At 45.0% G+C, this 133,120-nt stretch overlaps 1 protein-coding gene across 1 annotated transcript; it reads right to left on the reverse strand.

The window, feature by feature from the left end:
* Positions 1-47,136: 47,136 nt before the first annotated feature.
* On the reverse strand, positions 47,137-121,390 carry IRAK3 (interleukin 1 receptor associated kinase 3). Its single transcript, XM_075342457.1, has 10 exons — positions 121,273-121,390; positions 113,149-113,325; positions 105,019-105,170; positions 70,295-70,359; positions 57,042-57,156; positions 56,266-56,384; positions 55,117-55,315; positions 54,355-54,417; positions 51,439-51,603; positions 47,137-47,855 (listed from the first exon to the last, which is right to left on the reverse strand). Exons 1-10 carry the CDS (start codon positions 121,388-121,390, stop codon positions 47,442-47,444), a joined length of 1,587 nt encoding a protein of 528 aa, XP_075198572.1. The 3' UTR covers positions 47,137-47,441.
* Positions 121,391-133,120: the final 11,730 nt, after the last annotated feature.

The following is a 133,120-nucleotide window of genomic DNA, read 5'->3' on the forward strand; positions in this document are numbered from 1 at the left end:
TTTTTGTCTTTAATCACATACCAGTAACCTGAAAACCACGCACTTTTCTGGGGGTTTTTTTGTACTTTGCAATGGTGAGAAAGAATTGGAGGAATTATTCATTACTTCCAGTGCAACACCCCCCCCCCCCCCAAAACCTGGCACACTTGCATTAATATCATGCCCCAATGGATGGAAATATATGCAGGTAATAGCAGGACACAGGTTTTACCAGAAATTGCTGTAAATTGTTATTATTTTTATTGCTTTGCTATTTTTTTGCAGTTATAGCATCATAAATACCTTTAAAAATGATGGGCAAAAAAAAAGTGTTGCAAAAATGTGCTGCTTTGCTGTTGAGTTTTCCATTTTGGCTGTGTCTTCTGCACACTGGCCCAATTATGGTTCTTACGGTTATGTGCACACGCTGCAGATTTGGTGCAGAAATTTTCTGCATGAAATCTGCACCTTCTGGAAGAAAAAGGCACCAGAGCATTTTTGTGCCATGCGGGATTTTTTCGCTTTTGTTCAATGAAGTCAATGGGTGCAAATGCTAAAAAATGCAGGAAAAAAAATTCACCAACAATTGACATACTGCAGATTATTTTCTGCAGCAAAACTGCAAGTAAAAAATAAGCAACATGCGCTCAGCACTATTTAATTCTCATTGAATTTGGTGGCATGAAGAGAGACATGAAGATTTGGGCCACAATCTGCACCAAAAAAAATGTAGTGTGCACACAGCCTAAAGGCTACTTTACACACTGCGATATCGGTCCCGATATCGCTAGTGTGCGTACCCGCCCCCATCTGTTGCGCGACACGGGCATATCGCTGCCCGTGGCGCACAACATCGCCCAGAGCCGTCACACATACTTACCTGTCCGGCGACGTCGCTGTGACCGGCGAACCGCCTCCTTTCTAAGGGGGCGGTCCGTGCGGCGTCACAGCGACGTCACTGAACCGCCGCCCAATCGCAGCGGAGGGGCGGAGATGAGCAGGACGTAACATCCCGCCCACCTCCTTCCTTCCGCATAGCGGCCGGGAGGCAGGTAGGGAGACGTTCCTCGCTCCCGCGGCGTCACACGCAGCGATGTGTGATGCCGCAGGAACGAGGAACAACCTCGTTACTGCTGAAGTAACCATAATTGGGAATGGACCCCCGTGTCGCCGATTAGCGATTTTTCACTGTTTTGCAACGATGCAAAATCGCTAATCGATGTCACACGCAACGGCATCGCTAATGCGGCCGGATGTGCGTCACGAATTCCGTGACCCCAACGACTCCGCATTAGCGATGTCGTAGCGTGTAAAGCCCGCTTAAGGCCTGCGCCACACATCCGTGCCTCCGGCACGTGTTTGTCATTTGTTACACGTACCGGCGGCACGGAGACACTTTAACCAATGCTACCCTATTGTAGCAGGCACACACACGTAAAACCACACGGAACGTGTGTCCGTGTGCGTTTGTACGTGTGTGCGATTTTCAAAGCGCTGACATGTCCGTTTTTTCACCGGCAGCACGGGTGTCACACGGCCCGCACCCGTACCACACGGGTGTAGTGTGGATGCGGTCCCGTGTGACACGCGCCGGAGAAAACACACATGTCAGTGAAAAAAAAACAAAACATTTACTCACCTTCTCCAGCCCTCCTGTCTCTGCCGCTGCTGCCTCTTGCTGCCGACCGCCGCTCATTATTCTCATTGAATATTCACTTCACTGCCTGGCAGCAGCAGCAGCGGGGAGACGGGAGGGCTGGAGACCGAGGATCAGCACCACGGACAGCAGCGCGGACAGCAGGAAGGACCAGGTGAGTATAATAATTACTGATTCTACGTGTGCTATCGCGGATAGCACACGTAGAACACACGTGTCACGCACGTACCAGAGACACGTACTTACCTGCATGCAACACGCAGGGAAAATACGTGTCTCTCGGCACGTGCGTGAAATTCACGTGAGTGTGGCAGAGGCCTAAAAGTTCTCATCTATCCACTCGATAAGTGATAGCTGCCGGATTGGTGAGGGTCCCTGCACCAGGGTAGCCAAAAGGGTCTAATGGACTCCAATCTGTCCTGGCTGCAAGGCGATTATTATGAGGAGCCGAGTGGTGAGGCGTCACCAGGGGGAGCCGAGTGGTGAGGCGTCACCAGGGGGAGCCGAGTGGTGAGGCGTCACCAGGGGGAGCCGAGTGGTGAGGCGTCACCAGGGGGAGCCGAGTGGTGAGGCGTCACCAGGGGGAGCCGAGTGGTGAGGCGTCATCAGGGGGAGCCGAGTGGTGAGATGTTACCATGGGAAGCTGACTGGTGAGGCATTTGTGGTGCCCCTGCGGCTTCAGGCGCCACAAGATACTGCACCTCACCCAGGGTGCAGTATTAATCTCAGATATGGATGAGGTCATTGCTGGTAAACCACCACAACACATCCAACACCCAACTTGAGAGCTCTGTCACTGGGACTGGGCCAGGGTAGGTGCCAGGGGTGGCCATCACAAGGTATGGGATCTCTTGCCAACTAGTTCAGCATTCCGGGAGGCGGGGAACCTGCAGGGGAAGTGAGGAGCCATCTCACACAGCATTCAGTTAGCTCCAGACGCAGCCCACACCAGGTCAGACTCAGGGAGAGACGTCGGAAGACACTGCACAAAAAGGAGCCCGTGATCAGGAGCTGGAGGGTGGCTCGACCCAGGTTCTTAGGAAGAAAGGCATCCCAGGGGTTGGGGGGAGTGTAGCAGGCACCCGTGACTCGTTCCACAGCCCAGGAGCTGGGGTGGAGGGAAGACCACTGGAAAGGACACACAAGGAACCACCAGCCTTGACCTCTGAACTATCCGGGATCGGCTGGAGCCCATCACAGCTGAACACGGTACTCCAATGGCAGTGTAACATCAGTGAGTAAAGAACTTGAACTGCACCCTCTGTGTTGTCCCATCATTGCCGGTGCTCCCATCATCACTCCCCTGTGCCATAGGTGACTACTACTCCCAACATCCTCCCTGGGGCCTGAGCTCTACCTTTGGAGAGCTGTAACATCTGAGCTGCATTATCATCTACCCCAGAGAAGACCTCATGCAGCGGCTGCTAATACTGGCCGCACATCACAGGTGGCGTCACGAATGACTACTCCTATCATCCCCATCTTTATTGACACCGTCGGGGTCATGGAATTAGACCAGGCCGCTATGACAACCCAAACTGACACCAACCCGCTGATGAGTAACCCTCGAGACCCCGTGGGCGCGTCACATTACCAGGGGGAGCTGAGTGGTGAGGCATTACCAGGAGGAGCTGAGTGGTGTGACATTACCAGAAGGCGCTGAGTGGTGCGGCAATACCAGGTGGGGCTGAGTGGTGCGGCGTTACCAGGTGGGGCTGAGTGGTGTGGCGTTACCTGGTGGGGCTGAGTGGTGCGGCGTTACTAGGTGCGGCTGAGTGGTGCGGTGTTACCAGGAGGGGCTGAGTGGTGCAGCATTACCAGGAGGGGCTGAGTGGTGCGGCGTTACAGGGAGGGGCTGACTGGTGCGGCGTTACCAGGAGGGGCTGAGTGGTGCGGTGTTACCAGCAGAGGCTGAGTGGTGCAGTGTTACCAGGAGGGGCTGAGTGGTGCAGCGTTACCAGGAGGGGCTGAGTGGTGCGGCGTTACCAGGAGGGGCTGAGTGGTGCGGCGTTACCAGGAGGGGCTGAGTGGTGCGGCATTACCAGGAGGGGCTGAGTGGTGCGGCGTTACCAGGAGGGGCTGAGTGGTGCGGCATTACCAGGAGGGGCTGAGTGGTGCGGTGTTACCAGGAGGGGCTGAGTGGTGCGGTGTTACCAGGAGGGGCTGAGTGGTGCAGCGTTACCAGGAGGGGCTGAGTGGTGCGGTGTTACCAGGAGGAGCTCAACACCTCCTGGTCTTGGTCAGAACAAGGGGCATAATTCCTGCTCTGGAGATCAATGAGGGTGATGATAACTTGTTCACTTTGAAAAACCCCTTTAATGTCCCAGTTTCCTTCATCCTCTCTACTATTTAGCACAGGACCCGGTGCTCTGAATTCCAGCTTTTTATCACTATAAAAAAAAAAAAGCCCTGATTATGGAATTATTATATTTTTATTTTTTTCATTCTGATAGAGAATAGAAAAGTCCTAATAAAACACCTCTGAGATGTGAGGTCAGAGAGGCAGGGACCCTGGGGCAGATGCACCCATGAGAATTCCTGCCCATGCAGTACGGCTCCCCGACTCAGCAGGCTAATGTGACGATCGCCTTGTGACAGTGTGTCAATACAAAGCAATTTAGGAGCACGAGAAAAATTGACCCCAGGTAACAGGCAATTTCTTTGCTTCAGTGCCTCAATGAGAGTAACCAAGGTCCACCGCCAGCCATAGAACTGCTGTGTGGTTTGACTTTTCACAAAGGTGGAAAGGGTGTAGAGACCGACATTCCTGGGATCGGGGGGGGGGGAGTATGAGGGGATAGGACAAATAAAGGATAAAAATATATATAAAATAAGTGATTAAACTAAAAGCAAAAATAAATCTAGAAAAATACCAAAATAAAAAATATGAAAATGCAGTGTATCTTTTCTCTATGTATAAAAGATACATTGCATTTTCATATTTTTCATTTTGGTATTTTTCTATATTTATTTTTTTTTAGTGTAATCACTTATTTTATATACAGTACAGACCAAAAGTTTGGACTCACCTTCTCATTCAAAGAGTTTTCTTTATTTTCAGGACTCAGAAAATTGTAGATTCACATTGAAGGCATCAAAACTATGAATTAAAACATGTGGAATGAAATACTTAAAGTGAGAAATAACTGAAAATATGTCTAATATTCTAGGTTCTTCAAAGTAGCCACCTTTTGCTTTCATTACTACTTTGCACACTCTTGGCATTCTCTTGATGAGCTTCAAGAGGTAGTCACCGGAAATGGTCTTCCAACAGTCTTGAAGGAGTTCCCAGAGATGCTTAGCACTTGTTGGCCCTTTTGCCTTCACTCTGCGGTCCAGCTCACCCCAAACCATCTCGATTGGGTTCAGGTCTGGTGACTGTGGAGACCAGGTCATCTGGCGTAGCATCCCATCACTCTCCTTCTTAGTCAAATAGCCCTTACACAGGCCTGGAGGTGTGTTTGGGGTCATTGCCCTGTTGAAAAATAAATGATGGTCCAACTAAACACAAACCGGATGGAATAGCACGCCACTGCAAGATGCTGTGTTAGCAATGCTGGTTCTGTATGCCTTCAATTTTGAATAAATCTCAACAGTGTCACCAGTAAAGCACCCCCACACCATCACACCTCCTTCTCCATGCTTCACGGTGGGAACCAGACATGTAGAGTCCATCCATTCACCTTTTCTACAAAGACACAGTGGTTGGATCCAAAGATCTCAAATTTGGACTCATCAGACCAAAGCACAGATATCCACTGGTCTAATGTCCATTCCTTGTGTTCTTTAGCCCAAACAGTCTCTTCTGCTTGTTGCCTGTCCTTAGCAGTGGTTTCCTAGCAGCTATTTTACCATGAAGGCGTGCTGCAAAAGTCTCCTTTTAACAGTCGTTCTAGAGATGAGAAGGTGTGTCCAAAGTTTTGGTCTGTACTGTATATATGTATTAAATTAAACAAAAATTCAAACAAAAATAAAAACTAGTATATTTTGAAAAATACTTGAAATATTTTACATGGTATTTATTCAGTATAAAAAAAAATAATAAAAAGCGTGTGTGTGTGTGTGTGTGTAATATATATATATATATATTACACACACACACACATGCACGCTCTTTTTTATTATTTTTTTTATACTGAATAAATACCATGTAAAATATTTCAAGTATTTTTCAAAATATACTAGTTTTTATTTTATTTTTTGCATTTTTTTATTTTATTTTTTTTAAGAATTTAATAAAAATATATATGATGCCGAATAAAAATAACAGTAGCTACAACCATATTGAAGGTTTATTTTGCTCCAGACTACGGACTTGCACATTTCTTTTTGACTCTTGCTGTCACTTTGGGGGCAAAAATGCTGATTGCGCTGCTTCCTGCTTGCGTCAAGGCCATTTATCACCGCAGCAAATGATACAAAGTAATTAGCTTTTAAATAATGTGTATACAATTGGAAACAATTCGAAGGAGTTTGCAGGGGGCGGGGGGGGGGGGGGGTTGTCCTGCGATGGTAAACTGGATCACATGGCTTTATTACACCTACGTGACTAATTTTTTTTTCTCCTATATAGATCACTGGGTGCAGTGTCTAGCTCTGGGGGCATGACATGCGGCACTCAATGACTAACCTGGAGTCAAGTAAGAGGCTATGAACCGGTGAAAGGTTTGGGGGCTTTATGACCCTTTTTTCCATTTAAAAGACAGTGATTAGAGAGTTATTAAAAAAAAATAAATATATATATATATATATATATATATATATATTACTCATATATACATAGACGTAACATGCAGCTCCTGAATTTCAATTTAAAATCTGAAATGGCCCCCTCCCCACCGTGGCCATTTACAATACATTTGCATTCTTAAATGGTCGTTGCACCAGGACCTAGGTGCCGCGGTCTGCCAATGCAGCACCACGGTCTCCCCCTGCGACGCTGCAGTCTCGGTCTGCGCCTGCAGTGCGGTGGTCTCCCCGGCAGCACAACTGTCACCCCTTTTTATTTCTACTCGATTCACTGCTGTCCGGTCTGTAAGAATCAGACCATACAACCAACATACATTTTTCTAATGCAAAATATTCATATCGACAATCCATGTTTGCTGGTTGGGCTCTTCCTGATATGAGGTATTCAGATTTCTCCCTACTGCTGCTTTCCCTCCTCTCTCACAGCCCACAGAAGCGCAAGACATGAGGGAGAGTGACAAATCAAAAGCAGGATTACTTAGTGTCCTTAAAGGGTTAATCCCATCTCCAGGTTCCTATCCCAAATTTACTAGGTATAATAATATTAATATCAGAAAATACCTCCAAATAGAAATGTAGTATAGTTATCCTGATTAGCTGTATCTTACCTTATGTGCAGGGCATTGCAGATTAGGTATCCATGGTTACAGCCACTCATATACTGAAAGGTATTTAGTTATTTACTCGTGGCTGTAACCATGGATACCTAAGCTGCAATGCCCTACACATGAGGTTAGTGACATACAGGTGCATCTCAATAAATTAGAATATCATCAAAAAGTTAATGTTTTTCAATATTTCAATATAAAAAGGGAAACACATATATTATATAGAGTCATTACACACAGAGGGATCTATTCCTATATATTATATAGAGTCATTACACACAGAGGGATCTATTTCACTTGTTAATTCTGTTAGTGTTGATGATTCTGGCTTACAGCCAATGAAAACCCAAAAGTCATTATCTCAGAAAATTAGAATAATTACCACAAAACACCTGCAAAGGCTTCCTAAGCATTTAAAATGGTCCCTTAGTCTGGTTCAGTAGGCTACACAATCATGGAGAAGACTGCTGACTTGACAGATATCCAGAAGGCAGTCATTGACACACTCCACAAGGAGGTTAAGCCACAAAAGGTCATTGCTAAAGAAGCTGGCTGTTCAGAGTGCTGTATCCAAGCATATTTATGGAAAGTTGAGTGGAAGGAAAAAGTGTGGTAGAAGAAGGTGCACAAGTAACCGGGATAACTGCAGCCTTGATAGGATTGTTTAAAAAAGGCCATTAAAAAATTGGGGGAGATTCACAAGCAGTGGACTGCTGCTGGAGTCAGTGCTTCAAGAGCCACCACACACAGACGTATCCAGGACATGGACTACAAGTGTCATATTCCTTGTGTCAGGCCACTCATGACCAATAGACAACGCCAGAAGCGTCTTACCTGGGCCAAGGAGAAAAACAACTGGACTGTTGCTCAGTGGTCCAAGGTGATGTTTTCAGATGCAAATCACGGTCCCAGAGTCTGGAGGAAGAGTAGAGAGGCCACAATCCAAGCTGCTGGAGGTCTAGTGTGAAGTCTCTACAATCAGTGATAGTTTGGGGAGTCATGTCATCTGCTGGTGTAGGTTCACTGTGTGTTATCAAGACCAAAGTCAGTGCAGCCATCTACCAGGAAATATTACAGCACTCCATGCTTCCCTCTGCCGACAAGCTTTCTGGAGATGGAAATTTCATTTTCCAGCAGGACTTGGCCCTTGTCCACACTGCCAAAGGTACCAATACCTGGTTTACTAACCACAGTATCACTGTGTTTGAGTGGCGGCAAATTCACCTGACCTATACCCCATAGAGAATCTATGAGAGACACCAGAGCCAACAATGCAGACAAGCTGAAGGCTGCTATCAAAGCAACCTGGGCTTCCATAAAACCTCAGCAGTGCCACAGGCTGATCACCTCCATGCCACATTGCCGCATTGATGCAGTAATTCATGGAAAAGGAGCCGCGACCAAGTATTGAGGCATTTACTGTACAGACTTTTCAGTAGACTTCTCATTTCTGTGTGTAAAATCATTTTTTCAGTCTTATATAATACTAGCTGTAGTACCCGGGCGTTGCCCGGGATAGTAACTATCTCTCTTCGAGTTTCTGTCTGTCTCTGTGTGTCTCTCTCTTTCTGTATCAGTTTCTCTGTCTCTCTCTCTATCTCTATGTCTATATCTCTGTGTCTCTCTCTTTCTCTCTGTCTGTCTCTTTCCCGGTCTGTCTCTTTCCCGGTCTGTCTCTTTCCCGGTCTGTCTCTTTCCAGGTCTGTCTCTTTTCAGGTCTGTTTCCTTGGACCCTACCTGTGACTTTTCCTCTTCCAGGAGCGGTGTTGGATGGGAATGGGGGATGCTTTGCAGTGGCAGGAATCGGCTGCTGCTGTGAGATGTCGCTCTCCTCCGGGGCTGATGTTAACGCAGCCCAGATAGTCCAGCTCCCCACAGGTGGAGCGAGCCCTAGGAAGGATGAAGGCTATAGGGACAGCTGATAGCACCGAAGCGCGGGTCGGCGGCGTCGGCAATGACGAGGACAACACCAGAGCTGCGGTTAAAAGTTGTTTTTACTCACAGTACTTAAAGATCCCCAGAGGTGCCTCTTTCTGCTGCCATGGATGAACTCCAGCCAGTCCCGGGTGAATCGGAGGCAATCACCGGTGTCTGTGGAAATGTGTGAGACCTTCCTCCTTGCACTGACTCGCGGGTCCCCGTGACCTGAAGCAACTTGGGGACGCCGCTCTCCATGTTAAGTCTCCCATCCCGTATGCAGGTGACGCGGGTCTGATCCGTGGGGCCTGGCTGTAAACCCGACCCCGGAACCTATATGTTACTGTGCTCCAGGAAAGTGGGTGGTGGGCGATAGGACATGAAATCCCCATCCCCTGCAGATTTGTTAGAGTCCGTGAAGGTGTCCCCAACTGAGGGTTCTGCACTCCGACTGCGCTGGCACTGTGGAAGCGGTTAAGCTCCCCCCCAGCTGCCATGTCTCCTCTGTCTCACCATCTCCACTGGTCGCCTCTGTCTCTCACCCTCTTCCAGTCTGGCCAGTCATAGCTATAGAAGTTCCGTGAAGCACTCTTTATAGTAGACATGGAACTAAAAGTCCCATGATGTTCTGGCACTCTCTCCTCCTTTCCCAAGAAAGCTCCTAAGCACACATTCCGGGTGGTCCCCCTGAAGGGAGCTGAGTGTAGCACTCCCCCCCCCCCCCCCCGGGGACCTGTTGTTCCTTTGATGTCTCAAACTGTTCTCAAGTGAAAACTGTTTGTGTTTCTCTTACTCACTCAGTGGCCCCAGCTTTGGGATGACTCTTAGTGGCTGTTGCCCGGCTAACCTGGAATTCCCCAGAGTGTCCAGCTTCCTGTGTAAGTACTACTACTACTCATAGCTAGATGTTTTGTGTAAGTGAAACAAACAACACCAGTGATTAACTCCTTCATCACCCGAGTCCAAGCATTGGACCATGAATGAAATGCAATGCCCTGTGGCTACTGAAGCCTCAGGGGCGCCTCATGTACCACAGTCAACATGGTCCAGAGGAAGCGATGGAAAGAGATGTCTCAGGAAATTAGAAAGAAAATTATAGACAAGCATGTTAAAGGTAAATGTTATAAGACCATCTCCATGCAGCTTGATGTTCCTGTGACTATAGTTGCACATATTATTCAGAAATTTAAGAACCATAGGACTGTAGCCAACCTCCCTGGACGTGGCTGCAGGAGAAAACCTGATGACAAATCAAAAAGACGGATAAAACGAATGGTAACAAAAGAGCCCTTACAAAATTCTAAAGACATTAAAGGTGAACTTCAAGCTCAAGGAACATCCATGTCAGATCGCACCATATATCGTTGTTTGAGCCAAAGTGGACTTCATGAGAGATGACCAAGAAGAACACCATTGTTTTAAAAAAAAAAAAAACATAAAAAAGCCAGACTGGAATTTGCCAAACTACATGTTGACAAGCCACAAAGGTTCTGGGAGAATGTCCTATGGACAGATGAGACAAAAGTGGAGCTTTTTAGCAAGGCACATCAGCTCCATGTTCACAGATGGAAAAATGAAGCATATTAAGAAAAGAACACTGTCCCTACTGTGAAACATGGAGGAGGCCCTGTTATATTCTGGGACTGCTTTTCTGCATCTGGCACAGAGTGTCTTGAATCTGTGCAGGGCACAATGAAATCTCAAGACTATCAAGGGATTCTAGAGAGAAATGTGCTGCCCAGTGTCAGAAAGCTTGCTCTCAGTCATAGGTCATGTGTCTTGCAACAGGATAATGACCCAAAACACACAGCTAATAACATCCAAGAATGGCTAACAGGAAAACATTGAACTATTCTGAAGTGGCTTCTATGAGCCCTGACATAAATCCTATTGAACATAGTTACATAGTTACTAAGGTTGAAAAAAGACTTAGGTCCATCTAGTTCAACCTTCCTCCACAAGTTCTACATTTGGTCACTAAGTCATTTATAACCAACAATGTTTTGTGTACTGAGGAAATCATCCAGCCATTTTTTAAAAGCTATTATAGTATCTGCCATTACTACCTCTTGTGGTAGGGCATTCCACAGTCTGACTGCTCTAACTGTAAAGAACCCTTTCCTATTTAGCTGCCGGAATCGCTTTTCTTCCACTCGCAGTAAGTGCCCCCTGGTCCTTAGTATTGTCTTTGGAAGAAATAAGTCATGTGCCAGTCCTTTATATTGACCACACATGTATTTATACATATAAATGAGATCTCCTTTGAGACGTCTTTTTTCTAAGCTAAACATATCTAACTTTTTCAACCTGTCATCATATGGGAGGCCTTCCATTCCTTGTAGTAGTCTAGTTGCCTGCCTTTGAACTGACTCTAACTTCTGAATGTCCTTTTTAAAATGTGGAGCCCAAAACTGGATCCCATATTCCAGATGTGCCTTACAAGTGAGGAGGCACTGTTATATTCTGGGACTGCTTTGCTGCATCTGGCACAGAGTGTCTTGAATCTGTGCAGGGCACAATGAAATCTCAAGACTATCAAGGGATTCTAAAGAGAAATGTGCTGCCCAGTGTCAGAAAGCTTGGTCTCAGTCGCAGGTCATGTGTCTTGCAACAGGATAATGACCCAAAACACACAGCTAATAACATCCAAGAATGGCTAACAGGAAAACATTGAACTATTCTGAAGTGGCTTCTATGAGTCCTGACATAAATCCTATTGAACATCTTTGGAAAGAGCTGAAACATGCCGTTTAGAAAAGGCAACTTTCAGACAGAAGACAACTGGAGCAGTTTTCTCTTGAGGAGTAGGCCAAAGTACTTGTCGAGAGGTACAGAAGTCTCATTGACAGTTGCAGGACTCAAACTGTTTGATTGCAGTGATTGCCTCAAAAGATTTTGCAACAAAATATTAAGTTAAGGAGGAACTATCATTTATGTCCAGGCCAATTTCATGAGTTTTATCTTTTTTAAAAATTCCGCACCAGTGTAAGGTAAAAGACACCTAAAATATAAAGTGTAAACTAGTTGGTCGGGTAAGGCCAAAGAGAGCCATCTCCCTCTCCACCATCCCCCTTGAGCTGACACCCTTTCCATCTGCAGAACTCAGGTATTTTCAGTTTTTTAGGCTGCTAGTTACTCCTTCCCACCACAACTAGTGTCAATTAACACCGTTATTTTCCTCCCTCTTTCAAGGCTCGATACAGATTCAACCATATACTTACTACTCTTCATTGCCATCTGTGCCCGGACACCTGGATCTTGACACTACCTTCTGTTTTTTAAATATATTTATATTTTATTCTAAATAAAATTCATAAATATGTTTTAGATGTATTTCTGACCCTTTTTCCCTGTGCACTCACAACATATCTAGATCCACCTAAACCCTCTCCCCATAAGGTAGCACGGTAGTATTTATCTATTTTTGTTAGTGTTTTCTACTAAGGACAGGTGATACGCTGACCCTGTCCACTACAAGTGACTTCCTATCAACAACCCTGCAATTGAGCTGTCGTTTAAGAGTACTTCCAATTAAACGACCAGTGGGGTGCTATTTTAAATTCCCTTTCAACAGTACATTAATACTTCTTTGTCGTACTACACCCGCTTGGCCTGTTTCTTGAGCACTAGTGTCCAAGTCATTTAATGTTTGCTTTTCATTTCTTCATTTTCAGAGATTTTTGATTTATTATACTTTTGTCAGATTGAAGTTATTTATGTGACCATTGTGGGTTCTTTCAGTCAAAATTGTTGGTACCCCTTGTTTAATATGTGTGTATGTGTGTTGAAAAAAAGGGTACAGAATTTTAGGAAAAGAACATGTCACCAACCATTAAGCATGACTCTGGATTAATCATGCTTTGGAGTTGTGTTGCAGCCAATGGAACTGGGAACATTTTACGGGTAGAATCAATGAAATTTCAACAAATTCTTGATGCAAACCTAACACCATCTGTAAAACAGCTGGAGTTGAAAAGAGGCTTTCTTCTACAAATGGATAATGATCCTAAACATGCATCAAAATCTACAATTTACAACCTCTAAAGGTGTCAACTTAAGGTTTTACAATTGCCCTCATAGTCTCCTGATCTGAACATCATTGAAAATCTGTGGCTAGACCTCAAAGAAGCAGTGCATGCAAGACGACCCAGGATCTCACAAAACCTGAAGACTTATCCAAAGGAAGAATGGATGAAAATCTCTTAAAAAAGACACGAGATGGACTCTTGGCTTCTATGGCTTCTACAAAAAGCATTTACAAGCTGTGCTTGCCAAAGGGGATGCTACCAGGTACTAACCATGCAGAGTGCCCAAACTTTTGCATCAGCCAATTTTCCTTTTTTGTTAATTTTAAAAATGTGAAACATGAACAAAAACTATTTTTCTTACCAAAATACAATGGAAATGTTTAATCTTTAACTTTATGCTTTTTAGAGATAATTTCATCTTCAACCTTCTTAAACTGTTCATAATAACAGTAATTTTTACCAAGGGTGCCCAAACTTTTGAATGCCACTTTATGGCTCACACTAATTTTGAATCCAATTGTATTACCACTTTTAGTTCAAATAATGTGATCATCTGGAAAATACTACAGGATCATTGGTTTATATTTCTAAATTATCCTAAACTAGGTAAAACTCTACTATAAAAACAAGGAATCCCATACAGAAGAGGCCGTACAGTCAGGAATATTCTGGAGCTTTTCTCCCACGCTTTGCATTGAACTCATCTCATCCGGAAAATCCCGTCCCATCATTGACTTAATGTTATACTCGTTACTGAGCGGGGAACTCCCTTTCCATTATAGGTGCAATTTTTTAAAACTCCAACTTTATTATCAGTATAGCTATTTAATAATAATTTCTAGTTCCTCTATGTTTATACGTTCTAACTCACAATTTCATATCTTTTTAACATCTTTACATACTACCTTATACCATCCTGCATTACTGTGACACATTTATATCTAATCAAAATATTTTAATTAAATTTAAGTTTATCTAAACAACTTTTCTCCCTTATCCGGGGTCCCATCCATTCCCCCTTTTTCCTTCTTGATCCTGCACGGTTGGATACCCTACAATGTATAACACACATTCCCTTTTAAAGCAATCACTAGAACACAGGTTCGATTCCTATGTCATTTATTTATTTTTTTTCTTCTTTTCCTCTTTTGTTCTTATCCTTTTTCTTCTTCTTACCACTTATTCTGTTTTGTTTTTTTAAAATGAATAATGAATGATATTGTAAACATCAATTTTGTTTCTTCTGTGCGTAGTCTTTATGGATGAGACGTTCCATCAACCTGTCATATGACACCGCATTGACTGTTTTCCATGCCCCTTTATTTAAAGAGCAGTACTATTTATACCTCCCTTTGTGACTGTATTTGTAATGGGATTGTCCTGATGAAGGAGTCTGGAGACTCCGAAACACATTGACAAATCACTCTAGGATTATTCTTCTTGTTCTTCTTGTCCACTGGCAGTGCAGGATTAACCCCTTCCTTTCCAGGCTTCGAGATAAAACGGGGGTTTGCAGCAGTCATTTAGTGGCTATGTCACACCCAACCACATCAGGACAGCACCTGTCTTGTTTTAACCCCTTCTTATGTCACATAAGACCCTACTGTGCTCCTTGTATCTCCAGTTTCATATCTTATAGATGTTTTACCTAGTATTGTATTCCTATCTCTGCTGATAACAAAAACCACAGAAACCTGATTTAAACAATAGTTAATTTTTTGACGATAGCTCCCCTTTAACTATTTTAGATGTCAATCACTGACAGTGGCATTAATGGCCTGAAGTTGGGCAGCTTGTGCACTTGCTCTCTTTGGCCACAACGTGATTCTAGAGAATTGATGTGTTACCATTGCCATTTGACTCCTGCTCACAGCTGTATGATGGACACGGTAGTCCTCGTATAAAGCGCATCCTTTGGCTGGCCTTCATAGGACCACATCAGTAACACTATATACAGCAAACACTATTGCAGTAAATTGTGTGACTGATAAAACAGTTGCAGAGTCAAGTCATACTGGAACTAAAAAAAATAAAGTGAAAATAAATAGAAATATTACATACAAAAACTATAAATATCTAAAAGTTTAAATTAATCTCCCTCCCAAATTAGAAAATTAAAATTATAATATAATATTAGCATTTGATCTATCACTATATAAAATTTTTAAGCTATATGTTAAACACTGAAAACAAAAACAATTTTAACTTAAATGTCAGAATTGTTGTTTTTCCTTACACCTTCCCACCAAAAAAATAACAAAATAAAGCAATCAAAGCAATTACTTCCCTGAAAATCAAGCCCTCACACAGTTGAGAGAAAAAAAGTCTTACAGGTCTCCAAAAGTAGTGACAAACTAATTTTTTTTCCAAAGTAAATTTTTTTAACCATTAAAATATAAAAAGAACCTTATCTGTTAAAAAAAATTGCGGAATTATATATTATTCAATAATTTGGATTTGGGGCGCTACAGCAAGAAAGAGAGGGCAATTTTGGATGTGCCTTGCTCATAAACTCCTGTCCAAAAAGACTGAATGCTGTCATAAATTCAAAAGGTACTTCAACAAAATATTCGTTTAAGGATGTGCATTTTTATACATGCACATTAATTTAGTTTTTTATTCTTCCATCCAACTGATTGCAGTTTGTTTTTTAATTGAATTGTAAATATAATGAATGACATCAGGGGAGTAATGACTGTAGTCGCAGAGATCGCCACTGCGACTGGCCCGCCAGCGCCAGCCCCTGTTCAGATGGATGTGTGTCCGAGGGCACGCATCCTGCTGAAATACATTGCAGCACAGAGACCTGTCGGGTCCCTGCACTGTAATGTGCTGGTCCCCAATAAATATTCATTGCTCCTCAGGCACACAATCCTGGGCATGGGGAGCAGAGAATATGCTGACAGCTGCCGGTGCTGTAACTGGCTACGCATAACACTGACATCATGCGCTGTGCCGCTTACACACTGGTCAGTTGCCAGCATGCCAGCGTCGCAGGAGGATGTCGGGGGAGCGCACGGTAGGTGAGTACAATAATTTATCTTTTTTTACTGTGTGCAGCACAGTGGAGGCTATATACCAGGTTGTGGGCTATACAGGATGAGGGGCTATACACCAGGATGGGGGACTATATTCCAGGATGGGGAGCTATAAAGCATGATGGGGGCTAAATACCAGGATGGGGGCTATATACCAGGATGAGAGGGCTATATAGCATGATGGGGGCTATGTAGCATGTTGGGGGATATAGCAGGATGAGGGTGATATATACCAGGATGATGTGGCTATATACCATTATGGGGGCTATATACCAGGATGAGGGGGCTATATACCAGGATGGAGAGCTATTTACCAAGATGGAGAGTTATATACCAGGATGACGGGGCTATATACCAGGATGAGGGGGTTATATACCAGGATAATGGCTATATACCAGCATGGAAGGCTATATGCCAGGATGAGGTGGCTATATATCAGGATGAGGGGGTTATATTCCAGGATGGGGGATATATTTATCAGGATTGGGGACATATTTACCAGGAAGCGGCCCAGGATGGGGGACATTAGTACAGGATGGGGGACATTACTACATAATGAAGGGGGGAACTTGTAGGTCTTTATAGGATTTAAAATGCTACAATTGCACATACATCTGACAACCATATAGTATGGGGTGGGGGGCAGGCTCAAACTCTGCATCAGGGCCCATCAGACTTCAGTTATGCCACTGGATGACATTAATGTGCAAAAAGTTGTGAAGCGATTCTTCTTAATATGATTTTTGTTATATGGCAAAACCCTGGCATTTTTCAGGGGTGTGCAAACTTTTTATATCCACTGCAGCTCTTAAAAAGGATAAGGAAAAAACAAAAGCTCAAAAATGAAAATTTGTCAGGTCTTGAAAGCATTATCTGCACATTTTTGCTTGAGGTCTGAGAATCGGGCTCTGCTCAGTAATCTGATGTAAGATATTTGGTAAAGAAGTCTTATGACAATGTTTTTGACATTTCCAAAGACAAAATTACAACCATGCAGAACTGTGAATGCATTTTTGATGTATTTAATATAATTTGCATAACAGTTCTTGAAGATGCGCACCCTCTAATCTGTGGCATCAGCTGTAATATTCCAAATTGACCAGTTTACAGGGTAATTTTAATAATTTAAATGAAACAATAAGTTACACATCAATATATTAGTATATGAATAAAACATATCTGTGAAAACATCATCTTCCAGAAGGCTCTATTATTTCCGGTTTGCTAGATACAGATTTCAACACTCTAACCCAAAGTCAAAGATCTTAAAAAGAGAAAATGATATTACATATTGTAAACATCCATCACCTGTCATTAACCAGTGTAGGATTTTGATATTTTTTTTTATCCCCCTTATACCACAATCTTTGCTAGCTTTTTGCACTCTGAATTGGGTCACAACCCTCCAATGTCTTCACCTGTTGAGTAGCTTAATTTTTAAGGATGCTGTTTAACAGCTAAAAGCGTACCTGTCCTTTCAGAATTAGCGGTCATGTATCTCGTGCATATTTCACTCATTTTTCTGCATTTTCACCTTTATTGGCTCTATTTCTAATTTTAATTCTTTTTATGAGCTAGTGGGTGTAGACTATGTGCTACGGTATGATGCTTCTTGTACACAAAAGCAGGAGGGTTCCTGCTTTTGTCATTGTATAGCAGATCTTCAGAAGTAGCATAAGCAGCATGGAAAGCACCATACAGTAGTACTGATTTCTATAGCTCTGAATCCAGCTCTAGCATAAGCTTTGAAGCCCCACTCCAGGGTGCTTCTAATCAAAGGTTCATGCCTCTACTTTTATACTTGCCTTCCAGCACCTTCAAACCCTATCGTCAGCACTCCTGTTTGGCTCCGGCCGTTTGTGACATGCCAGATCTCTCCAGTGTTTCACGGTGCAAGCTGGAAGTCATTTTTCAATGCAGGTCTATGAGAGCCATGTTATGGCTCTTATAGATTTGCATTCAGAGCTTGTGATGTAACTTCTAACTTCTGGCCAGTCACAAGATGCCGTCACAAGATGGCGCCGTTGGATCGGACCGAAGATAAAAGGTAAAGATGCTGGAGGGAGACTATATGAGTAATGTCAGAGATCTTAGATTAAAACCATCACTCCAGCAGTGAAAAACAAAAATGCTTAAGTGGTGCTTTAATCACTCACTAAGGGCAGCACAATCTTCTTGTCTCAACCTCTGCTTGTTTGTCATTATACTCCTTATTTTTCCTCCCAATTACATAGAGTATAATAGGTGTTATTTGCTGAAGTCTCACTCTGCTTGCAGTTCCAGTTTCATTAGTTAAGACGGATTTAGCTGTTTTTGTCACACTGGAGGCTGTGTTGAGAAGGAAGGGGGGTGAGGTAGAGAAGTGGCTCATAAGTGAAGAGAGAAGCCATTTTCCTTGATAGGATATATTAAAAGGAATGTGTCACAAGGTTTTTGCCAAACAATCTAAGAGCAGCAAAATTTAGGGGCAAAGACCTGAGTTCAGTGATGTATGAATTACTGGGCTGCTTGCTGTAGTTTTGATAGTCACTGATTTAGCAGCAGGAGATTATCAATAGAGGACTATAAAACTTGGTGTCATGTAATCCTCCAAATTATTGAGCTCTGTATAACCCCTATTTCACCATTGATTTGTCAGCTTGCTGCATATCTACACTGTACACAGAAATAACATACTGGAGGACAAGAGTAAAGTGCAAAATACAAATACTTTATTAGGACAAACACAACATGAAAAGAATGTAAAAGGGTACACTACCAAAAACCTGTACACAGAAAGCTGACAATAAGTGGTGTGGGAGGAGTTATAAAGCGCTCAGCATTCAGAGAACTAGGAGATCTGCAGCAGATAAAACAATGATATTAGAACTGCAGCAAGCAGCCTAGTAAGTGATACATCCCGGGAGTCAGGGACTCTGCCCTACATCATGCTGCTTTCAGATGGGTTAGCAAAGACCTGATAACAGATTCCTTTTAACATACTGTACTAAGGGCTCGCGCACACTGACGTATAATATGGAGGAGTGCACTGCGAGAAAATCTTGCGTTGCACTCTGATGAATGTTAGTCAATCAGGCAGAGCAGATCTGCTATTTTTTTCTCATGCCGAAACGACATGAGAAAAAAACTGATGCATGCTGCGTTCAGCAGCGTATATCGGATCACGCACACCAATACAAGTCAATGGGCGCGTGTGAAATATCAGACTGATATTTGAGTGCAGTCAGATATACACAAAGACAGACAATGGTGAAGATGGAGAAATTAATCTCTCTGTCTTCTCCTCACCAGTGCTTTAATTCTTGCATGCAAGAAAACCCATAGTGACTGACACTGTCACGCTCGCAGCAGAGTTTGAGCCCAGTGTCATTAGCATATCACATCCGATTCTCTCCCACTGAATTTTATATGCCAGTGTGACCCTGGTTTAATGATGAGGACTGTTTTAGCAGATCTTCCGTTTTCTCCTCTTATGCATCGGCATGCTTTCAGGACATGATTGTTAGCTAAGATACGATACAAAAAATAAATAATTGATAAATTATAACTTCTATGTTTAAAACAATATTTATAAAGCTTATTTGATGTAAAAAATAAAAAAACATAGAGTACGGATACCTATTGTCACCAAGTCTCATGCATAGTGATAACAGAAGTGAGCACGCACGCTTAATGGGAACCAGTCACCAGGTTTTCCCAATATAAACTAAGGCCACCATCTTTAACACTTCATTTACAGCAGTTTAGTAATCTGTTTTTAAATTCCTAAACCCATCCGCATATCCAAAAATATACCTTTTTTTTAACCCCGATAGGTTTGGTGCATTCTGATGGAAGTCACTGGCCTTGCTTGACGCTTCCTCTCTCCACCTCAATCATCATCCTCTTTATCTTGCTTTATGGGAATGACATATCCTACATTATTCACATAGCACCCCAATCTCTCTCCTGCGCAGTAGTGTAATGAGCAGAGCAAAGTACGCCTGCGCAGGAGAGAGATTGTAGTGATTTTTGATGTTGTATGACATGTCTCCCACATGAGGTAAGACAGGAGGACGGCCATTACAGGGAGAGAAAGGAGGTGCCTAACAATACCAGCAATGCCTATCAGACTGCAGCGTGCCATATCAGGGGATTATGAAGGGTATTTTTTGGACATGCAGAGGGGCTTGGGCTTATAGACCGGTTTCTACACCACTGTAAAAGAAGTGGTTAAGTTGTGGCCCTAGTTTATATTGGGGAAACTGGGTGACACATTCCCTTTTAAGCCTGGGGATATTGTAGGAGGAGATTACGTTTGCATTAATTGTAAATAATTAATACATAGTTAATGAATTGACTGTATACAACCCATTTATGTACAGATGATAGAAAGGCATTACACAAAAGCTTAGAGGGAAGACAGATAATCTAGTGGTGTGAGATTGATATTCCTTGGTAATCTCATCACATTTGTCATATAAATGTGCTGCCGTTAATGGCAGTCATGCATTTGTCTTCTATTTTATGTGAGGTGAACGATGTAGTAACCTTCATTTTTCATCATTTATTCTGCATTGCCAAAACCATTTATCAGACATTGTTCACAATATGATGTGCTGTCCGGTCCTGATGAGCAGCTACACTCCACTGGCCTGCTTGTATAAGATAGGTCACTCATCCACAGCTTCTGGTCACTTTGGGATGTATTTCTGTCCTGTACTGGTGTAGAAATAAAATTATCTGTGCTTCTACATGTTCTGGTGCCCCCTAAATATGTGACCTCAGACTGGCTGCATTCACATGGTCTTATGGCGTCTTGTTTTTCATGCACACTGAAATAGCTGTCCACATTTTCATCACTTTCAATGGGTACATTGGGATTACTTAAAGGCAGTCGACAAACACATGGTGGAAAACACATGAGTGACTTAGGATGATCTTCAGTGTACTTGTTACAGCTTTTAGTCATTTCCAGAATCTGTGGGAACATACACAGTTATTCTAAGTGGAGGAAAATACATTTTTAAACTGTCATATTCAACATCAAATTGTGTATTCCTGATTTCCACATTGTTTAATTTGAAAATCTGTATTAAGGCCGCTTTACACGCTGCGATATCGTGACCGATATCGCTAGCGTGGGTACCCGCCCCCATCGGTTGTGCGACATGGGCAAATCGCTGCCCGTAGCGCACAACATCGCCCAGACCCGTCACACTACTTACCAGCCCTGCGACGTTGCTGTGACCGGCGAAACACCTCCTTTCTAAGGGGGCGGTTCGCTCAGCGTCACAGCGATGTCACAGCAGCGTCACTGAACCGTCGCCCAATAGAAGCGGAGGGGCGGAGATGAGCGGGACGTAACATCCCGCCCACCTCCTTCCTTCCGCATTGCGGGTGGGAGGCAGGTAAGGAGAGGTTCCTCGTTCCTGCGGTGTCACACGGAGCGATGTGTGCTGCCACAGGAACGAGGAACAACTTCGTTACTGCTGTAGCAACGATATTAGAGAATGGACCCCCATGTCACCGATGAGCGATTTTGCATGTTTTTGCAACGATGCAAAATCGCTCATAGGTGTCACACGCAACGGCATCGCTAATGCTGCCGGATGTGCGTCACAAATTCCGTGACCCAACGAGATCGCTTGAGCGATGTCGCAGCGTGTAAAGCGGCCTTTAGTTAAATATTTCACCCCACATTTTTCAAGTTATACATTAATATATAACATTTTTTCCTTTTTTAATAAAAAATAGTTGTCCCATGCAGACAATTGAGTTTGTAGACACAAACTGTACCTGGTGATTACCTGCGCTTTCGGATCCATCCACAACCATTTACGTTTTCCAATAGGGAGATGTTGATATGTGTGATAGTGTGTATATATAGGAAGTGTAAGGAGAAGATTTCTTCTTGTGGAGAGTGCTAAGCCAATGTAAAGAAACCTATTGGCCATGTAAAACTGATCTGGGAAAATATGGAAATAGCCTCTTCAAAGAGGAAGAGGACAAGAACTCAAGGGCCACCTATTGGAGGTAGCAATCCTTAAAGCAGGGGTGGGCAATTAAATTTCCCATGGGGCCGCATGAGAACTTGGAATGGTTTTAGAGGGCCGAGCTAATATAATTAACTCAGTTCTACCCAATACTGTATATAGTAAATATACTATCCCTTCATAAACAAATAATTTTGTTTGTATTGTTTAACAATAAGTTAAACAATACAAATATTCAATGACAATATGGAGGACCTAATTACATCATTAATTATGAGATGATGAACTTTAATGAACTTGTGGTTGTAAATAAATAAATTACATCACTATATTCTACACCTGTAATAACTTACATCACTATATACTATACCTGTAATAAACTACATCACTATATACTGCACCTGTAATAACTTACATCACTATATACTACACCTGTAATAAACTACATCACTATATACTGCACCTGTAATAAATTACATCACTCTATACTGCACCTGTAATAACTTACATCACTCTATACTGCACCTGTAATATATTACATCACTATATACTACACCTGTAATATATTACATCACTATATACTGCACCTGTAATATATTACATCACTATATACTGCACCTGTAATATATTACATCACTATATACTACACCTGTAATAAACTACATCACTATATACTGCACCTGTAATAACTTACATCACTATATACTGCACCTGTAATAAATTACATCACTCTATACTGCACCTGTAATAAACTATATACTGCACCTGTAATATATTACATCACTATATACTGCACCTGTAATAAATTGCATCACTATATACTACACCTGTAATAAACTACATCACTATATACTGCACCTGTGATAACTTACATCACTATATACTACACCTGTAATAAACTACATCACTATATACTGCACCTGTAATAACTTACATCACTATATACTGCACCTGTAATAAATTACATCACTCTATACTGCACCTGTAATAAACTATATACTGCACCTGTAATATATTACATCACTATATACTGCACCTGTAATATATTACATCACTATATACTGCACCTGTAATAAATTGCATCACTATATACTACACCTGTAATAAACTACATCACTATATACTGCACCTGTGATAACGTACATCACTATATACTACACCTGTAATAAACTACATCACTATATACTGCACCTGTAATAAACTACATCACTCTATACTGCACCTGTAATAAACTATATACTGCACCTGTAATATATTACATCACTATATACTACACCTGTAATAAACTACATCACTCTATACTGCACCTGTAATAAACTATATACTGCACCTGCAATATATTACATCACTATATACTGCACCTGTAATACATTACATCACTATATACTACACCTGTAATATATTACATCACTATATACTGCACCTGTAATATATTACATCACTATATACTGCACCTGTAATAAATTACATCACTATATACTGCACCTGTAATAAATTGCATCACTATATACTGCACCTGTAATATATTACATCACTATATACTGCACCTGTAATAAATTACATCACTATATTCTGCACCTGTAATAAATTACATCACTATATTCTGCACCTGTAATAAATTACATCACTATATACTGCACCTGTAAAACTACATCATTACATTCCCATATACTACATCCCAAATGTTAGTTATTAGTTACCAGTTACCCCCCCCCTCCCCATTGTCCCCTCCTCAGGTTGTTAGTTACCACTCACCTCTCTCTCCTCAGGCACCTCCTGGTCCCCCGCTGAGCTGCTTCTCCCCTTGTATGGGCCCTGGCTGCGCTGCTGTTCTTGTACGGGCCCTGCCCCCGCCGCTACTTCTCTGTGTACAGGCATCGGCTGGTGCCGCTTCTCCTGCCAGGCGGGAACTTTTCAAATTATACACGCGCACCGCACTGCCGACATCAGGGCGCACGTGTGTCAGAGAGAAAGGTGTCAGACAGAAAACAGAGGACAGATCCTGAAGCTCCGCACAGTGTAGCAGCGGAAAGCAGGAATCTGTCCTCTGTTCCCTGCCCGGCACCTTTCTCTGTGACACACGCGCACCCTGATGTCGTCAGTACGGCGCGCATGTGTCATTTGAAAAGTTCCCGCCCGGCAGGAGAGGCGGCACCACGTCTCCAACTCTGATCTAATGGTCACAGAGAGTAGGCAGGCCGGATATGGCCCGCGGGCCGCCCCTTGCCCAGGTCTGCCTTAAAGTCTATGTCAACCCTTCATCGAGTCTTGCCTCATGACTTTTCTTAAGAAGCCAAACCAGACAATCCATTTGCAGACATGTCTTTTGGGGTATTTGCCACTCCTCAGTGCAAAGCAGTAGATCTGATTTGGCTGGGTGAGAGACCTTTGACAGGGGTGTAAGGGCAATGCAAATAACCTCTTCAGAGAGGAAGAGGACTTAAACTCCAGTGCCACCTATTGAATGTAACAATCCTAAAAATCAACATTGACCCATTAATGAGCCTTGGTGGTAAATATAATAATACGTAAAATCCACACCATTTCAAATGTGGGTCTTTGCTTGGCACGCAGTGACGTAGCTTCAAAAGATATGGTTAGAAGTTTGTGTGCAACATCAACAGGCCAGTTCCTAGTTTTCATGTCCACAATCTGGAGAAGAGGTCCAATACCACTTTTATCCATTTCATTCCAAAACAAATCTCTCTAGACATTGAACATAAAAAATAGAGATTAGACAGTGAGTTAATTAATTAATTTAAAAAAAAAAACAAAAAAAAACTATAAATACATAGCTGCTTAGAACATAGAAACTGTAAAAAAAAATTGCATAATCTATATATAGAGTCATGGCCAAAAGACTTGACACCGTTGAAATTGTTCCAGAAAATGAAGTATTTCTCCCAGGAAATTATTACAGTTACACGTTTTATTATACACATGTTTATTTCCTTTGTGTGTATTGGAACAACACAAAAAAACATAGAGAAAAAAGGCAAATTGGATGTAATTTTACACAAATGGGCATGGAGAAAATAGTTGGCACATTTCCAGAATTGTGGGTAAACAACTTTGTTTCAAGCATGTGATGCTCATTCAAACTCAAATGTGGCAACTAACAGTTGTGGTCAATATGAAAATCAAACTCATTGTGTGTCTGTGTGTGCGCCACACAAAGCATGGATTACAGAAAAAGGAGAAGAGAACTGTCCTGCTGGATCAGGGTGCATCAGTGTCAGTGAGAACTATCTGTTGACATTTGAATGAAATTAATCACTATGGCTGGAGACACAGGAGGACCCCACTGCTGATACAGAAACAAAAAGCTAGAATGCAGTTTGCCAACATATATGTGAATAAGCCACAATCTTTGTGGCAAACCGTTTTGTGGACAGATGAGACCAAGATAGAACCTTTTGGTTAAAAAAACATTATTCTACTTGTGGAGACCCGGGGGTCAGTAGGTGCTCTTGTCCGCTGGCCCGGCCGCCTTTAGAAAGACAGCTTGGCCCAGGGCTTATCCCAACTGAACGCCGACCTCCTTAACCGTGGGCCGAACACTACTCAGACAACACAGGGTGAGGGAATCACAATTTTAAGACTTTATTGGATCCCCAAACAATTAACGGCACATAACACATAACCAGTGAAACACACAAATATAACAGGCAACAGAGTCTCACCCTTCCGCTGGCTCACCAGGGATTAGAATATCCGTGCCTCAGAGCTTCCAGGGCTACTTACTCCAATCCAGCAGCACCCCACTTTCGGCGGGCACCCACCCAGACTGGAATAACGCCAGATTTAGGAAGCTGGCGGAGGTCTGCAAAGTCTGCAGCCAGGTGACCAAATTGTCCCAACCTGAGTTTCTTCCTTAAGTAGTCTCTGGTGTGATGATGTGATATAATCCTGGCAGCCGGAGTCAAAATCCCTAGACTGTGGATATGGTCTCCAATTGTAATCAAAGTCCCTAGATTGAAGCCATGTAGCCAAGTGATCCTGTAGTCGGAGCCAAAGTCCCTAGACCGAGTCCACAAGGCATCCTGGTTCTGATCCCCTAGCCAGCTCCTAAGAGCTTAGACTGGATCATGCAACATCCATCAACAACCTGGTGACTCCAAGAAGTCACCTTTTATAGCCATAGCCTTCCCTTAGTATATATTGTGCCCTTATCAAATTGGTTGTACAAGGTTGCTTCTTTTATTGGATGAATTTCAAGCTATATTCAAATATCCAGAGACAAGTGTGAGACAGGTAAATTATATCACATCTAGCAATTCACTTAGTAATACAATGGGAAGTTCGCATAATTGAGTTATCTGGGTGTCTGGCCTTCAGTGGCCAAAACAATTACATGAGTCAACAAGAGTCTTGTAAAAACAATGAGGGCTTATCCCCAGTCTATAAACAAACTGTCTTCATGTCTGGCTGAATGTTAAGAAAGTTAACCCATGCTAAGCATTGACAGAGTCCAGGTCGTCACACTACTGTTTACAGAAAATTAAATGAGGCCTATAAAGAATCAAATATGTTTTGGGGGTTGTTTTGTTGCCTCTGGCACTGGGTGCCTTGCCTATTTTCAAGGCATCATGAAATCTGAATATTAGCAAAGGATCCAATGTCAGAAAGCTGGGTTTGTGCCCTAGGTCATGTGAATAGATCGTAAAACCGCTATTGGGAGAAGGCACACTTCAAATCCAAGAGACCTGGAGCAGTTTACAAAAGAAGAGTGATTACAGTTATTTTTTTCCAAAGGGTGTGCAACCAAATATCAAGTTGAGGGTGCCAACAGTGTTGTCCAGTCTATTTTGGGGGTTTTGTGGGAAATTGTTTAATTTGCCTTTTTTCCCCCTCAGTTTTTTTGCGTGACTCGAATAACCACAAAGGAAATAAACATGTATATAACAAAACATGTGTAATTGCATTAACTTTCTGGGAAAAATACTTCATTTTCTGCTACAATTTCAAGGGTGCCAACAAATTTGGCCATGACTGCATAGGACCCATTCTAGAACCCATACTGCTCCCATGGGTTAAAAGATATGAGGAGATATTTGAAAAAATATTAGCCTCTTGGTTTCCCTATCTTGAAATCTTCCATATGTGGCAAAACTGCCTGACATGCATTTTAGGATTAGTTTTGTTGTGTTATGGATTATGAGGATTTCTGGATGTTTGTTTGCAGATTGGAATTTTACTGAATAAACCAAATAGGACATTAAACTCAAGCCAATTGTATTTTTTTATATTGGTTGATGGACAATTATGTAAATGACCCAGCTCACTGTGTAGCTCTAGTGACAATAAACATTTACAATGGTAACTGTAGGCGTTTCAAAAGAAAAATCACATAAAGGAATTGAAAGTTCCACATTCTTTTCCCCTGGGTTGTCCTGTATGTAGCTTTCATATGACAAAAAAAAGGTTCTTACGGTTATGTGCACACGCTGCAGATTTGGTGCAGAAATTTTCTGCATGAAATCTGCACCTTCTGGAAGAAAAAGGCACCAGAGCATTTTTGTGCCATGCGGGATTTTTTCGCTTTTGTTCAATGAAGTCAATGGGTGCAAATGCTAAAAAATGCAGGAAAAAAAATTCACCAACAATTGACATACTGCAGATTATTTTCTGCAGCAAAACTGCAAGTAAAAAATAAGCAACATGCGCTCAGCACTATTTAATTCTCATTGAATTTGGTGGCATGAAGAGAGACATGAAGATTTGGGCCACAATCTGCACCAAAAAAAATGTAGTGTGCACACAGCCTAAAGGCTACTTTACACACTGCGATATCGGTCCCGATATCGCTAGTGTGCGTACCCGCCCCCATCTGTTGCGCGACACGGGCATATCGCTGCCCGTGGCGCACAACATCGCCCAGAGCCGTCACACATACTTACCTGTCCGGCGACGTCGCTGTGACCGGCGAACCGCCTCCTTTCTAAGGGGGCGGTCCGTGCGGCGTCACAGCGACGTCACTGAACCGCCGCCCAATCGCAGCGGAGGGGCGGAGATGAGCGGGACGTAACATCCCGCCCACCTCCTTCCTTCCGCATAGCGGCCGGGAGGCAGGTAGGGAGACGTTCCTCGCTCCTGCGGCGTCACACGCAGCGAGGTGTGATGCCGCAGGAACGAGGAACAACCTCGTTACTGCTGAAGTAACGATAATTGGGAATGGACCCCCGTGTCGCCGATTAGCGATTTTTCACTGTTTTGCAACGATGCAAAATCGCTAATCGATGTCACACGCAACGGCATCGCTAATGCGGCCGGATGTGCGTCACGAATTCCGTGACCCCAACGACTCCGCATTAGCGATGTCGTAGCGTGTAAAGCCCGCTTAAGGCCTGCGCCACACATCCGTGCCTCCGGCACGTGTTTGTCATTTTTTACACGTACCGGCGGCACGGAGACACTTTAACCAATGCTACCCTATTGTAGCAGGCACACACACGTAAAACCACACGGAACGTGTGTCCGTGTGCGTTTGTACGTGTGTGCGATTTTCAAAGCGCTGACATGTCCGTTTTTTCACCGGCAGCACGGGTGTCACACGGCCCGCACCCGTACCACACGGGTGTAGTGTGGATGCGGTCCCGTGTGACACGCGCCGGAGAAAACACACATGTCAGTGAAAAAAAACCAAAACATTTACTCACCTTCTCCAGCCCTCCTGTCTCTGCCGCTGCTGCCTCTTGCTGCCGACCGCCGCTCATTATTCTCATTGAATATTCACTTCACTGCCTGGCAGCAGCAGCAGCGGGGAGACGGGAGGGCTGGAGACCGAGGATCAGCACCACGGACAGCAGCGCGGACAGCAGGAAGGACCAGGTGAGTATAATAATTACTGATTCTACGTGTGCTATCGCGGATAGCACACGTAGAACACACGTGTCACGCACGTACCAGAGACACGTACTTACCTGCATGCAACACGCAGGGAAAATACGTGTCTCTCGGCACGTGCGTGAAATTCACGTGAGTGTGGCAGAGGCCTAAAAGTTCTCATCTATCCACTCGATAAGTGATAGCTGCCGGATTGGTGAGGGTCCCTGCACCAGGGTCGCCAAAAGGGTCTAATGGACTCCAATCTGTCCTGGCTGCAAGGCGATTATTATGAGGAGCCGAGTGGTGAGGCGTCACCAGGGGGAGCCGAGTGGTGAGGCGTCACCAGGGGGAGCCGAGTGGTGAGGCGTCACCAGGGGGAGCCGAGTGGTGAGGCGTCACCAGGGGGAGCCGAGTGGTGAGGCGTCATCAGGGGGAGCCGAGTGGTGAGATGTTACCATGGGAAGCTGACTGGTGAGGCATTTGTGGTGCCCCTGCGGCTTCAGGCGCCACAAGATACTGCACCTCACCCAGGGTGCAGTATTAATCTCAGATATGGATGAGGTCATTGCTGGTAAACCACCACAACACATCCAACACCCAACTTGAGAGCTCTGTCACTGGGACTGGGCCAGGGTAGGTGCCAGGGGTGGCCATCACAAGGTATGGGATCTCTTGCCAACTAGTTCAGCATTCCGGGAGGCGGGGAACCTGCAGGGGAAGTGAGGAGCCATCTCACACAGCATTCAGTTAGCTCCAGACGCAGCCCACACCAGGTCAGACTCAGGGAGAGACGTCGGAAGACACTGCACAAAAAGGAGCCCGTGATCAGGAGCTGGAGGGTGGCTCGACCCAGGTTCTTAGGAAGAAAGGCATCCCAGGGGTTGCGGGGAATGTAGCAGGCACCCGTGACTCGTTCCACAGCCCAGGAGCTGGGGTGGAGGGAAGACCACTGGAAAGGACACACAAGGAACCACCAGCCTTGACCTCTGAACTATCCGGGATCGGCTGGAGCCCATCACAGCTGAACACGGTACTCCAATGGCAGTGTAACATCAGTGAGTAAAGAACTTGAACTGCACCCTCTGTGTTGTCCCATCATTGCCGGTGCTCCCATCATCACTCCCCTGTGCCATAGGTGACTACTACTCCCAACATCCTCCCTGGGGCCTGAGCTCTACCTTTGGAGAGCTGTAACATCTGAGCTGCATTATCATCTACCCCAGAGAAGACCTCATGCAGCGGCTGCTAATACTGGCCGCACATCACAGGTGGCGTCACGAATGACTACTCCTATCATCCCCATCTTTATTGACACCGTCGGGGTCATGGAATTAGACCAGGCCGCTATGACAACCCAAACTGACACCAACCCGCTGATGAGTAACCCTCGAGACCCCGTGGGCGCGTCACATTACCAGGGGGAGCTGAGTGGTGAGGCATTACCAGGAGGAGCTGAGTGGTGTGACATTACCAGAAGGCGCTGAGTGGTGCGGCAATACTAGGTGGGGCTGAGTGGTGCGGCGTTACCAGGTGGGGCTGAGTGGTGTGGCGTTACCTGGTGGGGCTGAGTGGTGCGGCGTTACTAGGTGCGGCTGAGTGGTGCGGTGTTACCAGGAGGGGCTGAGTGGTGCAGCATTACCAGGAGGGGCTGAGTGGTGCGGCGTTACAGGGAGGGGCTGACTGGTGCGGCGTTACCAGGAGGGGCTGAGTGGTGCGGTGTTACCAGCAGAGGCTGAGTGGTGCAGTGTTACCAGGAGGGGCTGAGTGGTGCAGCGTTACCAGGAGGGGCTGAGTGGTGCGGCGTTACCAGGAGGGGCTGAGTGGTGCGGCGTTACCAGGAGGGGCTGAGTGGTGCGGCATTACCAGGAGGGGCTGAGTGGTGCGGTGTTACCAGGATGGGCTGAGTGGTGCGGTGTTACCAGGAGGGGCTGAGTGGTGCAGCGTTACCAGGAGGGGCTGAGTGGTGCGGTGTTACCAGGAGGAGCTCAACACCTCCTGGTCTTGGTCAGAACAAGGGGCATAATTCCTGCTCTGGAGATCAATGAGGGTGATGATAACTTGTTCACTTTGAAAAACCCCTTTAATGTCCCAGTTTCCTTCATCCTCTCTACTATTTAGCACAGGACCCGGTGCTCTGAATTCCAGCTTTTTATCACTATAAAAAAAAAAAAAGCCCTGATTATGGAATTATTATATTTTTATTTTTTTCATTCTGATAGAGAATAGAAAAGTCCTAATAAAACACCTCTGAGATGTGAGGTCAGAGAGGCAGGGACCCTGGGGCAGATGCACCCATGAGAATTCCTGCCCATGCAGTACGGCTCCCCGACTCAGCAGGCTAATGTGACGATCGCCTTGTGACAGTGTGTCAATACAAAGCAATTTAGGAGCACGAGAAAAATTGACCCCAGGTAACAGGCAATTTCTTTGCTTCAGTGCCTCAATGAGAGTAACCAAGGTCCACCGCCAGCCATAGAACTGCTGTGTGGTTTGACTTTTCACAAAGGTGGAAAGGGTGTAGAGACCGACATTCCTGGGATCGGGGGGGGGGGAGTATGAGGGGATAGGACAAATAAAGGATAAAAATATATATAAAATAAGTGATTAAACTAAAAGCAAAAATAAATCTAGAAAAATACCAAAATAAAAAATATGAAAATGCAGTGTATCTTTTCTCTATGTATAAAAGATACATTGCATTTTCATATTTTTCATTTTGGTATTTTTCTATATTTATTTTTTTTTAGTGTAATCACTTATTTTATATACAGTACAGACCAAAAGTTTGGACTCACCTTCTCATTCAAAGAGTTTTCTTTATTTTCAGGACTCAGAAAATTGTAGATTCACATTGAAGGCATCAAAACTATGAATTAAAACATGTGGAATGAAATACTTAAAGTGAGAAATAACTGAAAATATGTCTTATATTCTAGGTTCTTCAAAGTAGCCACCTTTTGCTTTCATTACTACTTTGCACACTCTTGGCATTCTCTTGATGAGCTTCAAGAGGTAGTCACCGGAAATGGTCTTCCAACAGTCTTGAAGGAGTTCCCAGAGATGCTTAGCACTTGTTGGCCCTTTTGCCTTCACTCTGCGGTCCAGCTCACCCCAAACCATCTCGATTGGGTTCAGGTCTGGTGACTGTGGAGACCAGGTCATCTGGCGTAGCATCCCATCACTCTCCTTCTTAGTCAAATAGCCCTTACACAGGCCTGGAGGTGTGTTTGGGGTCATTGCCCTGTTGAAAAATAAATGATGGTCCAACTAAACACAAACCGGATGGAATAGCACGCCACTGCAAGATGCTGTGTTAGCAATGCTGGTTCTGTATGCCTTCAATTTTGAATAAATCTCAACAGTGTCACCAGTAAAGCACCCCCACACCATCACACCTCCTTCTCCATGCTTCACGGTGGGAACCAGACATGTAGAGTCCATCCATTCACCTTTTCTACAAAGACACGGTGGTTGGATCCAAAGATCTCAAATTTGGACTCATCAGACCAAAGCACAGATATCCACTGGTCTAATGTCCATTCCTTGTGTACTTTAGCCCAAACAGTCTCTTCTGCTTGTTGCCTGTCCTTAGCAGTGGTTTCCTAGCAGCTATTTTACCATGAAGGCGTGCTGCAAAAGTCTCCTTTTAACAGTCGTTCTAGAGATGAGAAGGTGTGTCCAAAGTTTTAGTCTGTACTGTATATATGTATTAAATTAAACAAAAATTCAAACAAAAATAAAAACTAGTATATTTTGAAAAATACTTGAAATATTTTACATGGTATTTATTCAGTATAAAAAAAAATAATAAAAAGCGTGTGTGTGTGTGTGTAATATATATATATATATATATATATTACACACACACACACATGCACGCTCTTTTTTATTATTTTTTTTATACTGAATAAATACCATGTAAAATATTTCAAGTATTTTTCAAAATATACTAGTTTTTATTTTATTTTTTGCATTTTTTTATTTTATTTTTTTTAAGAATTTAATAAAAATATATATGATGCCGAATAAAAATAACAGTAGCTACAACCATATTGAAGGTTTATTTTGCTCCAGACTACGGACTTGCACATTTCTTTTTGACTCTTGCTGTCACTTTGGGGGCAAAAATGCTGATTGCGCTGCTTCCTGCTTGCGTCAAGGCCATTTATCACCGCAGCAAATGATACAAAGTAATTAGCTTTTAAATAATGTGTATACAATTGGAAACAATTCGAAGGAGTTTGCAGGGGGCGGGGGGGGGGTTGTCCTGCGATGGTAAACTGGATCACATGGCTTTATTACACCTACGTGACTAATTTTTTTTTCTCCTATATAGATCACTGGGTGCAGTGTCTAGCTCTGGGGGCATGACATGCGGCACTCAATGACTAACCTGGAGTCAAGTAAGAGGCTATGAACCGGTGAAAGGTTTGGGGGCTTTATGACCCTTTTTTCCATTTAAAAGACAGTGATTAGAGAGTTATTAAAAATATATATATATATATATATATATATATATTACTCATATATACATAGACGTAACATGCAGCTCCTAAATTTCAATTTAAAATCTGAAATGGCCCCCTCCCCACCGTGGCCATTTACAATACATTTGCATTCTTAAATGGTCGTTGCACCAGGACCTAGGTGCCGCGGTCTGCCAATGCAGCACCACGGTCTCCCCCTGCGACGCTGCAGTCTCGGTCTGCGCCTGCAGTGCGGCGGTCTCGCAATGCAGCGCGGTGGTCTCCCCGGCAGCACAACTGTCACCCCTTTTTATTTCTACTCGATTCACTGCTGTCCGGTCTGTAAGAATCAGACCATACAACCAACATACATTTTTCTAATGCAAAATATTCATATCGACAATCCATGTTTGCTGGTTGGGCTCTTCCTGATATGAGGTATTCAGATTTCTCCCTACTGCTGCTTTCCCTCCTCTCTCACAGCCCACAGAAGCGCAAGACATGAGGGAGAGTGACAAATCAAAAGCAGGATTACTTAGTGTCCTTAAAGGGTTAATCCCATCTCCAGGTTCCTATCCCAAATTTACTAGGTATAATAATATTAATATCAGAAAATACCTCCAAATAGAAATGTAGTATAGTTATCCTGATTAGCTGTATCTTACCTTATGTGCAGGGCATTGCAGATTAGGTATCCATGGTTACAGCCACTCATATACTGAAAGGTATTTAGTTATTTACTCGTGGCTGTAACCATGGATACCTAAGCTGCAATGCCCTACACATGAGGTTAGTGACATACAGGTGCATCTCAATAAATTAGAATATCATCAAAAAGTTAATGTTTTTCAATATTTCAATATAAAAAGGGAAACACATATATTATATAGAGTCATTACACACAGAGGGATCTATTCCTATATATTATATAGAGTCATTACACACAGAGGGATCTATTTCACTTGTTAATTCTGTTAGTGTTGATGATTCTGGCTTACAGCCAATGAAAACCCAAAAGTCATTATCTCAGAAAATTAGAATAATTACCACAAAACACCTGCAAAGGCTTCCTAAGCATTTAAAATGGTCCCTTAGTCTGGTTCAGTAGGCTACACAATCATGGAGAAGACTGCTGACTTGACAGATATCCAGAAGGCAGTCATTGACACACTCCACAAGGAGGTTAAGCCACAAAAGGTCATTGCTAAAGAAGCTGGCTGTTCAGAGTGCTGTATCCAAGCATATTTATGGAAAGTTGAGTGGAAGGAAAAAGTGTGGTAGAATAAGGTGCACAAGTAACCGGGATAACTGCAGCCTTGATAGGATTGTTTAAAAAAGGCCATTAAAAAATTGGGGGAGATTCACAAGCAGTGGACTGCTGCTGGAGTCAGTGCTTCAAGAGCCACCACACACAGACGTATCCAGGACATGGACTACAAGTGTCATATTCCTTGTGTCAGGCCACTCATGACCAATAGACAACGCCAGAAGCGTCTTACCTGGGCCAAGGAGAAAAACAACTGGACTGTTGCTCAGTGGTCCAAGGTGATGTTTTCAGATGCAAATCACGGTCCCAGAGTCTGGAGGAAGAGTAGAGAGGCCACAATCCAAGCTGCTGGAGGTCTAGTGTGAAGTCTCTACAATCAGTGATAGTTTGGGGAGTCATGTCATCTGCTGGTGTAGGTTCACTGTGTGTTATCAAGACCAAAGTCAGTGCAGCCATCTACCAGGAAATATTACAGCACTCCATGCTTCCCTCTGCCGACAAGCTTTCTGGACATGGAAATTTCATTTTCCAGCAGGACTTGGCCCTTGTCCACACTGCCAAAGGTACCAATACCTGGTTTACTAACCACAGTATCACTGTGTTTGAGTGGCGGCAAATTCACCTGACCTATACCCCATAGAGAATCTATGAGAGACACCAGAGCCAACAATGCAGACAAGCTGAAGGCTGCTATCAAAGCAACCTGGGCTTCCATAAAACCTCAGCAGTGCCACAGGCTGATCACCTCCATGCCACATTGCCGCATTGATGCAGTAATTCATGGAAAAGGAGCCGCGACCAAGTATTGAGGCATTTACTGTACAGACTTTTCAGTAGACTTCTCATTTCTGTGTGTAAAATCATTTTTTCAGTCTTATATAATACTAGCTGTAGTACCCGGGCGTTGCCCGGGATAGTAACTATCTCTCTTCGAGTTTCTGTCTGTCTCTGTGTGTCTCTCTCTTTCTGTATCAGTTTCTCTGTCTGTCTCTCTCTCTATCTCTATGTCTATATCTCTGTGTCTCTCTCTTTCTCTCTGTCTGTCTCTTTCCCGGTCTGTCTCTTTCCCGGTCTGTCTCTTTCCCGGTCTGTCTCTTTCCAGGTCTGTCTCTTTTCAGGTCTGTTTCCTTGGACCCTACCTGTGACTTTTCCTCTTCCAGGAGCGGTGTTGGATGGGAATGGGGGATGCTTTGCAGTGGCAGGAATCGGCTGCTGCTGTGAGATGTCGCTCTCCTCCGGGGCTGATGTTAACGCAGCCCAGATAGTCCAGCTCCCCACAGGTGGAGCGAGCCCTAGGAAGGATGAAGGCTATAGGGACAGCTGATGGCACCGAAGCGCGGGTCGGCGGCGTCGGCAATGACGAGGACAACACCAGAGCTGCGGTTAAAAGTTGTTTTTACTCACAGTACTTAAAGATCCCCAGAGGTGCCTCTTTCTGCTGCCATGGATGAACTCCAGCCAGTCCCGGGTGAATCGGAGGCAATCACCGGTGTCTGTGGAAATGTGTGAGACCTTCCTCCTTGCACTGACTCGCGGGTCCCCGTGACCTGAAGCAACTTGGGGACGCCGCTCTCCATGTTAAGTCTCCCATCCCGTATGCAGGTGACGCGGGTCTGATCCGTGGGGCCTGGCTGTAAACCCGACCCCGGAACCTATATGTTACTGTGCTCCAGGAAAGTGGGTGGTGGGCGATAGGACATGAAATCCCCATCCCCTGCAGATTTGTTAGAGTCCGTGAAGGTGTCCCCAACTGAGGGTTCTGCACTCCGACTGCGCTGGCACTGTGGAAGCGGTTAAGCTCCCCCCCAGCTGCCATGTCTCCTCTGTCTCACCATCTCCACTGGTCGCCTCTGTCTCTCACCCTCTTCCAGTCTGGCCAGTCATAGCTATAGAAGTTCCGTGAAGCACTCTTTATAGTAGACATGGAACTAAAAGTCCCATGATGTTCTGGCACTCTCTCCTCCTTTCCCAAGAAAGCTCCTAAGCACACATTCCGGGTGGTCCCCCTGAAGGGAGCTGAGTGTAGCACTCCCCCCCCCCCCCCCCCGGGGACCTGTTGTTCATTTGATGTCTCAAACTGTTCTCAAGTGAAAACTGTTTGTGTTTCTCTTACTCACTCAGTGGCCCCAGCTTTGGGATGACTCTTAGTGGCTGTTGCCCGGCTAACCTGGAATTCCCCAGAGTGTCCAGCTTCCTGTGTAAGTACTACTACTACTCATAGCTAGATGTTTTGTGTAAGTGAAACAAACAACACCAGTGATTAACTCCTTCATCACCCGAGTCCAAGCATTGGACCATGAATGAAATGCAATGCCCTGTGGCTACTGAAGCCTCAGGGGCGCCTCATGTACCACAGTCAACATGGTCCAGAGGAAGCGATGGAAAGAGATGTCTCAGGAAATTAGAAAGAAAATTATAGACAAGCATGTTAAAGGTAAATGTTATAAGACCATCTCCATGCAGCTTGATGTTCCTGTGACTATAGTTGCACATATTATTCAGAAATTTAAGAACCATAGGACTGTAGCCAACCTCCCTGGACGTGGCTGCAGGAGAAAACCTGATGACAAATCAAAAAGACGGATAAAACGAATGGTAACAAAAGAGCCCTTACAAAATTCTAAAGACATTAAAGGTGAACTTCAAGCTCAAGGAACATCCATGTCAGATCGCACCATATATCGTTGTTTGAGCCAAAGTGGACTTCATGAGAGATGACCAAGAAGAACACCATTGTTTTAAAAAAAAAAAAAACATAAAAAAGCCAGACTGGAATTTGCCAAACTACATGTTGACAAGCCACAAAGGTTCTGGGAGAATGTCCTATGGACAGATGAGACAAAAGTGGAGCTTTTTAGCAAGGCACATCAGCTCCATGTTCACAGATGGAAAAATGAAGCATATTAAGAAAAGAACACTGTCCCTACTGTGAAACATGGAGGAGGCCCTGTTATATTCTGGGACTGCTTTTCTGCATCTGGCACAGAGTGTCTTGAATCTGTGCAGGGCACAATGAAATCTCAAGACTATCAAGGGATTCTAGAGAGAAATGTGCTGCCCAGTGTCAGAAAGCTTGCTCTCAGTCATAGGTCATGTGTCTTGCAACAGGATAATGACCCAAAACACACAGCTAATAACATCCAAGAATGGCTAACAGGAAAACATTGAACTATTCTGAAGTGGCTTCTATGAGCCCTGACATAAATCCTATTGAACATAGTTACATAGTTACTAAGGTTGAAAAAAGACTTAGGTCCATCTAGTTCAACCTTCCTCCATAAGTTCTACATTTGGTCACTAAGTCATTTATAACCAACAATGTTTTGTGTACTGAGGAAATCATCCAGCCCTTTTTTAAAAGCTATTATAGTATCTGCCATTACTACCTCTTGTGGTAGGGCATTCCACAGTCTGACTGCTCTAACTGTAAAGAACCCTTTCCTATTTAGCTGCCGGAATCGCTTTTCTTCCACTCGCAGTGAGTGCCCCCTGGTCCTTAGTATTGTCTTTGGAAGAAATAAGTCATGTGCCAGTCCTTTATATTGACCACACATGTATTTATACATATAAATGAGATCTCCTTTGAGACGTCTTTTTTCTAAGCTAAACATATCTAACTTTTTCAACCTGTCATCATATAGGAGGCCTTCCATTCCTTGTAGTAGTCTAGTTGCCTGCCTTTGAACTGACTCTAACTTCTGAATGTCCTTTTTAAAATGTGGAGCCCAAAACTGGATCCCATATTCCAGATGTGCCTTACAAGTGAGGAGGCACTGTTATATTCTGGGACTGCTTTGCTGCATCTGGCACAGAGTGTCTTGAATCTGTGCAGGGCACAATGAAATCTCAAGACTATCAAGGGATTCTAAAGAGAAATGTGCTGCCCAGTGTCAGAAAGCTTGGTCTCAGTCGCAGGTCATGTGTCTTGCAACAGGATAATGACCCAAAACACACAGCTAATAACATCCAAGAATGGCTAACAGGAAAACATTGAACTATTCTGAAGTGGCTTCTATGAGTCCTGACATAAATCCTATTGAACATCTTTGGAAAGAGCTGAAACATGCCGTTTAGAAAAGGCAACTTTCAGACAGAAGACAACTGGAGCAGTTTTCTCTTGAGGAGTAGGCCAAAGTACTTGTCGAGAGGTACAGAAGTCTCATTGACAGTTGCAGGACTCAAACTGTTTGATTGCAGTGATTGCCTCAAAAGATTTTGCAACAAAATATTAAGTTAAGGAGGAACTATCATTTATGTCCAGGCCAATTTGATGAGTTTTATCTTTTTTAAAAATTCCGCACCAGTGTAAGGTAAAAGACACCTAAAATATAAAGTGTAAACTAGTTGGTCGGGTAAGGCCAAAGAGAGCCATCTCCCTCTCCACCATCCCCCTTGAGCTGACACCCTTTCCATCTGCAGAACTCAGGTATTTTCAGTTTTTTAGGCTGCTAGTTACTCCTTCCCACCACAACTAGTGTCAATTAACACCGTTATTTTCCTCCCTCTTTCAAGGCTCGATACAGATTCAACCATATACTTACTACTCTTCATTGCCATCTGTGCCCGGACACCTGGATCTTGACACTACCTTCTGTTTTTTAAATATATTTATATTTTATTCTAAATAAAATTCATAAATATGTTTTAGATGTATTTCTGACCCTTTTTCCCTGTGCACTCACAACATATCTAGATCCACCTAAACCCTCTCCCCATAAGGTAGCACGGTAGTATTTATCTATTTTTGTTAGTGTTTTCTACTAAGGACAGGTGATACGCTGACCCTGTCCACTACAAGTGACTTCCTATCAACAACCCTGCAATTGAGCTGTCGTTTAAGAGTACTTCCAATTAAACGACCAGTGGGGTGCTATTTTAAATTCCCTTTCAACAGTACATTAATACTTCTTTGTCGTACTACACCCGCTTGGCCTGTTTCTTGAGCACTAGTGTCCAAGTCATTTAATGTTTGCTTTTCATTTCTTCATTTTCAGAGATTTTTGATTTATTATACTTTTGTCAGATTGAAGTTATTGTGACCATTGTGGGTTCTTTCAGTCAAAATTGTTGGTACCCCTTGTTTAATATGTGTGTATGTGTGTTGAAAAAAAGGGTACAGAATTTTAGGAAAAGAACATGTCACCAACCATTAAGCATGACTCTGGATTAATCATGCTTTGGAGTTGTGTTGCAGCCAATGGAACTGGGAACATTTTACGGGTAGAATCAATGAAATTTCAACAAATTCTTGATGCAAACCTAACACCATCTGTAAAACAGCTGGAGTTGAAAAGAGGCTTTCTTCTACAAATGGATAGTGATCCTAAACATGCATCAAAATCTACAATTTACAACCTCTAAAGGTGTCAACTTAAGGTTTTACAATTGCCCTCATAGTCTCCTGATCTGAACATCATTGAAAATCTGTGGCTAGACCTCAAAGAAGCAGTGCATGCAAGACGACCCAGGATCTCACAAAACCTGAAGACTTATCCAAAGGAAGAATGGATGAAAATCTCTTAAAAAAGACACGAGATGGACTCTTGGCTTCTATGGCTTCTACAAAAAGCATTTACAAGCTGTGCTTGCCAAAGGGGATGCTACCAGGTACTAACCATGCAGAGTGCCCAAACTTTTGCATCAGCCAATTTTCCTTTTTTGTTAATTTTAAAAATGTGAAACATGAACAAAAACTATTTTTCTTACCAAAATACAATGGAAATGTTTAATCTTTAACTTTATGCTTTTTAGAGATAATTTCATCTTCAACCTTCTTAAACTGTTCATAATAACAGTAATTTTTACCAAGGGTGCCCAAACTTTTGAATGCCACTTTATGGCTCACACTAATTTTGAATCCAATTGTATTACCACTTTTAGTTCAAATAATGTGATCATCTGGAAAATACTACAGGATCATTGGTTTATATTTCTAAATTATCCTAAACTAGGTAAAACTCTACTATAAAAACAAGGAATCCCATACAGAAGAGGCCGTACAGTCAGGAATATTCTGGAGCTTTTCTCCCACGCTTTGCATTGAACTCATCTCATCCGGAAAATCCCGTCCCATCATTGACTTAATGTTATACTCGTTACTGAGCGGGGAACTCCCTTTCCATTATAGGTGCAATTTTTTAAAACTCCAACTTTATTATCAGTATAGCTATTTAATAATAATTTCTAGTTCCTCTATGTTTATACGTTCTAACTCACAATTTCATATCTTTTTAACATCTTTACATACTACCTTATACCATCCTGCATTACTGTGACACATTTATATCTAATCAAAATATTTTAATTAAATTTAAGTTTATCTAAACAACTTTTCTCCCTTATCCGGGGTCCCATCCATTCCCCCTTTTTCCTTCTTGATCCTGCACGGTTGGATACCCTACAATGTATAACACACATTCCCTTTTAAAGCAATCACTAGAACACAGGTTCGATTCCTATGTCATTTATTTATTTTTTTTCTTCTTTTCCTCTTTTGTTCTTATCCTTTTTCTTCTTCTTACCACTTATTCTGTTTTGTTTTTTTAAAATGAATAATGAATGATATTGTAAACATCAATTTTGTTTCTTCTGTGCGTAGTCTTTATGGATGAGACGTTCCATCAACCTGTCATATGACACCACATTGACTGTTTTCCATGCCCCTTTATTTAAAGAGCAGTACTATTTATACCTCCCTTTGTGACTGTATTTGTAATGGGATTGTCCTGATGAAGGAGTCTGGAGACTCCGAAACACATTGACAAATCACTCTAGGATTATTCTTCTTGTTCTTCTTGTCCACTGGCAGTGCAGGATTAACCCCTTCCTTTCCAGGCTTCGAGATAAAACGGGGGTTTGCAGCAGTCATTTAGTGTCTATGTCACACCCAACCACATCAGGGCAGCACCTGTCTTGTTTTAACCCCTTCTTATGTCACATAAGACCCTACTGTGCTCCTTGTATCTCCAGTTTCATATCTTATAGATGTTTTACCTAGTATTGTATTCCTATCTCTGCTGATAACAAAAACCACAGAAACCTGATTTAAACAATAGTTAATTTTTTGACGATAGCTCCCCTTTAACTATTTTAGATGTCAATCACTGACAGTGGCATTAATGGCCTGAAGTTGGGCAGCTTGTGCACTTGCTCTCTTTGGCCACAACGTGATTCTAGAGAATTGATGTGTTACCATTGCCATTTGACTCCTGCTCACAGCTGTATGATGGACACGGTAGTCCTCGTATAAAGCGCATCCTTTGGCTGGCCTTCATAGGACCACATCAGTAACACTATATACAGCAAACACTATTGCAGTAAATTGTGTGACTGATAAAACAGTTGCAGAGTCAAGTCATACTGGAACTAAAAAAAATAAAGTGAAAATAAATAGAAATATTACATGCAAAAACTATAAATATCTAAAAGTTTAAATTAATCTCCCTCCCAAATTAGAAAATTAAAATTATAATATAATATTAGCATTTGATCTATCACTATATAAAATTTTTAAGCTATATGTTAAACACTGAAAACAAAAACAATTTTAACTTAAATGTCAGAATTGTTGTTTTTCCTTACACCTTCCCACCAAAAAAATAACAAAATAAAGCAATCAAAGCAATTACTTCCCTGAAAATCAAGCCCTCACACAGTTGAGAGAAAAAAAGTCTTACAGGTCTCCAAAAGTAGTGACAAACTAATTTTTTTTGCAAAGTAAATTTTTTTAACCATTAAAATATAAAAAGAACCTTATCTGTTAAAAAAAATTGCGGAATTATATATTATTCAATAATTTGGATTTGGGGCGCTACAGCAAGAAAGAGAGGGCAATTTTGGATGTGCCTTGCTCATAAACTCCTGTCCAAAAAGACTGAATGCTGTCATAAATTCAAAAGGTACTTCAACAAAATATTCGTTTAAGGATGTGCATTTTTATACATGCACATTAATTTAGTTTTTTATTCTTCCATCCAACTGATTGCAGTTTGTTTTTTAATTGAATTGTAAATATAATGAATGACATCAGGGGAGTAATGACTGTAGTCGCAGAGATCGCCACTGCGACCGGCCCACCAGCGCCAGCCCCTGTTCAGATGGATGTGTGTCCGAGGGCACGCATCCTGCTGAAATACATTGCAGCACAGAGACCTGTCGGGTCCCTGCACTGTAATGTGCTGGTCCCCAATAAATATTCATTGCTCCTCAGGCACACAATCCTGGGCATGGGGAGCAGAGAATATGCTGACAGCTGCCGGTGCTGTAACTGGCTACGCATAACACTGACATCATGCGCTGTGCCGCTTACACACTGGTCAGTTGCCAGCATGCCAGCGTCGCAGGAGGATGTCGGGGGAGCGCACGGTAGGTGAGTACAATAATTTATCTTTTTTTACTGTGTGCAGCACAGTGGAGGCTATATACCAGGTTGTGGGCTATACAGGATGAGGGGCTATACACCAGGATGGGGGACTATATTCCAGGATGGGGAGCTATAAAGCATGATGGGGGCTAAATACCAGGATGGGGGCTATATACCAGGATGAGAGGGCTATATAGCATGATGGGGGCTATGTAGCATGTTGGGGGATATAGCAGGATGAGGGTGATATATACCAGGATGATGTGGCTATATACCATTATGGGGGCTATATACCAGGATGAGGGGGCTATATACCAGGATGGAGAGCTATTTACCAAGATGGAGAGTTATATACCAGGATGACGGGGCTATATACCAGGATGAGGGGGTTATATACCAGGATAATGGCTATATACCAGCATGGAAGGCTATATGCCAGGATGAGGTGGCTATATATCAGGATGAGGGGGTTATATTCCAGGATGGGGGATATATTTATCAGGATTGGGGACATATTTACCAGGAAGCGGCCCAGGATGGGGGACATTAGTACAGGATGGGGGACATTACTACATAATGAAGGGGGGAACTTGTAGGTCTTTATAGGATTTAAAATGCTACAATTGCACATACATCTGACAACCATATAGTATGGGGTGGGGGGCAGGCTCAAACTCTGCATCAGGGCCCATCAGACTTCAGTTATGCCACTGGATGACATTAAGGTGCAAAAAGTTGTGAAGCGATTCTTCTTAATATGATTTTTGTTATATGGCAAAACCCTGGCATTTTTCAGGGGTGTGCAAACTTTTTATATCCACTGCAGCTCTTAAAAAGGATAAGGAAAAAACAAAAGCTCAAAAATGAAAATTTGTCAGGTCTTGAAAGCATTATCTGCACATTTTTGCTTGAGGTCTGAGAATCGGGCTCTGCTCAGTAATCTGATGTAAGATATTTGGTAAAGAAGTCTTATGACAATGTTTTTGACATTTCCAAAGACAAAATTACAACCATGCAGAACTGTGAATGCATTTTTAATGTATTTAATATAATTTACATAACAGTCATTGAAGATGCGCACCCTCTAATCTGTGGCATCAGCTGTAATATTCCAAATTGACCAGTTTACAGGGTAATTTTAATAATTTAAATGAAACAATAAGTTACACATCAATATATTAGAATATGAATAAAACATATCTGTGAAAACATCATCTTCCAGAAGGCTCTATTATTTCCGGTTTGCTAGATACAGATTTCAACACTCTAACCCAAAGTCAAAGATCTTAAAAAGAGAAAATGATATTACATATTGTAAACATCCATCACCTGTCATTAACCAGTGTAGGATTTTGATATTTTTTTTTATCCCCCTTATACCACAATCTTTGCTAGCTTTTTGCACTCTGAATTGGGTTATAACCCTCCAATGTCTTCACCTGTTGAGTAGCTTAATTTTTAAGGATGCTGTTTAACAGCTAAAAGCGTACCTGTCCTTTCAGAATTAGCGGTCATGTATCTCGTGCATATTTCACTCATTTTTCTGCATTTTCACCTTTATTGGCTCTATTTCTAATTTTAATTCTTTTTATGAGCTAGTGGGTGTAGACTATGTGCTACGGTATGATGCTTCTTGTACACAAAAGCAGGAGGGTTCCTGCTTTTGTCATTGTATAGCAGATCTTCAGAAGTAGCATAAGCAGCATGGAAAGCACCATACAGTAGTACTGATTTCTATAGCTCTGAATCCAGCTCTAGCATAAGCTTTGAAGCCCCACTCCAGGGTGCTTCTAATCAAAGGTTCATGCCTCTACTTTTATACTTGCCTTCCAGCACCTTCAAACCCTATCGTCAGCACTCCTGTTTGGCTCCGGCCGTTTGTGACATGCCAGATCTCTCCAGTGTTTCACGGTGCAAGCTGGAAGTCATTTTTCAATGCAGGTCTATGAGAGCCATGTTATGGCTCTTATAGATTTGCATTCAGAGCTTGTGATGTAACTTCTAACTTCCGGCCAGTCACAAGATGCCGTCACAAGATGGCGCCGTTGGATCGGACCGAAGATAAAAGGTAAAGATGCTGGAGGGAGACTAGATGAGTAATGTCAGAGATCTTAGATTAAAACCATCACACCAGCAGTGAAAAACAAAAATGCTTAAGTGGTGCTTTAATCACTCACTAAGGGCAGCACAATCTTCCTGTCTCAACCTCTGCTTGTTTGTCATTATACTCCTTATTTTTCCTCCCAATTACATAGAGTATAATAGGTGTTATTTGCTGAAGTCTCACTCTGCTTGCAGTTCCAGTTTCATTAGTTAAGACGGATTTAGCTGTTTTTGTCACACTGGAGGCTGTGTTCAGAAGGAAGGGGGGTGAGGTAGAGAAGTGGCTCATAAGTGAAGAGAGAAGCCATTTTCCTTGATAGGATATATTAAAAGGAATGTGTCACAAGGTTTTTGCCAAACAATCTAAGAGCAGCAAAATTTAGGGGCAAAGACCTGAGTTCAGTGATGTATGAATTACTGGGCTGCTTGCTGTAGTTTTGATAGTCACTGATTTAGCAGCAGGAGATTATCAAAAGAGGACTATAAAACTTGGTGTCATGTAATCCTCCAAATTATTGAGCTCTGTATAACCCCTATTTCACCATTGATTTGTCAGCTTGCTGCATATCTACACTGTACACAGAAATAACATACTGGAGGACAAGAGTAAAGTGCAAAATACAAATACTTTATTAGGACAAACACAACATGAAAAGAATGTAAAAGGGTACACTACCAAAAACATGTACACAGAAAGCTGACAATAAGTGGTGTGGGAGGAGTTATAAAGCGCTCAGCATTCAGAGAACTAGGAGATCTGCAGCAGATAAAACAATGATATTAGAACTGCAGCAATCAGCCTAGTAAGTGATACATCCCGGGAGTCAGGGACTCTGCCCTACATCATGCTGCTTTCAGATGGGGTAGCAAAGACCTGATAACAGATTCCTTTTAACATACTGTACTAAGGGCTCGCGCACACTGACGTATAATATGGAGGAGTGCACTGCGAGAAAATCTTGCGTTGCACTCTGATGAATGTTAGTCAATCAGGCAGAGCAGATCTGCTATTTTTTTCTCATGCCGAAACGACATGAGAAAAAAACTGATGCATGCTGCGTTCAGCAGCGTATATCGGATCACGCACACCAATACAAGTCAATGGGCGCGTGTGAAATATCAGACTGATATTTGAGTGCAGTCAGATATACACAAAGACAGACAATGGAGAAGATGGAGAAATTAATCTCTCTGTCTTCTTCTCACCAGTGCTTTAATTCTTGCATGCAAGAAAACCCATAGTGACTGACACTGTCACGCTCGCAGCAGAGTTTGAGCCCAGTGTCATTAGCATATCACATCCGATTCTCTCCCACTGAATTTTATATGCCAGTGTGACCCTGGTTTAATGATGAGGACTGTTTTAGCAGATCTTCCGTTTTCTCCTCTTATGCATCGGCATGCTTTCAGGACATGATTGTTAGCTAAGATACGATACAAAAAATAAATAATTGATAAATTATAACTTCTATGTTTAAAACAATATTTATAAAGCTTATTTGATGTAAAAAATAAAAAAACATAGAGTACGGATACCTATTGTCACCAAGTCTCATGCATAGTGATAACAGAAGTGAGCACGCACGCTTAATGGGAACCAGTCACCAGGTTTTCCCAATATAAACTAAGGCCACCATCTTTAACACTTCATTTACAGCAGTTTAGTAATCTGTTTTTAAATTCCTAAACCCATCCGCATATCCAAAAATATACCTTTTTTTTAACCCCGATAGGTTTGGTGCATTCTGATGGAAGTCACTGGCCTTGCTTGACGCTTCCTCTCTCCACCTCAATCATCATCCTCTTTATCTTGCTTTATGGGAATGACATATCCTACATTATTCACATAGCACCCCAATCTCTCTCCTGCGCAGTAGTGTAATGAGCAGAGCAAAGTACGCCTGCGCAGGAGAGAGATTGTAGTGATTTTTGATGTTGTATGACATGTCTCCCACATGAGGTAAGACAGGAGGACGGCCATTACAGGGAGAGAAAGGAGGTGCCTAACAATACCAGCAATGCCTATCAGACTGCAGCGTGCCATATCAGGGGATTATGAAGGGTATTTTTTGGACATGCAGAGGGGCTTGGGCTTATAGACCGGTTTCTACACCACTGTAAAAGAAGTGGTTAAGTTGTGGCCTTAGTTTATATTGGGGAAACTGGGTGACACATTCCCTTTTAAGCCTGGGGATATTGTAGGAGGAGATTACGTTTGCATTAATTGTAAATAATTAATACATAGTTAATGAATTGACTGTATACAACCCATTTATGTACAGATGATAGAAAGGCATTACACAAAAGCTTAGAGGGAAGACAGATAATGTAGTGGTGTGAGATTGATATTCCTTGGTAATCTCATCATATTTGTCATATAAATGTTCTGCCGTTAATGGCAGTCATGCATTTGTCTTCTATTTTATGTGAGGTGAACGATGTAGTAACCTTCATTTTTCATCGTTTATTCTGCATTGCCAAAACCATTTATCAGACATTGTTCACAATATGATGTGCTGTCCGGTCCTGATGAGCAGCTACACTCCACTGGCCTGCTTGTATAAGATAGGTCACTCATCCACAGCTTCTGGTCACTTTGGGATGTATTTCTGTCCTGTACTGGTGTAGAAATAAAATTATCTGTGCTTCTACATGTTCTGGTGCCCCCTAAATATGTGACCTCAGACTGGCTGCATTCACATGGTCTTATGGCGTCTTGTTTTTCATGCACACTGAAATAGCTGTCCACATTTTCATCACTTTCAATGGGTACATTGGGATTACTTAAAGGCAGTCGACAAACACATGGTGGAAAACACATGAGTGACTTAGGATGATCTTCAGTGTACTTGTTACAGCTTTTAGTCATTTCCAGAATCTGTGGGAACATACACAGTTATTCTAAGTGGAGGAAAATACATTTTTAAACTGTCATATTCAACATCAAATTGTGTATTCCTGATTTCCACATTGTTTAATTTGAAAATCTGTATTAAGGCCGCTTTACACGCTGCGATATCGTGACCGATATCGCTAGCGTGGGTACCCGCCCCCATCGGTTGTGCGACATGGGCAAATCGCTGCCCGTAGCGCACAACATCGCCCAGACCCGTCACACTACTTACCAGCCCTGCGACGTTGCTGTGACCGGCGAAACACCTCCTTTCTAAGGGGGCGGTTCGCTCAGCGTCACAGCGATGTCACAGCAGCGTCACTGAACCGTCGCCCAATAGAAGCGGAGGGGCGGAGATGAGCGGGACGTAACATCCCGCCCACCTCCTTCCTTCCGCATTGCGGGTGGGAGGCAGGTAAGGAGAGGTTCCTCGTTCCTGCGGTGTCACACGGAGCGATGTGTGCTGCCACAGGAACGAGGAACAACTTCGTTACTGCTGTAGCAACGATATTAGAGAATGGACCCCCATGTCACCGATGAGCGATTTTGCATGTTTTTGCAACGATGCAAAATCGCTCATAGGTGTCACACGCAACGGCATCGCTAATGCTGCCGGATGTGCGTCACAAATTCCGTGACCCAACGAGATCGCTTGAGCGATGTCGCAGCGTGTAAAGCGGCCTTTAGTTAAATATTTCACCCCACATTTTTCAAGTTATACATTAATATATAACATTTTTTCCTTTTTTAATAAAAAATAGTTGTCCCATGCAGACAATTGAGTTTGTAGACACAAACTGTGCCTGGTGATTACCTGCGCTTTCGGATCCATCCACAACCATTTACGTTTTCCAATAGGGAGATGTTGATATGTGTGATAGTGTGTATATATAGGAAGTGTAAGGAGAAGATTTCTTCTTGTGGAGAGTGCTAAGCCAATGTAAAGAAACCTATTGGCCATGTAAAACTGATCTGGGAAAATATGGAAATAGCCTCTTCAAAGAGGAAGAGGACAAGAACTCAAGGGCCACCTATTGGAGGTAGCAATCCTTAAAGCAGGGGTGGGCAATTAAATTTCCCATGGGGCCGCATGAGAACTTGGAATGGTTTTAGAGGGCCGAGCTAATATAATTAACTCAGTTCTACCCAATACTGTATATAGTAAATATACTATCCCTTCATAAACAAATAATTTTGTTTGTATTGTTTAACAATAAGTTAAACAATACAAATATTCAATGACAATATGGAGGACCTAATTACATCATTAATTATGAGATGATGAACTTTAATGAACTTGTGGTTGTAAATAAATAAATTACATCACCATATTCTACACCTGTAATAACTTACATCACTATATACTATACCTGTAATAAACTACATCACTATATACTGCACCTGTAATAACTTACATCACTATATACTACACCTGTAATAAACTACATCACTATATACTGCACCTGTAATAAATTACATCACTCTATACTGCACCTGTAATAACTTACATCACTCTATACTGCACCTGTAATAAACTATATACTGCACCTGTAATATATTACATCACTATATACTGCACCTGTAATATATTACATCACTATATACTGCACCTGTAATATATTACATCACTATATACTGCACCTGTAATATATTACATCACTATATACTACACCTGTAATAAACTACATCACTATATACTGCACCTGTAATAACTTACATCACTATATACTGCACCTGTAATAAATTACATCACTCTATACTGCACCTGTAATAAACTATATACTGCACCTGTAATATATTACATCACTATATACTGCACCTGTAATATATTACATCACTATATACTGCACCTGTAATAAATTGCATCACTATATACTACACCTGTAATAAACTACATCACTATATACTGCACCTGTGATAACTTACATCACTATATACTGCACCTGTAATAACTTACATCACTATATACTGCACCTGTAATAAATTACATCACTCTATACTGCACCTGTAATAAACTATATACTGCACCTGTAATATATTACATCACTATATACTGCACCTGTAATATATTACATCACTATATACTGCACCTGTAATAAATTGCATCACTATATACTACACCTGTAATAAACTACATCACTATATACTGCACCTGTGATAACTTACATCACTATATACTACACCTGTAATAAACTACATCACTATATACTGCACCTGTAATAAACTACATCACTCTATACTGCACCTGTAATAAACTATATACTGCACCTGTAATATATTACATCACTATATACTACACCTGTAATAAACTACATCACTCTATACTGCACCTGTAATAAACTATATACTGCACCTGCAATATATTACATCACTATATACTGCACCTGTAATACATTACATCACTATATACTACACCTGTAATATATTACATCACTATATACTGCACCTGTAATATATTACATCACTATATACTGCACCTGTAATAAATTACATCACTATATACTGCACCTGTAATAAATTGCATCACTATATACTGCACCTGTAATATATTACATCACTATATACTGCACCTGTAATAAATTACATCACTATATTCTGCACCTGTAATAAATTACATCACTATATTCTGCACCTGTAATAAATTACATCACTATATACTGCACCTGTAAAACTACATCATTACATTCCCATATACTACATCCCAAATGTTAGTTATTAGTTACCAGTTACCCCCCCCCCCCCTCCCCATTGTCCCCTCCTCAGGTTGTTAGTTACCACTCACCTCTCTCTCCTCAGGCACCTCCTGGTCCCCCGCTGAGCTGCTTCTCCCCTTGTATGGGCCCTGGCTGCGCTGCTGTTCTTGTACGGGCCCTGCCCCCGCCGCTACTTCTCTGTGTACAGGCATCGGCTGGTGCCGCTTCTCCTGCCAGGCGGGAACTTTTCAAATTATACACGCGCACCGCACTGCCGACATCAGGGCGCACGTGTGTCAGAGAGAAAGGTGTCAGACAGAAAACAGAGGACAGATCCTGAAGCTCCGCACAGTGTAGCAGCGGAAAGCAGGAATCTGTCCTCTGTTCCCTGCCCGGCACCTTTCTCTGTGACACACGCGCACCCTGATGTCGTCAGTACGGCGCGCATGTGTCATTTGAAAAGTTCCCGCCCGGCAGGAGAGGCGGCACCACGTCTCCAACTCTGATCTAATGGTCACAGAGAGTAGGCAGGCCGGATATGGCCCGCGGGCCGCCCCTTGCCCAGGTCTGCCTTAAAGTCTATGTCAACCCTTCATCGAGTCTTGCCTCATGACTTTTCTTAAGAAGCCAAACCAGACAATCCATTTGCAGACATGTCTTTTGGGGTATTTGCCACTCCTCAGTGCAAAGCAGTAGATCTGATTTGGCTGGGTGAGAGACCTTTGACAGGGGTGTAAGGGCAATGCAAATAACCTCTTCAGAGAGGAAGAGGACTTAAACTCCAGTGCCACCTATTGAATGTAACAATCCTAAAAATCAACATTGACCCATTAATGAGCCTTGGTGGTAAATATAATAATACGTAAAATCCACACCATTTCAAATGTGGGTCTTTGCTTGGCACGCAGTGACGTAGCTTCAAAAGATATGGTTAGAAGTTTGTGTGCAACATCAACAGGCCAGTTCCTAGTTTTCATGTCCACAATCTGGAGAAGAGGTCCAATACCACTTTTATCCATTTCATTCCAAAACAAATCTCTCTAGACATTGAACATAAAAAATAGAGATTAGACAGTGAGTTAATTAATTAATTTAAAAAAAAAAACAAAAAAAAACTATAAATACATAGCTGCTTAGAACATAGAAACTGTAAAAAAAAATTGCATAATCTATATATAGAGTCATGGCCAAAAGACTTGACACCGTTGAAATTGTTCCAGAAAATGAAGTATTTCTCCCAGGAAATTATTACAGTTACACGTTTTATTATACACATGTTTATTTCCTTTGTGTGTATTGGAACAACACAAAAAAACATAGAGAAAAAAGGCAAATTGGATGTAATTTTACACAAATGGGCATGGAGAAAATAGTTGGCACATTTCCAGAATTGTGGGTAAACAACTTTGTTTCAAGCATGTGATGCTCATTCAAACTCAAATGTGGCAACTAACAGTTGTGGTCAATATGAAAATCAAACTCATTGTGTGTCTGTGTGTGCGCCACACAAAGCATGGATTACAGAAAAAGGAGAAGAGAACTGTCCTGCTGGATCAGGGTGCATCAGTGTCAGTGAGAACTATCTGTTGACATTTGAATGAAATTAATCACTATGGCTGGAGACACAGGAGGACCCCACTGCTGATACAGAAACAAAAAGCTAGAATGCAGTTTGCCAACATATATGTGAATAAGCCACAATCTTTGTGGCAAACCGTTTTGTGGACAGATGAGACCAAGATAGAACCTTTTGGTTAAAAAAACATTATTCTACTTGTGGAGACCCGGGGGTCAGTAGGTGCTCTTGTCCGCTGGCCCGGCCGCCTTTAGAAAGACAGCTTGGCCCAGGGCTTATCCCAACTGAACGCCGACCTCCTTAACCGTGGGCCGAACACTACTCAGACAACACAGGGTGAGGGAATCACAATTTTAAGACTTTATTGGATCCCCAAACAATTAACGGCACATAACACATAACCAGTGAAACACACAAATATAACAGGCAACAGAGTCTCACCCTTCCGCTGGCTCACCAGGGATTAGAATATCCGTGCCTCAGAGCTTCCAGGGCTACTTACTCCAATCCAGCAGCACCCCACTTTCGGCGGGCACCCACCCAGACTGGAATAACGCCAGATTTAGGAAGCTGGCGGAGGTCTGCAAAGTCTGCAGCCAGGTGACCAAATTGTCCCAACCTGAGTTTCTTCCTTAAGTAGTCTCTGGTGTGATGATGTGATATAATCCTGGCAGCCGGAGTCAAAATCCCTAGACTGTGGATATGGTCTCCAATTGTAATCAAAGTCCCTAGATTGAAGCCATGTAGCCAAGTGATCCTGTAGTCGGAGCCAAAGTCCCTAGACCGAGTCCACAAGGCATCCTGGTTCTGATCCCCTAGCCAGCTCCTAAGAGCTTAGACTGGATCATGCAACATCCATCAACAACCTGGTGACTCCAAGAAGTCACCTTTTATAGCCATAGCCTTCCCTTAGTATATATTGTGCCCTTATCAAATTGGTTGTACAAGGTTGCTTCTTTTATTGGATGAATTTCAAGCTATATTCAAATATCCAGAGACAAGTGTGAGACAGGTAAATTATATCACATCTAGCAATTCACTTAGTAATACAATGGGAAGTTCGCATAATTGAGTTATCTGGGTGTCTGGCCTTCAGTGGCCAAAACAATTACATGAGTCAACAAGAGTCTTGTAAAAACAATGAGGGCTTATCCCCAGTCTATAAACAAACTGTCTTCATGTCTGGCTGAATGTTAAGAAAGTTAACCCATGCTAAGCATTGACAGAGTCCAGGTCGTCACACTACTGTTTACAGAAAATTAAATGAGGCCTATAAAGAATCAAATATGTTTTGGGGGTTGTTTTGTTGCCTCTGGCACTGGGTGCCTTGCCTATTTTCAAGGCATCATGAAATCTGAATATTAGCAAAGGATCCAATGTCAGAAAGCTGGGTTTGTGCCCTAGGTCATGTGAATAGATCGTAAAACCGCTATTGGGAGAAGGCACACTTCAAATCCAAGAGACCTGGAGCAGTTTACAAAAGAAGAGTGATTACAGTTATTTTTTTCCAAAGGGTGTGCAACCAAATATCAAGTTGAGGGTGCCAACAGTGTTGTCCAGTCTATTTTGGGGGTTTTGTGGGAAATTGTTTAATTTGCCTTTTTTCCCCCTCAGTTTTTTTGCGTGACTCGAATAACCACAAAGGAAATAAACATGTATATAACAAAACATGTGTAATTGCATTAACTTTCTGGGAAAAATACTTCATTTTCTGCTACAATTTCAAGGGTGCCAACAAATTTGGCCATGACTGCATAGGACCCATTCTAGAACCCATACTGCTCCCATGGGTTAAAAGATATGAGGAGATATTTGAAAAAATATTAGCCTCTTGGTTTCCCTATCTTGAAATCTTCCATATGTGGCAAAACTGCCTGACATGCATTTTAGGATTAGTTTTGTTGTGTTATGGATTATGAGGATTTCTGGATGTTTGTTTGCAGATTGGAATTTTACTGAATAAACCAAATAGGACATTAAACTCAAGCCAATTGTATTTTTTTATATTGGTTGATGGACAATTATGTAAATGACCCAGCTCACTGTGTAGCTCTAGTGACAATAAACATTTACAATGGTAACTGTAGGCGTTTCAAAAGAAAAATCACATAAAGGAATTGAAAGTTCCACATTCTTTTCCCCTGGGTTGTCCTGTATGTAGCTTTCATATGACAAAAAAAAGAAGAAAGTGCTAATAGTAATAATAAAAACTCACCAAATATGTAGTGTTGGGTTCATTAAGAACAGCTTGCCGTCCACTTAAAACTTCCATTATTAACTTAATGAAAAAGGAAGTAAAGCTGCATTAGTCCACTAGTTATAAATCATAAGAAACTATTTTAACCAATTTCTAGTTGTAAATTATAGATTTTCTGTGAATAAATTGAACATAGGGCCTAGAGAAAGCATTTGATTATGCAATGTTCCTATTCATTTTAGGTCTACAAATTTACTTCCAATTTTTCCTACACCACTACAGTTACAGCTCACGCCCCGGAACATATGTTTCAATTAAATTCTTCAAAATGGCATGCAGAATTCATGAATTTTGCACAAACTCAAAAATGGTAATTGTTTTTATCTTTAACTGTTTTTGTGACTTTTTAACATAAAACGTTTTTCAAAAATTGCACCAAAATAACAGGAATACATAAGAGGACTCCCAAAAGGGCTGAAGTACATTTCAACAAATTTTGTGACTTTTCAAAAAGTTAAAATAACAAATCAGCCATAAAGGACTGAAAACCTAAACACTGCTCACAATGGAAAAGAAAAAATAGGAAACACATAAAACAGGCTTTAAAAAAAGTGCAAATTAAAAGAAGAATTAGGTGCAGATGACAAAAAACAGACAATGAATACCAAAAGCTAGTAAAAAATGCAGAATTAGCCCAGAATGCTTCTTTATATAACTTGATTTGCATAGTAAACCTCTGCTATGCATTTGATAGATGACAGGCGGTTTTTGCACACTCACAACTCCATAGCTATAGACATCCGTTTTCGGTGACAGTTCTCCCCTCCTGATGTACTCCTCTGGCAAGTATCCCAGGAACTGTAGTGTGGCTTGATCCATCTTTATGGTATAGAGCTGATTTATCAGGTAAGATCTCAAATGGACCATAGCAAAGTCTGAGAGCTTTGGTTGAAAATGCTGATCAAGCAATATACTTTTGCTGGAAAACCGGAAAAATTAACTATTAACTGTGATATATATATATAATCTGTTAATTTCAGTTATAAGTTCCAGTTCACACTAATGTAACGTCTCAAGATACAAATGAACCTAAGCCTACTTAAAGCATGACATGACAAGTGAGCAAAGATTTACTGCAGCAATATGTCTTAATAAGACTGGGTCTACATAGAGTCTTGTCCCACGCAAAGAAAAAATACAGAATACTGCTATGGTGTGGAAAAAAATGCAGCAAAGTAAGAATACTTTCAATAATAGAAGTGTTAACAGTTTATTTTTTATCAATTAACAAAATGCAAATTAATAAAAGAAAAATCTAAATCAAAACATTTGATGTGACCACTCTTGGTCGTCAAAACAGCATCAAATCATCAATTCGTCTTCATTGGCTGTATTTTGGGCGTTGTTGTCCTGCTGAACATTTAATTTAGTATCAATCAGCCACCTCTCTAATGGTATTACATGATGGATAAGTATTTGCCTGTATTTCAGTATTGAGGACACCAATAATCTTGACCAAACCTCCAACTTGATTTCCTAAAATGCAGCCACAAACTTGGAAGGACTCCACCATGCTTCACTGTGGGCTGCTGTCACTTATTATTGTACCACTCTCCAGCCCTGCCTTTGTTACAGTTTTATATTTAACATTTTGACTCATCAGTCCAAAGCACCTGCTGCTATTTTCTGCATCCAGTTTCTATGGGGGTTTTTTTATGCATAGGTGAGCTGCTTTTTCCGCACTTGCCTAAAACGTTTGCACAGTACTGTACATGTTGCATATATGTATGCATCTGTTAAGGAAAGTGAATTGTTCTGGTTGTGATCATTTGGTGCTTGAATACAGCTTATGGCAGTTATATTCAGGTCAATGTGATGGAATGTGATAGAGGGAAGTGAGGTTTGATAAAATTGTATATTTTAGCTTACCTGGTTATATTCCCACATAAGACTGGATAAGGCTTCCTTGTATGCAGATAGTAAATGGCATGTGCTACATCAACCAGAATATTGTAACGTATATGCCAAGGTAATGGAGGAGTGCTTTTCTGAAAAAAAAGTTATTTTTAATTATGAATTAGTTATTCATTTACATGTTATATTCTCTATAATCAAGTTGTCTTTCAGATATATTATTACATGCTACAATCATTGTGTTTAGCAGACAAATTGTTTAGGCACGCCAGATCAATTTCTGACAAATGAGACAGATTTCAGTCAGATGAAAAGGGCATTTACAATTACCATTTTGGTCTAATAGGACAATTATTGGTTAAAACATTAATATATGTAAATGTATTTAAGTAAAATTGGGTTGATTCCTCAATCAGATTTCTGGCATAAAATTGCTTAAAATGTTGCAAAATTTGGCGACTTTTTGGTTTTTACACCAGTCTTTGCCGTTTTTGCTGATTGTTAAAGTAGTAGTTGGATTTGACTGGGACAGGACATTGTCAAGCAGGCCATAACTGACATACATTTCTTATAGTGGGGTATGGAAACTGGAAGATGCACACGCTTCATCAAGACTCTAGTATAAAACTCTAGGTTAATGAATCAGTTACTATATATTTATTTTCTTCATGCCTATTTTATGGGGGAGGGTTACTGACTACTGTCATACATTTTTTGGTGCACTCGATTTTCAAAAATTGACTGAAGAACTGTAGTTTGGAATTACCCCATGATAGTTAAATAAAACTCACAGCACAATGTAGTTTGCGAAAGAGGGATCCATTGATCATATTTGGGTAGACTAGACATGTTATTCCTCCCATTGTGACACATCCAGCCAATTTTATAATATTCTTGTGTTGAAATCTAAATAAAAACAAAATACCTAGGTTAACAATAACATTACCATGACAAAACAGAGGTTTAGGGACAGGTTGTAATTATGGGACATAACAGATTGAAGCTAAATGGTAATGAATGGTGAAGGATCTACAAATCTACAATGTGACCAGTGTACTGGTGGAGGCTGCGGTGTCTTGGGGAAGGAAGGAAGGATTGGTCTCTGGGATATTTGGAGCTGAAGGCCGTATCACAATCAGAAGTGGAAAAATTGTCCCCAAGAACCTGGCCAAGAGAGTGGACTTTTGTACAGCAGACCAATATTATTACATTATCCGCTCAGATCTTGATTGCTACATGAGAAAGACTAGTGTCAACAGTGGAGATAATCTCTTGTAGAGGAAGAGATCATTACGTGGCTTATAAAGACAACCTCTTCTACATAATCAAGTGAAATCAATATACAGTATATCAAGAAATTTTTTTATCGTTAATTAATTGGCACAAGCATTTAAAGGGGATGTTAACTACTAGGACAACTCCTTCTGATTCCATTCCTTTCCCTCACTTAAAATAAAAGACCCTGTACTCACCTCTCATTCTGGCACTGTTCCAGTGCTGTCGGTAACTGTGATTCAAGACTCATGTGACATTGGGATGTCAAGCGAACCCATATTAACTCATATGATCAGAAGGCATGGAGAAAGAAGCCATCGGTGATTGGACACGGAGCTCGTGTGATGTAATGCAAACCATGAAAAGTGGTTACCAACAGCACTGGAATGTGCCAGAAGGGAAATGAGTACAGGGTCTTTTTTTAACTGGGGAAAATAAATGCAATCAGAAGAGGTTGTCCTAATAGTGGACAATCCCTTTAATGAGTCTAGCTAAAGCTAGTTTAAAAACTGACTAGCTGAATCCTTCTAAGTTCTATGTAGAAATAGACAGTCTCTTTTCCCTGCATAAGTCATCACTGCAAAAGTTAATGGGAAGAGCGGTGCAGCTGGGTCAGGAGTTGAGGAGAGAATGATTCATGCAGAGATAAGAAATTTCCTGTTTCTACATAAAGCAGAGAAAATAGAAGAATTTACTGGGTAGAAATCCAAAATGAGCAATCTTCAATATACGGTGCTATATAATACGATGATTGTAATATATTAAGAGGATACAAACTTTGATGGGAGTGCTTCTTTAATTTCTATGTTACACGTAATGCCATTGTATACTAATGCATCACTTTGTATTACTTTTGTCAGAATCATTTATTTTTATAGGACGTTTATAGGTAATTGTTTTCTTTGAGATCAATAATGGGCAGTCAATATAATTAAGAATGACAGCATATGGGGAGTTAATGAACCCCTTCCCGATGTATGATGTGTATTTATGTCCTATGCATGTCCCTACCTGTGAGGTTGTCACAACAGCCAGTGGTCAGCTGATGACCTCTGTTTCTGCCTTTGCAATGCTCCTATGAATTCCGGCTGTGAGTTGACATTCCTAGGAGATCGTGATTTGTGCTATACAGAACAGTGCTAATGCTCTGCTCTGTATAGCAGAAGCAATCGTACGATTGCAGCTTCAAGTAACTAGTCAAACGTTTTTAAAAAAAATATGAACCCCCCCCCCACAAATGTTAAAACCATCCCCTATTGAAAATAAAATATGAAAGAAAAATTAAAAATTTACATATTTGGCATTACTGCGTTCAGAAATGTCTGAAAAATGAATCTGATTAGTAAATAGTGTAATGAAAAAAAACCCAATTTACACCACCAGAATTACATTTTTTTGCAGCTGCAACATTGTAATATAATACAATAAGAGGCGATCAAAACATTATATTTACCCAAAAATAGTATCAGTAAAAAGCAAATATTTTTGTGGCACACTAAAATGTAAAAAGAAAACTATACATATTTGGTATCTATGTACTCGTAGTGACCAGGAGAATCATACTGCAGGGCTAGTTTTACCATAAAATGAATGGTGTCATTCAAAAGTACAACATTCAAGCAAAAAACAAGCCCTCATATGGTTATATTGATGGAAAAATAAAAAGGTTATGGCTCTTGGAAGAAGGGAAAGAAAATCGCAAAAAATGGAAAATGGCTATGGTGTGAAGGGGTTAATTTACCGCCACTGATCCAGAGATGATTGTATCTACCATAACTCACATATGAGCAATGTATTGAAAACTCCCTATATAATGGCACACCGAGTAAAAGCTGAAAACACGCTCACTTCACTTCTTTAGAACTATGCAAAATATATGGCCTGTATCTCCCAATTGGTAATAATCTGAATTTTCAACTTTTCCTGCCAAAATACTGTTTAAATAAAGTATGTTGATGAATTTTAGCTGGATGAATGCTAGACTGATCAGGGTTTTTTTTTTCTCACACTCAAATGAATAAATGAATTTTGCTATTTCATTAGTGTTTTTCTATTATATTAAGTGTAGCCTTCCCCAGCTTGGGACTGCAGTACATAGTCTGAGAGCGAGAACTACACAATGTAAAATTGGTTAACTCTCTTCATTATAATTATAGCCAGTAAGAAGTGATTTATTCATCATGAAATTCAAGAGACAGAATATACTCCACTCCAGTAGTTCATTTTTCAATTGTTTTTATTTTTTATTCTTTAAAAGCTGTGGTTAAAAAGTTTGCATTTAATCTGATGTCAAATATACTAAGAAATACAAAGTATAGTGATGTGGGAGCATGCTCAGCACTGCTCGATACTCAATCGAGCATCAGGGTGCCTTCGTATGCTCATTGCGAGTGCTCGGGCGCCATGCTCAAATCCCACCCCACATGTTTCGGAGCTGTTATTCAGTCTTTAAACATGCGGGTGTGGCGACCCTGAGGCTCCAGTCGCCTCAGAGGTACTGCAGCAAGAGGTGTGGTATCCCATTCCCAGGTAAGGAGGAGGTCACAAGTCATTGCACACATACACAGACACACACTCTTAATTTAGTGGCACTCCATTAGGCCGTGCTTAGGGTAAGTTGCACCTTAAGGGAAGCACAGTCCCGAAGCCAGTCTGGAGGTGGAGTTTAGTTAGTGGGAGCAGACTGTAGAACGTGTCAGTCAGGAATTGGATGTGGAGGAGTGAGGTCCTGGGGAACTGGAGCTGGAGCAGCTCGTCCTGTCCAAGGGCCAGGAGGGAGAAGGAAAGAAAGAAGAAGTAGAAGGAGTCCTAGAGCCACGGAAAGTGCACCACACACCCGTGGGCTCGCATCTGTAAGGGGTGGACGGGCCCCTTACAAAGAGGAGTAGGTTTCCCCCCCTGAAGATACCTCATGCTGGGGGTAGATAAAGCTGTTAAAATTAATGTTAATGATAAATTGTGTTTTTACTGTATTAGTGGGTTCCCCCCCCCTAGTGGCCTGGTGGGACGGCTGTCCCCATAGAAACAGTGCAGGAGAGAGGCGGAGCCGGCAGCTTAGGGGAGGGAGAGAGAGTGTTGTAGGGAGGAAAGTTTGAGTTAGTCGATTCCGGGACGGGGGAACAAGAGCAACGGGGGCAGAGTGTGGGAGCTATGGTGGCAGCTAGCAAAAGAAAGGAGAAAGAAAGTGTCCTAGTCGGTGAAGCAGAGTTGTGTGGGTCAAATCTGTGGTAGCCGGAGCGGGAGCCCGGGTGAAGAAGACTAGAAGTAGCCGGGCAAGGTCCCCTGAGAAGAGAAGACAGGAGCAGTTTTCCCCGGCAGGAATTGTGATTGCTTGTTGCAAGATTCGTGCATTGAGCCTGTTGTGAAACTATGTGCAATAAAATGCCTTTTGATTCAACTGATACCTGCCTGTGGAATTTTCCTGAGACTGTTGACGTGCTCCCTTCATCCACACTCTGCACCACAAAACATTCCCCTGTCCCAATAGTGACGGCGGGGCCGGGGGTTAGCCTGATACGTGAAGGGGCCACGACTACAACCCCTGAGGCACCCCCGGCACCCCGTTACACATCCACAGCCGACAGCCGGCATATCAGTGGGGAGGGACTTGGCCGCAGCGAGGAGCCGGTCCCTAGACTAGTGGAGAACCACAAGGCTCAGCTAGTAAACTGGAGGCTGAAGCTACTTCAAGTACCGAAGCCACCACCGCATATAACCCGCTGAAAAGGTGACCACATAGGACCAAGAAGGGACAAGGCAGGAAAGCCACCCATAAGAGGGATCCGTGGACACTGGCTAAGGGCACTGTGTGTGAGGCGAGGGGCAGGCGGGAGAGGCCAGCGCAGGAAGACGACCAGGGAAAGAACACAGAAGGGTGCATCGGGTTGTGCCTCCGAACTCTCCGGGGATCAGCTGGGACCCATCACAACAGGCCGCAGCATTCTGAGGGCAGCCTCTGACTAGTCGTGGTAATCTGGAACTATCAACAGTGAGTAAAGAACTTGTGACTTGCCCAGTTATTGTCTGCCCTACACCCCGCCATTGCGTATCAACACCAGAGACTCTGTCCCCATCGACAGCCCTGGAGCTCAGCTCTACCTGAGGAGAGCTATACCAACTCAGCTGCATCATCACCGACCCCAAGGGAACTGAATAGCAGCGGTGGCACCTATCTTGCCTCATACCACGGGTGGCGTCACGACTCATCCCATGTAAATAATCCCCCACGCACTTAAAACAATACCGCCGGAGTCACGGAGTCAGGACCTGCCGCCGTGACATCCCTAAGAACAGAACTGGCCTGGTTCTGAGTGCCTCACGGCCCTGGTGGGGCATGTCACGGGGATTGCCTGCCAATCATGGTAATGCTGTAGCTATGTTGGCTCCTGGTATTACAGTGTTTGGCTGGCTGCGTCATTATGTCTTATGAGACCCGGGGGTGCGATGCTTGGCACACCGCAGTTCAGGGAGAGTTGATGTAGGGAGGTGGGAAGCTTAGACTACAGCATGCATATAGGCAGGGTTTTACACTTGCATTATTTAGAACCTTTCATGTGGCACAAAGGCTATGTGCGAACGCTGCAGAAAATACGTTCACATTCACAATAAAACTGCAGCTTGTGGCAGAAAAACACACCATGTGCCAGAAAACGCAGCGAAAAAAAAATGCTTTTTTGCGTGTTTTTTTAGTGTGATCAATGGCAGAAAGGCCTCAAAACATGCTGCAGTTTTTTTGTCAACCCGAAACTGAAGGCAAAAAAAAAGCAACTTTCGTCAGCATTTCTAAATTCTCATAGACTTTGCTAAGAGAAGGAAAAGCATGCAGTTTTTCACAACAAACTGCACCAAAAAAACAAAGGCAAAAATGAAGCATGCGCACGCAGCCTAAAAGTTTTTTTAGGCTGGTTAAATTTAACAAATAATTAAAAAAACAAAACAAAACAGCTTGTAGTCCCCCCTGATTTTGATAACTAGCTAAGGTAAAGCAGACAGCTGGGGCTGGTATAATCAGGCTAGGAAGGCCCACGGTTATTTTGCCCTTCCCAGCCTAAAAATATCAGCCCGCAGCTGCCCCAGAATTGGCATATCAAATTAGATGTGCCAATTCTAGCCCTCTACCCCATTTCTTCCCGATTGCCCTGGTGCGTACGTAATCAGGGTATTATTTTTGGGGGTTGGTGTTAGCTATGTAATGTCAGAGAGCATCAAGCCCAGGGGTTAGTAATTCATAGGGGTCTCAGACACCCTCATTACTAACTCAGTAAGTGTAAAGTTAAAAAAATACACGGAAAAAAGTTTATTTGAATAACAACTCTCCCACACTATTCTTCGTTCACCAATTTAAAACAAAACAAAAAAACAAACAAGATCTGACGTAATCCATTGTGTGCGTTTTGAGAACGAGGCTCCATAGGTCATTCCCGATCATCGCCAGATTCGGAGTTTCTCATGCACAGTGACATAAATAATTCAGTGATTTCACTGCTCGTGAGAAATTCTGGACCTTCTGGGGAACTTTTTTTTAATAAATTGGTGAATGAGGGAAAGTGTGGGGGAGTAAATAAACTAATTTTTGTGTGTGTGTGTGTGTTTTAGCTTTACAATTACAGGGTTTGTATTGATGGTGATTCATAGATGCCTCTGCATTACTATCCCCTGGGCTTGATGTGAGCTGACATTACACAGCTGACATAAACCCCATTACCTATGTTTGAACATAACCAACATAGCCTTAAGGGGTACTTTGCACGTTGCGACATCGCTACTGCGATCTCATCGGGGTTAAATAGAAAGTGACGCACATCCGGCGCCGGTAACGACGTTGCAACGTGTAAAGCCTAGAAGCACCGATAAACGATCGCAAATGCATCAAAAATCGGTGATCTGTGTAGTGTCGGTCATTTCCATAATTTAGCTGCAGCGACAGGTACGATATTGTTCCTCGTTCCTACGGCAGCACACATCGCTGTGTATGAAGCCGCAGGAGCAAGGAACATCTCCTTACCTGCGTCCCGCCTGCAATGAGGAAGGAAGGAGGTGGGCGGGATGTTTACGTCCCCTTCATCTCCGCCCCTCCGCTTCTTTTGGCCGCCTGCCGTATGAAGTCGCTGTGACGCCGCAAGACCCGCCCCCTAAGGAAGGAGGCGGGTCGCCGGCTAGAGCGACGTCGTGGGGCAGGTAAGTGCACGTGAAGCTGCCGTAGTGATAATGTTCGCTATGGCAGCTATCACAAGATATGGCATCTGCGACGGGGACGGGTATTATCGCGCTCGGCATCGCTACAATCGGCTAGTGATGTCGCAGCGTGCAAAGTACCCCTAAGGCTATGTGCGTATGCTGTGGATTTATCACGGATTTTACCATGGCTTTGCCGCGGATTTGCTGCAGAAAATGTGTCTAACATTTCTGCAGTCATTCCCCAGTAAAACCTATGGGTATAAAAAAAATTCTGTGCGCACACTGCGTTTTTTTATACCTGCGGATTTACCCGGATCTAATGTGCATGTCACTTCTTTTCCTCTGGTACCTGCGTTTTTTGCCATAGATAATGGTAAAAACCCGCAGGGACCAACCTGTGGAAAATCCACACCAAAACCGCAGCAAAACCACATGCGGATTTCGTTGCGTTTTTTTACCGCAGGTGCGGGATTCTTTCAGAGGGTCCAGTTTTTCCTTAAGGAAAAGTCAATTTCTAGTGCGTACATAGCCTAAAGGCTTTTTAATTTTAAAAGTTGATTTTAATCAATAGACCTTGGAATAATAATAAGTTCCACAATTGGATGTGATTAAAAATATATTCCTGTGCTGAGATAATCTTGTAAATGTGCCCCTGATACATACTGTGTAATGGATGTGTCTGACTATACAGGAACATGGTCTGATCATACCACATCTCCTGGGCCAGGGATGAAGCCAAAAAGATTATACAGATAGCAAAAAATGGGATCATAGCTCATTCTTTTTGTGATGTAAAGCATTTCCTCGCCTGCTTTTAAAAACTCAAAGACAGAATTATTTGCGATTCCATGTTATAATGTCTTTATATTCTTTTACTTCCTCCCCTGCCCAGGAGATGTGCTATGATCAGACCATGTCCCTGCTAGAGATGAGCCACCCCCCTAGCGTTCAAGTTCGGTTCGCCGAACAGAGGCTCCATTCGACGAACGTTCGACGAACCACTCGAATCCCATTGAAAACAATGGGAGGCCATCACAAACACATTATACATGTACACATACAGTTAAAAAACATTGCCATAACACTTTCAGGTCCCCGCGACATGTCCTACACTCTGTCTCCCACCGCTTTTCCTTCCGATAATCGCTGCGTCCTCCCGGTAACCAGCACTGATGATAGGACTTATCGTGACGTCAACATAGCATGTGACCAGTCACGTGTCTATTATCTCATGGGCTACAAACTGGTCACATGGCTAGACGTCATTGCTAGGTCCTGTCAGTGCATCTCTCTGGTACGCGGTGATCATTCAAGCATGTCCGTGTACCGGCGAAATGCTGTGGCACATGGTCGACTCCCCGTTCCTGCATGTGGGTGCTCTTTACAGAGTCAGCCACATGCAGGGACTAGCTGTCACAGCTGGTAAATAGCGGCACCCACCGGGAATCACGTGATCGGAGCACCGTTGCTATGGTAACCTGCCTGTCGGCGGTGACATCACCGCTTACAGCACGCAGCTTCTGCTCACTCACTGAGTGAATAGACTGCACGGAAGCAGCAGCGTTCTTCCTCCCATGCAGTGCTGTCTGATGTAGCAAAGCTGCATGGGTTGAAGGAGAAAGAAGACAGAAGACCATGGATCGTGGAGGGATGAGAGGGAGTAATAAACATGGAGTCTCTAAGTGTGTCTGTGTATTTATTTCTATTAAAGTATTTTTTCTCTTTGTGGTGTCTTTTTTTTTTAACCCTATATTGGAGATTCTTAATGGCCAGGTCAAACATGCCTGACATTAAGAATCTCTGGCTTAATACTAGCTAGTAAAACAAAGCTAATATAACTCATTATTACTCAGCAAGCCACCCGGCTTCAGGGCTGCTGGAAGAGTTGGATATAGCGCCAGATGATGGCGCTTCTATGAAAGCGCCATTTTCTGGGGCAGCTGCGGACTGCAATTCGCAGCAGAGGGGCCCAGAATGCTCGGGCCAACCTGTGCTGCGGATTCAAATCTGCAGCTGCCTAGTTGTACCTGGCTGGACGCAAAAATGGGGCGAAGCCCACTTCGTTTTTTGTTTTTTTTTAAATTATTTGATGAAATTCATGAAATAATGAAAACAAGGGCTTCCCTATATTTTTAGTTCCCAGCCGGGTACAAATAGGCAGCTGGGGGTTGGGGGCAGCCATACCTGCCTGCTGTACCTGGCTATACAAAAATATGGCGAAGCTCACGTCATTTTTTTTTATTTTTTTGGCAAAAAAAATAAAAAATGCTTCCCTGGAATTTCCATTGCCAGTGAAGGTAACACCAAGCAGTGGGGGTCAGCAGCCAGTAGATGCTTGGATTACCCTTAGCTAGCAATACAAAAAATGCAGCAGGAGCCCATATATTTTTTTTTAATTATTTATTTAAGTAACTAAAAAAAAAAGGGCTTCCCTGTATTTTGATTGCTTGACATCACAACAAAAAATATGACGTAGTGCTCCACGGTATTTTTGATTCTCAGCGCAGATAAAGCAGACAGCTGTGGATTACCACCCCCATCTGTCTGGCGTTACCTTGGCTGGCAATCAAAATACAGGGAAGCCCATTAATTTTTTTTTGTTTAAAAAAAAAAAATGACGTGGAGTCCCCCCATTTTTGATAGCTAGCTAGGGTAAAGCAGATGGCTGTAGCCTGAAAACCACAGCTGGCAGCTTTACCGTGGTTGGTGATCCAATGTGGAGGTCACCCCCGGCTCTTTTTTTTATAATTTTATAAATAATAATAATTACAAAAAAAAGTAGGGTCCCCCCTAAATTGGATCACCAGCCAAGGTAAAGCAGACAGCTGTGTTCTGGTATTCTCAGGGTGGGAAGGTCCATAGTTATTGGCCCTTCACAGCCTAAAAATAGCAGGCCGCAGGCGCCCCAGAAGTGGCGCATCCACTAGATGCACCAATCCTGGTGCGTCACCCCAGCTCATCCCGTGCCCTGGTGCAGTGGCAAACGGGGTAATAAATGGGGTTGATACTAGCTGTAAGGTCACCTGACATCAAGCCCAGCAGTTTGTGATGTCTTTGCGTCTATCAGATACCCGACATCACAAACTGTCAGTACTAACAAAAGAAATAGACAACAAAAAAATGTATTTGAAAAAACACTCCCCAAAACATTCCCTCTTTCACCAATTTATTGTAAGGAAAAAAAAATAAGGGGGTCCCACGACGACTCTGGACCGTCTAGAATATGGGGAGACACGCTCAGGGAATGTACCCCCATTTTCTAGGAGTGCAGACCCTCCATGTGAGGAGTGTGGGTGCAATAAATCTGCACCCACTCTCCCCGGGTCCACAACAGCAGAGTCCATGTCGTAACTGTTGCTACCAAAGCTGCAATGCCCTGCTCATGAGGTAAGGGCATGCCTAATCAGGAGAACTATTCTACATTTCCAAATATTGGTATTTGCTGATATTGCTATTTCACCTACTATATATTGGGGATAGGATCTTGGAGATGGAATACCAATACAACAGAGCTCGCTATTTAGACATGTTTTCTTGTGGCGTATAACGGACTCTCATGTTTGGTAGTTGTTCAACAGGGCAACTATAAAATCAAATACCTCCATTTGGAAATGTAGTATAGCTCTCCTGATCAACTATGTTCCCTACCTCATGAGCAGGGCATTGCAGTAGCTTACAGATGCATGGTTACCACCACTCACTGTGCCTGAACACAGGAAGCTGAGCTGACAGCCGCTCTGCACATGCAGCAGCGTCTATTGTGAAGGAGGGGGCCGTGGGGGATGAACGCTGCACAGATACCGTGGGACACCGGGGAACACCGGTGGGGTTATAAGGGGTCACCTAGCAGGGCCTAGGGAGGAGTTTTCTGTCGCATGTGTCATGGCACATGCGACAGAAATCAGAGGAGTAGGGTGAATGCGGCCGGCGCGCTGCTGTGTGAGCGGCCATCTTGGATTTCCGGGAGGGGTTCATGGGGGGGCACTTTGGCAACACCGGGGGACCAGAAGGGACCGGGGAGGAGATTTATCTCCCATCTGACATGTTTGTTCATGCCAGATGGGAGATAAATAATGTTTTACAGGCGCTGTCATTTACTGTAACGTGATCATCGGTATACGGTGTATACCGGTGATCACGTGAGCGGGGACCGTAAAAACCGGCCTGAATCATGATCTCCAGGGTCTCAGCTACCCCCTGAAACCACGGAGATTTTCTGATGCTGGGGGGCGCTATTCACTTATTTCTGCCTGCTGTTTATAAACAGCAGATCAGAATAAAGCTACATTCACACGACCGATCCGTTTTTGCGGTTCGCAAAAAAACGGTCAATTTTTTTCACAGATGCAGCCATGTGGCATTTGTTTCCGTTCCGTATACGGTCCATATGTCATCCGTTTGTCATCCGTGTGTCTTAAATTTTTTGCGTACTGCAAAAAAACTGAAGGAGGGAAAATACATAAATTTACCCAGGATCCATAGCTTCAACCTACATGAGGCGGTCACATGTTCACTCCAGTGCCATTTTCTACTGCTTTTCACAGCAGAGAGTGCTCTGGTGATTTTCTTGTGCTTGTACACTTCATATCAGTCTTTTCTGTCATTATAATGGCAGAAAGACACATAATGTCCCACTCTCCTGCATTTTGTAATATTGCACCCTTTGGTGCCTTTCATGTGGCACTAAGGGCTGCATAGCCTTGTATTTAGCCAAAAAAATAAATACATTAATACATTTAAAAAAAAATTGACGTGGGGTTCCCCCTATTTTTGATAGCCAGCTAAAGTAAAGCAGACGGATGCAGCCTGCAGACCACAGCTGGCAGCTTCACCTTGGCTAGTAATCCAAAACTGAGGGCACCCCACGCTGTTATTTTAAATTAAATAAATAATTTAAAAAATAAAACACGTGGTGGTCCCCCCAAAATTGGATCACCAACCAAGGTAAAGCAGACAGCTGGGATCTGATATTCTCAGACTAGAGAGGTCCATGGTTATTGGACTCTCCCCAGCCTAAAAATAGCAGGCCGCAGAAGTGGCGCATCCATTAGATGCGTCAATCCTGGTGCTTCGCTCCAGCTCACCCGCTGCCCTGGTGCGGTGGCAAATGGGGTAATATATGGGGTTAATACCAGATGTGTAATGTCACCTGGCATCAAGCCATGGGGTTCGTGATGTCAGGCGTCTATCAGATACCCGACATCACCAACCCAGTCAGTAATAAAAAAAAAAATAGACGACAAACACATTTTTATTTGAAAAAACACTCCCCAAAACATTCCCTCTTTCACCAATTTATTAGAAAGAAAACAAATCCAGGTCTGGTGTAATCCAAGGGGGTCCCATGACGATCAATGTCCGAGTCAATGAAGAACAGAATGTTCCATATTGGCTGGGAGAGCAATGCAGTGACCTGAGCTAACATCAATAGGTCAGCCCAGGTCCCTGCAGGGCATGACAAGTGCTGCTGTCAGGAGGATAGCGAGGTACATTACCTACGGTGATCGCTGCACTCCTGACAGCAGAGCTGTCACTGCAGGGCATGACAAGTGCTGCTGTCAGGAGGATAGCAAGGTACATTACCTGCGGTGATTGCAGCACTCCTGATAGCAGAGCTGTCACTGAGTTCAATGACCGCCGCCTTCACAACAAAGTATCACGGGTGTCTGTGACGTCACCGCTAGTGACAGTCTCGGGTCGGCAGCGAGAGGAGATGTGATAAGCGGCGGCCATGGAGGAGAGTGACAGCGCTGACGTCGGGAGGGCAAGACTTCATCACCGCAGGTAAGGAACTTCACCCACCTCCTGACGGCAGCGCTTGTCATCCCTACGGCTGCTGTCACTGCAGTGTGGGCAGCTGCGGACACCGTACAGTGCAGGCATATGCTGACACTGCAGTCTGGGCAGCTGCAGACACCGTACAGTGCAGGCAGCTGCGGACACTGCTGAGCGGGCAGCTGCGGGGCTGGAGCTGGAGCGGGACACAGACTGCAGCGGCATCTGACGTAAGTCACACGAAAGTGCTTCTGTGTGGCTTTCGGGGATTTTTGCACATGTAGCCAGGCTAAACCTCGGGTTACTAAGCAAAGCCCTTTGCTTGGATACCCGATATTTACCCTCGTTACCAGCTTACCACAGGCTGCCAGCGGTGGCTACCTGCACATGAAGCTGTAAAAAGCCACCCTTTTTTGATCGAACTGTTCTCGAACGTAACTCGAACTGCCGAACTTTTAGCAAATCGTTCGAGTTCGTCAAACGACTCGAACACCCCCCAAAATGACTCGAACATGAAATTGGCAAACCTCGAATATCGCTCATCTCTAGTCCCTGCACAGTGAGACACGGCCACTACACAGTACATAGCAGGGACACATTTATAAAATTATCTGAACACAGGAACTTTTTTTAATAATTACTATATTTCCAAGATCTATTATTAAGGATTTTTTAACACATGCTGGATTTTGAGGACTTAATAAATATCCAATTCCTAGCACATGGTTATTATTGGAATGAGTCCACTGATAAACATGGGAAAAAAAAACACAAATCAAAAAAACAAAACAAAAGGATTATGCTATAAGTGGCTTACCTAGGCAAACTTTTCCATTTTAACATAAACTGGTTCAATGCTTTCTGATCTATTTCTTGATTTTTCTGCAGGAGGAAATAACATTATTGATGTGTTTTTAAATAAAAGACGATATATAGATATTAATATAACACGCACCATCATATTAAGAGCTAGTTTGAGTCCTCATTTTACTTTATGTGCTGATACATTGCATTGTAATTGTAGACAGTCTAAATAATTGAGAGGATACCTGCTGTCAAAGAAGATTTATGCTGTCATACTGTGGAGATATAGGGCTCATGTGCACATTGCGTAATTGCATGCATTTACGCTGCGTATTGCACTGCAGCATAAATGCATGCGTCCTGCGTCCCCTGCACAATCTATGAAGATTGTGCATGATACGTGCGCATGATGCTTTTATGAACACAGCCATTTGGATGCTAAAATTTTGACCCAAATCCGTGCGTTCGTAAAATGAGCATGTATTTGTGCGTTCTGGATGCAGCTCCCACTCTGTCTATGGTGGGGGCAGCAGCCATAGCACATGAAATCGGCTTTTTTTGTACAGAAAAACTGCATCCATTATGCAATGTTTCTGCAGCGATTTGACGTGCACATGTGCTGTCAAATCGCTGCAGAATATTCAACAGTTACGTGTGCACAAGCCCATATAGTATGTCAGAAGATGAAATCCATTGGGTCATTACCTTGGACCTACACCAAGTTCTGAAACTATGAAGGAGAAACTCTTCCAGAACTGCTCACATAACCTCATCACTGCAAATTTGTGACACAAGGAGCTAGGTACACAGCCATATAGATCAATTAAACTAATGCCATATTCTCATATTTCCAGTAACTGAAATCAGAGCCAGGTCACTTTGTGGTGCTCCAGCCTACTGTATACCTACACTATGCAATTGTAGTAGATAATGATTAGATTATTACTAGTGATGAGTGATCACTACCATGCTCAGTTGTCATAACCAGCAGTTGTATGCTCGTATGGGCGTGACTCATGTACCGAGTATAATGGAAGTCTATGGGGAACTTGAGTATTTTTCCAGATCTCCCGGAAAAATGCTCAAGTTTTCCACTTACTTCCATTATGCGCAGTACGCAAGTCTAGCCCATCCGGCCATCCAACTACTCGTTAGGAATACCAAGCACTCATCACTAAGGCCGGCTTCACACTTGCGATTAACTCGCACGAGTGCAATGCGAGAAATTCTCGCATTGCACTCGTACCCATGTTAATCAATGAGGCAGCTCCGATCTGCTATTTTTTTTCAGTCCAAATCGAACTGAGAAAAAAATCGCAGCATGCTGCGTTTTGGTGAGTTTCTCACGCGAGTCTCACCAATGCATCTCTATGGGAGCGGGTAAATAAACGGATGTCACATGGACGGCACACACACTATCCTAGTGACATCCGTTTTTCTAAATACATTTATTGCATGTTTCAGAAAACACTGGAAATGAGTGAGGTCTGACAATGTCGGTCAATCTCCATCTCTGTCAGTCGGTCTCTCCCTCTCGGTCTCTATTCTCTCTCTGTCCATGTCGGTCTATCGCTCTCCCCCCCTCTCTCATGCTCACCGATCCACGATCACCGGCGCGGCGCTGCACGGGTTCACACTGTGGCGGCTTCTCCTGTTTTGAAAATGCCGGCCGCTCATTTTTCCATCTAGTATTCACTGCTTTCCCCGCCCACCAGCGCCTATGATTGGTTGCAGTCAGACACGCCCCCACGATGAGTGTCAGCTGTCTCACTGCAACCAATCACAGCCGCCGGTGGGCGGGTTTATATCATGCAGTAAAATAAATAAATAAATAAATAATTTAAAAAAACGATGTGCGGTCCCCCCCCAATTTTGATACCAGCCAGGGTAAAGCCATACGGCTGGAGGCTGGTATTGTCAGGATGGGGAGCCCCACATTATCGGGAGCCACCCACCCTAAAATATATGAGCCTGCAGCCACCCGGAATTGCCGCATCCATTAGATGCGACAGTCCCGGGACTGTACCCGGCTCATCCCGAATTGCCCTGGTGCGGTGGCAATCGCGGTAATAAGGAGTTAATGGCAGCAGCCCCTAGCTGCCACTAAGTCCTAGGTTAATCATGGCAGGCGTCTCCCCGAGATACCTTCCATGAATAACTTATTGGTTAAAGAAAATAAACACACACATCCAAAAAATCCTTTATTTATAATAAATGACAAAAAACAACAACCTCTTTCACCATTTTATTAAAGTCCCCAAATACCCCTCCAGGTCCGACGTAATCTACAGAGGTCCCACGACGCTTTCAGCTCTGCTACATCAGAAGCTGACAGAGAGCGGTCACAGACCACGACCACTCCCTATGAGCTCCACAGAGCAACTGAAGTGAGTTGCGCTATCAGCTATGACATCACTCAGGTTACCCGCGGCCACAGATCTCAGGTGGAGGACATCTGCTGTGGCCACGGGTAACCTCAGTGACGGCACCGCTGATAGCGGAGATCACTTCAGTCACTCAGGGAATTTGCGGTCATTGGTGAGACCTTCACCGGTGACCGAAAATCAGGCCATGATACACAGACAGAGCCACGGGATGACAATGAAGTCGGGTGAAGTTCATCCGACTTCATTCTGATCATGCGGCTCTGTCTGTGTCTGCTGTCAGCAGCCATTCAGCTCTGCTACATGGCTCTGTCTGTGTCTGCTGTCAGAGGCCATGTAGCAGAGCTGAATGGCAGATGACAGCTGCTGAGAATAAAAATGGATCCCATACGGATCACACACGGCTTGCACATGGACTACAATCAATTGAAAAATCACAGAAACGCATTGCTGTTGCATTGCACACTGATCACAACTTGAACAGAGCTCATGCAAATTTCTAGCATGAGACTCGGTCTGATTTTACACGCACAAGTGTGATTCCAGACTAATTGGAAAACTTTCTAGTAAAAGAAAATAGTTAACTGTGAGTAATAGTTAAATAGGTTAGCTAATGACGTATTTGTGGCGCCCCTGCGACCTCAGGTGCCACAGGGCATTGCACCCACTTAAGGTGTAATGTCTTCCTGAACTCTAAGGGACCAGCACCGGTATGCACAAGCCAGACCAAATTGCCCACCCTTGTCCAAGCCCAGGGGGTAGGGGTCAGTTTGGGGGAGAAGAGTAGAAACAGGGAGTTGAGGATTGGAGGTCGAGCAGTGAGGAGCTCTCCTGGCAATCTCTGTGGACTGTGAGGAGGAAAGTGAACGGTTGCCGGTGTAAGTCAGACAGGACTCCCCGAAATCGTGTGTGCCAGGTGCAGAAACCTAGACCAGGGAGAAGTTCCAAGCCCGTGGTAAATCTGCAAAGGGGAAGAGAAGGACAGAACAGAGTCTGCCCCACCAGAGGTCTGAAATCTAGCTGCAAGAGAGTGAGTCTGGGTAGACAAGTGAGGAAGCCTACCCCAGAGAGATTTCCTGCTGCAGGTGTGCAGGCTGGTACTAAGAACAGTGCAGGTAAGCGTCCCCCAAGAACCACAGTGACCAAATTACTAGGACACAAAGCGGGTAGAGTCTGCAGGGGAGAATACCGGTGTCGGAACCCGAGGAGAGAAAAATCCTGAGGCCCACTTTGGTGAAGACCAGCCGCTGGGGCCCACTAACACTCCCAGTGAGTAAAAAGACTTTTAAACGACTTCCCTGAGTTATCTCAGTGGCTTTCGTGCACACACTTACACTAACTACTACTCATATCCTCCACTGGGGCCAGCCCTACCCACAGAGGGCTTACCAACCTGCTGCTCATAACACCGGCCCCAGCAGGAGTGAAACACAGCAGCGGTGGCCATTCCACCTGGCCACATTACCGTGGGTGGTGTCACAAACTTTTCCACTTAAACTATCTCCCTTTTATTGTTGAGCCACCCCAGGGCACGGAACCGGGCACCGCCACTAGTGACCTGTTAAAGGGAACCTGTCAGCAGAATTTTCGCAATTAAACTAAAAGATTTCCCTTCTGCAGCTCCTGGGCTGCATTCTAGAAAGGTTCCTCTTGCTACTGTGCCACCTTTGAAACCTAAATACTTTATAAATTCTTACCTTTTTGTATGCTAATGTGGTTTTATGGTCATGGGGCAGGCTGTATTTCATCCGTTATTCGTACCCCTGCCTCTGTACACCGTCCCCCATTGCTCATTTACATACATGAGGACGCCGCCCTCATGTAACTGGGCGTGCCCGTGCTTTTCCCTCCTCCTCCACCGTTATGCGCAAGCGCTGACCATATGAACCACGTTACCTATTACCCATCTTTCCCTAGAGCAGGAAATAGATGGGAGGATCATCACACCACCAATCAATAGAGGAGACGCGCTTGCGCATCACTATGGAGGCAGAGGGAAAAGCGCGGGCACGAGATTATGGGCGGGTACTTGGATGACGTTGCTGATGACAATCACAGTGCCGCCCATAATCTTGCGCCTGCGCAATCACCTCACCAGCGTTCACACTTTGCACAGTGCTCAGTCCCGCGAGAGTTCCACTGGGCATGCGCGAGACCTCGGGAGGACACAGTTACATGAGGGCAGCATCCTCATGTATGTAAATGAGCAATGGGGGACGGCGTACAGCAGCCGGGGTGCGAATAACGGACGAAATATAGCCCGCCCCTGTGAACATAAAACCACATTATCATACAAAAAGGTAAGAATTTATAAAGTGTTTATTTAGGTTTCAAAGGGGGCACAGTAGCAAGAGGAACCTTTCTAGAATGCAGCCCAGGAGCTGCAGAAGGGGAATCTTTTAGTTTAATTGCGAAAATTCTGCTGACAGGTTCCCTTTAAGCCCGGGACCGAGTGACTGCCTCTGATCCCTGGGACTGCACCCCCTAATAGCGCAGGGCGACACATATTGATCATGGGTGGCCTCACTGCAATTAGGTAATAAGGTAATAACTTGTTGATATCTGGTGGTCTCATTTCTGGAATCCCCAAAATTCCACGATGGGGACTCTGCAGTGGAGTGTTAAATTAAGTGATAGTTGCATCAGCCCGCGACCAGTTGATTGATTGTCTACAGGAGTGTCAGAGATATCCAAACACTATTTTTGCCTATTTTCATCAGTCCCATAGACAACAAATGGAACAATGGTGTGCAAGTGCAACCATCATTCAGGCTGAAAAAGCACTGCAGAGTTCCATTCTCAAGATTGGTGGAACCCGCTGTGAAGATGTAATTTACCCTCTCACTGTATATGCTGTGATACTATGTCATGATATGTATATTTCCCTGGTTGTATTAGTTGTAATTCATGTATTTTCTTGGGGGAGCTACTGGTCTCAATGTGTCTCTCTCATACAATTGTAGTCTTGGCATCTAATGTGATTATGTAAATAGCCTGTCCTCTTCTTTCCAGAGTTGTGTATCTAATCTGTAATTGCATTGGCCAGTGAAGGAATAGTCATTGTTCTTTACAGCAGGGGATCCCTTCATCTACTGTGGCTGGCAGACATATTGGAGCCCTGTGATGGACCAAACCATTGATGATAGGATGTGTGACCCCTACCCCCTGAACAAACATGGTGGGCTGGTCAAGGAGCACAGACAATGCATTTCCTTTTTTGTAACTTCAGAGTGAGCTGAAACTTGAAGAGAGCAGGAGCCCCAGCCTGGGTAGCTGTGGACACGGACGGAGCTAGGCCTGTGTGGCGGCCCGTGGGATTGTGTGGAACTCTTTGGACTACTGTAAGGACGATTGCTTTGTTATCCGGTCCGAGGATTGTCGGGAAGGGCCCCCGAATCTGTTTTACGTGGACTTATCGTGTGCTGTTCTTGTATTCCTGTTAGTAAACCTGTTGGATCATCCTCGGCCTGTTGTCTCTCTTTGCTCTGATGTACACCCCGTCACAAACTGGTTGGCAGCGCTGGGATCAGAGCAGAAGGAATGGAGGACAATGGCTCAACATCAGGAACCAGCACTGCAGAGTACAAGACCTGGACTTTGGGGAGCCTGCAATCAAAGGCCCATGAAGTAGGAGTTCGTTTCAAAGGACTCTCCAAGGAGCAGCTGATTGAGGCGCTAGAAGGAGTCTGCTCGCAAAATGACGTGGAGGAAGGATCCTCACAGCAAACGGAAGAAAGACGGCAGCCGGAGGTGAATACCCAAAAAAGTCAATGGGTTGTGTGGTACAAGGAGGAGATGGCACTGCTTGGAGATGAGGCCACCATAGAAGATAAGAGGGAGGCCATGCGTGGAGCTAAAGAGAAGGAGCGCAGGATGGAGGAGATGGCACTGCTGGATAAGGAGCTCGCTGTGGAAGCCGCGAGAGGTTCCAGACAGACTGTAAACCCAGCACCCATCATGAGGGAACTTCCCAGGGTGTCCCGCAAAGACTTTAAGCCGTTTAATGAGGCTGCAGGCGACATTGAGGGCTTCTTCCAGGACTTTGAGCATCAGTGTCGATTAATGGAAGTCCCGGACAGGGAGCGTGTCCGGCATCTGGTTGGGCTCCTAGAGGGGGGAGCTGCTGAAGCCTATAGAGCTATGGACCCTCGGTGGAACTGTGAGTATGCGGATATTAAACAGACTATTCTAGAACATTATGCTGTGACCCCAGACACTTACAGGACTCAGTTCCGTGCTTTAGCCTGTGATGGGGAAGTGTCTTTTAAGATATATGCTCATAGACTCAAACAAATATGTAATCGCTGGCTGGAGGCAGAGGAGGCCTTATCTTGGGAGACCTTCCTGCAGGTCATCCTAAAAGAACAATTCTTTGCCCAGTGCCCCGCTGAGATCCGGGAATGGGTGCGTGAGAGAAAACCAGCGACAGTGGAGGAAGCTGCTGCTCTAGCTGATGAGGTGCTCACTATCAAGCCTCAGTGGAGGGTTCTGTTGGAGGATGGAGAGACGCCTAACAGCTCCACAACACCGGATGCCCCCAGTTATTCTGTCCCCATTGTTCCCCGTTCCTCTAAGCCACCACATGTTGATACCCGTGTTAATGTGCCTCCAGTTGCTTCTACTGCACTTTCTGGAATACGCCGGGGAGAGGAAGTAACAGAGCGCAGGTGTTATGTTTGTAGGCATCCCGGGCATTTGCAGGCCTCATGCCCAGCCAGGCCATGGAGGAATCATCCTCAAACCCCTACAGCACCTTCAGGTGGAAGCCGGCCTCCAAGTTCCCCTACCCCTTACCCAAGAGGACGCCTTGGATGGAGGGAGACCCAGCTCAGATGCTATCAATGTGGACAGCCAGGGCATCGGCAAGTCTCCTGCCCAGCTGTTCAAATGAGGACTGATCCTGCACCCAATCGGATTGTTAATTATTTACAGCCCAGTGCCATGGAGGAAGATGTGGCACCGTTATGTGAGGACTGGCCTAGTGACTCAGCCCCCCATGTTGCACCACCAGGAGTTTACGGGGTGCGACCCGCAGTTATGACGACTTCTGCTCATCGAGGTAAGCACTTGCAGGAGGTTGTGCTGGATGGACAGAGACTTGTTGGATTTTGTGACTCGGGTGCTTTCCTCACACTGGCTGATCCCCGAGTGGTTCGGCCTGAGGCAATCCATAGAGGACCTGGGATTGTTATTGAACTGGCTGGTGGACAATGGAGGACTATTCCCACAGCCACTGTGGATCTGAACTTTGGTTTTGGGGTCAGGCGATGTGTGGTTGGGGTGATGGGTGGTCTGCCTGCAGCTGTTCTCCTGGGCAATGATGTGGGAGAGCTACAATGCCAATTCGTGGCTGCATGAAGCCACATGTAAGTAACGCTCTGCCTGTGTGTACTTAACCAGTGACCTGTAGAGGTCCCTAGTACGTACACAAGTTGGGAGGGGGAGGGATTGTGAAGATGTAATTTACCCTCTCACTGTATATGCTGTGATACTATGTCATGATATGTATATTTCCCTGGTTGTATTAGTTGTAATTCATGTATTTTCTTGGGGGAGCTACTGGTCTCAATGTGTCTCTCTCATACAATTGTAGTCTTGGCATCTAATGTGATTATGTAAATAGCCTGTCCTCTTCTTTCCAGAGTTGTGTATCTAATCTGTAATTGCATTGGCCAGTGAAGGAATAGTCATTGTTCTTTACAGCAGGGGATCCCTTCATCTACTGTGGCTGGCAGACATATTGGAGCCCTGTGATGGACCAAACCATTGATGATAGGATGTGTGACCCCTACCCCCTGAACAAACATGGTGGGCTGGTCAAGGAGCACAGACAATGCATTTCCTTTTTTGTAACTTCAGAGTGAGCTGAAACTTGAAGAGAGCAGGAGCCCCAGCCTGGGTAGCTGTGGACACGGACGGAGCTAGGCCTGTGTGGCGGCCCGTGGGATTGTGTGGAACTCTTTGGACTACTGTAAGGACGATTGCTTTGTTATCCGGTCCGAGGATTGTCGGGAAGGGCCCCCGAATCTGTTTTACGTGGACTTATCGTGTGCTGTTCTTGTATTCCTGTTAGTAAACCTGTTGGATCATCCTCGGCCTGTTGTCTCTCTTTGCTCTGATGTACACCCCGTCACACCCGCAACAATCAACAAGTTATCACATATCCAGTGATTAGGTAATAACTAGAGTTGAGCGCGGCTCGAGGTTCTCCAGTTCTAGGCTCGAGTGATTTTGGGGCCTGTTCTAGATCGAACTAGAACTCGAGCTTTTTGCAAAAGCTCGATAGTTCTAGAAACGTTCGAGAACGGTTCTAGCAGCAAAAAAACAGCTAATTCCTAGCTGGCTTTCCGCTGTAATAGTGTAAGTCACTCTGTGACTCACACTATTATGACATTTCAGTGTATAGTGTGCGTGAACAGCGCCTTCAGATCACTCCTGTTTGTATAATGGCGATCGCCATTTTTTTTTTTTTTCCTTGTCTTCCTTCCCTAAGCGCGCGCGTGTAGTGGGGAGGGCCATTATGTCAGCCAATCCCAGACACACACACAGCTAAGTGGACTTTTAGCCAGAGAAGCAACGGCATGTGTGATAGGATGTCCATGTCACATGTCCCTGCATTATAAAACCGGACATTTTCCTCCAGGACGCCATTATCTGCCTTCTGCGTCCTTGGTGTCAGACATCACTGGCGCAGCTCCGTCCTGAGTCCTATCGCTGATACAGCTGTATGCGCTCCATACACAGCACTGGACAGCATAGGGATAGCACTTTCCATCAGTCCTTTTAAGGGCTCGGACCGGCAGGGTCAGAGCCATAGGTGACAGGTCCTGAAAACAGAGACAGCGTCTGTGTAGCAAAGGTCAGGGATTTCGTCGCTGCATTTCCCCATTAGGAGGTAATAGAAAGGCAGGCTTCCATTCCTCTACCCAGAGCCCCACAATCCTGGCACTGTATCCTCCTGTCCTCTGCACACTCCAACTCATTATAACTAAGCCATTATACTAGCAAACACTCAGTGTACCTAGTGGCATCCTAAACGTGGCTATTGGACTTTTGTCTAGTCACACTAGTGCAAAGACATTTGCAGCACCTCTACCTGCATTGCACACTCCAACTCATTATAACTAAGCCATTATACTAGCAAACACTCAGTGTACCTAGTGGCATCCTAAACGTGGCTATTGGACTTTTGTCTAGTCACACTAGTGCAAAGACATTTGCAGCACCTCTGCCTGCATTGCACACTCCAACTCATTATAACTAAGCCAGTATACTAGCAAACACTCAGTGTACCTAGTGGCATCCTAAACGTGGCTATTGGACTTTTGTCTAGTCACACTAGTGCAAATACATTTGCAGCACCTCTGCCTGCATTGCACACTCCAACTCATTATAACTAAGCCAGTATACTAGCAAACACTCAGTGTACCTAGTGGCATCCTAAACGTGGCTATTGGACTTTTGTCTAGTCACACTAGTGCAAAGATATTTGCAGCACCTCTGCCTGCATTGCACACTCCAACTCATTATAACTAAGCCATTATACTAGCAAACACTCAGTGTACCTAGTGGCATCCTAAACGTGGCTATTGGACTTTTGTCTAGTCACACTAGTGCAAAGACATTTGCAGCACCTCTGCCTGCATTGCACACTCCAACTCATTATAACGAAGCCATTATACTAGCAAACACTCAGTGTACCTAGTGGCATCCTAAACGTGGCTATTGGACTTTTGTCTAGTCACACTAGTGCAAAGATATTTGCAGCACCTCTGCCTGCATTGCACACTCCAACTCATTATAACTAAGCCATTATACTAGCAAACACTCAGTGTACCTAGTGGCATCCTAAACGTGGCTATTAGACTTTTGTCTAGTCACACTAGTGCAAAGACATTTGCAGCACCTCTGCCTGCATTGCACACTCCAACTCATTATAACTAAGCCATTATACTAGCAAACACTCAGTGTACCTAGTGGCATCCTAAACGTGGCTATTGGACTTTTGTCTAGTCACACTAGTGCAAATACATTTGCAGCACCTCTACCTGCATTGCACACTCCAACTCATTATAACTAAGCCATTATACTAGCAAACACTAAGTGTACCTAGTGGCATCCTAAACGTGGCTATTGGACTTTTGTCTAGTCACACTAGTGCAAAGACATTTGCAGCACCTCTGCCTGCATTGCCCACTCCAACTCATTATAACTAAGCCATTATACTAGCAAACACTCAGTGTACCTAGTGGCATCCTAAACGTGGCTATTGGACTTTTGTCTAGTCACACTAGTGCAAAGACATTTGCAGCACCTCTGCCTGCATTGCACACTCCAACTCATTATAACTAAGCCATTATACTAGCAAACACTCAGTGTACCTAGTGGCATCCTAAACGTGGCTATTGTACTTTTGTCTAGTCACACTAGTGCAAATACATTTGCAGCACCTCTACCTGCATTGCACACTCCAACTCATTATAACTAAGCCATTATACTAGAAAACACTCAGTGTACCTAGTGGCATCCTAAACGTGGCTATTGGACTTTTGTCTAGTCACACTAGTGCAAAGACATTTGCAGCACCTCTGCCTGCATTGCACACTCCAACTCATTATAACTAAGCCATTATACTAGCAAACACTCAGTGTACCTAGTGGCATCCTAAACGTGGCTATTGGACTTTTGTCTAGTCACACTAGTGCAAAGACATTTGCAGCACCGCTGCCTGCATTGCACACTCCAACTCATTATAACTAAGCCAGTGTGAGGTAAATCCGGAGATATGACGATAAATCATGATATTCAAGTATGTCAGGAAGCCCTCTCCTGGTGTCACCCCCCCCCCTTTCCTTCACACAACTGGTTTAGCAACAAATCCCATGGCCATGTCCTGTGATATGGAAATGAGGTGGTGTGGGAACAATGGACACAGGATGACTCCCTGCCGTCACCCTGTAGTAGGAGCTGCTAGCTAGTTAGCAAGGCTATGGAAATAGCCAGACAGAACGACTCCAGTAAAAAATGGTTCATATCTCGCAAGCCATATTTCCGATAAATATGGCAACCATAAAAATGGTGTCTCCGCATGTGGACGATGCCGGCACCCCCTTTTTATGGGAGCAGGACATTGGGAAATGCCCCAGGCGTGATATCAGCCAATGGGGAACTGGCAGACAGGTCATGAGTCCCCTCGTTCTGTAGCTAAATTCATAACTGTCACAATGAGAGCATTGGCGTCTGCCTACGACGCTCCCAGGCAAAGTTATGGCCAATATCCCCTTTGCTGGATAATTCTGATCCATGCAGGGGGAGTGGCAGTGCTTCCCTGTGAGGTCACTAAGGTAGGAGGGGACCTGGATCTGCCCAGGTTGATAACCCTACTTCGGCCATTTTCCAGTGTTCTTCTCGCTGGGGGCACGTGTAGGAAACATCTGTGGGAGTTCCTGGAAACCTGGTCTACAGCGCCCCCCTGTGGCCAGACGCACAAGGTAACTGATTGAATTGCATACCTGTTTGAAAACCATGCTTTATCTGTAACTGTACTCTGACATATGTATATTCTGTAGATTCCCTATTGTATATATTGTAGCTTCTAGTGTGCTTTAGGCTGATTAAATTATATAATTAATCTTGGGCTGTTCTGTTATCTCGATCTTGAATCCCACGTCTGTGTGTTCAGCTAATAGTTACCGTAAATCGGTTGGTGGCAGCGAATTGTGCCAAGGATTATTGTGGGGAGGCCAGTGAGATTCGGGGAGATTTTATATATTCCGCCCGCGGAGGTCGGGGGAATATATACCTTACTCTCACCGGGGACCCTTCAATAATCGGCATAAGTAGTATAGCGGCCTCCTTGCTTATTGTCGGGCAATTCCATAATTGGCCTGACTATAAGAGGGGCGCTAGAGAGCGCGTCACGTGCTCTGTCTGTCGGTCGGGAGGTATAAAGGAGGGGTGACCCCACTTGTTACCCCCCGATTGTGACGTACTGGTAGCCAGCGCGGGGGATTTCTGAGTGACCCCCCGGTGGTTTGTGACATATTGGTGGCATAGCGGTGGGATCGAGATAATAGTGTGTGTGAGTGTGAGACCCATACTCCCAGACACTAAAGACTGCCTGCAGCAGCTGTGGCTGCTGGGGTCTTCAGACTAGCTCAACACTAGAGTGTCAGAGTGCAGATACTGTAAGGTGTGTGGAGGCATCAGGTGTCAGTTCTGTGTCAGTGACCAAAAGTCTGCAAGAATGGCTGATGGCACCAGGAGCAGAGCTATGCAACTGGCCAATGCTAAGGCAGGAGCCGAAGAGAGGGAGGACGGTGCTGTGGACAGCAATGAGGAGGTTGCCCACGAGTCCTCCAGGAGCTCGACGCCAGAAAACCGTTCTGCCGAGGACATTGCGCAACCTGGCACTGCTGGACAAGATGAGGAGGAGCTCACCCAAGGTTCCTCAACGAGCCAGATGCCAGCCCTCCGCTCTGAAAGGGACAGTGAATCGCCTAGCTCTGCAGCGTGCCGCAGATCACCACGTGCCATTCCACCGAGCCTGGGAGGCTCGGATAGCCTTCTTCAAATGGCTATGGCCCTTCTCCAGGCTGGAGACCAGAAGGGCTACAAGGAACTCCTGGCAGAGCGCAGGGCAGAGCGGCACGCAGAGCGTGAGGCTGCGGAGCGAGAGCGGCAGGCAGCGCGTGAAGAGCGAGAGCGACAGGCAGACCGTGACTACCAGCTGCAGCTAGCTCAGCTCCGGCCCTCATCAGCCACATGTGACCTTCGAGACACCAAACTTCCAAAGGTCCGTGTTGAGGACTTCCCAGTGCTGGAGAAGGATGGAGACTTGGACTCTTTCTTGACTGCTTTTGAACGGACTTGCTTGCAGCACCATCTGGACAAGGACCAGTGGGCCAAATACCTGACCCCCCGTTTAAGGGGTAAGGCCCTGGATATCCTTGGGGACTTGCCTGCTGAGGCAGATCAGGGCTACGACACCATCAAGCGGGCCCTGATCCAACAGTACAACCTCACTCCAGAGTCCTACCGCAAGAAGTTCCGGAGCCTACAGAAGGGACCAAAGGACTCCTGGGCTGACCACCGGCGGGCACTTGCCCGAGCTGCCGACCACTGGACCCAAGGCCTGCAGCTTTCCACCGGACCGGAGATCCTGGACTTGTTCATCACGGAGCAACTCTTGTGGAACTGCCCTGAGGATCTCCGCCAGTTCATCCGAGACCAGAAGCCAAAGGGGTCCACGGCTACAGCTGCCCTTGCCGATGACTACACCAACAACCGGGCCCCTGAGGCCAGGAGAGCGGCCACCAGCAGCACCTGGAGAGGGGGTAAGATGAATTCGGCGACTGCCCCACCTGCCCCTAGACTGCAGGGGGTGTCCCCCTCAACTCCCCTCTCCAGGCCCGTGGCGGAACCAAGACGGTGCCACCAGTGCAACCTACCTGGACACTTCAAGGCCATGTGCCCTCAGCGTCCCAAGGCCCCGGCTCCGTCCCCGTCCCAAGGGCCGCCCAAGGTGTATTGTGTGGGTGGGGGTGGTGGTAGGTCCCTGGACAGCTTCCAACCTGTCACCGTCGGCCGGTCTGTGACCATAGGACTGCGAGACAGCGCCTCGGAGGTGACTCTGGTGCGGCCTGAGATGGTGTCCCCCCAAGACTTGATCCCTGGAAAAACCCTCGCTGTCTCCGGGATTGGAGGCATTGACCCGGCGCTGCCTGTTGCTGACATTTATGTGGACTGGGGCGCAGGGCGAGGGGTGAGGGAGGTGGGGGTAACTGATCGGATCCCTGCAAACGTGCTACTTGGGACAGATTTGGGGCAGATAACCTCCCAGTTTGGGCCCCCCCCAAGGGCTGAACCTTCAGCCCGTACTGACATGACTCCTGACAATGTTAATGTGTTATCTATGAATGATGTAAGGGAGGAGGGAGTGAACTCTGATATTTCTGCTTGCACAGACACCATAGACACACACACAGCTGCAGCTGTGACAGGGGAGGGGGTCAGAGAAAGGTGTGACAATGCCTCTACAAGTAATCAGCCTGTGAGCTGGGATCTGTTGCCCTCTGCAGGGATAAGCAGAGAGCAGGGTGCTGCAGGGGGAGGACCAGTGTGTGGGGTGGGGGCTACCACAGCAAATGTGGGGTCCCCAGAGATTTCACAGCGGGGTTCTGTTGCTGCAGGAGGGGAACAGGCAGGTGAGATTGGGGCCGGTCCAGGAGCGGAAGTGCTCCCAGGTAAGATCTCGGTGCATGGTTCCCCCACAACCGGGGTGTCAGGAAGCCAGGTCGGTCTGCCTGAACCGGCGACTTGGTCAGGAACGGAGGAGGAGCAGGCACGACCCACGGTCGCAGCGGCTGTGGCCGCTGTCACCCGCAGTGGGAGTGCTGGAAGCCAAGGGGCCTCCCGGAGGTCCGATAGCTCTCCCCCTTCTGACCAAGTGGCAGCCGAGTCAGGCGGAGGCCAGGACACAGGTCCCGGGGTACTGACCGAAGATGTGACAGTCTCGTCGATTCTGGCCACATCTAGTCAGGGGTTTCAGGCAGCGTTAGAGGCTGACGACAGCCTGAAAGCTCTTAAGGAGCAGGCGGCACAGCCTCCCTCGGACTCGGACCCGGAGCGAGTGGTCTGGGACCAAGGACGGCTGTACCGGGCCACGGTCCAGCAGGGTTCACCGGAGGCGTGGCCCAGGGACCGACAGTTGGTGGTACCCTATCCGTTCCGGACGGAGTTGTTGCGGATCGCCCATGAGATTCCGATGGCCGGACACCTAGGGATCGCTAAGACCAAGGCCAGGTTAAACCAGCATTTCTACTGGCCAAAAATGGGGGCCGATGTGGCTGCCTACTGCCGTTCGTGTGAAACCTGTCAGAGAGTGGGGAAGGCGGGGCCACGCCCCAAAGCCCCACTGGTATCTCTGCCCATCATCGATGAGCCTTTCAGGAGGGTGGCTGTGGATCTGGTCGGCCCGCTGGCCATCCCCAGCAGCTCCGGGAAACGCTTCATACTGACGGTAGTGGACTATGCCACCCGGTACCCAGAAGCAGTGGCCTTGTCGTCCATTCGGGCTGACAAGGTGGCCACCGCATTGCTGGAGATTTTCTCCCGAGTGGGTTTTCCCCAGGAAATGCTCACTGACCGGGGGACCCAATTCATGTCCCAGCTGATGGAGGCCCTCTGTAAGCAAGTCCAGGTGCGACATCTGGTGGCCAGCCCGTACCATCCACAGACTAATGGCCTGTGCGAGCGGTTCAATGGCACCTTAAAGCAGATGCTTAAGATGTTGGTCGACTCCCATGGGCGTGACTGGGAGCGGTATCTCCCACACCTGTTATTTGCTTACCGGGAGGTTCCACAGGCCTCAACAGGATTCTCACCGTTTGAGCTCCTGTACGGGCGACGTGTGCGGGGCCCCCTGGCTCTGGTGAAAGAGGCTTGGGAAGGGGATTTGGCCACCCCTGGAGTGTCGGTTATCGAGTATGTCATGCGCTTCCGGGACAAAATGCAGGCCTTGACGCAACTGGTACACGACAATATGGCTCAAGCCCAGGCCGATCAGAAGCGTTGGTACGACCAGAACGCTTGTGAGAGGACCTACCAAGTGGGTCAAAAGGTGTGGGTACTGGTCCCCGTACCACAGGACAAGCTTCAGGCAGCCTGGGAAGGCCCATACCTCGTGTACCAGCAGCTCAACCCTGTAACGTACCTGGTCACCCTGGACCCTGCCCGTGGAAGGCGGAAGCCCTTCCATGTGAACATGATGAAGGCACATCATGAGCGGGAGGCATGTGCGCTCCCCGTGTGCAACCTGCCCGAGGAGGGAGAAGCGGAAACCCTCTTGGATATGCTAGCCCAGGTTAGGGCAGGCGGATCCATTGAGGATGTGGAGGTTGGCCACCAGCTCTTGGAAGACCAACGGTCCCAGCTGTGGGCCACCCTCCTCCCCTTCCGGGGGTTGTTTACCAACCAGCCCGGAAGGACTGACTTGGCTGTCCATCACGTGGACACTGGGGATCATCCCCCGATCCGGCGTTCAGCATATCGGGTCTCCCTGGAGGTGCAGCAACACATGCGCCAGGAGATTGACGAGATGCTGAAGCTGGGGGTGATCCAGGCATCCAACAGCGCTTGGGCCTCGCCTGTAGTCCTCGTCCCTAAGAAGGACCGAACCACTCGGTTCTGCGTGGACTACAGGGGGCTCAATGCGGTCACGGTCGCCGATGCGTACCCAATGCCACGCATCGATGACCTGCTCGATCAGTTGGCCGGGGCTCAGTACCTGACCATCATGGATCTGAGCCGGGGATATTGGCAGATCCCCCTGACTCGCAAGGCCAGGGAACGCTCTGCCTTTATTACCCCATTTGGACTGTACGAGTCCACGGTGATGCCATTCGGGATGAGGAATGCCCCTGCCACTTTCCAGCGGATGGTCAACACCCTGCTCAAGGGACTTGAAGGGTACGCGGCCGCGTACCTGGATGACATTGCCGTCTTCAGTCCCACCTGGGAGGACCACCTAGAGCATCTAGCACAGGTGCTCAGGCGGATCCACCGGGCAGGTTTGACCATCAAGCCGGGAAAGTGTCAGCTGGCCATGAGCGAGGTCCAGTACCTCGGTCACCGGGTAGGTGGGAGAACACTGAAGCCCGAGCCTGAGAAAGTGGAGGCCATCGCATCCTGGCCACCCCCAGGACCAAGAAGCAGGTGATGTCCTTCTTGGGGACCGCTGGGTACTATAGGAGGTTTGTTCCATGCTATAGTAGCCTGGCAAAGCCCTTGACGGACCTCACCAAGAAGAAGCTGCCCTCTGCAGTCGATTGGACAATGGACTGCGAGACAGCCTTCCGGGCCCTAAAGGACGCCCTGTCCAGCCCGCCCGTGCTACAGGCAGCCGACTTCACGCGGCCGTTTGTAGTACAGACCGACGCCAGTGACTTCGGCCTCGGTGCGGTGCTCAGCCAGGTGGACTCTGCGAGCCAAGAGCACCCAGTCTTGTACCTGAGCAGGAAGCTGTTACCAAGGGAAGTTGCCTATTCCACGATGGAGAAGGAGTGCCTGGCCATAGTGTGGGCCCTGCAGCATCTGCAACCCTATCTATACGGGCGCCACTTCATCGTGGAGACGGACCACAATCCCCTCAGCTGGTTGCACACCGTCTCTGGGACGAATGGGCGATTGTTGCGATGGAGCCTTGCGCTCCAGCAATACAACTTCACCATTCGCCACAAAAGGGGCCGTGACCACGGTAACGCAGACGGGCTGTCCCGACAAGGAGAGGTCGCGGACGGGCGCACGGGGGAACACCGGAGTGTGCTGCCCCCTAGCGCCCTCAAAAGGGGGGAGGTGTGAGGTAAATCCGGAGATATGACGATAAATCATGATATTCAAGTATGTCAGGAAGCCCTCTCCTGGTGTCACCCCCCCCCCCTTTCCTTCACACAACTGGTTTAGCAACAAATCCCATGGCCATGTCCTGTGATATGGAAATGAGGTGGTGTGGGAACAATGGACACAGGATGACTCCCTGCCGTCACCCTGTAGTAGGAGCTGCTAGCTAGTTAGCAAGGCTATGGAAATAGCCAGACAGAACGACTCCAGTAAAAAATGGTTCATATCTCGCAAGCCATATTTCCGATAAATATGGCAACCATAAAAATGGTGTCTCCGCATGTGGACGATGCCGGCACCCCCTTTTTATGGGAGCAGGACATTGGGAAATGCCCCAGGCGTGATATCAGCCAATGGGGAACTGGCAGACAGGTCATGAGTCCCCTCGTTCTGTAGCTAAATTCATAACTGTCACAATGAGAGCATTGGCGTCTGCCTACGACGCTCCCAGGCAAAGTTATGGCCAATATCCCCTTTGCTGGATAATTCTGATCCATGCAGGGGGAGTGGCAGTGCTTCCCTGTGAGGTCACTAAGGTAGGAGGGGACCTGGATCTGCCCAGGTTGATAACCCTACTTCGGCCATTTTCCAGTGTTCTTCTCGCTGGGGGCACGTGTAGGAAACATCTGTGGGAGTTCCTGGAAACCTGGTCTACAGCGCCCCCCTGTGGCCAGACGCACAAGGTAACTGATTGAATTGCATACCTGTTTGAAAACCATGCTTTATCTGTAACTGTACTCTGACATATGTATATTCTGTAGATTCCCTATTGTATATATTGTAGCTTCTAGTGTGCTTTAGGCTGATTAAATTATATAATTAATCTTGGGCTGTTCTGTTATCTCGATCTTGAATCCCACGTCTGTGTGTTCGGCTAATAGTTACCGTAAATCGGTTGGTGGCAGCGAATTGTGCCAAGGATTATTGTGGGGAGGCCAGTGAGATTCGGGGAGATTTTATATATTCCGCCCGCGGAGGTCGGGGGAATATATACCTTACTCTCACCGGGGACCCTTCAATAATCGGCATAAGTAGTATAGCGGCCTCCTTGCTTATTGTCGGGCAATTCCATAATTGGCCTGACTATAAGAGGGGCGCTAGAGAGCGCGTCACGTGCTCTGTCTGTCGGTCGGGAGGTATAAAGGAGGGGTGACCCCACTTGTTACCCCCCGATTGTGACGTACTGGTAGCCAGCGCGGGGGATTTCTGAGTGACCCCCCGGTGGTTTGTGACAGCCAGTATACTAGCAAACACTCCGTGTACCTAGTGGCATCCTAAACGTGGCTATTGGACTTTTGTCTAGTCACACTAGTGCAAAGACATTTGCAGCACCTCTGCCTGCATTGCACACTCCAAATCATTATAACTAAGCCATTATACTAGGAATTGATGCTGCCAGTTTAAGGGCCGTAGTTGCATTGTCAGGGATATTTATTCTTTATTATTCTGCTGTTAATAAAGCTAGACCACCGCTGCAATCTACACCACCTCTCAATTTTTACTACCACATTTTCAGTGCACAATCTTGTCGCAATCAACATGAGTGGCAAAATGACAGATGCTGGTGGAAAGGGGAAGAGGCGTGGTGGAAAAGGAAAAAAAGGGTTTGTCAGTGGGGAAGGTGGCAAAGCTCCATTATCATCTGCTGAAGATAGACCATCTACCAGCAAAAGTAAGATGTCTACTACTTACCGTGGACAATCCGATGTGCTCCCTTTTTTACGGACACGAACAACAGGAACAAAGGTAGATGATGGCCAAAAAAGGAAAATGCTTGAATGGATCTCAAGTGGTCCAACAAGTGCCCTCTCAGCCACTTCAAGTACTGCATCCAAAAAACACCAGTCCTCTGAGTTGTCATCCCAATCAAACTTGCTTTCTCCCAGCTCTGAAGTCTCCATCAGCCCTGCACAGTATGGTGGAACTGAGATGGCTGAGTCTGCAGAGCTGTTCAGTCACACTATAGCCTGGGAATCAGAGGTCTGCTCCCAAGCTACAGTGAGTACAGAACAGGAAATGGTCTGCAGTGATGCCCAGAACCTTTGTGACTCTGATTCAGGCCGTGAGGACCAAGATTCTGAGCATAATGTTGACCCTTTGTCACAAACTGTAACACCTGTGGTTATAGACAATGAGGAACATACTGATGAAGATGAGACGCAGATACCCGATTGGGATGACAACTTAAATATTCGGTCAGGGCAAGAAGAGGCTCGGTCTGAGGGGGAGGGGAGTGCAAACACAACAATTGATGATGAAGTTCTAGATCCCACCTACTGTCAACCCACAGTCAGGCACTCGAGGAGGTCAACAGAGGTGGTGGAGGAGGATGCAACTGATGACGAAGTTACCTTGCGCCTTCCTGGACACAGTCGGAGTACTGGTAGCACGTCTACAACTGCATCCTCAGCCACCACTCTGCCTCTGAGCATTATTCGAGATGGATCAACAGGTCGCATGGCCTCTAAGCCTTGCCTAGCCTGGTCCTTTTTTGACATAGAAAAAGATCGCCCAAATTATGTGATCTGTAAAATTTGTCAAGGTTCTCTTAGTAGAGGTCAAAACCTCAGCAGTTTGACAACTTCTTCCATGAATCGTCACATGAATAAATATCATATGTCCCGGTGGGAAGCTCACCGTGCTGCAATGCGGCCTAGCGGAGTGAACCATCCACCGCCTGCCCCTTCCAGTGCATCCGCGCGCTCGTCATCTTCTAGGACTGTGGGGACAGCTGTCACACCTGTTTTTCCACCCACAACTTCCACCACTGTAACCGCAACAGGCAGTTTGCTTGGTAGGTCGTCAGTTGGTTTGGAAGGGGAAACAAGTGAGTGTGTACAGCTCTCTCAGACATCGATAGCACCAACGTTGGATGAAGGCAACATCATGTCTCCGCCTGCACTTTCCTCACAAACCTGCATTTTTCCAGGGACACCCTACTCAACACCGTCTACACACAGCAGCCAGATCTCTGTCCCTCAGATGTGGTCAAATAAAAGGCCATTTCCTGCGACCCATGACAAAGCTAAGAGGTTGACTCTATCCCTCTGTAAGCTGTTGGCTACCGAAATGCTGCCTTTCCGCCTAGTGGACACACAGGATTTTAGAGACCTTATGTCTGTCGCTGTGCCCCAGTACCAGATGCCTAGTCGCCACTACTTCTCTAAGAAAGGTGTGCCCGCGCTACACTAGCATGTCGCACACAACATCACCGCTTCCTTGAGAAACTCTGTGTGTGAACGGGTGCATTTCACCACCGATACTTGGACCAGTAAGCATGTACAGGGACGTTACATGTCGCTGACTGGGCACTGGGTAACTATGGTGATAGATGGTGAAGGGTCTGCTGCACAAGTCTTGCCGTCCCCACGACTTGTGTGTCAATCCTCTGTCTGTCCAAGTTCCGCCACTGCTTCTGCATCCTCCACCTCATCTGGGTCCTCCACCTCCGCCCCAAGCCTGCCTGGTCAGGCCACCAGCGTTCTCACTGCGCAGAAGGAATCACGCACCCCTCATTACTATGCTGGCAGCAGAGCGCAACGGCATCAGGCGGTCTTTAGCTTGACATGTCTTGGGAATAAGAGTCACACAGCTGAGGAGTTGTGGTCAGCTCTGCGGTCAGAGTTTAATAAATGGTTGTCTCCACTCAACCTGCAGCCTGGTAAAGCCGTGTGCGACAATGCTGCAAACCTGGGTGCGGCCCTTCGCCTGGGCAAGGTGACACACGTACCTTGAATGGCTCACGTGGTGAACCTTGTCGTCCAGCAATTTTTAACACACTATCCCGGCCTAGATGGCCTTCTGAACAGGGCACGAAAACTGTCTGCTCACTTCCGCCGTTCAAGCGCCGCAGCTGAGCGACTTGCATCGCTCCAGAAGTCTTTCGGCCTGCCGGTTCATCGCCTGAAATGCGATGTGGCGACACGCTGGAATTCAACTCTCCACATGTTACAGCGACTGTGGCAGCACCGCCGAGCCCTGGTGCAATACGTCATGACGTATAGCCTGGGCCAACGTGATGCAGAGGTGGGGCAGATCACCCTGATGGAGTGGTCTCAGATCAAGGACCTATGCACCCTTCTGCACAGTTTCGACATGGCGACGAATATGTTTAGCGCTGACAATGCCATTATCAGCATGACGATTCCAGTCATTTACATGCTGGAGCACACGCTAAACACTATTCGGAGTCAGGGGGTGGGACAACAGGAAGGGGATGAACTACAGGAGGATTCATATGCGCAAGACACAACAACATCACCAAGGTCCAGACGTTCATCATCAACAAGGCGCCAGGCATGGGACCATGGGGGACAGGGATCAACAAGGGCGCATAGTAGCAGGCTAAATGTTGAGGAAGGTGCAGGAGAACATGAAGAAATGGAGGACGAACTGTCCATGGACATGGAAGACTCAGCAGATGAGGGAGACCTTGGTCAAATTTCAGTTGAAAGAGGTTGGGGGGAGATGTCAGAGGAAGAAAGAACGGTTAGCACCTCTATGCCACAAACACAGCGTGGACTTGGTCCGCATGGCTGCACAAGACACATGAGTGCCTTCTTGTTGCACTACCTCCAACATGATCCTCGTATTGTCAAAATTAGAAGTGATGATGACTACTGGATTGCCACACTATTAGATCCCCGGTACAAGTCCAAATTTTGTGACATAATTCCAGCCATAGAAAGGGACGCACGTATGCAGGAGTATCAGCAGAAGCTGTTACTCGATCTTAGCTCGGCTTCTCCACCAAACAACCGTGCAGGTGCAGGGAGTGATTCTCCCAGTTGTAACTTGCCAAACATGGGACGGTCTCGTCCTCTTCAACAGTCTACCCGTACCAGTAGGACCGTATCTGGTGCTGGTAACAGCAATTTTATGGAATCTTTTCATAATTTTTTTAGACCCTCTTTTGCAAGGCCACCAGAGACAACAAGTCTGACACATAGTCAACGGCTGGAGAGGATGATACAGGAGTATCTCCAAATGAACATCGATGCCATGACTTTGCAAATGGAGCCTTGCTCCTTTTGGGCTTCAAATCTAGAAAAATGGCCAGAGCTCTCCAGTTACGCCTTGGAGATTTTGTCGTGTCCAGCTGCCAGCGTTGTCTCTGAACGTGTCTTCAGTGCTGCTGGGTGTGTGCTGACAGATAAGCGCACGCGTCTGTCCAGTGACAATGTGGACAGACTGACGTTCATCAAAATGAACAAGTCATGGATCCAGAAGGAATTTACTACCCCTGTGTCATCCTGGGGAGAGTAAATGCTTGTGGATTTGGAATGTGCTTGATGCAAATCAAAACATCCTGTTTGCAACTAGGGCACAACTGCTGCCACTGAAGGGGTGGGTGTGTGTGGAACTCAATTTTTGGAAAAAAGGGAGACTCCGCTTGGAGTAACCCTTGCTTGCTGTGTTTTTTAAAAGGAGCCAAGATGAACAGAGCTGGGATCAGGAAAAACTTTGCTACCTACCCTGGTGTCATCCTGGGGACGGTTAATTATGGCGTATTTTTTAATGTGCTTGATGCAAATCTAGCTGTGAAGTGTACAACTGGGGCACAACTGCTGCCACTGAAAGGGGGGGTGTGTGTGGGGCCCAATTTTTGGAAAAAAGGGAGACTCCGCTTGGAGTAACCCTTGCTTGCTGTGTTTTTTAAGAGGAGCTAAGATGAACAGAGCTGGGATCAGGAAAGACTTTGCTACCTACCCTGGTGTCATCCTGGGGATGGTTAATTATGGCGTATTTTTGAATGTGCTTGATGCAAATCTAGCTGTGAAGTGTACAACTGGGGCACAACTGCTGCCACTGAAGGGGTGGGTGTGTGTGGGGCCCAATTTTTGGAAAAAAGGGAGACTCCGCTTGGAGTAACCCTTGCTTGCTGTGTTTTTTAAGAGGAGCTAAGATGAACAGAGCTGGGATCAGGAAAGACTTTGCTACCTACCCTGGTGTCATCCTGGGGACGGTTAATTATGGCGTATTTTTGAATGTGCTTGATGCAAATCTAGCTGTGAAGTGTACAACTGGGGCACAACTGCTGCCACTGAAGGGGTGGGTGTGTGTGGGGCCCAATTTTTGGAAAAAAGGGAGACTCCGCTTGGAGTCACCTTGCGGTGTTTTACATGATTTTAGAAGGGCGTGCCATGCCTATATCTGTGTCTCCTCCTCTTTTTCCTTGTCCTGCTCTTTTGTTTTCACATGAGTATATGTCCTTGTCACTTTCTCATGTTTTTGTGTTGTGTTGTGAGTTGTTTGTCACCTTTTGGACACCTTTGAGGGTGTTTTCTATGTGTTTTTATGTGTTTGTGAATGCCTGCCATTGTTTCCTATGCGGTTCGAGTTCGGTTCGTCGAACGTTCGACGAACCGAACTCGAACGGGAGCTCCGTTCGGCGAACCGACCTCGAGCCGAACCGGGACCGGTTCGCTCATCTCTAGTAATAACATGCTCTTGTGGGAAACCCTTTTAGACTACGTGCACACATTGAGCATTTGGTGAGTTTTTTCCCCTCTGTGTTTATAAGCTAAAACCAGGAATGGGTAAAAAATACAGAAGTGGTGCCCGTGTTTCTATGATACTTTTCCTCTGACTGTTCCACTCCTGATTTTGGTGACAAATACTGAGGTAAGATACTGACCAGATACTCAACATGTGCATGTGGCCTTACACATACTGAGGTAAGAAACTCACCAAATACTCAACATGTGCACATGGCCTTACAGTTTAAAAAGAAGGAAAAAGGGGCGTGGCTTACCGATGGCAGAGTGAGACACACATCTCCTTAGCTCTGTGCCCAGGCCGCCCTTTCAGCCTCTAACAGGTAGTGCACCTGAGCCCAAACCTCAAATGGGCAGACCCAGACGTTCCCTCAAGCAAGCAGCAGATCCGAGACCGGTACAAGCAGGATGGATTGCTTCCTGGCCTCCAGCACCCCACTCAAACACGAGCTGCTCAGGCCAAGATGGCGACGGCAGGGAAACAACAACACTCCTCACTGAAGCATGTCTCAAAGGTAGGGGATTCCCCTGTCACTGCTTCTCAGGATTCCAGTGAGAATGAATTAGACTCTGAGGAGGTGAATCTCCGTGACATTTGTAAATACATTAAATCTCTCCCCACCAAACATGATTTGGAAAAGCTTGTGTGCAGGCTGGAGAACACCTACAAGCAAGAGATACATGCCCTGCAAAGGGAGTTTACAGAGAGAGTGGAGGGGGTGGGGAGATCACAGGATGCAGCTCTATCAGAGTTAATGCAGCACCGTGAAATAATTAGCCATCACTCTGCCAGGCTGGAGGAGCTGGAGGCAGGCCTGGAAGACCAAGAAAACCGCAATAGGCGAAATAATATCCGCATACGTGGACTCCAGGGATCAGTGCCATCATTCAATTTAGATGCCGCAGCACAGCAGATATTCATGCAGATCTTGGGGGACAATCAGGTAACCACTGTTGAATTAGATCGCATTCATAGAGCTTTGGGGCCCAAATCACCCAACAATTCATGACCCAGAGATGTGATATGTCGGGTGCACTTGTATAAAACCAAGGAACGCATTATGGCAGCAGCCAGATCCAAAGGCCCAATTGCTTTCCAGGATTCTCAGGTTATGCTGCTCCCTGACCTAGCCAGGTGCACCCTCATGCTGAGGAGGGCCTTGCGCCCCCTGCTGGATCAACTCCGGGACAAAAATATAATATACAGATGGGGCTACCCCTTTCAACTGGTGGCTACAAAGGAGGGCAAGTCGGCAATATTTCGGTCCCTTGGGGACCTTCCTAAGTTCCTTGGAACATTTGCGTTACCAATGACAGATCTACCTGACTGGCCGAAAAGCCTACACCTGCCGGTGATTCCACCCAATTGGCAAGAGGCCTCAGGATCGAGGAACAGATAGAAAAACCCCAAACAGACCCAAATGGAGCAGCAGAGGTCCCCTTCTTGATCTCCTTTGACATTTAAAAGTTTCAGGATCACCATCCACAAGTGGTTAGAAGACAGACCCATTGGGTCTCATTACATCTCTTTCGCTGGTCCGAAAACAGGGATGCCATGATTTCTCCTCCTTCTACCCATTAACAATGTGACATGGAGAATCGTGAGCTGTTTGTAACTTTTTTGGGAAGTCAGAATAACATTAGTCTGTGACTTTGCTCTCTCTTCCTGCACAAAAAAAAATAACCCCAAACCTCTTCCTTCTCCCTTCCTCTCCCTCCCCCCTTCTCCCCCCCTTAACCCCTTTTCCCCTCCTCCCCCTCTCCCTCTCCCCCCCTCTTCCCCCCCTCCCTCTCCCACCTCTCCCCCCCTCTTCCCCTTCCTCCTCTCTTCTCTCCCCTCTGCCCCCCCTTTCTTCCATTACTTCCCCCTCACTGACCAGTTCACTTTCTCCAATCCCCCACTTTACCCTCCCCTCATACTCGACTTCGCAGTCCGCTGCACGATCTCTGCTAATGTTTAAGGTTTAAAATTAAGTTACTGTTAAAGTATATGTTGATGGCTTCATTGCCATAATGGTTCAAGTTGCACTACCCCAATACCCCAATGTTATTATACTATGTTTGAATGGCTGGGAGGGTCGGTGAGGGAGCGAGCACTGTTTTCGGCTTCTTCTCCCCCTTCACAGTGCGCAGAACGACATTACTGCTCTCCTTAGGCACATTCAGGTCGAGACAAGCGCTTTTGCGCAAGGTCTACTATTAATGTTTTTTATCTTATGTCTTCTACCTTTGTCTATGCTTTCTCACTTTTTCCCTCTCTTTCTCGTCTGGGCAGTCGTGGCAGTCCCAAATATCAGTTTGTTTACCCTACTCAGACACAATGAATAGTCTCAAGTTTTGCTCTCTGAACGTAAAGGGGCTTAACATCTCTCACAAAAGAAGTCAAATAAGTTATAATAACCATAAACAGCGTGTCTCCATATTACTACTCCAAGAGACACACTTTAGGCAAGATTCAGTGCCTCAGTGCTCATCTAAATTCTATCCAGTCTGGTATCAAAGCACTTGCCCAGACTCGAAGTCCCGCGGGACGTCCATAGCCTTCCACAAGTCTTTCACTCCTGAGGTTTTAGGCTCGCTCATCGACCCATTGGGCAGATACGTCTTTCTAAGAGTTTCTTGGGCCTCCCACAATTTTGTGATAGCTAATGTGTACTTTTCCAATAAGGACCAGCAGGGGTTCGGAGCCAGATGTCGGACATTACTGGAGGACTTCGCAGGTCCCCTTCCTGTGATACTCGGTGGCGACTTCAATTTGCCAATGGATCCGTCCATGGATGTCTCCTCTGGTAAGTCCTCATATCCTCACTCCTCTATACATAAAGTTAAAAGACAGCTGCAGGGCCTGAAGCTGGTAGACGCCTGGAGGGTTCTTCACCCAGACACGAGAGACTACACCTACTACTCCGTGCCACACCGACTTTACATCAGGATTGACTATTTCTTCATATCCCAGACACTACTAGATTTCCACTTAAACACAAAGATAGGCTCCATCCTTTGGTTCGACCACGCCCCTATATATCTTTCCATACAACTTGGCAAAGCAGAAAGGCCAGGATTCACATGGCGCCTCAATGAGAAGTTATTGCAGGATACGTTATGCTTGGCAGACGTGACCCAGACAATCTCAAATTTCACACTGGATCACATGGCTGACCAATCTGCCCCATCCATGAAGTGGGAGCCATTAAAATGTCTTGAGAGGAGTCCTCATAAAACATGGCAGTCGGCTTAAAAAGGAAAGAATGGAGGAGATCAAAACGCTTTCTTCCCAGAGCTCTGACCGAGAATCCGCCCACAAACGCACAAATGCGCAGGACATATTTGGTCAATTATCTACAGCCAGGCAGAAACTACTGTCCATCTTAGACCAGAGAACATGATGCTGGAGGGAAAGACTTAAGGGCAGGTTCTACCAGTATGGGAATAGGAGCGGCAGGTTTCTGTCCAGAGCACTACACCCACGCAACTTGGCTACTCACGTACTATTCACAAATGATAAACAGGGAAAAAAAATCCAGAACATAAAGAGGATATTACAATGCTTTAGGGAATATTATCATAATTTATTAAGGGTCATTTTTCTGACCTCCCTAAACAACAATTAGTAGAGAAAATAAAAACGTATATTCGCTCTACCAAATTACCAGAGCTGGACCCAATAATAACCACAGGCCTAGAGGAGGATTTCTCATTAGAGTAGGTAACAGACGTCATTAAAGATTTAAAGATTGGGAAAAGCCCAGGGCCTGATGGGTTTACAGCGGGTTTCTATAAGCGCTTTATTGACCAATTGAGCCCCCAATTTTTGTCCACTTGTAATTACATATCCAATGGCGGATCCTTCCCGAAACAGGCACTGGCAGCCCACATAATTGTCCTCCCCAATCCAGGTAAAGACCCCTCCCAGTGCGGGAGCTATAGACCAATATCATTGATCAATATAGATATTAAAATGTATGCCAAGCTCATTTCAAATAGACTGCAGCCGCTTCTTCCCTGTCTGATTAGCACTGATCAAGTAGGATTTGTTAGAGGACGAGAATCAAGAGATAACACAATACGTGCAATATCCCTGATTGATAGAGTGCAGAGGACTGGATTACCCACATGCATCCTGTCGGTGGACGCAGAAAAGGCCTTTGACAGGGTGCACTGGGAGTTCATGTTCCAGGTCCTTGAGGCGGCAGGTCTGCAGCAAACAATGCTACATAGGATCTCGGCTTTATATACGAACCCCTCCGCTCAGATTAAGGTTAACGGGGGTATTTCCCATTCCTTTGACATCAAGAACGGAACGCGGCAGGGGTGCCCGTTGTCCCCCCTGCTCTATGTTCTCACAATGGAACACTTGGCTGTGGCAATAAGGTCCAACCAATCAATTAAAGGGGTCCCAGCTCCGCGCAGGGAGGATAAACTAGCTCTTTTCGCCGACGACTTGATGCTGTTCATAACAAATCCAGTGACGAGCCTACCGAACATTATGTTGGAACTTCACAGATTTGGCTCTCTGAGCAATTTTAAAATGAACATGCACAAGTCGGAGGTGCTTAATATTTCCCTTACGCACCAGGTGACCGATCAGCTTCGAGCGTCGTTCCCCTTTAGGTGGCAAGGGAAATCATTGTCATATCTTGGCATTGACTTGACTGCTGATGTCTAGTCCTTGTACGGAGCTAATATCCTTAATGTTTTGGGGAAGATAGAGGTGGATCTCCTGGAATGGAATAAGCTGCCAATATCCTGGTTAGGCAGGATAAATGCCATAAAGATGGATATTCTGCCTCACCTGTTATATTTTTTCCAGGAAATTCCCATACCCTTGCCAGCTTCCCTTTTTTCACGATTAAAAACGGCCATAACCAGATTCGTCTGGGCACACAGACGCCCTCGGCTGGCCTATAGAATCCTGAACAAACCTAGACTTGCGGAGGGGGGCAGGCCTTCCAGACCTCAAAAAATATCACCTTGCTTCATTGGGAAAATGCCTTCTGGATCTCTACCATAACAAAACCTCTAAGCGCTGGGTGGAGGTGGTGATATCTCAGACAGACTGCGCCCCTCTCGTAGCGTTGTGGTCGCCAGCCCCTTCGCACCCATGCACTCAAGCCAGGCCATTCCTCGTAAAGAGCTTGTCCTCATTTCTCAGGAGTTCGAACGCACTCCTGGGCATTTCCACTATATCTGGACCACTGACACCTTTACATAATAATTCTCTACTCCCGACAGATTTAACAGGCAACATATTTCTTCACATGTCCAGAGGCATGGTGTCCATAATGAGGGATCTAGTGTGCAATGTGGGTATGAGGCCCCTTCATTCTTTCTTTCCTGACAACCGCACTCCCGCAGGAGCTTGGTTTGGTTATGAGCAATTGAAGAGCTTTATTAACTCCCTTTCACCACAAACTAACTTTTATAGGCCCTTGACGCCCTTTGAGTCTCTGTGTCTGGGGAGAGAGCCTCTGGAACACACCATTGCCCTGCCATACAAAATGTTCCAGATTGAGTTGTCTGAAAGGGAGGATGATGCCCCTTTCTTCTTGAAATGGGGGTGGAATTGGGGAGACCCCTCACGTGTGAGGAATGCGCAAAAATATTACTCTTTACCACAAGTCATCGCTGGATGTAGCGTCACAGGAACGGGGCTACAAAATATTTTCTAGGTGGTATCACTGCCCCTCCAGAATTCATTCCATGTTCCCATCTGTCTCTGAAGAATGCTAGAGATGCTCAAACGATAGAGGCTCATACATCCACATGTGGTGGTCTTGTCCTCTCATACAATATTTTTGGCTAGACGTATTTGCCCTTATGAATAAAGTGTCATCCACTAGGTTTGAGCCGACGCCGGAACTGGCTCTTCTATCCTTAAGCAGTATCTCGATCACCAACTTCAAGAGAAGCCTGTTAAGGCATTTTATGATGGGGGCAAGGAGATTAATCCCAAGGTTCTGGAGGCAGACCAAAGTGCCCTCGCGGGCTGAACTGGTGGCAGAGATGAACCAGATCTATAGGATGGAGGAGCTGGTCGGCCAGGCGTCTGACTCGGGGGAGCGAGTGTTCAGGCTGTGGGCGCTGTGGATTATGTATAGAGAGACACCAGACCTGGTAGTATGGCTTCAAGCTTCAGTTGGGGGCGTGAGACCTCTGTGATTGTCCATTCCACATAACAAAAGTGCCGGGGGCTGCACACGACCCAGACGAGACATCTTCTTCGTCCTTCTTTTCTTTTCCCTCTCCCCCTACATTTCCTCTTTTCTCATCTTTCTTTCCTCTTTGTACATTTTATGTTATGTTTACATTGTTAGAAAGGATTGTAATCTCAGGGACTTTGTGCATCAACGTTGCCTCCCATTTGTAAACGAGACTGCATAAATTTTTGTATGGGGGTCGGATTGTTGGTCACCCAGTGGGCATCATCTCCAAAGCAAAGCTATTACATGGGTGATGATAGTCTGACCTGAAGTGTGTAATGAAAGGAATTATTATGCAAGTAGATAAGTGTTGTATTACTTATTACCTCCAAGATTTGAGTTATTCTACTGTATATCATATGTTGCCTATCCTATAACTTGTAAACATGTTCTTTATTCGAATAAAATCTGATTTACACAAAAAAAGAAGGAAAAAAAATTGCCAGCTTACCAAGTAGATTCAATGAATAGGATGCTATTCCATATAGATGCTCAGCAACGGATAAATGTCAGGAGCTCTTGCCAGCAATAGATATAAAGGAAGGCTAAATCCAGCGAGCCAGGCTTGTGACGAATAAAAAATCTTTTTCTTTATATCAAATGTAGATTAAAAATTCTTTTCAATAGCAGCATAATGCATATACAGGCAGAGATGAAAAATTACAGCTGTAGAGCGCACGGCAAGACGCATTTCGGCTAAACCTTTATCCTTGCCCAATGATAAAGGTTTAGCCGAAATGCGTCTTGCTGTGCTCTCTACAACAGTAATTTTTCATCTCTGCCTGTATATGCATTATGCTGCTATTGAAAAGATTTTTTAATCTACATTTGAAATAAAGAAAAAGATTTTTTATTCATCACAAGCCTGGCTCGCTAGATCTATCCTTCCTTTATGGCCTTACAGTTAAGTTCCCAGCCTGAGTTTTTGATGCTGCGTATTTTCGCTGCAACAAAAATGTGTCTTACATTTCCAGAAAAGTGGATGGGATTTGTAGAAATCTCCTGCCCACTGTGCTTTTTGAATGCTGCATAAACTGACCTGCGATATGTTTGGAATCCGCAACATGTCAAGCCCTCTTGTTAGTACGCCGAGTCTAATGTAAGAATTTTTCCAACAGAATTGCATTAGATGTGATAATGGATTTCTGCTCAGAAAACGCACTAAAACGAGATGTAATCTGCACATGTCTGAATCAATATAGTTCCAAATATCAGGAAGTATCAAAAACAAAATGAACTAATAGGCACAGAAATGGTGCTGAAAACCTGCAGCATCAAAACCTCACCAAATACTCATCGTTCCCACATTGACTGTTTGATGTTGCAGATTTTCTAAATTAGGTTATTAGGATTTTTTAAATTATTTTTTTACATGTGTTTTTGATGCATTTTTGACACTGACATTTTTGTCTCTTTTTTGCTGTGTCATGTTTTAAATATAGCTGTTTATTTTGATATTTCCCGGTCTTTGGCTTTCACAATACTTTTTTTTAAAAATAGTGATGTGTGGATTGCATGCAATTTTATTGTGTTTCTGCAACAGAAATGCACTAAAGACACACATGCATTTTTTTTTCCTGTGGATTTTCCGTATCTGATGAAATTCTATGGGGAAAATCCACAGAAAAATCTCAGTTTACTCAAAAGAGAAATCGACATGTTGTGGATTTCAAACATGCACCGCAGGTCAGTGTCAGTGGGCGTGTGATTTCTATAAATTTGCCGGAAATTTCAGATGCTGCAGGGTTTTTTTGCAGAGAAGATACACAGAATTCTGACTATTTGCCCATAAGGGGACCAGTTATTTTTAGGGTAGTGCTGATCATATAGAGCCATTATACTACGTAACACCTTACAATGTATGCACAGCATTATCATCCTTAGTTTATCTCAAATTTGAAATTTGAAAGAAAAATCACATAAAACTTACCTGGACTCTGGTCAGATACATCATAATAAAGAACAACATTTTGCAATAGTAGTAATAATTTTTAACCTGAAATTTTTCCTCAAGTCTCAATGTTTTATGGGTTTCCATATTGCTCATTAAGTTCCTCAGGAAATGATCAGTTCTCTGCTGTTCCAGTGCAGCCCTTCTTTGATGTTTTGGAAATCCCAAAGTTCTGACCCATCTGTATAACATTTATGTTATATTACCAGGGGCGTAACAATCGTGGTTGCAGAAGATGCAATAAGGCCTGTTCTGGAAGGGGGCCCACTGAAGCCAGAGTCGGTGTGACAGGTCCCTATTCCGGAATACACGCCACCAACCCATCAGAGGCTGGCAGCTGATGTCGGCATGCCATTGACAGGCGCATTGAAGTGATGTCATGCGTTGGCCATCGCAGGCACGCCGATGTCAGCTGCCAGCCGCTGCGCCACAGAAGATGGCATCATGTGTCATGGGAGCAGTGAAAGGTGAGAAGAATGTTTTTTTTTGTTGTTTTTTTTTATGCGTTAGCGTACAGCAGCAGAATGGGGGACATATATACCAAGACAAGGCCCTGGATGGGGAACATTTATACTGGAAGGGGCCCAGGATGGGGAACATATCTACCTAAAGAGGCCCAGGATGGGGGACATTACTACTTAATGGGGTGGCAACAATTATATCTTTATAGGATTTCGAACGCTACAAGGACCCATACATCTGACCAACATGTGTGTTACGGGGGGCTGTCTGATAACCTAAAGGAGTATCAGACAGTCAGGGTCCACTGTGCAAAGACTCTGCTGCAGACTATGGCAGAGTGCAATACCTCTGTTAACTCACAGAAGGATATAATAAGTAAGTAAAGCAATTCCTCCCTTACTTGGAGGGTGTGTGGAATGATCTCTGTTAATAATCACAGAAACAAAGGCAATGTGTGCGAAATGGCACCTACCTAGGTCCGCTCTTCTAGTGGTGCAAAAGAGATGAACAGCAGCGTAAGCCGCACAAAGCTCCTACCTGCATTCGCTCCACTAGTGTGCGAGGACACGAACCACTAGATATGGCACCTGCCTAGGTCCGCTCTTCTAGTGGTGCAAAAGAGACGAACAGCAGCGTAAGCCGCACAAAGCTCCTACCTCTGTTCGCTCCCCTAGTGTGCGAGGATACGAACAACTGCCAGACGCAGTATAAGGAACGTTACCCTAGCGGCAACGTCCACCTACGAGTCGAACCACAAGGCCCAGCCAGACCATGTGCCTCAGGCACCTGCCTATGTCCGATCCCCTAAGAGGTAAGGATACGGACAGCAGCCGAAGCTGTAAGGTATAAGAACGCTACCCTGCCGGTAGCGCTCACCTAGCATAGACAGAGGAATGCCTAGAGGAACGCGCACAGAGCGTCTACTCTTATGCATGAACCAAGAGGACTGAGCGCCATGCGGCGTGTGTCAGGGTCTTATATAGACTCTGTGCCTCATCCAAGATGGAGGACACCAGAGCCAATCCGCTGCCAGAACGACAGGAGTGACGTCATGCTGGCCTATCACCGAGCAAGGCATCACAAGCACATGACCAGCGACCAATCGGCATAGAAGGTGTCAGAGACATGTGACCTCGTGTCAGCGATGATGTCACCCGCACATGTGCAATGGCTCCAAGATAGGACTTAGTCTCCGGCGCTCGCACATGTGCAGTAGCAAGAAATCTGGACTTAGTCTCCAGCGCTCGCACATGTGCAGTAGCAAGAAATCTGGACTTAGACTCCAGCGCTCGCACATGTGCAGTAGTAAGAAATCTGGACTTAGTCTCCAGCGCTCGCACATGTGCAGTAGCAAGAAATCTGGACTTAGTCTCCAGCGCTTGCACATGTGCAGTAGTAAGAAATCTGGACTTAGTCTCCAGTGCTCGCAGCAACCGTAACAATGTGGGGGTGAACCCAGGACCAAATCTTGAATCGTGGCTCATTGGACTGTAGTTACGCCATTGCATATCCCCTTGATATACCATAACTGTTTGTTGAGGAAAACCCATATAACAATTTAGACGGCAACTAAATCCAATTCTGTGAATCTGAAATATGAGTTCACCCCCAGATTATTGCACAGTAAGAATATTCTCTTTACTATTCCCCTTCCCTAACGCTCACACATAATGTGACTATCAATTTATTTCAAAGGATACTTAGTTTAATTTAGGCAAAATTGGAAACCAATAGAACTATTGGGTGTACACATACAGCAAGTTTTTCACATGCATGCATTAACTTCTGAAAATGAGTTTTGAGGTAGCATCCCATAGTTTAGCTTGATAAATGGTGCATTTTACCTGTTTAAGCAGCTTTACAGCATATAATTCTTTCCTAATTTCCGCCTTGAAAATGTCAAAAAAGTGACCTTCTCCAATCATGAAATCCTTATGGAAGTTCTGAGTTGCTTCTGTAATCTCTTTAACACTCACATGTGATACAGCATTTATCTCTATGGAAAGATGAAAGTATAAAATATTGTTTCCCACCATGAGTTATTCATATTATTGTTAAATTAGTTTAATGATTAAATCAGAAAATAATTTCAGATGTTTGAATCAAGTTATATGTAAGAAAGTACATAGTTTCTGGATAGGAAAGCCTATAAATGACCTCATATACACATACCTTTGAGCCTTTACTTATACTTACAATGCTCTTTAATATCCAATTCTGTGTTTTTGTCATGTAATTTATTAAAAGAATGTAAAAGTAATCCAAAGGGTTATCCCAATGGGAAAAGCTATCTTTTTCCACTGGCCAAAGGAGGACAGGAAAGCCAAGAGGTCTGTGTTAGACTTCTACCTTAAGGTCTCTTTCACACATCTGTGTCTCCAGTACGCGTAACGTCCGTTTTCACATGGGTCTATGAGTGTACACACGTCGCGGAGACATGGACATATGTAGACCCATTAAAATCAATGGGTATGCAAACGCATCTGTGTTTTTACATAGACCATGTGCCCGTGTGGAGCACACGAGTATCCGTATGCTCCACGCAGTGACATGTCCATTTTTCTCCGGCAACACGGGTGTCACATGGACTGCACACTGATGTGATCTGTGTGACATCAGTGTGACACGTACTGGAGAAAACACTAGTGACGTAAAAATAAAGAATTTTTATACCTAACTGTCTACAGTGCTGCTGTATCTGGTGCTGCTGTTGCTTCCGGGTCCACTCATTATGCTCATGAATATTCACTGCATTCACAGCGGACACAGAAGTAACAGCAGTGCCGGAGACAGCTGTGCCGGAGACAGCCAAGTATACCAGCTCATGCTGTCAATGTGCCATCTGGATGTCACAAGGATAGCACAGGGATATCACACATAAAACACACATGCGCACCTATACCACGAACTGTGAAACATGTGTGAAAGAAGCCTAACTTCTATTTATGTGTATGGGTGTTTAAAAAATGATGATGTAACTCCCAGTGATGTTTGTGCCCCCTAGTGATGTCTGTGCTCTGGAAGTGCTGTTCATGTCCCCCAGTGATGTCTGTGCTCCCCCAGTGCTGTCCGTGCCCCCCTAGTGATGCCTTCTCCCCAGTGATGTTTGTGCCCCAACAGTGCTGTCTGTGCCCCCCAAGTGCTGTCTGTGCCCCAGTGATTCTTGTGATGTATATGCCCCAGCCCTTCCTGTGATGTGTATGCCCCAGCCCCTCCCGTGATGTGTATGCCCCAGCCCCTCCCGTGATGTTTATGCCCCCAGCCCCTCTCGTGATGTTTATGCCCCCAGCCCCTCCCAGGGCATATACATCACAGGAGGGACTGGGGGCATATATATAAGAAGATGGGATGTGACACATACATCACAGGAGGGAATGGAGGCATATATATAACAAGAGGGGTTAGGGCATATACATCACAATGGAGAAGGAGGGGGCATATATATATATATAAATATATATATATCACACGAGGGGCTGGATCATATACATCACAGGGGGGGCTGGATCATATACATCACAGGGGGGCTGGATTATATACATCACAGGGGGGCTGGGGGCATATATATCACAGAAGGGATTGGAGCATATACATGTCCCAAGCCCCTCGTGTGATGCATGTACCCCCAATGTCTTGATGTATATACAGCAGTCCTTTTGTCTTCTATATGATTTACCAATCTTATTATCACAAAGAGTCAACTGCGCTCCAGACAGAGACAAACCTGGAAAAGTAGTTGTGAAAAGCAACATTACTTGATCAATGTCACCAAAAATTAACCGCCGCGCTAAAGAGAAACAGTTCCGGCCACCACAGTACGGGTGAGTTAATTAAATGCTTGATCAACTATAGGCGGGTAATTTTCACGTTGATAATTTTGTGCGACCCCCAAAGGTTGGCAGAAATTTACAAATGGCCCCTGGCAGTAAAAAGGTTCCCCACCCCTGATGTATTGGTTGGTGAGATTTGGAGACTGAACATCAAAAGTTCAAAACATTGTTACCCTTTTGCTCATCGGTGTACAGTGGGTATGGAAACTATTCAGACCCTTTAAATTTTTCACTCTGTTTCATTGCAACCATTTGGTAAATTCAAAAAAGTTCATTTTTTTCTCATTAATATACACTCTGCACCACCCCATCTTGACAGAAAAAAACCCAGAAATGTAGAAGTTTTTGCAGCTTTATTAAACAAGAAAATTTGAAATATCACATGGTCATAAGTATTCAGACTCTTTGCTCAATATTGAGTAAAAACACCCTTTTGAGCTAGTACAGCCATGAATCTTCTTGGGAATGATGCAACAAGTTTTTCCACACCTGGATTTGGGTATCCGCTGTTATTCTTCCTTGCAGATCCTCTCCAGTTCCATCAGGTTGGATGGTGAACGTTGGTGGATAGCCATTTTCAGGTCTCTCCAGAGATGCTCAATTGGGTTTTGGTTAGGGCTCGAGAATGGTAATAGAGTTGTTCTGAAGCCACTCCTTTGTTATTTTAGCTGTGTGCTTAGGGTCATTGTCTTGTTGGAAGGTGAACATTCGGCCAAGTCTAAGGTCCAGAGCACTCTGGAAGAGGTTTTCTTCCAGGATATCTCTATACTTGGTGGCATTAATCTTTCCTTCAATTGCAATCAGTTGTTGCAGCTGAAAAATAACCCCATAGCATGATGCTTCCACCACCATGTTTCACTGTTGGTATTCTATTGGCCAGGCGATGAGCAGTGCCTGGTTTTCTACACACATACCGCTTAGAATTATCACCAAAAAGTTCTATCTTTGTCTCATCAGACCAGAGAATCTTATTTCTCATAGTCTGGGAGTCCTTTATGTGGTGTTTTTTTTGCAAACTGTATGCAGGCTTTTATATGTCTTGCACTGAGGAGAGGCTTCCGTTGGGCCACTCCGTCATAAAGGTCTGACTGGTGGAGGGCTGCAATGATAGTTGACTTCGTGGAACCTTCTCCCATCTCTCTACTGCATCTCTAGATCTCAGCCACAGTGATTTTGGAATTCTTCTTTACCTCTCTCACCACGGCTCTTCTCTCATGATTGCTCAGTTTGGATGGATAGCCAGGTCTAGGAAGAGTTCTGGTGGTCCCAAACGTCTTCCATTTAAAGGGTAGGTGTCGTCAAAACATTTTTTCCCTTAGCGAAAAAATTATGAAGTATTAATATTTTAATGTTATGTTTAAATAATATTATTTGTTTTTAATTGAGAAAAATATAAAAAAAAATTAAAAGTTTGATATTTTCCACTCTTAAACACTAGGGGGAGCAGCTGCTGAAATCCTGCTGTAGAGCTACTGTAGAATTATCTCACATTACAACTGCAGTAAAAGTGGGTGGAATCTGCTTGCCTGTGTGTGATGTCACCTCCCGTCCCAATCTGGGTGTTTCCAAAAGGATAACAGAGAATGAAGTTTAGGATCACAGTGCGGAACCATTTTGTTGATGGCCGCAAAGTGATCCTAATATGTCTAAAGTTTCACTAAGGCCAGCTGCATAGTGGTCCACTGTATCCCACACCGCACTGTATTCCAATGCCCCGCTGACTGTATCCCAATGCCCCGCTGACCGTACTCCCAATGCCCCGCTAACCGTACTCCCAATGCCCCGCTAACCGTACTCCCAATTCCCCACTGACCATTTCCCAATGCCCTGCTGACCATTTCCCCATGCCCAACTGACCGTTTCCCCATGCCCCACTGACCGTTTCCCCATGCCCCACTGACCGTTTCCCCATGCCCCACTGACTGTTTCTCCATCATGCCCCACTGACTGTTTCTCCATGCCCCACTGACTGTTTCCCCATGCCCCACTGACTGTTTCCGCATGCGCCATTGTATCCCGAGCCCACATATACTGTGCTGCTGGCCGGGATCGGAGGTCTGAGGTGACATGCAGCGAGGAGGGGTGATCTTCAGACTGAGCCCGGCACTGTACTACTCATGTCATGCCACGATCACCGCTTCCAGCCACATGCACTCACCTCAGACCTGCACCCCCGGCAGCTTGTCCTGTCAGCGATCACAGTATGAGCAGTGGAGGCCCGAGGTGTGCACAACTCGGGGGGGGGGGGGGTAAGCAGACGGGGTGTGAGCGGCGGAGTGGGAGGGAGGGCGAGTGAGTGGGTGGGGAGGTGTGCGGCAGAGTGAGGGGTGCGCGGCAAAGTGGGGAGGTGCGCGGCAAAGTGTGGGGGGGCGGCAGAGTGGGTGGGTGCGCGGCAGAGTGGGGAGCAGCACGCCAAGATCAGTTATGGTGCAATCACTGTTGCCTGGCGCCAGTACTCACCCCATGCATCCCGGCGGGTGACAGGGGAAAAGTGCATTATGAAGTGAACTCCTCCCTCTGCTGTGATCTTGACAGCCCAGGGGGCTTGTCCAGATGACAGCAGACGCTGTTTCTATGTGAAGTATAGGATTGCAGTCCGACAACTGTCTTCTATGCACAGGGGGCTGCCATAAAGGAGGTGAGTAACTGTCGTTACTCACAGCAAATCCAAGATGGCAGCACCCAGTGCTTCATTAAAACTAAAATTAAATAAAAACTAAATAAACAGTGAATTTATTTTTGAATTAAAAATACTTGATTTCATAATCACTATTATTAATACAAAAATAAAAAATAAAACGCGACACCCTACCTTTAAGGATTATGGAGGCCACTGTGCTCTTAGGAATCTTGAGTACTGTAGGAAATTCTTTTGTAACCTTGGGCAGATCTGTGCCTTGCCACAATTCTGTCTCTGAGCTCTTTGGGCAGTTGCTTTGACCTCATGATTCTCATTTGGTCTGACATGCACTGTGAGCTGTGAGGTCTTATATGGACAGTTGTGTGCCTTTCCAAATCAAGTCCTATCAGTTTAATTAAACACAGCTGGACTCCAATGAAGGAGTAGAACCATCTCAAGGAGGATTACAAGGAAATGGACAGCATGTGACTTAAATATGAGTGTCTGAGCAAAGGGTCTGAACACTTATGACCATGTGATATTTCAGTTTTTCTTGTTTACTAAATTTGCAAAAATTTCTACATTTCTGTTTTTTTTTTTCTGTGAAGATGGGGTGCAGAGTGTACATTACGGGGAAAAAAATGAACTTTTTTGAATTTACCAAATGGCTGCAATGAAACAGAGTGAAAAATTTAAAGGGGTCTGAATACTTTTCGTATCCACTGTATATTATATAGAGTAATTACAAACAGAGTGATCTATTTCAAATGTTCATTTCTGTTAATGTTGATCCCCACTGTATGTGAGGATGATGAGTTTAGGTAAGGAGACCCACAGCTGGTCCAAAATTCATGGTTGATACTCGGCTGTAAATATTGGGCTTGTGAAACCAAGCACAAAGGGGTATTTTCAAGTTGTCTCTTGAACAACTGAGCTAAAATTTTCAGATTTTTTTGGGTGTGGTTTCTGCTCCTTGAGTGACAATTCTGATTAGAAGCTCCATCTTGCTATAACACATTAATGTCTGTCAATTTTCTGAGTGTACACACTTATCACTATATTTCATGTAAGGATAACAGTGCATTTGAACAAGCACAAATCTGGGGAAAGTGAGAGCTGTGATTTGAAGAACTGCTCTGGAAACTGCCAATACTGGGTGTCAATGGATTGTGATTAGGCAAGACTAATAAGAATACGTGCGCATGATCAGGACCCACTGTGTTCTGGACGCGGTGGGTCCTGACCTGCAGGGCCACAAGTCTCCTCTGCAGGAGCCTGCAGCTACCCATATCTACGATCAGGGTTCGGGCAGTTGTGGTCTCTCTCTTCTGTTCTCCCTGTGGAGAACGCTTGCGACTCTGCAGCAAACAACTGACATGCTTTTGGATTGTGAAGCCACATAGCAGGTAAGTTTACACTTCGGGCTGTGCATGCACAGTTTGCATGGGATGTCTAGAAATCCCATCTACTGTGCTTGTACTGTACATCACAGCGTTTTGGACGCAGCTGAAATATGCTACTTCCAAAATGCTGTGAACAATGATCGTGGACGCACACACTAAGAGCTCTGTCAGGAGCCGAGAGTGAAGTGATCAGATAACTGCTTTATTAAAAACAATAGTTTGGAGAGAGCTGACTGGCATATTAAGAGTTAACTCCTCTCCTGAAATGTAACTACTGCTCACACTCCAGGCTCTGGTAGTTAAGTTCCATGTAAATAATCTGTATTCCGTGTAAAATACAGTGCCTTGCAAAAGTATTCGGCCCCTTTGAATTTTTCAATCTTTTCCCACATTTCAGGCTTCAAACATAAAGATAAAAATTTTTAATGTTGTGGTGAAGAATCAACAACAAGTTGGACACAATTGTGAAGTTGAATGAAATTTATTGTTTATTTTAAACTTTTATAAAAAATAAGAAACTGAAAATTGGGGTGTGCAATATTATTCGACCCCTTTAAGTTAATCCTTTGTAGCGCCACCTTTTGCTGCGATTACAGCTGCAAGTCACTTGGGGTATGTCTCTATCAGTTTTGCACATTAAGAGACTGAAATTCTTGCCTATTCTTTCTTTGCAAACAGCTTGAGCTGAGTGAGGTTGGATGGAGAGCATTTGTGAACAGCAGTTTTCAGCTCTTTCCACAGATTCTCGATTGGATTCAGGTCTTTGACTTGGCCATTCTAACACCTGGATATGTTTCTTTGTGAACCATTCCATTCTAGATTTTGCTTTATGTTTTGGGTCATTGTCTTGTTGGAAGACAAATCTCCGTCCCAGTCTGAGGTCTTTTGCAGACTCCAACAGGTTTTCTTCAAGAATGGTCCTGCATTTGGCTCCATCCATTTTCCCATGAACTTTAACCATCTTCCCTGTCCCTGCTGAAGAAAAGCAGGCCCAAACCATGATGCTGCCACCACCATGTTTGACAATGGGGATGGTGTGTTCAGGCTGATGAGCTGTGTTGCTTTTTTGCCAAATAAATCATTTGGCATTGTGCCCAAAAAATTCGATTTCGGTTTCATCTGACCAGAGCACCTTCTTCCATATGTTTGGTGTGTCTCCCAGGTGGCTTGTGGCAAACTTTAAACGACACTTTTTATGGATATCTTTGAGAAATGTTTTTCTCCTTGCCATTCTTCCATAAATACCAGATTTGTGCACTGTACAACTGATTGTTGTCCTATGGACAGGCTCTCCCTTCTCAGCTGTAGATCTCTGCAGTTCATCCAGAGTGATCATGGACCTCTTGGCTGTATCTCTGATCAGTCTTCTCCTTGTTTGAGATAACATTTTTGAGGGACGGCCGGGTCTTGCTAGATTTGCAGTGGTATGATACTCCTTCCATTTTAATATGATCGCTTGCACAGTGCTTCCTGGAATGTTTAAAGTCGTGGGAATATTTTTGTAACCAAATTCGGCTTTAAACTTCTCCACAACAGTATCACTGACCTGCCTGTTGTGTTCCTTGGTCTTCATGATGCTTTCTGCGCTTTAAACAGAACACTGAGACTATCACAGAGCAGGTGCATTTATACGGAGACTTGATTACACACAGGTGGCTTATATTTATCATCATCATCAGTCATTTAGGACAACATTGGATCATTCAGAGATCCTTAATGAACTTCTGGAGTGAGTTTGCTGCACTGAAAGTAAAGGGGCCGAATAATATTGCACACCCAATTTTCCGTTTATTCTTTTTTAACAAAGTTTAAAATAAGCAATAAATTTCGTTCAACTTCACAATTGTGTCCCACTTGTTGATTCTTCACCATAACATTAAAATTTTTATCTTTATGTTTGAAGCCTGAAAAGTGGGAAAAGTTGAAAAATTCAAGGTGGACGAATTTTCACAAGGCACTGTAAAAGCTCTGATTGTAAGAGAATGACAACTGCAGTAAAAGTCTACTGCAAAGTTGCTTATAGTCATGATGTCTAACTAAAGCTATTTAACACCATCAAAATCCCTTTTTAAAGTGTTCTAAAAATGTCATCATTAAATGCCATAATAAAACCTTATATACCATTGAATAAGCTAATTGCTCTCCGATGTCCCATTTCCTGAAGAACTTCCAATAAGTCATCAACAGACTTGTTTTTGTGTGCCCAGCTCCATAGCAGTTCCTTTGTTCTGCTTCTACCTTGTTCAGCACACTTTTCAATTTTACGGAAGTCCATCCAATCTGAAGAGAGGCGCTCAGCTAAAAGAATAATTGTAAAACTATAGTCAGACTATACCTATCATACAATATAACCATAAACAGCTGCAATCTAAGCAGTCTACATGTGAAAGGAATACACAATCTACAATCCTAGATATGTCCGTTAAAATAAACCACTGCAGAAATAAATGTATGCACTACATTAACTAAAGGATTATCCAGATTATAAATTATATTAATGGCGTTGTCTCATAAATAATATACAAATACTATGCAAGAGCACTCTGCAATTAATGAATACATGAATTACACAATAGTAACACATAAAAATACCCCATTAAGTTCTTAGTTGACATTTTTTGATCAGAAAATGTGTAAGCCATCCAACACTGACAATCCCAAGGCCCCTTTCACATTGTGTTATGATCTCCATTCAGTGGTCCCGTCGGGGCGTCCGTCTGAACCCCCCACAAAATGGGTATCGAACATATGCGCTGATGGGGCCACTGACTATAATGGTGCAGACGAAGTCACAGTGTGTTCTGTCGTGCACCATTTTCGAGAGTGTACGCTTTCTGGAGGCGGACACCCAGACGTGAAAACCGAGTGTCATGCCACTGCGGAGGAGAAGACGAGTGCTTCAGAGGAGATTGAAGGATTAATCTCCCTATCTCCTCCATAGACTGTATGGGTGAGAGTGAAAACGGATCAAATTCCACCCACAGCATGCCGCGATTGTATTCTTGGTCAAATAAGGTCTGAGAAAATTATCGCAGATGGGACACGGCCCCATAGAGTAACATGAGTCCGGGTAGAATGCAATTTTTTTTTATCGCATTCCAGTCTGATCGTGTTACTTGCTGTGTGTCCTAGCCCTAAGAGCACTCCTCAATTAGTGAATACATGACTTTTACTATTGTACATCCATCAGCCACAAGGTGACTTCATGGATGGACCTAACTCTAGTGACCTGCCTCTGTAAGAGCGCACCTATCCCTCAAATGAACCGGGGAAGACACAGAATCCAGTTTATATGATTATTTGATGATGCATAGTGCTTGCATACTGTGTGTGTATGTGTGTGTATATATATATATATATATATATACACATACACACACACAGTGGAACCTTGGATTAAGAGTAACTTGGTTTGAGAGCGTTTTGCAAGACAAGCAAAGCTTGTCAGCAATTTGTAACGGTTTAAGAGCAATGATTTGCAATAAGAAGAAATACTCACCGTGCACCAGGGCCGCCACTAGGAATTTGAGGGCATCATACTAGCAAAATTTCCGGGCTCCCTTGGGACTCCGCCCAGGCTCCACCTCAGCTCCTCCTCCACCCCTCAAACCTTTTACAGTCTCACTGCCACTCTTGGAAAAAAGTGTTTTATATATATATATATATATATATATATATATATATATATATATGTCATGGCCAAAAGTGTTAGCACCCTTGAAGCTGTTCCAGAAAATGAGGTATTTCCCTCAGAAATTGAATAATATACCCCTTACACTGCCCTTCTCTATAATATCTCTCCCACACTGCCTCTATGTATAATATCCGCACACACACTGGCTCTTTCTATAGTACCCCCCTCCCCCTCACACACATACTGCTACTTGCAACACTTTGTTAAGAACGACGTAGTGGGCACCACAATGTAATAAATATAAATAAAGTGAGGGGTGCTAACAAAAAACAAAAACTATGCAAAAAATTAATGAATTATAACATGAGAGGAAAAAATCTGCAAAGTAAAAATGTTATTTATATATAAGCATGGCTTTTATTGATACAAAACATATAAGGCTGACAAAAACAAAGGTTAAAAACACAGTTATGAAGAGAAAAAAATGAATGAAATAGGGGGATGGACATAACAATCCTATACTTATCCCCAATGAAGTATCAGGGCACTGGTACAGTGTACATTACAATATATATATATATATATATATATATATATATCCCTCCTGAAATATACAGTGTGTCCCTTTCTTTGTATATATGTCCCCATTTAGGTATAATGTCCCATCCTGGGCCCCTCCTGCTATATACATCCCCCTCCTGAGCACATTCTGGTATATATGTTCCCCTCCTAGTACATATAACACCTTCCTGGGCCACTCCTGGTATACATTTTCCTCATCCTTGTTTATTTGTCCGTTTCCTGGTATATATGGCCTTCTGGTATATATGACCCCCTCCTGGGCCACTCATGGTGTATATGTCTTCCTCCTGGTATATATGTCCCATCCTGGGGTCCTCCTTGTGTGTGTGTGTGTGTGTGTGTGTGTGTGTATATGTATGTATATGTATATGTATATATATTAGTGTGTGTGTGTGTGTGTGTGTGTGTGTGTGTGTGTGTATATGTATATATATTGACATTATTATTTTTTTTTTTTTATTATTATTATTATGTATCCCCCTCCTGGGCACATGCATGTATATATGTCCCGTGTGTGTGTGTGTGTATATATATTGATATTATTATTTTAATTATTATTATTATTTATCCCTCTCCTGGGGGCACATGCGGGTATATATGTTCCCAGCCTGGTTTCTGCCCCTCCTGGTGAATATGTCCTCCTCCCGGTATATATCTCATCCTGGGGGCCTCCTGGTATATGTATATATATATATATATATTTATATATATATCCCCCTCCTGGGCACTTGCGGGTATATATGTTCACAGCTTGGGTTCTGTCCCTCCTGGTGAATATGTCCTCCCAGTATATATATCCCATCCTGGGGGCCTCCTGGTATATACTGTATATATTCCCCTCCTGGGCACATGCGGGTATATATGTTCCCAGCCTGGTTTCTGACCCTTCCTGATGAATATGTCCTCCTTCCGGTATATATGTCCCATCCTGGGGGCCTCCTGGCATATTTGTCTGCTGCAAAAAAAAACCCAAAATAACATTTTACTCACCCTCCCATGTCGCACGGTGTCTTCTCTAAGCAGTGAGCCGTGATGCATTTCAGCACCCTCCCGTGCATCTAGCTCAGGGGCGGGCAACCTTTTTTCTGCCGGGGGCCATTTGGAAATTTCTACTAACCTTCGTGGGCCGCAAAAAATTATCAGCTTGAAAATGACCCTAATATATTTGATCAATTAATTAATAAACCCTTACTGTGGTGGCTGGAGCTGCCTCTCTTTGGTGCAGCTGTGATTTTCGGTGATATTGATGATGTGGCTTCTCACAACTGCTTTTCCAGGTTTGTCTCGGTCTGGAGCTCAGTCAACAGATTAGTAAATCATATACATCATGTAGGAGACGCTGAAGGCACATACATCACAGGAGGGGCTAGGGGAATATATACATCACAGGAGGGGCTGAGGACATATCTATACATCACAGCAGCGGGAGGCACGTAGAGTACGGAGGTAGGAGGCTCACAGCACCAGGAGGCAGGAGGCTCACAGCACTGGGAGGAAGGAGGCTCACAGCACTGGGAGGAAGGAGGCTCACAGCACCGGGAGGCAGGAGGCTCACAGCACCAGGAGGCAGGAGGCTCACAGCACCAGGAGGCAGGAGGCTCACAGCACTGGGAGGAAGGAGGCTCACAGCACTGGGAGGCAGGAGGCTCACAGCACCGGGAGGCAGGAGGCTCACAGCACCAGGAGGCAGGAGGCTCACAGCACCAGGAGGCAGGAGGCTCACAGCAGTGGGAGGCAGGAGGCTCACAGGAGAGAGGCAGGCGGCTCACAGCAGAGAGGCAGGGGGCTCACAGCAGAGAGACAGGAGGCTCACAGCAGAGAGGCAGGAGGCTCACAGCAGAGAGGCAGGAGGCTCACAGCAGGGAGGCAGGAGGTTCCCAGCACCAGGAGGCAGGAGGCTTACAGCAGCGGGAGGCAGGAGGCTCACAGGAGGGAGGCAGGAGGCTCACAGGAGAGAGGCAGGAGGCTCACAGGAGAGACGTAGGAGGCTCACAGCAGAGAGGCAGGAGGCTCACAGGAGAGAGGCAGGAGGCTCACAGGAGAGAGGCAGGAGGCTCACAGGAGAGAGGCAGGAGGCTCACAGGAGAGAGGCAGGAGGCTCACAGGAGAGAGGCAGGAGGCTCACAGGAGAGAGACGTAGGAGGCTCACAGCAGAGAGGCAGGAGGCTCACAGCAGAGAGGCAGGAGGCTCACAGGAGAGAGGCAGGAGGCTCACAGGAGAGAGGCAGGAGGCTCACAGGAGAGAGGCAGGAGGCTCACAGGAGAGAGGCAGGAGGCTCACAGGAGAGAGGCAGGAGGCTCACAGGAGAGAGGCAGGAGGCTCACAGGAGAGAGGCAGGAGGCTCACAGGAGAGAGACAGGAGGCTCACAGCAGGGAGGCAGGAGGCTCATAGCAGGGAGGCAGGAGGCCCACAGCAGAGAGGCAGGAGGCCCACAGCAGAGAGGCAGGAGGCCCATAGCAGGGAAGCAGGAGGCCCATAGCAGGGAGGCAGGAGGCTCACAGGAGAGAGGCAGGAGGCTTACATCAGGGAGGCATGAGACCTGAGACCACGGGTCAGATGATCCCCACCCCTGATCTAGCTGAAGCAAGACAGGGGCTGGGGTCAGCGGGCCTGCGGTCGGCCCCGGGCAGAGATCAGCGGGAACCCCAGGCTGGGATCAGCGGGTGGGCAACCCCACTCTCTTCACCGGGCCCGGTACACCAGTCACAGTAGTAATGCCCTGATGACGGCCCTGCCATGCATGTAGCACCCAGGGATATGGGGCACTCGGTTCCGGGCAGCTAGTATGGTAGTCCCTCCGCAAGTAGGGTTTTGCCCCAGCAGGTGTATGGTGCAGTGGGCGTCGGAAAAACGTAGTCCACACAGGTAGTCAGTGCAACTGGTTTATTCACTTTCTTGAGATGTTAACTGGTGGCCCTAGGCCGGCTGGTTTCGCCTCCAGGTCCCCTTCGTCCCAGTGCCAGTCTGGTTCTCTGGTACTTTCTTCCCCTGCACCTGTCTCTGGTAAGTGGGTCCCCGTGGTATAGAACACTGGGGGTCCCCGTTCTGTGGTTGGTCCACTTCTGTCAGCCTGATGGTAGTGTGACCCATGTGGGGTTAAAGTCTCTGGTCCTGTCCCTGGTTCTCCCTTTGTTACTGAGTCTTCGGATTCTTTAGGGTTAGCAAGGTCCTTGATGGTCCCCTTTGCTGTGCAGGTGTTAACAGGTCGGCTTGAAGCTCTTTCCTGTCCTAGGGTCCTGTACCCCGTCGGTGCGTAGTTCCGGGAGTGCTCCACCGGCAACCACTTCTCCTGGGAACCAGGTCACCGTTAACCTGAGTCAGGGTGTTACTTTGCTTCCACCTCCACTCTCCTGCTGTCAACTCCGTTCTGACTACTCTCCACAGTTTGCCCCTCCCACCTGCACCTGATCAACTAGTGGACTGGATTGGCTCCACCTCTAGGCGGCCATCCATTGGTCCCACCCTAGCTAAGTACCATTGTATGGGGGAATGTTGGGGAAAACTGGGATTACCTGGGTTTTTGGTGCTATCGGCACTGGGGTTCTGGGTCCCTAAGGGGGTAGGCCCTGCATCCTTGTGTGGATGCAGAACCTTATAGCACCCTGATGGTTTCAGGGGCACTGCATGCACATTTCCGGTTCCGTCCTTTTACCATGCTCTGACCTGCTCTCGAGATAACTTTCTGTACATATGTACTGTATACAGTATACTATTGTACAGTACAATATATACTATATAGCATTTCTATCAATTTGCATTTGTGGATACAGTATTGTACCTTTTCTGCTAACCAGTACAGCACATTGCTCGTACTGTAATCTAATTGCCTGTGCAGTATTCCTACCCTACATTTGGCTTAGTTCTGCCTTTATTTTGAGAATAGATTTGGGTGCTTTTTGTGTATTCTACAAGAATAAAGGTTGTCATATTTATACATCATTTTTTCCTCTATAGTACCTCTCGCACACCAACAATTTAATTGTAAAGTAAGCTAACGTGCAGTTTAATTTGTTTTATGATTTTACTGTGCTGTACAGTATTTTGTATTAGTGTACAGTATTAATTTTATATGAATACAGCAGATTATTCTGTATTACTGTAATAAGTTTGTATAAATACGGCAAATATTTTTGGGTTGTGGAACTAATTGTCTGCATTTCATTTATTTCCTATGGGAAAATTCGCTTTTATATAAGAGTAACTTGGTTTAAGAGCACACGACTGGAACCAATTATGCTCGTAATCCAAGGTTCCACTGTATATGTTTATCAGCATATGTACACTTGCACAATAATTTAATACTATAGTGTGCTTGCCTTGTTCTATATGTGTCTCATTATTTATCCCTTCCCGATATTGGACATAATGGTACACCCAATGTTACTTGTTTGATTTAAGCATAGGGCATCATTACCAGCAGATGCTGGCTGTGTCTTTCAGCCATCATCTTCCACTAAAAGCAGTGGAGGTGGCTGAGTTCTGTCTGCTGCTATCAAACTCCTAAAGGGAATCTATTGCACTCAACAGGTTTTTACTCCTCCATCTGAGAGCAGCATAATGTAGAGACAGAGATCCTGATTCCAGCGATGTGTCACTTACTGAGATGGTTGCTGTTATTTTGATAAAACCAAGGTTTTCATTGCTGCAGATCTAGCAGTTATACCGAGCTCAGGAATATGCTGGACTACCTGGCAGCACACCAAGTAGTCCTCTAATGATAATCTCCTGCTGATTAATCAGTGATTTTATAAAAACTACACTAAGCAGCACAGTAAGTGAAACACCACTGGAATCAGGATCTCTGCCCCTACATTATGCTGGTCTCAGATTAGGTGGCAAAAACCTGGTGACAAATTCCCTTTAAATGCTACTGACAATCAATGTGTGTAAACTAGGGGGGAGCACACTGCTACTTGTGCCCATCATCCCAGCATTTAAAAGGAGCCACTGGGTTACTAATGCAGCTGTGATACTATATATGTGATCGAAATCAGGACAGATGCCAATCCAATTTAAATAAAAATCTTTTATTGAATACAATATTAAAATTCTATAACACACTATTAAAATAAGCAGGTAATCCACTAACAGTTTCACTTATTGACCCACTATAATAACACTGATAGCAATTTAGATATTAATAAATCGTAATATAGTTGTTATAAGTAACCATCATTTACATGGGCTATGTAACACATACTCTAATATGAAAAATCTAGGCAAAACTACGTCCTATCTTAGTACTATCCATTTGTGGACTGGGATCATTTAAATGCCAAGCAGCAAAATAGTGATACTAACTATATGGATCAATCATGTTCAGTGGTCAAAGGATGAAAACCGGACGCATCGACGCGCGTTTCACTCCCGTTTCCTCAGGAGGCATGTGGCCTGATTTCGATCAGATATACATGATAGTTCTGTTTGGTGCTATATTCCCCAGTAGTAGGGCCCATTTGGTGAATAAATTGAATCATTAATGCAGCTGTGAGCCTGCTGAAGACCACCTTGCCTGCCACTACGATACTACTGTGAAGATCAGCCCATGGCTGTTGATCATAGGAGACTGTAATTTTTACCATATAATACTTGAGTGTTGCAGTATATAGAATAAGCTATCACACGCTTCCAGGTTCAAGGAGACTAAAAATTAAAGTAAAACAAAATGTTTTAAAAATTAAGAAAATTTAGAAAATTTTCTATATAAAAATTTGAGTCACTCCCACTTTTTCCCCAATTAAAAAAATTACAGAAACAATAAAGATAAAAAATACACATATTTGGTAACCATAAAAGTCTGATCTATTAAAATATAAAATTATTTAACCTGACTGGTAAATGTTATAGAGAGAAAACAAAATTAAAAACTCCAGAATTGTTTTTTGTTGCTGCAACACTGAAAAAACGCATTAAAAATATATCTACCCCCAGAGTGATAGGAATAAAACAACATCAGGTCGTTGCACAAAAAAAGAAGTGCTCGCACATAGGAGACACACAGATCATTATTTAGCCTTTCATGCTTACCTAAACCTTTCCATCCTAACTCTCCATCACTATAGTCCATGAGTTCACAGAAACGTTCCATAATTGTAGGAGGCACTTCAAAAAGAGAGGCATTTAACCCGAGTGACAGCTCCGCCATGGTATGAGTATGCTGATCATCTAATCATAAAGTGGATTGACTTCTGCTATGCCCTCCTTCAGCATGTAGATGAAATACATAGAAAAAGGCTAAACAAAGATATATTTTACTTGTAGAAAAAGGCTGGAATTTCCCAGTCCACACCCCATAGCAGAACGGTTAGTTAAGCAAGGAAATCCTGCAGTTGCACAAGTTCTGTGTGTTCAGTGCTCATAAAACTGCTTAGATCATCTGTGGAAGGATTTCTTATCGCTCATGGGTATTGTCAGTGTTCCACATATTGAGAATAACGGCTGGGATTAGCATTGGAAAAGGGCAGCAACACAAAAGGAAACCACAGCAGCTGGCAGCCTTAAACGCTATGTACACCAGGGAACGCTGTTATTTTCATGTATTCTTGACTATTCTGGCATTTACTTGAATTTTCCTCATCTGTGCTGCTCAGGGTTAACTACGCCAATCTGCTGTGAATACAGAAGATGCCTTTACATGTAACATGCATTTGCACCTCTGTGCCCACCTGCCCATCTGTACAATGTATCTGTTTAGAAAAAAAGAACATCTAATAGTATCACAGAACATTAGTGATGTCCTACCATGCTACCATTCTAGTGAATATACATAAAAACAATGAAGAACTGAATTCCTGATTCTTAAGGGGTTAATTAGGTTATGTTCGCCCCTGTGAAATCTCTTTAGTGGCAGAGAACCGGTGTGATCTGCCATTCAGCTTAGGACAATAAATATACATGTGCCGCCCCGGCGCAGATCGATGCATTTTCCAGTGCACACAGGGCCTTAGGCTATGTGCATATGCGGCGTTTTTTTGCAGCGTTTTTGCACGGTTTTGGTCTAAAAACTGCATGACTTTGCTTTCCACGCAATTTTCATGTTTGCTGTCCACACAGTGCAGTTTTGTGTTAGGTGCGTTTTTGTGGTGACCACAAAGATGCAACATATCAATTATTTCTGCCTTTTTGCCAGTATTTTTCACCCATGTAATGCATTGGAAAAAACTCAACAAAAGCGCAGCAAAAAACGCATGCGTTTATGTGGATGCGATTTTACCGCGGGTGCCTTTTTGTGCGTTTTTTGCTGCCAAAAACGCACAAAAACACTGCATCTTTGTGGTCACAAAAAAAGGCAATGTGCGCACATAGCCTTAAGGCCGCTTTACACACTGCGATATCGGTACTGATATCACCAGCGTGTGTACCCGCCCCCATCGGTTGTGCGACACGGGCAAATCTCTGCCCATGTCGCACAACATCGCACGGACCCGTCACATGGACTTACCTTACCTGCGACGTCGCTCTGACCGGCGAACCGCCTCCTTTCTAAGGGGGCGGTTCGTTCAGCGTCACAACGACGTCACAGCAGCATCACTGAACCGCCGCCCAATAGAAGCGGAGGGGCGGAGATGAGCGGGACGAACATCCCGCCCACCTCCTTCCTTCCGCATTGTGGCCAGGAGGCAGGTAAGGAGAGCTTCCTCGTTCCTGCAGTGTCACACGTACCGATGTGTGCTGCCGCAGGAACGAGGAACAACTTCATTACTGCTGCAGTAACGATATTTGAGAATGGACCCCCCATGTCACCGATGAGCGATTTTGCACGTTTTTGCGACGATGCAAAATCGCTCATAGGTGTCACATGCAACGGCATCACTAATGCTGCCGGATGTGCGTCACAAATTCCGTGACCCCAACGAGATCACTTGAGCAATGTCGTAATGTATAAAGCCGGCTTAAGGCTATTTTTAAAAAATCCTAGATCACTAGTTAAACCTCTTCACCCCCGAGTAAATTTTTTTTCTTTTTCATTTTTATCCTCCCATTTTTCCAAGAGCCATTACCTTTTTTTTTTTTTTGTCAATACAGCCGTATGAGCACTTGTTTTTTTTGTGGGACGAGTTGTACTTTTGAATGGCTCCATTCATTTTACCATATGGTGTACTGGAAAAGGGGAGAAATATTCTAAGTGCATTGAAATTGTAAAAAAAAAGTGCAATTCCACAATTGTTTTTGGTTTTTTTATTTACCATGTTGACTCTATGGTAAAACTGGCTTGGCAGTATAATTCTCCAGGTCAGTACGAGTGCATTGATAACAAACATATATAGTCTTTGGTTTGTTTTTATTTTAGTGGTGAAAAATAATATTCAGAAATTTGTAAATATTTTTTTTTTTTTTTTTTGCTTGTGTCACCATTTTACGTGACCCTTAACATTTCATTTTTTGGCATCTGGGGCTGTGTGCAACTTATTTTTTGTGCCCTAAGCTGACATTTTACTGATACCATTTTGTGTAAATACAATGTTTTGATCGCCTCTTATTGCATTTTATTGTGGCAATCCCGTAATTCTGGCACTTTGATTTCTTTCCTTGTTACACCGTTTACGATCGGATTAATTTATTTTATATTTTGATAGATCAGACACTTCTGAATGTAATGATAACAAATATGTGTATTTAATAATTTTTTTTTAATTGTTTTTTTTTTAATGGTTGGGGATTTGAACTTTTGTTTATTTATTATTTATTAGCTCTTTCCCTTAGGCCCCCTTCACACGTCCGTGTCTCTGGTACGTGTTTGGTCCATTTCCTCACGTGCCGGAGACATGGGCACATGTAGACCCATTAAAATCAATGGGTCTGCGCTCATGTCCGTGTTTTGCCATGGACCGTGTGTCCATGTGGAGCATACGTGTGCCTGTCCACACGTAGACATGTCCGTTTTTCTCCGGCATCATGGGTGTCACACCGACCGCACGGATATGATCCGTGTGACACGCACCGGAGAAAACACACGTGTCTGTGAAATAAAAAGAATTTCTATACTCACCTTCTCCAGTGCTGCTGTCTCTGCCGCTGCTGTCACTTGCTTCCAGTGCAGCAGCAGTGGGGAGTCGTCAGGACTGGAGACCGAAGATCAGCACTACAGACAGCAACGCCAGGGACAGGTGAGGAGAACGTTCCCCTTCTCAGTGTGTTATCACGAATAACACACGGAGAACACACGTGTGCCATAAACACGGCACACAGAGGGCAATACGCACCTTTGACACGTCCGTGAATAACGTGCGTGATTTTCACTGACGTGTGAAAGAGGCCTTAGCGAACTTAGAGCTGTGATCGGCCGCTCGCTTATGCTATACAAAGCAATGCATCAGCACTGCTCTGTATAGCAGACACCACGATCTCCTATGAGCTCGGGCCGGCGTTCACAGTAGAAACACAATGACAGACACGCTGGTCATTAGCATACCCTCGGCACCCCGTGATCATGTCACGGGAGTGCCAATGGACAGAAGGAATGACGCGCTGATGGGCAGGAGGATTAAAAGGAGGATTTATTTAGTAACAGCTGCAGGCGGATCTCTGATCTACCTGCAGCTGTTAGATGCACAAGATGGATGATTAAATCAGCCATCATGTGCAGGGAATGAGACGGGCTCAGTGTGCGAGCCTGCATCAAAGGCAGAGATATGACTTTTGATGTACATGTATGTCAAAAGTTGTGAAGGAGTTAAAACTATGTCACTGTAAAGACTTTGCATTCCATACCAAGGTACAATTGTTAGAAATAGTCACCAACTCCACTGTTATGTGAACATTTAATTGTAGATTTTGTTGAATTAGAAAAATTTGGCTTCTTACACTTATAAATGTTACCAAGGAGGGGCTTGTGTGTAGCTATAAAAAGGGCTTCTAATTAGTGATGGGCGGACCCACACTGTAAAACTCCGGATTCGCATGGTTTAGGCTATGTGCGCACGTTGCGTACAGTCACTGCAGAAATTTCTGCAGCGATCTGAAGAGCACATGTGCGCTTTAAATCGCTGCAGAAATGTCCGTAGTGAAGCCGATTCCATGCGCTCTGCCTGCAGCTCCTGCCATAGACAGAGCGGGAGCTGCCGGCAAAGCGCACGGAAGAAGTGACATGTCACTTCTTTTTACGCAGCGCTTCGGCAACAGCCACGTGCGCACGGCCCCTGCACAATCTCCATAGACTGTGCAGGGGACGCAGGACGCATGCAGTTACGCTGCGCTACAAAGCGCAGCGTAACTGCATGTATTTACGCAACGTGCGCACATAGCCTAAAAATGTACTCAAGTGCTTATAATGATCCAGATCCGGCACTCGGGGAGATAAAAAAAAAAAAAAAAAAAGGTAAAATAAAGAAAAAAATAATAAAGCAAGCGGTGCTATACTTACCAAGCCTGTGGCACAGCTGTCTCTGCCTTTCATTCTTCTTCTGGGGCCGCTCATTAAAGGGGTGGTTCACCCATTTTTTTTATTTTCTGTAGAAGTTCTACTTACCTTTCTAGGCGTTTTCTCCACTGGCTTCTGTTTCCAGTGCCGGTCACATGACCCCCTGGAGCTGTGGCCGACAGCATCCTCTGACGTCCCGGCATTTCCGGGCTCTCAAACAAGACGGGTACGTCAGAGGAGGCTGCACCACTCAGATTGAGTGACAGGGCTGTGGGCGGTAACTACCGCACATCACAACCCAGCATCGAGGGGAGGATCCGGAGGACGTCAGTGTGGAGCCGGCGTCCTGCAGATGGTGAGGCACGGGGCGCCAGTGTGCAGTACAGGGGGGGAGGGGGTTCTTCAGCTGAATCCCCCCCTGCACGTAAGTATGTGATCACACTGTCCACGCGCCCGCTCTGCTGCGATGTCAGGAGAGCAGCCGGTGTCGGGCAGTGTGATCATCTGCTCCTCCCAGCAGCAAGACACTGACAGGCATGTCACCGCTGTGCTCTGCCACCTGTCCTGCTGCATGGGACCAACTGTCTGCACTCTGTCACCTGCACCACAAGTCACAGAGTGGAGACAGTTGGTGACAGAGCACCTCTGCCCCCCCCCCGTTCTTTCCCCACTCTCTTCTCTCCCCCCCACTCTTCTCCCCCTCCCCTCTTCCCCCTCTTCTCTGCCCCCCTCTTATCCCTCTCTCCTCTCCCCTCTCTTTTCCCTCGCTCTCTTCCCCCCCTCGCTCCCCCCCCGCGCTCTCTTTTCCTCCCCCCCCGCGCTCTTTCCCTCCCCCCTCGCTCTCTTTCCCTCCCCCCTCGCTCTCTTTCCCTCCCCCCTCGCTCTCTTTTCCTCCCCCCTCGCTCTCTTTTCCTCCCCCCCTCGCTCTCTTTTCCTCCCCCCCTCGCTGTCTTTTCCTCCCCCCCTCGCTCTCTTTTCCTCCCCCCCTCGCTCTCTTTTCCTCCCCCCTCGCTCTCTTTTCCTCCGCCCCTCGCTCTCTTTTCCTCCCCCACTCGCTCTCTTTTCCTTCCCCCCAGGCTCTCTTTTCCTTCCCCCCCGCGCTCTTTTCCTCCCCCCTCGCTCTCTTTTCCTCCCCCCCTCGCTCTCTTTTCCTCCCCCCCTCGCTCTCTTTTCCTCCCCCCCGCGCTCTCTTTTCCTCCCCCCCGCGCTCTCTTTTCCTCCCCCGCGCTCTCTTTCCCCCCCGCACTCTCTTTTCCTCCCCCCCGCGCTCTCTTTTCCCCCCCCGCGCTGTCTTTTCCTCCCCCGCGCTCTCTTTTCCTCCCCCCCGCGATCTCTTTTCCTCCCCCCACGCTCTCTTTTCCTCCCCCCCACGCTCTCTTTTCCTCCCCCCCTCGCTTTCTTTTCCTCCCCCCCTCGCTCTCTATCTTTTCCCTCGCTCTCTCCTGGCATGGTCAGTACAGAAATCTCTCCATTGTGGAGGGGTGAGAGGGAGTAATAAACATGGAGTCCCTACTGTGTCTGTGTATTTATTTCTAATAAAGTATTTTTCTCTGTGTGGTCTTTTTTTTTTTTTTTTTTTTAAACCCTTTATTGGAGATTCTTAATGACCAGGTCAAACTTGGCCTGACATTAAGAATCTCGGGCTTTATACCAGCTGGTAAAACATAGCTGGTATTAACCCCTTATTACCCAGCGTGCCACCTGCCACCAGGGCCACTGGAAGAATTGGATACAGCGCCAGAAGATGGCGCTTCTATGAAAGCACCATTTTCTGGGGCGGCTGTGGACTGCAATTCGCAGCGGGGGGCCCAGAAAGTTTGGGCACCCTTCACTGCGGATTCCAATCCCCAGCTGCCTAGTTGTACCTGGCTGGACTCAAAAATTCGGTGAAGCCCATGTCATTTTTTTTTTAATTATTTCATGAAATTCATGAAATAAATAAAAAAAAAAAGGGCTTCCCTATATTTTTGGTTTCCAGCCGGGTACAAATAGGCAGCTGGGGGTTGGGGGCAGCCCGTAGCTGCCTGCTGTACCTGGCTAGCATACAAAAATATGGCGACGCCCACGTCATTTTTTTTAAAAAGTTTTCAGGCAAAAACCTTTTATATATAAAAAAAAAATGCTTCCCTGGATTTCTATTGCCAGTGAAAGTAACACCAAGCAGCGGGGGTTAGCAGCCAGTAGCTGCTTGGGTTACCCTTAACAATAGAAAATGCAGCGGGAGCCCACAAACAATGTGATTTTTTGTTTGTTTGGTTTTTTTTTTAGTGAATTTTTTAAAAAAAAATCGACATGGGCTTCGCCCATCGAGCACCAGAGCATTTTACTGCTCAATTCATCCCAAGTAATCAGATGACTCCAGTGTCGGCCGATTACTTGTTCTGTGTCCCCCTGCATCCATTGCAGCGTGTACGGGCTGTGAGGTCAGCGGAGTTCAGTCCAGCACTGGAGTCAGCTGATCTGAACTCAGCTGAACTCCAGCCTGCACACGCTGCGATGGATGCAGGGGGACACAGAACAAGTAAGGTCTAAGCCATACGGCGAGAAAAACAGTGCGAGTGGAGTGCGATAAAACATCGCATTCCACTCGGACCAATATTAGCCTGTGTGTCAGCACCCATGAGCGATTATTTTCTCTGCCCTAATTGGACCGAGAAAACAATCGCAGCATGCTACAACTGTAATGCAAGACTCTCTCTTTTACCCATTCAAGTGTATGTGGTGAGAGAAAAATCGCACTGCACTTGCGGTACATCGATGCACTACGGAGGAGAGATGGAGAGAAATCCCTCCCACCACTCCTCAGTGCTGGCCCACCCCTCGAGTGGTGGACCGCCCCCCGCAGCTGAAGTCTGCTCGCACAGTCGGACCTCAGTCGCAGGGACACACGCATGACACTCAGCTCTGCTGTACTGAGCGTGAGCCGAGTTTAATGCGAGGGGATCGCAGTAATCCCCGTGTGGCCCCAGCCTGATCGGCCGACACTTGAGTCAGCTGATCTGAACTCAGCTGAACTCCTGTACACACAGCCCGCACACACAGTCCGCACACGGTCACATGTGATCGGCAGCAGGCAGCGACTGCTGTTAAGGCTACATTCACATGACCGTTCCGTTTTTGCGGGCCACAAAAAACGGTCCTTTTGTTTCACGGATGCATCCTAGTGGCATCCGTGTGACATCTGCGTGCCTTCCGGGTTTTTTTGCGGACCGCAAAAAACGGAAGCAGCAAGAAAGATAAATAGATGAGTAGATATAGAGATGGATAGATAGATATAGAGACAGAGGGATAGAGGGATGAATGAATGAATGAATAGAGGGCTGGATAGATAGATAGATAGATAGATAGATAGATAAGAAAGACATATATAATGTCCTACCCCCCTGCATATTCTAAGCTGGCACCCTTTTGTGACTGTCATGTGGCACTAAGGTGCTTAGTCTTGTATTTAGCCAAAAAATAAATAAATAAAAAAAAAATGACATGCGGTCCCCCTATCTTTTGTAGCCAGCTAGGGTAAAGCAAACGGCTGCAGCCTGCAAACCACAGCTGGCAGCTTCACCTTGGCTGGTAATCCAAAACAGAGGCCCCCCCACACTGTTATTTTAAATTAACTAAATAATTTAAAACAAAAAACACGGGGTCCCCCGAAATTGGATCACCAGCCAAGGTAAAGCGGACAGCCGTGGTCTGGTATTCTCAGACTAGGGAGGTTCACCGTTATTGGACACTTCCCAGCCTAAAAATAGCAGGCTGCAGCCGCCCCAGAAGTAGCGCATCCGTTAGATGTGCCAGTCCTGGTGCTTCGCGCCAGCTCATCCCGTTGCCCTGGTGCGGTGGCAAATGGGGTAATATATGGGGTTAATACCAGATGTGTAATGTCACCTGGCATCAAGCCCTGGAGTTAGTGATGTCAGGCGTGTATCAGATACCCGACATCACCAACCCAGGCAGTAATATAAAAAAAAAAATAGACAACAAACACATTTTTATTTGAAAAAACACTCCCCAACACATTTCCTCTTTCACCAATTTATTAGAAAGAAAAACAAATCCAGGTCTGGTGTAATACAAGGGGGTCCCACGATGATCCATACCATAGTTAATGTCCCAGTCAATGAAGAACAGAATGTTCCTTATTTGCTGGGAGAGCCGTGCAGTGACCTGAGCTAACCTCAATAGGTCAGCCCAGGTCACTGCAGGGCATGACGAGTGCTGCTATCAGGAGGTTAGCGAGGTATATTACCTGCGATGATCGCTGAACTCCTGACAGCAGCGCTGTCACCGAGTTCAATGACCGCCGCCTTCACAAACAAAGTATCGCGAGCGGCCCGTGACGTTACCACTAGTCACAGTCTCGGGTCGACAGCGAGAGGTGATGTGACAAGCGGCGGGCATAGAAGGCAGTGACGACCGCTGATGTCAGGAGGGCAGGACTTCATCACCGTATGTAATGAACTTACTAACCTCCTGACGGTAGCGCTGGTCATCCCCGCGGCTGCTGACACTGCAGTGCGGGCCACTGCTGAGCGGGCAGCCGCGGGGCTGGGGCTGGAGCGGGACACTGACTGCACGGGCACCCAACGGAAGTCACATGGAAGTGCTTCCGTGTTGCTTCCAGGAATTTTGCGGACCCATTGACTTGTATTGAGTCACGGTTCGTTATTACGGAACAGAATAGGACATGTTCCATAATAACGGAGCGGACATACGGCATCTGATGTGGTTTTTTTTGTAGGATCGGATGCACATGGAAGTGCTACCGCGTGCCATCCGATCCTACACAAAATACATTGAAAAGATGCTCCTGTCTGTGGGGCCGCAAAAAAACAGGAACTGACCAGGACACACGGAACGGTCATGTGAATGAGCCCACCTGCAGCCATTGCAGCGTGTGCGGGCTGTGAGATCAGGAGTCAGCTGACTCCAGCGCCGGACGATAAATTCTGTGTCCCGCTGCAGAAGGATCCGGTAAAATAACGGTTGCATGCGCTGCACATTTAATCCACAGGATCCGGTCACATGCGGTTTGCGGATGATACGGACGACACAGACTAGGCAAGAGGGAAAAAAGCAATCTCATCACCCCCTCACTTTTTTTCCCCCAATTATTTTTTTCACATGTTGCGCCGGCTAATAATCATAATTTCTGTGTACACACTCACACTCACACACACACTCACAAACACACTCACACTATACACACACACTCACGCACAAACACTCACAAACTCACTCACACACAAACACTCACAAACACACACACACACACACACACACACTTTCTTCCCCTGGTTGTGTGCAGAGCTGGCAGCTTCGGATGTCTCTGTGTGATTTCTCTCATCCACACAGGGAAGAGGCAGGGAGGAGGCTTTGGTTGGAGAGCTGAGGGGTGTGTGTTAGATAAGCTAGACACCGCCCTAGAGCCACAAAGAATTCTGGAACTTGTAGGAACTGAACACAGGAAGTCAGAGGAGAGATTAACCCCATCAGAGCTGGAGCCAGCAATGAGCATGTGCTGCTAGTGCACAATAAAACCTAATTTTGCTGAAAAAACATAATAGATGTGTTGAGGGGCACATATTAGCAAGATTTATCAGAAAAAAAAAAATCAGTTTTGGTAACTGGACAACTTCTTTAAGCTCATGCATATTCACTGCTGTTCCCGCCCATCCGTGTCTGGGATTGATTGCAGTCAGACGCGCCCCCCCCACACTGAGTGACAGCATGTCTGACGCTTCCAATCACAGACTTTGTCTGCAGGTCTATATTGTACGGTAAGAAATAAATAAAACAAATTGGCATAGGGTTCCCCCATATTATGATACCCAGCACAGATAAAGCATATGGCTACAGGCTGTGGCTCCCAGCCATGCGCTTTCGGCTTTTTTTTTTCAATTATTTAAATAATTTAAAAAAACAGAGTGCGGTCCCTTTAAATTTTGGTACCCAACCATGATAAAGCACGACAGCAGAGGGCTGGTATCCTCAGGCTGGGGAGACCCATGGTTATTGGCAGCGCCCCAGCCTAAAAATAGCAGCCTGAAGCCGCCCAAGATTGTCAAATCCAATAGATGTGACAATCCCAGCACTTTACCCGGCTCTTTCCGATTGCCTTGGTGCAGTGGCAATAGGGCTAATAAGGAGTTAATGGCATCCCACAGCTGCCACTGAGTCCTAGATTAGTAATGGGATGCCTCTATGAACACCCCCAATACTAATCTGTAAGTGAAAAGAAATAAAGACAAACACCCAAAATTCCTTTATTTGGAATTAAAGACAAAAACAACCCTCTTTCACCCCTTGATTAACCCCCAAAACACCCCTGTATGTCCGATGTTATACACACTAGGTCCCATGACAATTCAGCTCTTTGTGAAGAGTTTGCTGCAATAGTGCTAAATGCTAATGAGCAGGTGCCAGAATTAACGTCTATGACGGCGGCAAGGGGGGGCAGGCAGGTAGACAGGGGTGAGAATGAATAGTAAGACCTGACCCACATAATCCCTTGCTGTTGCACCTGTCAATCAAATAACAGTGCATAGCTGGAACTTTACTTGCACATTTTTCTGAAATAAAACATCCAATCTCTGAACAAAAGCTATGCTTACATTCAGCATCCTAGAGCCAGTATAGGGCTGGCTTTACTTTATGTAGCAAAATCCTGCTGGTTGGTTCTCTGGTACGTGCCCATGATCAGTATTGGCAGCGTTTTGGACGCATCGTATTTTCGCAAAATGCTGCGTTGTACAGTACAAGCACAGGGGAGGGGATGTATATCCCACTGTGCCTCTTACCGCAGCGTAAACTGACCTATGGTGCAGCGTCCTGGGCCGCAGCACGTCTATTTCTCCTGCGGAACACTTGAGTCACCTGCATTGGAGAACGCAGCAAAGATACACTGCGTCCATAACACTACACAAGTAAAACAACCCTGATCGGGGGCACAGACCCAACGTGGTTAAAAATTGCTTCAGACTGAAGATAGGCTGCTTTCACACTTGTGTTGGACGGCTTCCGTTGCTATCCGCAGCCTTGAGGAATTATGGTAACCGTTGCAGGAAACCGTTTTATTCCTCATAGACTTCTATTAGCTATGGATAGCAACGGGTGGCATTGCGTTGCATCCGTCTGCCGACGCTGCGTTGCATCCGCCTGGCAGATGGATTGCTGCATGTAGTGTTTTTCTGCGCTTGGCAGAGTGTCAAAAAAAATGCAACCTGCAGGATTTCGTCGGCGTCCGTTGTTTTTATAATGGACGCCTATGGTGGCGGATTCTGTTAGAATCCGTCTTTACACAACTGCGCATGCCCAGATGTGTAAAGTCAAGAAAAAAAAACTATAAAGGATTGCGTTTTTTGTACGACCCATAGCATCCGTTACATCCGTCACACAACGCAAGTGTGAAAGCAGCCTTATGCACAGCAAATGTTTGTTACATAGTGGTGAATGATTCTTTTACACGTTTGTGTGGGCGATTTTTGTGGTGTTTTTTTGTACCAGTCCCACTGAAAA

This window comes from Anomaloglossus baeobatrachus, chromosome 4 (assembly GCF_048569485.1).
Source record: "Anomaloglossus baeobatrachus isolate aAnoBae1 chromosome 4, aAnoBae1.hap1, whole genome shotgun sequence".
NCBI lineage: Eukaryota > Metazoa > Chordata > Amphibia > Anura > Aromobatidae > Anomaloglossus > Anomaloglossus baeobatrachus.

Excerpts from the sequence above, each read along its gene's own strand:
- IRAK3 (XM_075342457.1), bottom strand. The coding sequence starts at position 121,390 with ATGGCGGAGCTGTCACTCGGGTTAAATGCCTCTCTTTTTGAAGTGCCT. Across the intron at positions 113,326-121,272 it reads GTTAGGATGGAAAGGTTTAG|CTGAGCGCCTCTCTTCAGAT; the intron begins GTAAGCATGAAA and ends TTATTCTTTTAG. Across the intron at positions 70,360-105,018 it reads CTGTAAAGCTGCTTAAACAG|AAAAATCAAGAAATAGATCA; the intron begins GTAAAATGCACC and ends TTCCTCCTGCAG.